Source organism: Raphanus sativus, chromosome 9 (genome assembly GCF_000801105.2).
Source record: "Raphanus sativus cultivar WK10039 chromosome 9, ASM80110v3, whole genome shotgun sequence".
Taxonomy (NCBI): Eukaryota; Viridiplantae; Streptophyta; class Magnoliopsida; order Brassicales; family Brassicaceae; genus Raphanus; species Raphanus sativus.
Window position 1 is genome coordinate 10,673,726 of NC_079519.1, and position 110,260 is coordinate 10,783,985.

General features: G+C 33.0%; 10 protein-coding genes and 3 long non-coding RNA genes across 19 annotated transcripts; 8 read left to right on the forward strand and 5 right to left on the reverse strand.

Moving 5' to 3' along the window:
* Positions 1 to 3,305: 3,305 nt before the first annotated feature.
* On the reverse strand, positions 3,306 to 7,371 carry LOC108835040 (uncharacterized). Its single transcript, XM_018608347.2, has 3 exons — positions 3,699 to 7,371; positions 3,530 to 3,639; positions 3,306 to 3,476 (listed from the first exon to the last, which is right to left on the reverse strand). The coding sequence occupies exons 1-3, from the start codon at positions 7,369 to 7,371 to the stop codon at positions 3,306 to 3,308; spliced, it is 3,954 nt and encodes a 1,317-aa protein (XP_018463849.2).
* A 212-nt stretch (positions 7,372 to 7,583) lies between these two features.
* Positions 7,584 to 8,894, reverse strand: LOC108835039 (uncharacterized). The gene has a single exon (XM_018608346.1). The coding sequence runs from the start codon at positions 8,892 to 8,894 to the stop codon at positions 7,584 to 7,586; it is 1,311 nt and encodes a 436-aa protein (XP_018463848.1).
* A 26,643-nt stretch (positions 8,895 to 35,537) lies between these two features.
* On the reverse strand, positions 35,538 to 36,251 carry LOC130499597 (uncharacterized). 2 transcript variants are annotated; one of them, XR_008938495.1, is made up of 2 exons: positions 35,999 to 36,251; positions 35,538 to 35,904 (listed from the first exon to the last, which is right to left on the reverse strand). It is a non-coding gene; the product is annotated as an uncharacterized LOC130499597 (long non-coding RNA). The 2 variants fall into 2 exon arrangements; XR_008938496.1 differs by having other exon boundaries at positions 35,974 to 36,251.
* Positions 36,252 to 39,482: 3,231 nt separating this feature from the next.
* LOC108828542 (uncharacterized) lies at positions 39,483 to 44,348 on the forward strand. The gene is made up of 10 exons (XM_018602269.2): positions 39,483 to 39,914; positions 41,039 to 41,249; positions 41,351 to 41,386; positions 41,471 to 41,567; positions 41,728 to 41,792; positions 41,997 to 43,270; positions 43,365 to 43,500; positions 43,587 to 43,655; positions 43,756 to 43,887; positions 43,968 to 44,348. The coding sequence occupies exons 1-10, from the start codon at positions 39,694 to 39,696 to the stop codon at positions 44,079 to 44,081; spliced, it is 2,355 nt and encodes a 784-aa protein (XP_018457771.2). The 5' UTR covers positions 39,483 to 39,693; the 3' UTR covers positions 44,082 to 44,348.
* Positions 44,349 to 46,639: 2,291 nt separating this feature from the next.
* On the forward strand, positions 46,640 to 49,057 carry LOC108825793 (F-box protein At5g52880-like). Of its 2 annotated transcripts, none has more exons than XM_018599144.2 (6): positions 46,640 to 46,957; positions 47,597 to 47,769; positions 48,018 to 48,105; positions 48,189 to 48,319; positions 48,413 to 48,561; positions 48,682 to 49,057. In XM_018599144.2, exons 1-6 carry the CDS (start codon positions 46,779 to 46,781, stop codon positions 48,859 to 48,861), a joined length of 900 nt encoding a protein of 299 aa, XP_018454646.1. In that variant the 5' UTR covers positions 46,640 to 46,778; the 3' UTR covers positions 48,862 to 49,057. The 2 variants fall into 2 exon arrangements, with proteins under 2 accessions (XP_018454646.1, XP_018454647.1); XM_018599145.2 differs by having other exon boundaries at positions 46,644 to 46,957; positions 47,615 to 47,769.
* A 383-nt stretch (positions 49,058 to 49,440) lies between these two features.
* On the forward strand, positions 49,441 to 49,954 carry LOC130499723 (uncharacterized). Its single transcript, XR_008938610.1, has 2 exons — positions 49,441 to 49,552; positions 49,627 to 49,954. It is a non-coding gene; the product is annotated as an uncharacterized LOC130499723 (long non-coding RNA).
* Positions 49,955 to 50,203: 249 nt separating this feature from the next.
* LOC108824735 (uncharacterized) lies at positions 50,204 to 51,185 on the reverse strand. The gene is made up of 2 exons (XM_018598129.2): positions 51,071 to 51,185; positions 50,204 to 51,015 (listed from the first exon to the last, which is right to left on the reverse strand). Exons 1-2 carry the CDS (start codon positions 51,183 to 51,185, stop codon positions 50,204 to 50,206), a joined length of 927 nt encoding a protein of 308 aa, XP_018453631.2.
* Positions 51,186 to 58,038: 6,853 nt separating this feature from the next.
* LOC130500039 (uncharacterized) lies at positions 58,039 to 58,556 on the forward strand. The gene is made up of 2 exons (XM_056994736.1): positions 58,039 to 58,430; positions 58,493 to 58,556. Exons 1-2 carry the CDS (start codon positions 58,039 to 58,041, stop codon positions 58,554 to 58,556), a joined length of 456 nt encoding a protein of 151 aa, XP_056850716.1.
* Positions 58,557 to 59,111: 555 nt separating this feature from the next.
* Positions 59,112 to 61,294, forward strand: LOC108825725 (F-box protein At5g52880). The gene is made up of 6 exons (XM_018599071.2): positions 59,112 to 59,444; positions 60,232 to 60,386; positions 60,449 to 60,536; positions 60,622 to 60,752; positions 60,833 to 60,981; positions 61,077 to 61,294. Exons 1-6 carry the CDS (start codon positions 59,251 to 59,253, stop codon positions 61,176 to 61,178), a joined length of 819 nt encoding a protein of 272 aa, XP_018454573.1. The 5' UTR covers positions 59,112 to 59,250; the 3' UTR covers positions 61,179 to 61,294.
* Positions 61,295 to 63,560: 2,266 nt separating this feature from the next.
* LOC108827171 (uncharacterized) lies at positions 63,561 to 64,061 on the reverse strand. Its single transcript, XM_018600522.1, has one exon. The coding sequence runs from the start codon at positions 64,059 to 64,061 to the stop codon at positions 63,561 to 63,563; it is 501 nt and encodes a 166-aa protein (XP_018456024.1).
* A 6,707-nt stretch (positions 64,062 to 70,768) lies between these two features.
* On the forward strand, positions 70,769 to 72,210 carry LOC108824325 (membrane-associated kinase regulator 5-like). 2 transcript variants are annotated; one of them, XM_018597739.2, is made up of 3 exons: positions 70,775 to 71,584; positions 71,680 to 71,751; positions 71,849 to 72,210. In XM_018597739.2, the coding sequence occupies exons 1-3, from the start codon at positions 70,870 to 70,872 to the stop codon at positions 71,950 to 71,952; spliced, it is 891 nt and encodes a 296-aa protein (XP_018453241.1). In that variant the 5' UTR covers positions 70,775 to 70,869; the 3' UTR covers positions 71,953 to 72,210. The 2 variants fall into 2 exon arrangements, with proteins under 2 accessions (XP_056849830.1, XP_018453241.1); XM_056993850.1 differs by lacking the exon at positions 71,849 to 72,210 and having other exon boundaries at positions 70,769 to 71,584; positions 71,680 to 71,762.
* A 29,303-nt stretch (positions 72,211 to 101,513) lies between these two features.
* On the forward strand, positions 101,514 to 104,374 carry LOC108827431 (pentatricopeptide repeat-containing protein At5g52850, chloroplastic). Its single transcript, XM_018600827.2, has one exon. It carries the CDS (start codon positions 101,600 to 101,602, stop codon positions 104,282 to 104,284), a length of 2,685 nt encoding a protein of 894 aa, XP_018456329.1. The 5' UTR covers positions 101,514 to 101,599; the 3' UTR covers positions 104,285 to 104,374.
* Positions 104,375 to 106,239: 1,865 nt separating this feature from the next.
* On the forward strand, positions 106,240 to 109,227 carry LOC108827581 (uncharacterized). Of its 4 annotated transcripts, XR_008938494.1 has the most exons (6): positions 106,240 to 106,731; positions 106,865 to 107,028; positions 107,118 to 107,295; positions 107,386 to 107,697; positions 108,102 to 108,147; positions 108,246 to 109,227. It is a non-coding gene; the product is annotated as an uncharacterized LOC108827581 (long non-coding RNA). The 4 variants fall into 4 exon arrangements; XR_001945697.2 differs by having other exon boundaries at positions 108,099 to 109,227; XR_001945696.2 differs by having other exon boundaries at positions 108,102 to 109,227.
* Positions 109,228 to 110,260: the final 1,033 nt, after the last annotated feature.

Consider the following 110,260-nt stretch of genomic DNA (forward strand, 5'->3'; position numbering starts at 1 on the left):
TAAAAAAGATGTACCGGATAACAAATCTCAATCCAATAATCTTAGAACCATCAAAGTGAGAAATCAAATCAAACTTATAAAATAAAATATTACAAATAGAAAAAAATAACTTTATGAGATAAATGCAAAGTAAACAAAAATTACTTGTGGATAAGTAGGAAAAGAAAACGAGACTGACTTTGTTTCGGCAGCGGTGGCTTCAAATGGCAGAGGTTGGTTGAGTTTATCTTTGTCTTTGATTCTTCTTCTTTGTATTTAGGTTTTACAAATCTTTGTCTATTCTCTTTTTTTTTCTCTTTTGATTTTGTTTCTTCTATTGGATGAGTGATATTTTGTTAAGAGTATAAACTCATGTCTATGAAGCAAAGCTATAACATAGACTGACACACAAACTGACTTATAAGCTGACACAAAAACTGACACAGCTATAAAGGGATTGCAGAGATAGGGTGAGGGTTAAAATGGGAAATGATTTGCTGCGTTTAAGGGGAGGGACACTTGGCTAATTATAGCTTCAATTGGGGTATATGGACCAATTATCTCTTTTTCCTTTGAGTTTTGAAATTAATTTTATGGATTTTCTTTTCATCTTGGTAGAAACTGAGTTTTTTTTTCATCATTTTCATTTTTTTTTAAATTCAGATTTAAACTTTTATTTTTCAATTTATATAAAATATGTTAGCAAGTTAACAAAATATTTTAGCGAGTTAACAAAATTTGTAACAAGATACAAAATTTGTTAATATGTTACAAAATAGATTAGCGAATTAACAAATTTTGTAACGTGATACAAAATTTGTTAACATTAAAATAACATCAACCATGTTACAAAATTTGTTAACATTAAAATAATATCAACTAAAGTATCACTAACATGATACAAAATTCGTTAACATTAAAATAATATCAATTTTATTGAATTTATGATAGAACTACATTATAACTCATCAATAATTTGACCATCGAACGTTTTACAAAATATGTTAACGACTTAAAAAAATTTGTAACAAGATACAAAATTTGTTAACATGTCACGACATATGTTAGTGAGTTAACAAATGTTGTAACATGTTAACAAAGTATGTTAGCATTAAAATAACATCAACTATAGTCTCGCTAACATGATACAAAATTTGTTAACATTAAAATAACATCAATTTTGACTAGGTTATAATGTAACTACATTATAACTCATCAATAGTTTGACCACCAACATTATACAAAATATGTTAGCGAGTTAACAAAAATTGTAACATGATACAAAATTTGGTAACATGTTACAAAATTTGTTAACATGTTAAGAAATATGTTAGTGAGTTAACATATTTTGTAACATAATACAAAATTTGTTAACATTAAAATAACATTAACTATAAAATGCAGAAATTTATTTTAAATTTAGACAATCATAATAAAAAAACTTACCAGAAGCATAGTCATGAACTTGTGTGACTTATACATTCAGTTCCTAATTTGTAAACACGAATCTAAAGGATCAAACCCAAGAAAATAAAATAATAAAGTTTTAATGAAACTAACAAAGAAATAAAAAAATTAAAAAAAACAATATAACTTAATCTGAATATTTTAGAAAGAAAATAGATAGTATATTGTTCATAAGTGATAGGAGAGAAAAAAAAAGCATAAGAAAATGAGAAATAGTTAAGAAAGAAGATGAAAGAGAAATAAGGAAAAGAAAAAAATAAAAAGAAAAAAATGAGTCACAGAAATCAGAAGGGTTTAATCATCAATCAGAGTTGTTTCCAGGCCTGAGAGTAGATAGGTAGGGGCGTTTTGGTCAATGGAAACAGTGAATCATCAAGTGTGGTAAGTCTCAAATTGGAACATTCACTAGAGGCATAGAAGCCAATTTTCTCAAACAGTTTCAACGATAACCTTAGAACAAATAAAAGTCCTGCGAAAACAATAAAGTTAAAATTGAATAGAAATCCCGTGCGTTTAACCTGATATATTTATATATATTTTGGGTTACTAACCCATTCGTAGGGTGAAGAGAGAGAGAGAGGGAGAGTAGAATTATACTAATAGTAAAAATTAGTTCAAAACTCAAAGTAGCATTTGTATCATAAAAACCTTTAATTTGGCTTACTTTTCCATTAAGTAAAAAATGACATGTTGAACAGGTAAATGTGATGATGTGTAGGTTTTTTCGAAAAAATAATTATTCAACTCATAAAATCAATAAAAATTAAATAAAAATCAGAAAATTTAATTAAAAAATCGGTATACCTAATAACAAATTCAGAAAAATTAAATAAAAATTCAAAACTTCAGAAATTAATAAAGTTTCAAAAATAAATATGATTAAATTAAAATAAAAACTCAGAAATTGAAGAAAAATAATAGAAAATCAAAAAATTAAAAAACAAATTGAAACATTCATAATAGTTTTTTTAGTTACAAGGTCTTTTTAAAAAAAACAAACAAACATATAATCGTAGAGAATAAAAATTTCAAACATATCACTAATGACGATGGTGGTTTCTCACATTACTATTAATAATGACGTTTTTAAAGTCTCTCAAACGATATTTTTCGACATCATCGTTAAAAATGACAGTAGATATGTCTATAACAATTTTGACAACCATCATTTAAAACAGTACCTACCATTTTAAAAACCTTGATATATCTACCATTTTAAAAAACCTTGATATATCTACCGTTTTAAATGACGGTTGTCGAAAACATAGTTATTGACATACCACCATCATTTTAAGGATGATATCGAAAACTATCTTTACAAATATGTCAAAACATAACTGTTAATGGTTATGTGAGAAACCACCATCGTCATCAGGGATATTTTTTAAATTTTTATTGTCAACGATGATATATTTCCTTTTTAAAATAATCTTGTAATTTTAAAAAGTATTATGAATTTTTCATTTTTAAAAATATTGTGATTTTTCTTTAATATTTATTTAATTTTCTGAATTTTTAATTTAATCTTACTTATTTTTGAATTTTTATTTAATTTTCTGAATTTTATTTAAATTTTCTGAATTTTCTTTTTTTAAAAAAAAAAAAATTCAAATTTGATTTATTTGGTTACCTGATTTTTTTTTTAATTTTCTGATTTTTATTTAATTTTTATTGATTTTATTAATTAAATAATTATTTTTTTTTTGAAAAAAAACCTACACATCATCACATTTACCTGTTCTTTTTTTTTAACTCTGAAACATACCAAGGTTCGAATAGAAAAGAAAGCCTCCAACGGCATCACAACCACAAGCAAAATTAAAAACAACTGAGCAACCTAAAATCGCAAACAGCCAATATCACCACCAGACGAAGAACCTCCAAAACGAGTACACCAAAGTCGCTCTGTTCAAGAAAACTCGTCCACATACCACCCTTATGATCTTAAACCTTCTTCTGCAAGTAACCTTCTCAGCCAACAAGGATCCCCCTGTGCCACATAAGACTGCCATCTTTGTTCCTTTGTTACACTACGTGCAATCAAGAAGGCCGGCTTATTGGCACATCTACGAACTAAACTCACCTCCCATTCAGCAATCTGACTCATAACTTCTCTTATCTCAACACCATGAGCTCGAAAAGCCGGACATTCTCTTGGTTTATTCACAGCCATAATAAGATCTGAATCTTCCACTTCAAATGTAACATTTGGAATCTTATGAGCACACTACTCTCCGCTGCCCAAATCAGACTCAAGCGCCTCGCTTCTATGAGCGACGAGACCCCGCTGAAAGCTCTCCTGCTATGAAGCAGCGTAACACCTCCACTGCTTCTAACAATCCAGCTAGCACCGGCCACCTGCGTCTTCTTAATCCAAGACAAACCAATGTTGCATTTTACCCGTCCAACACCCGGCGCCTTCCACACCACATTTTTACGAGCCTTAATTGCCTTCTCACTCACCTCTTTCTTTGAGATTTCTTGAGTCTCAAACCATCTTCTCGCTTCCTCTCTGCATTTTAACACTGTCTCTTCTGCCTCATAATCCTTCCCCTCAAACGTGAATGCATTTTTGTTCTTCCATAACATCCACAAAATCCAAGGAAACACCCTACCAACCTCCTTCGGTATTCGCTTGTCTTGACCCACAGCCATAAGATAGCTAAAGTTCTCATATAAGGACCGATTTTTAAAACTCCTTGGAGGGAAAGGCACACCCGAATTCGCCCAGACCACACGAGCAGCTGGACAAGTGAATAGTACATGATTAATAGATTCACCTTCTTCCCCACATTTTTGACACCTCGGATCTACCTTCATTCTTCTAGCCAGACATTCTTCAGCAACACCAAGTGCATTAGACAAAGCCTTCCACATAAAATTTTTTATCTTCGGAGCAGTATCCACCTTCCACACCTTGCTTCTCAGACCATTCAAAGACGGCTTATTTTGAGCCTCTGTCCTCACTGCAGTCTTGTCAAGAGAACAGGCCAGCCTATAACCTGTTTTCACCGAGAAAGCGCCCCACTTATTGTGTACCCATTCGTAAGAATCCTCCTTCCCCCAAGCTGGCTTCAGTTTCAGAACTTTCTCAATATCACAAGGGAAGAAAACCTCCTCCAACTTCCCTCTATCCCAAGTTCGTGTTTGTGGATCAATGAGATCACAGACTCTTAAGTTTACATCAAAACGAGTTTGTTTCCTCATTGGAGCTACAGGTTCTGTATCAAACAACCACTTCTCCGTCCAAACCTTAATTGTCTCTCCTGTTCCGACGTTATGTCTGATCCCCTTGACCAAGAGCTCGCGCCCAAAAAGTATACTCCGCCACGCATAAGACGGTCTTGATCCCAGCTTAGCATCCAAGAACTCTCCCATTGGGTAATATCTACTCCGTAGAACTCTTGCGCACAGAGACTCTGTATCCATCAACAGCCTCCATCCTTGTTTAGCTAATAGGGCTTGGTTAAATTTCTCAATGTCTTTGAAACCTAAACCCCCATCCTCCTTATCAAGACACATCCTCTCCCATGAAACCCAATGCATTTTGTTTATCCCTTCTTGAGCATTCCACCAAAAGTTTGCCGTTGCACGAGTCAGGTTCTTACATGTTGTCTTTGGAAGCTTAAAGACCGACATTGCATAGACTGGCATAGCCATTGCAACTGATTTCAGCAACACCTCCTTGCCACCAGTTGATAAGAAGAAAGCGTACCAACCACGGAACCGAGACGTCATCTTCTCCTGAATGTACTGCAACATCTCCACCTTGGAGCCACTAAAACACTCTGGCAGTCCCAAATACTTACCGGTTCCTCCCTCATTGGTAATATTTGAGATCTCTTTTATCTTGCACTTCATCTCCACAGAAACTTTGCTACCAAAAGTAATAGCAGACTTAGCGAAACTGATCATTTGGCCAGAAACTTCTTCATAAGCTTTCAATATCTTGCACACTGCCGTGGTTTCCTCTTCATTTGCCTTTAGTAACAGGAGTGAATCATCTGCAAAGAAGAGATGATGAATCGCAGGGCCATCATCCGAGAACTTTATACCAGTAATCTCTCCACACCTCTCAGCTTCATTTAGGCGATGAGAAAGTCCCTCGGTACACAAATCAAACAAGAACGGGGACAAAGGATCACCCTGCCGCAACCCTCTACTAGGCACTATTCTCCCTTGTTCTTCTCCATTAATCAGAACAGTATAGGACACAGATTTAACACAGTGCATAATCCAACCTCTAAACGTCTCATGGAACCCAAGAACACCAAGTAGTCCTTCCAAATAATTCCACTCAATCCTATCATAAGCTTTAGACATATCAGTTTTGATAGCCATAAACTCATTGGATATCTTCTCATGAGTCCGCAGTCCATGCACCATTTCATGGGCAATGATGATGTTGTCAGAAATCAGTCTCTCCGGGACAAAAGCTGATTGTGTAGGGGACACAATATGCTCCAGCAGAGGCTTCAGTCGAGTAACTAACACCTTCGCCACAATCTTGTACAAAACTGAACATAAACTTATAGGTCGCAAGTCTACCATCTTCGTTGGGTTGGGGATCTTTGGAATCAAACAAATCTGTGTAAAGTTCCAAGCCAGAGGAAAGGAACCGGTTCTAAAGAATTCACGAATCTCCTTGGCAACTTCAGCTCCCACTATCTCCCAATACTCCTGAAAAAATAGACCATTCATACCGTCACTCCCCGGCGCACTTGAGGCTTTGATCGAGAAAACAGCATCTCTAATCTCCTCTGTACTGATCTCTTTTATCAACTTCTGATTCATGCTCTCTGTTACTCTTGGTGTTAAACCAGTAAAGAAAGCAGCCAGGTTACTCGCTCCCGACGATGCAAACAGTTTATTAAAGTACTCTGATGCAATCTCACCCATTTGATGAACCGATGACGCCTCTCTGCCATTGTCATCTACCAGCTTTAACAGCTGGTTTCTCTGTCTATTTGCTTTAACAGAAGCATGAAAGAAGCTAGTGTTATTGTCTCCCACTACAAGCCACTTGTCTCTACTCTTCTGAAGCCAATAGTCTTCTTCTTCCTTGAAAGCTCTCCCAATCTCCGCTTTCAACTCACCCACTCGTTCCCAGCAAGGTACTAGAGAAGACATTTGTAACTCAAGCTCATTTCTAAGCGACTGTAATCTTTCATTGGAATTTTGATTATCGTCTCTTTTCCATTTACCCAAATCCTTCCTCACCTCTCCTAGACATTCCAATATCGGCAGTTTCTTATCTCCTCTAGCTCTTCTCCATGAGGCGTTTATAGTCTCCTCCACTCTGTTTTTACCCACCATCCTTTTATCAAAACGGAAAGCACACCCTTTCCTAGCTCTCTCCCAGCAAGTGTTGACCATAACAGGTCTGTGGTCAGAGCCTAATCTCTCCATAAACGTTTGTGAAGAGGAGGCAAACTTCGATCTCCATTGTTTATTTCCAAAGCAATGGTCAAGCTTGCACTGAATATACTTCTGATACCTCACACCCGCCCACGTGAAACTATCCCCATAGCCCATGAGTTCTTTCATTTCACATACATCTAGCATCTCCACAAAATCAACAAAAGAGGCCTCACCACGTCTTGGCCCTCCTATCTTTTCTCCATTGTGTAAGATATCGTTGAAGTCTCCTACCATACACCAACACTCTTTTCTCCCTACTCCCAATCGCATCACTCTCTCCCAGACTTCTTTTTTCCCTTGCTGACTAGGTTCACCATAGATAAAAGTCACATAAAGAGCCTGACCCCGATGCCTTATCCAACAATCTATAATGTTTTTATCTGCAAACTTGACCTCCACAGCAACCTCTCGCCTCCACATCAAAGCTAATCCTCCAGACAGACCAATCGGATTTACTACCATCACATTATCATAACCCAAAACCACTTGCAAGTCCACTACCATATCTCTGTTTTGCTTAGTTTCCATTAAGAACATGATCTCAGGGAAATATATTTTACGTATTTCCTTGAGACGTTGAATTGTCGATTCTTGAGACCGTCCCAAGCCTCGACAATTCCAACTAAATATGCGCATTACTGATTGGGCAGTCCCCCATTTGGGACCACCTCTGATTTTGACCTTCTGGCAACTCTAGCAAAACCTCCCGCCACAACCTATGCTCTTCTCTTATTCGAAACCTTGTCACACTGAACCGCGACACTCTTCCCTTTTTCTTCAGTACTGAAACCTCCAGTCAGTTTTGGTTTGAATCTTCTCATCCGCTTTGGTGGTCTAAACCTTCTCCCTGTCGTGAGCTTCGAAGTCCCGGAAGAGTTAGCTTCTGTATAACCAGAAGTAAAACCCGTTGAACATTCAAAAAACTCAAGAGGAGCAGCTTGACAAGGCATCGATCTAGTAGAGACATCGGCCTTGGAGTTGTCTAGGATGTCAGTTTCCAATCTTCTTCTCTCCAAATTGTTCTCTACATTTTTTAAAGAGTAGTCAAAAACAATCCCCTTATCTTTGTCCACTTCAGTTATCACCAATGGAGGGCCCTCTAGTCTTAAGAAGTTTCTTTGACCCTCACTATCATTCTCCAAGTCCTGCACTGACTTCGTAACTCTTTCCTCTCGTACTCGTTTCTCTCCACCATCTGCTGCTAGAAGGTACTCGCGCATATTCTGAAGCACTTCAGGATTAATCTTCCTTCTCCCAGTTACTGCATCAATACCCACTTGAGCCTCGCTCAGAACACCAAACAAAGGGTCATCCTTTTGGATCAAAAGAGCTTTCTTCTGATTCTCTAGCATCACTTTATTCCTTCTCTCCATCGCCTGGTCTTTCCTCGCTTGGATCAAGAGAGGACACTTTTCTTTTTCATGAGTTAAGCGCTGACAATGGTAGCACCGTTTTTGCACTCTCTCAAAGTCATAACGGATTGTCACCGCTTCACAACCCGGGATGTTAAAGACCTTCGTTTTCCTCACAGGCCTAGCCACGTCGAAAAACACCCTGACTCTAACATAGTCATTACTTTGAGCTTTACTTGGGTCATACACAACTACATCCACTTTGCCTAGCACATCGGCAAAAGCCTCGATAGCCTCTTTCGTGTAGTGGTTCACCGGGATATTGCGCAGCTGAACCCACACCAATAGGTACTTCAAATAGTCGTCTGGAGGCTTCTCTACCCATCGGTCGATCACCACACTCCATTCGTTGAAAGTCCATACCCGTTTCCTCATAACTTCCTCCAAGTCATGTTCATGCTTGAATATGAACTGAAACATTGTTGACGATAGAGCCACTCCACGAACTCTATCGTATACCTGCCACTTCCTAGGCATATCCAGAATCAAATCCTTCATCCGTTGACTATCAGGATTCAAAGTTCTGCCAATGATGCTCAGCTTGTTACTCTCCACTGCACTAAACTGCGGTAGATCCGGTAAAGTCACCGGTACATCCTCTTCCTCCAGAGACATTGTTTCAAACACTTTGTTTAAATTCATCGTGCTCTGGTAAACAACCCTTCTCTCGACTCTGTTCTTGTTTAGCAAGAAGAACCCTAGGACAGCTTGTTGGAAGCCCTAGGATATTCGAATAAAAACACAATAATATCAAAGATTTTAACCCAAAAGAGATATATTTTCTGTTTATGAGATCACGAAAAGAGGAAAATATCCCACTAGAAGCCCCACTTTCCTAAAGTCAAGGAAAACCTCATATTAGAAAAGGAAGAGAAAATCGCCCACACAAGGGAGTCAAAAAGTTTTTCCTAAGACATGATGAACAGAAAATTCAGAAAATTTAAATAAAATTCAGAAAATTAAATAAAAATTCAAAATTAAGTAAGATTAAATTAAAAATTCAGAAAATTAATTAAATATTAAAGAAAAATCACAATATTTTTAAAAATGAAAAATTCATAATACTTTTTAAAATTACAAGATTATTTTAAAAAAGAAATATATCATCGTTGACAATAAAAATTTCAAAAATATCTCTGATGACGATGGTGGTTTCTCACATAACCATTAACAGTTATGTTTTGACATATTTGTAAAGATAGTTTTCGATATCATCCTTAAAATGATGGTGGATATGTCAATAACTATGTTTTCGACAACCATCATTTAAAACGGTAGATATATCAAGGTTTTTTAAAATGGTAGGTACTGTTTTAAATGATGGTTTTCAAAATTGTTATAGACATATCTACCGTCATTTTTAACGATGATGTCCAAAAATATCGTTTGAGAGACTTTAAAACGTCATTATTAATAGTAATGTGAGAAACCACCATCGTCATTAGTGATATGTTTGAAATTTTTATTCTCTACGATTATATGTTTGTTTGTTTTTTTAAAAAAGACCTTGTAACTAAAAAAATTATTATGAATGTTTAATTTTTTTTTTTAATTTTGTGATTTTCTATAATTTTTCTTCAATTTCTGAGTTTTTATTTTAATTTAATCATATTTATTTTTGAAATTTTATTAATTTCTGAAGTTTTGAATTTTTATTTAATTTTTCTGAATTTGTTTTTAGGTATACCGATTTTTTAATTAAATTTTCTGATTTTTATTTAATTTTTATTGATTTTATGAGTTGAATAATTATTTTTTCGAAAAAAACCTACACATCATCACATTTACCTGTTCAACATGTCATTTTTTACTTAATGAAAAAGTAAGCCAAATTAAAGGTTTTTATGATACAAATGCTACTTTGAAGGTTTGAACTAATTTTTACTATTAGTATAATTCTACTCTCCCTTTCTCTCTCTCTTCACCCTACGAATGGGTTAGTAATCCAAAATATATATAAATATATCAGGTTAAACGCACGGGATTTCTATTCAATTTTAACTTTATTGTTTTCGCAGGACTTTTATTTGTTCCAAGGTTATCGTTGAAATTGTTTGAGAAAATTGGCTTCTATGCCTCTAGTGAATTTTCCAATTTGAGACTTACCACACTTGATGATTCACTGTTTCCATTGACCAAAACGCCCCTACCTATCTACTCTCAGGCCTGGAAACAACTCTGATTGATGATTAAACCCTTCTGATTTCTGTGACTCATTTTTCTCTTTTTATTTTTTTCTTTTCCTTATTTCTCTTTCATCTTCTTTCTTAACTATTTTTCATTTTTTTATGCTTTTTTTTTCTCTCCTATCACTTATGAACAATATGCTATCTATTTTCTTTTTAAAGTATTCAGATTAAGTTATATTGTTTTTTTTTTAATTTTTTTATTTCTTTGTTAGTTTCATTAAAACTTTATTTTTTTATTTTCTTGGGTTTGATCCTTTAGATTCGTGTTTACAAATTAGGAACTGAATGTTTAAGTCACACAAGTTCATGACTATGCTTCTGGTAAGTTTTTTATTATGATTGTCTAAATTTAAAATAAATTTATGCATTTTATAGTTAATGTTATTTTAATGTTAACAAATTTTGTATCATGTTACAAAATATGTTAACTCACTAACATATTTCTTAACATGTTAACAAATTTTGTAACATGTTACCAAATTTTGTATCATGTTACCATTTTTGTTAACTCGCTAACATATTTTGTAAAATGTTGGTGGTCAAATTATTGATGAGTTATAATGTAGTTACATTATAAACCTAGTCAAAATTGATGTTATTTTAATGTTAACAAATTTTGTATCATGTTAGCGAGACTATAGTTGATGTTATTTTAATGCTAACATACTTTGTTAACATGTTACAACATTTGTTAACTCACTAACATATGTCGTGACATGTTAACAAATTTTGTATCTTGTTACAAATTTTGTTAAGTCGCTAACATATTTTGTAAAATGTTCGATGGTCAAATTATTGATGAGTTATAATGTAGTTCTATCATAAATTCAATAAAAATTGATATTATTTTAATGTTAACGAATTTTGTATCTTGTTAGTGATACTTTAGTTGTATTATTTTAATGTTAACAAATTTTGTAACATGGTTGATGTTATTTTAATGTTAACAAATTTTGTATCAGACTACAGTGTGTTAGACTGTAGTGTGTCAGATTACAAAAATGGATAGCGTGGCAGATATTGGACTGCTGGATAAAGCAGTGAAGATCAAATCAAGATTACGTAACCGATAAGATATTCTATAGCAGCTAATATGTTGTGTTACATATCCAATATATATTAACGGTTAAACTTTGTTGTTGCCAAACATTACCTAGTTATACAGCATGAAACCTAATTTATGATCGAATTAGAATTGTAATGTTTAATCTCTAATACATAGTAGTATATATCATCTAACATGTATGAGATAACATATCAAAAGATGTATATATAAAAATAGTAAACGATGAAACATACACCATGTACTTTGATAGTTTGTATAAAGTGATCTAAATATATTTATATATGTAGGTGGTTCTTAATGATAACATATGAGTTAGTCGGTAATATTTTAGTTACCGCTATTATTTATGTGTTAGCAGACACTCTGTTTTATATCGACATTTAGCCTACATATTTTATTAGTTGTTATAAACTATTGCAGTTAATTTATATATGGTCGATTAGATGTTACACAATAGTTGTTAATAGCGGATACAAAGCTTGTTAGTCAGTTGTTTATAGTAGATAACAAATCATATATCGACTAACAACAATTATATTGTAACATATTTTGTATCAAAAATGATGACTATTCACTATTATTATTATTATCTTTTTTTTTGACATCAAAAGACTATTCTATTACTCATACTTGAGATGGTCTGGGTAACCAGACCGGAATGACTATTCACTATTATATATGCTTTAAACACACTACATTTATTGGTCATATATTCTCAATCATCCTCATAGTGGATTACCCATCTATCATTATCAACTAACAAACAATGTATCAACAAACAAATCATGTACCAGTTAACAAATCATTTATCAACTAAAAATAACTATTTTGTAACATATTTACCAAATATTTATCAATTAATGACACTCTTATTTATAACATCTAACAAAACATGTATTTCATAACAAATATAAAGTGTTTAATGAATCAAAAAAATATATAATAGTAGATATTCACTCTTCTATATCAAACCATGTATAAGATAACAAAGCATGTATCATATAACAAATTAGTATCATCTAACAAATCATTTATCAGTAAACCAAATAAGAGAAGTCTTTTTGGTTCGTCATATTTTCTCAGCCGTCAAATTTTTTTTTCTTGATCGCTCTCGATTCACAACACCAAGAGTTTTTACGACATCATCATAGTTGTGATTGAAAATTGAAGGTGGATTGTGATTCAAAATTAAATCGGTGTGTTGATATGATAAAATGAAGTATTTTGGTGATCAATAAAATATGTGAAGATTTACAGTGAATTAAAATATTAAAAAAAGAGATAAAGTAGAACATAAGAAAAGGGAGAGAGAAATAGAATACACAAACAGAAGAAATAAGCATTGGAAGAAAGAGATAAAAAAGAGATTGAAATTGATTTTACGTTGAGAGAAAAGAAAGAGCTAGAAAAGTAGAACATAGAAAGAAAAAGAGAGTGAGAGAAAAGTAGAAAAATACTTGTCTGACACACAAACAGACACACTTGCAGAATTTGTGAATTCATGGCGAAGAGACAAAAAGGGAATAAAATTTGGGAAGAAAAGAGTGAGTGTAGATTGCAAATTAAAGGTCCATTTAGGTGTAGTGGCACTAATTTCTGTATTATGTAATATGTATGCTACTTTTTTGGTTTGTCCACTTGCTTAACTCGTTGAGCATCTTTTACAATATCTAACTATCTGCATTTTAGTTTTATGGCAAAGAGAAATAATAAGCTTTCCTTTCGTCCGTTTATTTGCATCTTCGCTTTGTAAAGCAGTGTACTAGTTAAACCTACTCAGGATCCCTGTACTAACATAGCTTGTTTCTCTCATTGGACAGTCTTTCACTAACACAAAGTCTGAAAGCTTTCCATTTTAGTCATACTGCCATAAAACATAACTAAAATTCAGTACCATTCTTAGTCCATTAAGACAATACTGAGAGTTCGAAAAGAGGGTATACCGAGTCAAGCAAGATGTAGGCCTTGATGTCTTAGTATATGACATTTACCACATAAGATCCAAAGAGCGGCTTACACTGCACATCATCTGCTTCAACGTACCATTCAAAAATAAGAACAAACAATCTACTAAGAGTTTCAATAAAATCTTGATTTATAACCCACTTGCGAGTATATGATATGAAGACCACCCTTTCTATTTAACTAATTTTGGGTGACTTAAATGTCCCAAGTAGTTGATATATGTCTGAAATCACAAACAAACACACAAGCAGAACAGAGAATTAAATAACGAAAGTTCAAAATTGGAGTGATGTTAGAATAAGAACAATGCTGTGTGTACCAGACATCCCGGTGACCTTGAAAGGCATCAAGGTAAACACACTGACAGCAAATACAATACCAGTGCTGGATTTAGTTGGAGCTATAGCAGTCTCATCGATCCAACCTCTATAGACATAACATAAACCACACCTTATCCTACAACAGAGTCTGATCCGAAGTTCCTTGTTGCAAGTTTGAGTTTGTTGAAGGTAAAGCTCTTAACATTCTTTTTGTTAAGTATCTCTCCTTCTTTCTTATGAGATGCCAATGATGATGATGATTGACAACTCAAGTGGTGAAGGTCGTAGATACCAGTGCTTTTATCTGCAGAAACACACAAAAAGCGTTGACTAAAGCCAAAGGGAAACATGGAAAATTTATTTACTTTGATCACGTGAAGATTCTTGCAAAGTTCATTCCTTTTCTCAAACCCGATCATTAATAAACTGATAAAAGATCAAATTTAAAGATGACACTTGAAAAAAAAAATCAAATCTTCACTCGAAAATGTACAAAAGGGAAACTAAGGAGATGGAGAGAACCTGAAGAGTACCCATATTCTGCTCCAAATCCCTGAAACTCATAAGAAGAAGACGATGCCTTTACATCTGAAAACCTGATCAGTTGCACCTCGACAGTTGAAGAACGAACATATCAGCCAATGCGATGTGTGTGGATCGAGATGTATATGAGTGAGATGAGTAGAATTGAGATGTAGAGATCGCGATTCGCAGAGAAAAGATCGTAACATATTTATACCAGATCTCGCCGACGAACATCGCAAACGAAAGTTTCGAAGTGGGCTCATGAATTAAGAGGATTCAAGACGATTAATCACCACGAAAACTGTTATAGGAACTGGATCGTTCTTCACCACCGATTAGGGTTTCTCTCTATTCGTATGGTCGCTGGGCCTCAAAACCGGAGAGCAACGCGAAGCCCAATTGGAAGAGACGATGAAAGTCAAAGTCCCCAGCACTGTGTTTCATTTAACTGGAGACGTGGCGGCCGCTGGAAGAGTGAATTTGTGTGCTGGCATCCTATGTGGTATAGCTCGGAGGAACCAATCTTTGTTTTATATAAATAGATTTATCGTAGTACTACACTTCATTTTCAGCCCGTTAAGGCCCAAAACAATATATGTAAGTATGTAAATTTCAAAGAGTTAAATTTTTTTAAAAAATAGATTTTGACCCGCCTTTCAAAGGAATGGTATATTTATTGTTTTAATTTATTGAAATATTTTAATTTTTATATTTGAGTTTTTATAATCATATTTGTGTGTAATATTAATTTAATTTGATATAATAGTCTCTTAAATAAACGAAATACATAACTAGACATATAATTATCAATAGATCGTATTCATAGTTTGATAGAAAATATAATTTTTGACTATTTATACACAATAAACAGAAATTTAATGAAATATAAATAACTATAAAATTAAGAATAATAACCGTTATTTCAAAATAAACAACCATCAAATACCATGATATATATCACTTTGTTACAACATCGACCAAATAAAGGCATGGCATCATTTCAACATATTTATATAAAGCAAAAAATAAGTGAATTTGTGTTTGCGCAGAACTAGGCACTTAGTTCTTAGAGTTCTCGAGGCCTTTTTTAACTTAAGAATTCTAGAGTGGATTTTGAATAGTCGCAACTATATCTTTACAAAAAAACTGAAATTTATTTGTGACTATTTATACAAAATAATTTATTTGTGACTATTTATACTATTATTTATGAAGAGATTTTGCTTGCTTGTCATGTTCTCCATGATTTTAGCTAATTTTGCTTATTTGTCATATTTTTATTAAGTTTAAGCTAAATTATCATTGATGTATTATTTGTTTTGAGCTGAGTCACTAAATCATTAATTTAAAATAATAGCCTTGATGAATGTTCTACATAAATAAAAACGAATTTTATTTTATTAATATTAAATTTATATGTTATATTAGTTTTTCTTATTTGTCATATTTTTACTAGGTTTTAGACTTTTAGATATGTTATTAATTTATTATTAGTTTCTAACTATTCACTAATTTATTTTAATGATATAAAGTTTATATGTTATATGCTATATTAAATAATTGATTACAAAATAATATTTTAGAATTATCAAAAAGATAATTCTTCTATACATATTCTTTTTTGTGCCTATCTGAAAACAATATTTTTATTATAATTTTTTTTTAAAAAATAAGATACAAAACAATTTATTATTAAATATTAGTCAAAAAAAATATAAATATATTTTCTAAACTATCTCTAAGATATGAGTGTTTTAAAAAAACTTAACACAATAATAAGTATATTTTTTGATTAAAAGTATTTGACATATATAAATATTTTGATTTTTGATTTAACTATTTAAAAACATAAATAATAATTTATTATGCTGGTTTTAGATTAACAAGACACAAACTAATAAGTATTTATAAAAAAATTATGCCCGCATGTGCGGGCAAAACACCTAGTTAGACGTATATTTATCACTTTGTTACAACAACGACCAAACAAAGACATGGCATCACTTCAACATATTTATATAAAGCAAAAAATAAGTGAAAGACCATGTGCTTGCGCAGAACTACACACTTAGTTCTTAGAGCTCTTGAGGTTTTTTTTTGGAAGTTACAAATTCTAGAGTCGATTTTGAATAATTGAAACGAGTAGTTCTTTTTTTTTGGTTATGGACATCATTAATTCTTAGATCCGAAGAGCCTTCACGACCATATACATTAGAATTCAAAAGCTAAACTTTGATATAAAATAACCTATTTTTTAGTTTCCTTTGTCTTTTACGAATTAATAAATGTGTGTCTTAAATCTATTTTAAACTAACAAAAATAGATATAATTATTATTAAACTGAAAAATCGTTGGGACATTAAACACTTATATATACAAATTATCTTAAATAACTATAGTTATCATAAAAGGTAGATTCTCAATGATGTCTTAATTAATTATATATAATATTAAATGTAAATAACTAAAAATAAAATCAACAAGAGCAGCCTACGTAAAGATATAATCATGTTTTCTTAAAAAGATATATTTATGTAATTTTTTCTAATTATAAATAATATTAAAATTAAAATAAATTTTATAAAATGAGTAATATTAAATACATATTTTATTTTGTGTAATACTAAATATTGTATGAAAATTTTAATCAATTTTTTAGAAATATTATCAATTTTTATAGGATTTTACCAGGTTAACCGGTTTCGGTGAGGTTGATGCAGGTTTTTGAACTTTTACATATTTTATCCTTTTTAATTAATTAATTATTTTTGTTAATGAACTGGATCACTTACGGATCACCGGGTTTTGATTTGACAGTGGGTTTGGATTGAGTACTAAAACATTAAAACATTTAAATTGATAAATAAATTTGGTATTTTCTTCTAAACCAAGTTAGCATCGTTTCATAAATCAGTTTCATAGAAATATTCCAATAATAATTTCACTAGAACGTTATTTTCTATTAAATTAAGTAAACTTTGTTTCATTAATACTAAATTAATTAAAAACAATCCAGATTCTGCAAGGTAAAAGAGCAACGATTGAATTGGTTCAGTTTTCAATCCAATCAATATCAATTTTTTTCCTTAAATAAAGAACAATATACTAACACGATGTAAACACAACCAAAACCATAATTTTGATTAGAATCTTAAAAAACAAAACTAATACCGTACGGTCGTACGTATCAAGGTGTAGTTGGTTTACTTATAGTGTATTTGATTTTGTTAGAGTCAAAAGAAAAGAATTTTTTTTTAACATAATCATGTCATCTCGAATATAATAAATTAACAACACACATAATACGTAAAGTATCTTAACTCAAAATATGCAATATATAGCATTTATAAATTAATGGGAACACCACTAAAGTTGGTCTTATATGTACATTAAAAAAATTCACGTCTAGTAATCAAATTACCATATTTTTCCGTCGAGTTATTTTTATATTCTTACCAAATTGTTTACCATGGCGTTTTATTTTTGAAGTTTGACATACTGATGTATTGACCGTTATGTTACTGTTTAATTATGATATTATATTGATTGTAGCTATAGTTTATTTTTGGTGTGAATATTTACTAAAGAAAATATATGTTTTTGAATAAAGTAATGTTTCATAAGTGAAATTTAGAACATAGATTTAGAATGTATGTATTCGATTAACGTTATTAATATTTAAACTAGTTGTCATATTTGTTAAGTTTTCTTATTTATTTTACTCAGTAATGTTATTAGAAAAAAAAATATTTTTTAAAGTTTTGTTGGCAGGATTGTTTCTTAAACTATGGAATCATACTTTTGTTTTATAAATAAGAAATTATAGTTATTATAGCTGTTTTATTTTGGGGTTTTATTTTGGTTTTGTAGTTGTTTGGTTTTATATATAATATAGTATTTATAAATGTTTGGATGGGATGAATGATTGCATCGTATTGTGAGAACCAAAATATATTATTAAGTATATTAGCTGCATATAGTAAGCCATTATTAATTTTAATATTTAAATAGAATAACAGAATTCAAAAGTTTCAAATAAGTATACAAACATATTCATTTGTTTGTACAAATAGCAATTGACGCATCTCATCTTAATGTTGATTGGGTGCCAATTTTTTTTCCTTTAGGTTGAAAACCTATATACCTTAACTGCTTAGAATATTATGGTGTAACATGAGAGTCTTCGAACTCGAACTATCTATGCAATGTGACTAAATATATGAATGAGTTAAGAGAGAGTTTTATCTCTCTAAAAAGGAGAAATGTTCAATTCTGTTTCATGATAAGAAATATTATTTTATTATATTTTATCAGAAAACAAAATATATATAATAAAATATTTTATTTTCTGAGAAAAATAAACCCTAAACCCTAAACCCTATATTATTACATTTTAAAAGTAGTGTGATACATAGTTTTAGAGAATTATTATACATAGTAGAAATGAAACAATATTTCCAACCGATTGAACTAAACTTCTTTTTTTATTGGGAAATTTACTCAGCTATTACATATTTTAGGATAATTGACCAGAACCATACAAATCTTTTTTTATTACTGGCGTTTTTATACCAAACTTGCCCTTTTTACGATATAATCCCCTTGATTTCCTTCAGGAGCATACTCCGGGCTACATGATTGGGAAGGGTAACCTTCTTCACAATCTTTATGTGCTGGATAATTGTGCTCCTACTCCCCCATCTATCGCTCATCTGCATCATCTTGCTCAAGTCTCATCTGAAACATGGCATCAAAGATTGGGACATCCTTCTCATAATAAAGTACAAATTCTTTCTAAATGTTTAGATTTTTCAAAAGCAAATTTAAATCATGATCATTTGTGTAAAGTGTGTCATCTAGCAAAACAAAAACGATTGTCATTTTCTTCTGCAAATAATATGAGTGATTCACCATTTGATCTTTTGCACTTAGATATTTGGGATCCTTTCCGTGTTCCAACAGTTGATGGTTCGAAATAATTCTTGACTATTGTTGATGATTGCACTAGGGTCACTTGGATTTATCTTTTAAAAGACAAAAGCTCTGTTACAATCGTGTTTCCTGAATTTTTAGCCTTCATTGAAAATCAATTCAAAACTTCAGTAAAATCCATTCGTACTGATAATTCTCATGAGCTTTCTTTCACATCACTTTTAAAAGAAAAGGGAATTCAACATTAGTTTTCTTGTGCATACACTCCAGAACAGAACTCTGTTATGGAAAGAAAACACCAACACATCTTAAATATTGCTAGATCTCTACTTTTTCAATCGAATGTTCCACTTGACTATTGGGGTGATTGTATTCAAACTGCCATTTACTTGATTAATCGTACTCCCACTCCTCTTTTGAATAATAAATCACCATATGAACTTCTTATGGTGAAAGCACCTTCATACTCTCATCTTCGTGTGTTCGGTTGTCTCTGTTTCACTTCCACTTTTCCCAAAGATCGTCATAAGTTTTCCCCTCGTGCCACTCCATGTGTATTTTTAGGTTATCCTCAAGGTTATAAAGGATACAAAGTTTTTGATTTGCATACAAATAAGACTTTCATTTCACGGAATGTTGTGTTTCATGAGAATAGTTTTCCATTTTCTGAAAACCTTTCTACTCATCATGATGATATTTTTGGTCAACATGTATATTGCCATAACCTGTTCCTGAATCGCCTTTTCCTGCATTTTTTTATCTCGGTCATAACTCTGCATATATTCCTGATGATACTGCTGATATATTTCCTGATTCTGTACCTCTTAATTCAGCATCTAGTCGAGTCAATGATGTCATTCCGAACACACGTACTAGAAGGCAAACTAAAGCTCCTGCTTATCTAGACCAATATCATTGTTATCTCCTCAACAAAACCCCTTCTTTTCCTGCTCATCCTACCCATACAACCTCTTACCCTATTTCAGCCTTTCTTTCCTATGACAAATTTGATGATTCTCATCGTAACTTTCTCATCTCCATTACCACTGTCACTGCTCCCAAAACCTTCCGTGAACCTTTCTAATACTGGTTAACACCGGTTATTGTATTATGGTTAAGTCTGGTTTAGTTTCCTTTAGCTTAACCAGATATATATATATATATATATATATATATATATATATATATATATATATATATATTGATGTACAGAAACAGATTACAGTTAGAGATGAATAATACAATTTTCTCAACAAACTTTCTCTCTCGATTCATCATCTTCATCTCTTCTAATACCAAGTGCTCATATCTACAATAATAAACAATAGTTCAAGTTGTGAGTACTCATTTTAGGAGTTCATAACAACTGCCTCTGGGGGCTTCAAATCACTCACTGATTTTTTTTAAAACAGTCCTACTTATTTCAACAGGATTGGATAAAAGCAGCAATGTAAAGTCCTTGCAATGGGTCATACAACCCACTAGGGATTTTTTTTCAAAAATTATACAACAAACCAGCAAAAAAAAACTAACAAAATTTTAAGAATCCAAATGTCATACAATTAGCGCGAATCGCGGACATACCACTAATATGATTATAATATATAATTGTAAATATAAATATACAGCTCATTAAAAATTATATGTTCATTTAAGACCTATCTTGTTGAAATAGAAACAGTTTTAGATCTTTTATGTGTTAATTATGAAATATGTCTTTGGAATTTTTTCAATTCCAGTAGGACAATAATATTATTTCTCTTTTTATTCAATTTATCTTTTACATCTTTAAATACTTTTTTACTTTGAGAAAAAATTGCATATCATTTTCTAGTTATAAAAGAATCCTAGAAAATTTAAATATTTTTCGAAAATTAGTTTTTAAAATTTCACACTTCTGTTTAATAATCAAAAAAATATTTATTTGATTCTTGATTAATAAAATATAAAATAATTATATTATTGGATGCATAAAAAATATTCTTATAAGGTTAATAGACGTTTGATTAATTCTAACTTCTGAATATTACAATAGGTTATAAGAATCTAACAAGTTGAGTTTCTATATTTTTTAAAACTCAACATTTTTCTTAAAAATTAATATATTTATTGAACAAAAATCAAAGATCAACTATGAACTAAAAAGTAAATATTATTTTCATCAAAAATAAAAATTTAATAAAGAATAATTATTTTCTTAAAAACGCGAGTCAAAATCATAGTCTTTATGTGTAAGATAAGTTATTAGTTTAGGTATTTTAAAGTTGTTGAAAAAGATATGTTTAGCCAGCCAAAAAAATATTAGGTCAAAAAAATTAATGTGGTTTAATGTCTTAAATCTCATAGATATTTATTGAGGAGTTATTTTTTGGTTCATCCAGGTTCACCAACCAATATAAATTTGTTATTCTATATTTTGTATCTTTTTTAAAAAAAATTGCCAAGTTATATTATGTTTTTATAAAATAAAAAATAACTAAAACTAATAGTTAACAATAAAACGAATTTTACAAAAACATTTGATGCCGTCAACAAGGCACTAAACCCTAAACCTTAAACCCTAAACCCTTGGATAAACCCTAAATGTTTAGAAAAATCCTAAACCCTTGGATAAATCATAAATCATAAACCCTAAACTCTGAACCCTAAATCTTTAATTCTAAACCCTAAACTCTAAACCCTAAACTCTATACTCCTTTTCATCCGAGCTACTTCAGTCGATTGTTTATAAAATTTAAGAGTGAGATTTAAACTCGTAGAGAAAAGATGAGAGCAGAACCCAAGATAAAGAATACTCAAATTAAAACAAAACGGGATGAAGAAATGTTGCAAAAGAGGGATTACATCCAGACAGGCCAGAAAGGAAAAATCTGCAACGGAAAAAGAAATCTGATAAACCAGAGTTTTATTATCTACAACCGGAAAAAAGGATCTGCTAAACTAAAAATTAACCCAAAACTAGACTTGAGAACATAATCGATTTTATCAAAACAAAAAGAAAAAGCAAAAGAGGAGAGGTGACCGATGGTGATCAAACCACCGGCCACCAAACACTATTTTGGTTTTTGGTGAGAGTTAAGTCTAAGATTCATATCTTAATTATTTCTTTAGTGGAACCCAATAATTTTCGCTTTTTATTTTGTAAAGCATCACATAGAAATAAAATGTTGAAAGAAAAAGACAAAGTGAAACCAATGAAGTGATAGTAGGTCCAAAACCAGGTAATGCTGAGTTCAGATTAGGAGAAAGACAAAGACGTATCCCAAAAAATGAAATGATATCTCAAAGAGTGAATTCTTACTGGTCTGGCCCTTTGACGATATTCAAAGGTTAAATACAATGAAAAGTGTTTTGTTCTTCAAACCGTAGTTTGGTATTCGTCTCATTCTTTCTTTGTCCCATCACAACTCAGTTTTTTTTTAAGTTTCAAAAAAAAACTCAGTTTTTTTGGAAGTATATACTTTTAAGTTTTGAATTAGAAAATCGCTTGATAAAATTGACATCAGAATTGTTGATATAGTTCATAATTATTCACTAACATGCCAAAAATCAAAGAGAATCTCTAGAATCTTAACATTTCCAACCAAAAAAACAAAATCTAGAATCCAAACTCTAGCTGGCTGCCAGGAAAAAACAATCAAATGTCTTAAACAAAAATAGGTTAGTAATCAAACGGTTTAATTAGATCTTAATTTTACGAACCATAGTGAGATTTGATATGAAATAAAATAGTTGTGGACCAACTTGAAGTTAAAACCTGATTTACATATATTGTACATGTGCATTTTAGGTGATTTAGAATCTGTAGTTTTATTTAGAAAGGTATGGTATTCATATTAATAAAAAAAATTATTTTTGAACATTTCAGTTTTTATGGTATCAAATTACGAGCTATAAATAAAGGGTTAGGGATTTTTAAATTAATGATTCATAAAATTAACAAAAAATCTTAAATATGTATTTGTCTGAAAGAAACTTGGTTTCTACGAATCTTTTCTCACGAAGTTACAACAAGTTAGTAGCAAAGTCTTAAGTTAAGAAAAATTGAACAGCTACTAGAAAAGCTTACCTTAGTTTAGATTTTCTTTTTTTTTTTTATGGATAAAAACTTTAATTTGTGATGAATGAAAATTTAAAAAAACTTGTTACTGCAGCAGAAAGATGATGAAAGCGTTGCTGAGGGCAAAACTAAAAATGATCACACATGGAGACTCAAGATCAAGCGATATCAACAGTTTGTGTCTGTCTTTCAAACGAGATTATATCCTACAATGAATATCTAAACTTGAATTGGTGTGAATAAATCAAAAAATGTATATGCAACAATTGTTATCTAGTAAGTTGTATCTGAAAGAATATGTCCTCTGGGTTGAAGATTTGAAAAACCAACACATATTAACAAATTAAATTAAATATTCATCAGCGATTTAGAGCATATGGATATAAAAATTTAAACAAAGAATGAAACGATGATTTTGTTGTGTTATGTGGAACAAAGTCTTAGATTAATACAAATTTTCAAGATTTATCAGAGAATTAATACAATAAATCAAGTGAAGCAATTGTATAGGATCATCCATGTCATCAAACACTTATATTCACTGTTTGAATTAATCTTCTCTCTTCGACATTAAAAACACTGTTACTGACTAGTATATTATCAAGGAAATGATTCTGTTTGGAAGTTTGGAGTTTTCCTCTTATACTGGACTAGGCTCATTGGCCTTGTATATGGTATTTTTTGACAAATTACGTATGAACTTAGAGTCTAAGATAAACATAAATAATTTCATTTAAAGCAATCAGTATCCCAAGATAAGTATGGTTGGTCAAATTACCAGAGTGTAAAAGTAAGTAATAAAAGTACAACGAAAGAAATAATGTGTGTAATGAATTTCGGCATTTGTACCCAATTCGGGTTCGGTTAATTCGTATTTTCAATATTTTACCCGAATCCAAAAATATATAGTTCTTAGATTTCGTAGCAGTATTTTTTTATAACAGTTTGGATTAAATTTCCTTAGAATTCAATTCGGATTTTGGATTTAGTTAAAAATGCTCAAGACTAAAATAAAATCAAAGAGTTGATTTACCGAAGGAGACTGTAGCTTTAGTATAGAAACGTTGGATCATCTAGAGTGTCAACTAGGGAGGGATGTAAAGATGAATATTATGGAAGCATTATCAAAATTGCTTAAAGAATTATGTATATAACTGCAAATAAAAATACTATCAAAAATGTACATAAAATTTTAAAAACCATTTGGGACATCTGCTCTGTGTTTAGACCATGTGGCTCCGCCACTGGTGTCTTCCAAAGTTAAGATACCTTTTTATTGTTTGTCTCAGTCATACTTATATCAAATTTCCCTAAAACAAATTGGTTTCAGAAAGAAATGTGCTGCTGATTTGGGTAATTATGTCACAAATGCTAGAAAAAAAAAATCATAAAGGCATGTCTAAAAGGAGAAAAGAATTAAAGGCAACGTCAGGAATATGCAACTATAATCTATTATTGCGTTTGTAGGATTTGGTGAACAAATAGCCACTCAATTAATAATAACTAGATTATGACCCGTTTTTCAGAGGGCGGGCATATTTTTGTTTTCAGTTTAACTTTTTAGCAATTTAATTTTTATATTTGTATTTTTTAATCATATTTGTGTCTTTTGTAATCATATTTGTGTATACTATTTTTAAAAAAATATTAGTAAGAAGTTTTGATAATTGTATTGAATTTGTGATATTGCATAACTATACACTTATACCCAATTTTTGTTTAAATCGGATCCAGACCTACAGTTAAACTGATAAACCCAACAATCCGGTTTGTAATTTGGTTGTGTTTTAGGAAAAAAAATTATTATTTAATAATCCGGTATAATTCAAAACCGGTTACCAGTTGAACTATTAGTTGAACCAATACGTAATTTTTAATTATTAACGCATATGGTTTTTAGTTGTATTATTAAAATTTGTTTGTATTCTAATTAGGAAGTTGGACTTTTTATTTTTTTATGAAATAAGATTATACAATCTCGTGGATCATGAAACTATTAACAAAGTTAATTGTTGTGATTTGGCATTAGTTTATTTTGTTATCAGTTATCTATTATAATATTTATGTTTTATATTTAGATTATTTTAGATTTTAAATTTAATTTTCTTATTCACATTAGACATTAATAATACTTAAAGATTTTCAGTTTAAGATATAACTCGTAAACTGAAATTTTCTACTGCTAGTTTAGGATATAACTCGTAAACACATAAGATGCTGCTAGATTTTGATCCGCGCTTTCAAAGCACGAAATTATTTTCGAAACAATTCAAAATTTATTTGATATAAATATGTATTCTTATACATTTAGATTTATAAATGAAACGTTATATTGAGTATTTTAAAATCCGACCCGACCTGCAGTTAAATTGACAAATTGTGTGGTTTCGTATGTAGTTCGGTTTAGTTTAAAAAATATTATTTAAAAATCCTATAAAACCCGTAAAAACAACTAAAACCCGGGATCTGGCTACCGGTTGAACTGATAGATGATCCAATATGAAATTCGGTTAGACTTAAATTATTATAGTCAAATTAAATTTTCATCTTGTTGTAAGGGTAATAGATCAATATTCGAGAGGATGCATACTAAAAATGAAATATATTTGAGCATCAATAATTTGTATATGTTTATTATAACTTAATGATTTATGTTTGTAAATATAATTTTCATTTATTTAATTAGTTTACTTTTGATAAATATATTTTGTGTGTTTGAATAACCCGTAAAAATATATTCATAAAAATATCAAGTAACATGTTTCATCGTGTTTTAAATATTAATAGTATCGAACTATTAATATTGTTTATCATATATATATAGATTTATGTATATGTATATTTAATTTAATAAGAATTATATTTTTATGTATTTAGTGAGGGTTTTGAAGAAATTGTTTTTTTGCATTTGGATTAATATATAGTTCTATATATACGAATTAATAGACATGTATAATTATTTATTACATTAATAAATAAAATATAATTTATTTTTATTGAAATTTTGTATTTATACAAAATTAAATTCATTAGTTTAAAAAAATAATAGATTAGTTAGTTAGTTCCTTAATTTTAGGCATGATATATATTTAATTGCAATTAAATTAGATATATGAATATATGAATAGAAATAATAGAAAAGATAACTAAATTATATTATATAAATATATGAAGAGAAATAATAGGACTAACCTAACTTTTTTGATAGTCTAAAAAGTAATCGATAAATATTACTCATGTTTTAATAGTATTTATAGTACATAATTTCGACACTCTTTAGAGGACTGTGAACATGTGAATTCTCAAATCACTCGTATCCAAAACTTTGAAATTTTGCCAGATAGGAGGTTGCGCAATAGCTCCTATTTGCTGACCAAAAAAGAGGTTTAGCAATAACTTGTAGTTTCAGAGAATTCAAGGGAAGTTATACTTTGGCCAGGGAAGTTATACGTTGTTCAATAATTTATAATTACTGTAAGATATCACTCTTAATAAAATCTCTATTGCTCCTAAGAAACCAATAAGAGCATACCAGATTTAATATGAATTAAAAAAGGAGAAAGAAAATAGTGTTGGACCTTTTTCTGTTCTGATTTTCAACAGCGTTTTGGCATGTGATCATATCTAAAGTTAAAAGATCCCTACACACACATATACACGCACACAATCCCAGAAGAAACCCAATTGTTAACATTAAGTAAAGGCAAATTGAAAAGTTAACCCCACTTGTCACAACAGACAAATTAAAATAAAACTAAGAACATTGACCATACAATGTGTATCCCACTTGTACCCATTTCCAAACCCAAAACAGTTTTTTTTTTAAATGGAAATCGCTAGGCCTGGGCACGGATCGGATATCCGGGTTTTTGAAGGTATTTGCGATTTGCTTCGAGTGTTACGGATATCTAATTTTCCGATTTGCTTTGATTCGGAAAAATACGGATATTCGGAAAAACGGATATCCGGAAAATAAATAGATATTTGCGGATATTTGCGGATACTTACGGATATCTCATTTGTTTTGATTAATACAAATAATCTTAAAATTTTGATACAAATTTTTTTGGAAATTTTTTTTTAGCATGATATGAAAGATAAAAATTAAATGATATAGTGAATCTACATATTTTGTAAAATTTTAAAATTAATTAACAATTATAATAACACAAAACTTAAGAAAAAATTATAATTGTCATAAATGTTTTTTTCTCCTTTTATGTAATACTTTTACATAAGTAATAATGTGAATAGAATCTGTCAAATCATATGTTAGAATAATAATTTTATACATTTAAAATTTTAAATATAATCAAAATATACATGTATTTATATATTGACGAATCGGATCGGATATTCGATTCCAAAAATTTTAATATTTGTGATTTGCTTCGATATTAACGGATATTGAATTTTAGTATTTGCTTTGCTTTGAAAGCTTACGGATATTCGGAATTTTCGGATCGAATAGCAACGGATAACGAATCGAATCAAATTTCACGGATAAAATGCCCACCCCTAGAAATCGCTGCAGCCTTACTATGTTCACTTCTTAATCCGCATCATAAAATTGTAATCACTTGTCAAAACAAGTTTACAGTAAAAAGTGTTTGGTAAAACCGTAAAACTGTTATATAGGTTCTTACTACTATTTTGGTCAATGTCGAACCAAAACAAAATAAAATGGGACCCGAATCACCAATAATATTTTGCAATTAAAAAACTTAGGTATCTAAGTAACTGAGTGGTCTTTTGAATCAGACAAAAGCACCAAGAAACATGTACAAAAAACAGGTCAAGGTTAGTTTTCTCTTTGGCCACACGTAGAATATTATATTGCATTACAATATGTGTAAAGCATATTAATACGGCACAACAAAATCAATGGTTCTCAATATTTCCACCGATCTCGAACGAAAACCTGAGTTATATATGCCCTTTGTCAAAAAAAAAAACCTGAGTTATGACCTGTGAGCACTATAAACAAATTTAACTTTTTTTCTTTTGAGAAAAACTGTGTGTTATTTAATTATATAGTTTTTTTTGTTTTCCATGCGCAATATAATAAGATAGTTTGTTATTTAGAAAAATAAAGCATAATATAATTTAGTGGTTATGTAATTACTATTTTTATAGTTATTGACCTAATTTTATAAATTTAACAGTGACTTAGTGTAATCATTAAAAGTTCTCTTTGACAAAGATCATTATTAATTGTACATACCTAATTTTACGTACCGAGGGTTTGATGTTATGTCAATAAAACTGAACTTCCACCACACAGCTATTCAAACACATATTTTCATTTTTCTGATGGAATATGTGAATCATTGTATATGAAACTAAATTAACAAGTTGTCTTGGCCTACTGGTAAACGGGCTCCGCCTGGAGCTTCCGTCCTGGATTCGATTCCGCTTTGCCACCGGAACTAATGTTAAATCGCAAGAATATGTGGGTTGCCGTCGGCCTCAGAAGAATTAGTCTTTGGGCCTAAAAAACTTTTGGGATCAACCCTCTTATTAATCACAAAAAAAAACTAAATTAACTAATCTTGCATATAGGAACGAACGCTTGTTTTTCCTGTTATTCTATCCATTGCAGTTTTCTTATTATGTCCTATGTTATGCATATTGTTTTTTTTTTCTTATGGTGGTTAGTTGTTCGGTACTGGAAAATTTTCTGAATTCTTTGGCTTTTGGCTCCAAGGATATATCGTTTTCCATTGGATTTATCTTCAGAGGTTCCATAAGTTGTGTAATCTTTCTTTTTTTTTGTATCAGTAAATTTTCCATTTTGCACAACGGTGATGAAAGAATTCTGTACATCGTTTTTTATTTTATTGGATATTTCTGAATGAACATTTTTAACCTTACTATCGCTATTAAAATTAAAGTTTCATCTTAAAATCACAAAATTTCAGTAATACCAAATTAATTAATCTATAGATGAGTTGTGGATGTTGTGTCTGGTATACTAAACATTTAAAGTATATTCTTAGAAGTGCAACGTTTTTGGCATCATTTATATGCACATAGTGCTGTAATTTGTCACAAGAATATTTAAAAGCATATGTCATTATATGTATACTTTTTTATTTGACTTTGTAATTGTTTTGTAATTAAAGCCGCCTCTAAAAGATGAAAATGGCGTGTAAAGCGATACATTTTGTTGATAGTTTTTGAAGGAAACAACACAATATAGCAAAAATGCAGTTTCAATATATGCAAAGTGGAATTAGCCTGCAATTAATTAAGCATTTTCCACACAACTCCATCTACATGTGCTGTCTTCTAAAGCAACTACACAAGAATATTCTATATAGATCCTTATCTCTTTACGTGCATGTAAAAAGCATAATAGTATTTTCAACGAAACGAAACGATTGTCATCGCTCTATGGTGAATTGGTGATTGGTGAGTATGATAGATAGATACGTGTAACTGATGCAGTGAACGATAATCGAGCAAAGAAGATGCCACTATATAGAAACAATGAGAATGATAATGTATTATTTGAAAATTTGAGCCGGCTTTGGAGATGAGCATTGTATATGAAAAATATTTTTAATAATAAAATAATAAATATATATTGAATAATTAAGAAATCATTAACTACTACGTAGGTAATTAAATTACATACGACGCAGACACAACAATCAAAATAATATTTTCCTTACAATAATTTTATGGTAAATAACCTAAACAATAGGTTTTATCTCATTTGTATAATATATAACTAAATTTAAATGATATTAACATAGATATAAAGTATTTATAATATGGCTATTTATTAAATGAAACTTTTTCATCATATGGTTTTATGATCATTTGTGTCTTCTTATAACAAAAAATTATAAACCATTGATAACAAAAAATTTAATGTGATATTTTTAATTGTTTTAATAATCTATAATCATTTTTAAATATTAAATACAAATTTTGAAATTAAAATATTAAGTTCTCTATACAAATTTTGAAATTAAAATATTTATGTATTTTATATGGTATATATAGTCTAAAAGTGGTAAAAATCCTGATATATCAGTTGTTTGTAACTAATCATTAATCATTACCAATTAAAAGATAGTTTCTCGATCTTAATATATAAAATATTTTGGTTAGAATTTGGAAAATAAAATTGGATGTTTTACACATAAAACAGATATGCAATATAATTAAAATATTCTAACCAATAACAAGAAAAAAATCATAATAATACAGTACAGTATATTAAGCAAATATAAAGTTTACATAGAAACTTAAATAAATTCAAGAGATTCTTTCAGAAATGACTCAAAACTTGTAGATAAATACAAAACTAAACTCTTTAACAAAAAAAATATTTTCTTTATTCATCCTAGAAGTTCGATTTATTCACGGAAATAAAATTATATTTTTTATTTTTCTTTTACAAAAAGATTGTTTTACTCAATCATCTTGATCTTCATCTTTTATTTACAACAATTTCATTGTTATCAATACACAATTCACCATGAACAACCAATTTCAAATACTAAATGTACTTAAAACTGTCATCTACATCTTCATATTCTCGTTTCTACACATACAATCCATTTATTTTTCACTTTCTCTCTCATTTCATCTTAAAATCCAAATTTTTATTTATAAGGTTATTCGAGTTTTCAAGTTCATGATTTTTGATCAAGAATGAACGGATAACCTTCATTAAGAAATTATGTGTACTTGGAGAAGGTAAACATGAATCTCACCGGATCTAATAATGATATTTGACTTTTTCAGATATATTTCTCTAAAAGATTTCTCTAGAAGTCTTCTGATGTTCTGGTCAATGCATGAATTAGTTTTGCAATTGACTATTTTATGTTTTTTTTCTTAGAACTCCTCTAGGTGTCTTCTATATTTTCTTTGTAACAAAAAAAAAACAAGTAGAATTCTCCAAAAAACTTCTCTGAGAAGCAGGTTATTTTTGAAACCTGGTTGAATTTTTTACAGAAATTTAACTTTTACAAAGCAGAATTTTAGAGAAGTCTTCTACTATAAGACTTCTTGAAAAGTCTTCTTAAACTCACATGAAATCTCCAAAGTTTGGAAATAATTCTACATATGTTAATTATGCAATTGAAGATAAATAATAAAACATCTAATACTAAAATTAAACATTTGAAGACTTCTTGAGAAGTCTTCTTTAATTTTATTCCGAGATTCTGGTCAAATTTTTTATTTCGAGAGCATACTTCTATAGAAATCTTCTCTTTTCAAATAGTTCATTTCAAAACTAACCTACACATAACAATAAGAAGATTTCTCTATAACTCTTACATGAAAAAAATCAAATTTCAGCAAAATTTTAGTCAATTGCAAAAATAACCTTATTATCATAGAAAACTTTTTTAGAAGTCTTCTCTAGAAAAACAAAATTCTAAATACAAAAGTAACTCAATAATTTACAAAGAAAGACATCTTTTGAAGTTTTGCTAATTGAGAAGAATTATTAAGAAGTCTCCTTAATAAAATTTTAATCGTAAAAATAACTCAAACTCGAGAATTCTCTAGAAGTCTGCTGGAAGAAGTCTTCTTCGTTAATTTTTGTAAAACTTGGATTTTCTCCAAACCTAAGAAAATTGTTAATTCATGTATTATGTCAATATGAAAAGACTGAAAGTCTGAAATATATAACAATTGCTTATAATTATGTGGTCAGCAGTTTTTTATTTATTTTTATTTCTAATTAACCAGAGATGACTTCTTAAGAAGCCTAGTAAGAGAAGACTGTTAGTTTTAGTAAAACTAAAATTTTCATGTTTAAAATAAAAGTTTAAGATTTTCATTGTTTCTGATAAAAAAAAAGATTTTTCATTGTTAATTCATTTCTATTTTTCAATATATAGGCTACTGGATAAAATTTATAACTTATTCTTTTATAGTTATGAGATTAACAGTAATAATGTTTATTTATTTTTCTAGTTAATGACAGAATTCTTCTCTGTTCACTTTAAAAAACTTGTTTTTCATATATAAACTGAACTTTTACGATGTTCTTGTTAATTTACGTTTATTCAAGTTTTAATAAAGTTGGGACATCATGTATATTTTTCAGTGTTAAAACTAATGAATGAAATATATAACTCAATTGTTTATAATTATACGGTCAGCTATATTTTTTATTTATATATATTTCTAGTTAACCATAAAAAGATTTCTTAAAAAGTTTGCTGAGAGAAGACTGTTAATTTAGTAAAACTACAATTTCCATATTTAAATACAATTTTCAGATTTTCATTGTTAATTCATGCGTATTTTTCAATATCTAGGCTACTGGATAAAATTTATAACTTATTTTTATAATTATGAGATTAATAGTAATCATGTTTATTTTTATTTCTAGTTAGTACAGAAGTCTTCTCTGTCCGTTTTTTAAAAACTTGTTTTTCATATATAAACTGGATTTTTGTGATGATCTTTTTAATTTACATTTATTTAAATTGTGTAAAGAAAATTTTAAAAGTCACAGTGTACCTTAAAATCCTTAAAATTAAAACAATTTACATCATATTAATTTGAACAATATATGATAAATGTCTAAAATTAACATAACGGTCATCGAGAGCTTTTGGACCGGAACGACCGACGATATGACGAGGAGATTGAATTCACCACCGCATGTCAAGACATATATTTGGATGGAAACTCAGTAAGTATTTAAGGTATTTTTGGTGTCTTGAGTATTTTGAATATTTAAAATTTAGTTATTTCCAATCATCCAATCATATTGGATAATTCTGAGTATTTTAAATATTTTTGGACATTAAATCTATTATATTTAAATATATAAATTGTAATTTGGGTATTTTTGGATATCTGAAAAATGTTTCTGTTTGGGTCGAATTCGGTTCTGCTCTTCAGATATCAAAATTTTAGATCTGTTTGGATATCTTACTAGTTTCGCTCTATATTTGGTACAAATTTTTGGGTCGGGTTTGGCTTGTTTTTTTTAGTTATAGTATTTTTCCTAATTCTAATAAATGTATATAAGACATTGTATAACATAAAAATAGTATGGTAGAACACCTAGGTGAACACCTTAATCGCATTTTCGAACACCGATCAAAAGTAAAGATAAGCGTGAAAAGACCTAGTCGTGCATTAGATACTATAGAATCCTTCATTGAGCTCATGTCCAACTCTTTATTGTCTGATTAGTACAATATTGTCCACTTTGGTCCTAAGAGGCTGGCCCGCATGGATTTACTTTTGGTTTCTTTCCCAAAAGGCCTCAACCAATGATTTAAATTTCTTGAAATTTGAGAATGCTTCACCTTTCTCTTTCATGAGGATAGTCCACATATACCTGGAATGATCTTCGATCAAGACGAAAACATATCTATTTCCTCCAGCCGTAGGTGGTGTGGTGGGACCACACAGATCGCCATGTACTAGTTCCAACACTCTTGTTGCTCGGAATGAACTCTCTTGTGGGAATGATTTTTGAATTTGATTCCCACGCAAGCAAGTTACACAAGTCTTCTTCTCGACTCCGAATTGCGGCATACCGATAACCATCTTCTTATCCACCATAGACATCAAATTATTAAGGCCTAAATGACCTAACCGTGCGTGCCAGAGAGATGATTCCCTAATATGTACCATCTGTAAGCACTTAGTACTCTCTACCTCCAATGTCACCTTGTATAGTCGATTCATGGATTGTTTTTCTTTCACCAGTAACTTGCTATCTCGACCATATAGCAGCAAATAATCCTCCTTCATTCTCACTTCGCATCCAGACTCTGTCGTTTGGCCAAGACTTATTATATTACTCTTAAGATCATGAATAAAATACACATCGGGAGCACTTTTCTTTCACTGTTCTTAGTTATGATGAGGATGGAGCCCTTTCCTTTGATATCTATCTAAGAATCATCTCCAAATCTTACATTCCGGTTACTCTCATATCAAGCTTCGAGAAAGTAATCAAGGTTTCCTGTCATATGATTGCTGGCACCATTATCCAAATACCACAAGTTGTCTCCGGCAGAGGTTACAACAAGCTTGCTCGGTATGACGTTTCTTTCATTAAGATATACAACTTCATACATTATCAACTCGTCTGCTTCATGCGTCGTCCCCTCATCTCCTTCTTGTGTTTCTCGTAGTTTAAGCAATCGATCAGGACAATTCATAGCAAAGTGTCCCAACTTATCAGACCGAAAACACGTTACTCTTGATGCATCTCTCCCCTCACGATAGTAACCTCCATTCTGCTGATATCCAAACTGTCCTCGGCCTCTTCCTCGATACCAGAATCGGCCACCTCTGTCTGTACCTCTTCTGGAGTCGTATCTCTCTTGATATGGTTGTGAATCCGTGTTGGTGTACATCAATTTGTTTTGTCCTTGATATTCTTGCTTCTCTTCTTCCTCGTCGAAGATTATTTCTTCATAGGCTTTTAACCTTTCCACAATATCTTCGAAGCTTGTTTTGTCAAGATCAAGAACCTTTTCCAGCGCGGTTATGATGTGTATATACTTTTTTCTTGGTAGACTACTGAGTAATTTCTTGACGATATTTGGTTCCTCAATATTTTTACCTAGGAATTTCTTGACGATATTTGCTACCTAGGAATTTCTTGTATATACTTTCGATTGAGTCTGTTTCCTTCATCTTTAGTTTGTTAAAATCTGCCATCAAGGTTTGTAGTCTAACCTCTCTCACATGGTCAGCTCCCATATGTATCATCTTTAACGCTTCCCATATTTCTTTCGCGGTTTGTAGATTTCCGACTTGTAAAATCAATGACTCTGGTATGGATTGGAAAAGTAGAGCTCTCGCTAAGTAATTCTTCTCTCCGGTTTCTTCTCCTGGATCAATGACCTCTCGACCTTATGAACCTTTAACGCCGCATTCATACGCATTGTCCGTACTGTATAGTTGGTATCGGTTAGTAATGGACATTGTATAGACGCAGAACCACTTCTCTTTGTGTTGCTAGCCGCTGCAACTATCTCTCCCATATCTCGAATTTGTTTGACTCAATAGAAGCTCTGATACCAATTATTGAATCAAACTCTTAACTCAAATTCTTATTATTAATCTCTCTCTCATCCTCTACTAATATTTAAATGAACCTTTGAAATCCCGTGCCAGTGAGATGATATATTCCACAAAGAGAAGATTCATTTTTCAAATGAATATTCAGTTCCATATATAAAAAAATACATATCAATTGAAAACATATTTTGTATATTTACATATAAATTTTATTTTATAAATTAAATTCGGTTTACAATAAATTTTGGTTTACAACACTAAACCAATAATACATAAATTATTACTCTAACCCTAACTAAACCAACTAATTAATGTTAACCTAATTAAACCAGTTAACTAAACCTAAATCTACGCTTCAGCCACCATCCTCCATCTTCACAAAGCTTTAGCCACCATCGCCACCTTCAGAAAACTTCAGCCACCATCCACGAACCACCAACAAACCACCGGCTTTTGTACCACTGCCACACCACGCTTAACCGGAGATGCCGCTGTGTAACACCACCAATTATTCTTTCTGTTTCATCATCTTCTGGATCTGTAAAAAAACAAAATCGATTAGAGGAGAACATAGTAAGATGAGAAGAGAAGAAAGAGACAGACAGACAGAAACAGAGAGAGAGAGAGGTGACATGGTGCTGGTGAGAGCGTGACGGTGGTGATGGGGGCGAAGACACGATGGAATCAAAAGAGGGCGGTGGTGACAAACGTGAAGGCCGACGGTATGGTGGTGAAGAGGAGATGAAATTGAAAGAGGAGATGTGCAGAGATAAAAATGAACCAAAGAGATGAGAGAAAAGAAAGAAGAAGATGAAGAAGCGTAGAGAATGAATGTCGTAGAAGAAAAGAGTGGAGAGGAAAGAGAAAGATAACGAGAGATTAGATCTGGTCTGTTGGATTAATCTGATCCAATGGTGGAGATTGTGATCTGAGTACTTTGATATTATTGGTCAATGCAAATATTTTTGTTAATTGATTTCTTATGTTTGGTAAAGTTATATTAAATTTTAATTTATAGTTCTATTTAATTTATGTGTTAGATAATATAAAATTTAATCAAGTTTTTTAGTGTATAACATAAAAATTAAAATATTAAAATTAAACTTTAAAAGTTATGTTTATGATTTTAAAAAATTATGTTTATGATAGAGGGTTTGAAATTTGGGGAATGGGACTTCTAGTTTAAAAACAAATTGGGTTAAATCTAAGATATTAGGTTATAGTATGAATTGTTAGGTTAAATTTATTTTTGCTAAGTATTTAGGTTTTAAATTTAAGATATGAAGTTGACGTTTGGATATAGTGTATGAAATTAAGGTTTTTTGAAGAGTTTGAAAAATTATAAGTATAATTAGGGTTTGAAGGTTTTAATATTTTGTTACTTTTGTAAGTGAGAGTAAAAAAATAATTAGGTTTTGAAGCTTAGATATAGGGTTTGAAATTTAAAATAAACTTAGTGTTTTATGATATAAGGTATATAAATAAAGTTTAGTGTTTTATGATATAAAGTTTAAATATTATATCAAGAATATTCAATGTATATATAGTTTATGTTTGAAGTTAGGATTTAGGATATAGGGTTTGATTAAAGATTAAAGATTTGTGTTTAGGAAATTATAGTTTAAGATTAAAAAGATTAATTTTTGAGTTTAGTTTTAAGATTGAAGTTATAATATGAAAATATTAGAGTTTTACGGAGTATTTTAGAGTTTAGGGTTTAAAGCCATGTTTAGGGGTTTTCAAAAAAAAAAAATAATGTTTGTGATTTAGGGGTTCAAATAGCTTTTTTAGCATTAGAAAAATGCTATAATATGTCTTTGATACAATTATTGAAACCGCTTAAATATTTTTTTGGCGCTTAAGTATAATTTTCTGCTAATTATTGGCGGAATCAGTTGTTTTATCTTCCCGCTCACTTAAATTTTCAAAATAGGATTAGTTAAATGCTATTTTAGGTTTCACTCTATAATAACGTTTATCTAATGCTATGATATAGTATCGAAATTTTAAACTTATCTATGACAGCAGTTCAGTAAAACGTGCTATAACAATGTGCTATCAATGTGGATTTTTTTGTAGTGTATGATTTTGCAACCAAATTTAGCATTTGAGCATCATTCAAGTAAGGATATTATAGATTAAGCATAAGACATCAGTAATCAAGGATCGATCACTCTAATCTACTAAACCCAAAAACTCTAAAGAATCTATTCATTAATCTCCATGAAAACACCTAAGCTTGTTATATATTAATGTATGATAAAAGATTAGATAGAAAGATAAACAAGATAAACTAAAGAAATCCTTAAACAAAGGTAAGATTCACAAGAGTTCAAGATTCAAAATCAAACATAAACTAAGGGAAATCTTACTCTTAAGTAACTTAGGTATACTTTCCTTTAAAATACCTATTTATATACCCTAAAACAAATCATTTCAACCAGGAAACTCGAGCCATTCAAGATAAATATGGGTAAAAACTGTTTTTGGCACCTACCATGGTATGTTTACCTGCAGCGATTGCCAGTAGTGGTTCCATGTCATCAAAACGTAGCCAAGCTCAGCTCGTTGTGGTTGGCCGGGTTGTGATCCTCGTCTTCCTTTTTTTCTTGCCTTGAAACCGAGGTCTATGTGATTATACCAATATGCAGTGGTTAACCGCAGCGATACCTTCTTTACAGTATAACTAATATGTATACACTTATTCGTTCATAACTATTTCATTACAGATTTAAACGATTTGAAATCGCCTCCATTAAAAAGATAACTTAAATTTCTTATGTCGTATCAAAAGATGAATTTCAAAAAGTATCGTTAAGCTATTCATCCATGTTGATATTTCAATTTTATGGTTTAATGTGTTTCAAACTGATAAAAATGTTCCATAACCTAAAAGCACACAAATCTAATATACTACTAAATGTAATTTAAATGAGCCTAAATGTTATGAAAATGAGTGAAAAAGTATAATGCAAGACATCATCCACCCAAACTTGTAAGTTGCAGTCTGATCGTTCACATTTGATGAGGCACGTGTATACACATGTGCATGAACAAAATATAGTGTATTTGTTGAGAAGACTGGCATCAACCAATATGTGTGATTAACTTAGAAACTATTGATGCACAGAATTTGTTTTTGTTCATTTCAAAATTTTAGATTCGATTAGTGTCTTGGTTCAAGAAACTCTACTTCACAATTTCACGAACCTGCTTTGCATTTACTATTATCCACATGTATATGCGCGTACTGATATCTTTTCTTTTGTGTGTTTGTTGCTGGTCTGTTTAACTCGGAATTGTAAGAAAAGCTTTGATTGAAATAAAAGTGTTGAAAAAAGAGTCTCTTGGTTCAAAGTCTTCTTGTCTACTTTGAGCAGGTTTGCATAATTTTATTTTTATATTACGAAAACTCATTTGGTACTAGAAACTTTGCACATGCATCACTTTAGTTCACCACAGAATTATGTCCACATTTTTCTCATGCTTGGACAACGTATGATGTACAACGTCCATATACTGTATATTTTCTGTTACAAAATGAGCTAAGAATTTCAGTCAGAAATAAATAACCGGGAGTAGCAGGTTGAATGGTTAAGCCCTACCAAACTAGTATAACTTTATTTACTTTTGAAGAGAATGGAAAACCGACCAAAACGTCCATATTTACTTTATTTATCCCGTTGTGGATTCAAGCTGCCGCTTCTTATGGACTTTTGGTACTGGGTGAGCGGGTTGTTTTGGTCTTTGTTTTATAATGCTCTGTTTTCTCTTTCTCTACTATGTTTTTGGTGGGTTAGTTAGTAGCAGAACTACCACATGTTGTAATGAGGGTATAGGCGTTAGTGCCTTTGAATTATAATGAAACAACTTTGACGGAAAAAAAAAAGGAAAACCGACCAAAAAGGAGAATTTTGAAAGAGAAAAAAAGTTAAGTCCAAGAAAAAGACATGAAAAAAGATTACAGAAATATCCGGTAAATATTATTTTATTGTAATTTGTAGTTCCACTGACAGATAAATTGACTAAATAAAAGGTAATTTGTCTGATTATTACATTACTACATTTTAATATATATTTATCAAAAATGTTTGCATCTGAGTTTGCTTTTTCCCGGGAAAGGCTTAACGTCTATAAATAGAGATCCGTCTTCCCCAACACCCCCGCAAACCCATCTTCTTCCTCTCCGTCGTTCACCTAAACTCTTTTTTTTTATCCCGAACCCAAAAAAAAAACCCTTCATTCTCGAGACAAAAGATCCAACCTTTGAAACCCTCCTAGATTGTGTGATTTAGCAAAGAGAGTTTTGTTCTGATACGTGAGACAAATGGAGCAAAAGAGCGTACTCTTTTCAGCTTTAGGTGTTGGTGTTGGTGTTGGATTAGGGATAGGGCTCGCATCGGGTCAAAGTTTGGGTAGATGGGCAAACGGGTCAAACTCTGTAGAGGATGGACTCACCGGACAACAGATGGAGCAAGAGTTGCTGAGACAGATCGTTGATGGGAAAGAGAGTATTGTCACCTTCGATGAGTTTCCGTATTTCTTAAGGTAACTTGAACCAAAGGTCTTTTTTTCTGTTCTTTGTGTTTAGTATTGATTATGTTTAAAAAGGAAAAAATTAGTAACTATGGCACGAAACAGCTAACCTTGCGCTCAATCAAAGGTCCAATTCTTTGTTATGGGTTTTCAGATCTATGGATTTTTAGATAAGAGTGTGCTTGAAAGATGCCAACTTGGCAAGTTGTTTTTAATTTACATCTTCCAGCTGTCAAAATATTATATCTTGGTTATGTAAAATAAACTTTTTGAATCTTTTTGGTTATTTTTTTCATTAAGAATTTATAATTTAGAATGTCATAAAAATATTATATCTTGGTTATGTAACAGAATGTCAAAATATTATATCTTGTTTGATTTCTTTTTTCATTACGAATTTAGTAATTTTGTTATTTTCACACTGAATAATGTTATATTAAAACTTCAAAATATTTTACATAGAGTAATATTGGTGAATAATTTTTCTAGACTTGTAAACTCTTTCATATATTGATTTTCCTAAAGATTTGATTTAACATCTCTTTATTGGTAGTGAAAGGATCTTAGAATATCTGGGTATCTAGGTTCAAAGAATGATAGAGATTATTTTTCAAAAAAAAAAAGAATGATAGATTAAGTTACAAAAGAAAAAGAATGATAGAGATAGGAAATTCTGTGAATTAAATTTTGCTATTCTTTTTTCTTTAAGAAAATATTTAGAAAGGGAGAGAAAAAATGATGGAAAGTGGGGTAGGTTAGTTGCACAACAAGCATGTGGATGATTTGGCAAATGAAGACAGATAGAGACAGCCAGAGAAATAGAAAGATTCTTACATGTGATTCTACTAATTTAGTTAATAACTTTTTTGTTCTAACACTGATTTTGGATTCACTTCTCCATACTATTGAATCTTGTCTGTGATAATACTTCAAGTTCTTGCATAGTTTCTAGAAATGTGATGAGTTTGAGTACATTCTGAAGTGTAAAAGTGCATCATCCATGAGAAAACAAAAACCATGAAATTTTAGTTCTAACTTCTAAGTAATGCATTTAGTAGAGATGAATATCTATTATAATACCTGATAAGATGAAGGCAGTATAACTAATACAAGACTGTTTTGTTGTGTAATGGCAGCGAGAGAACTCGAGAGTTGTTGACAAGTGCAGCTTACGTTCATCTAAAAGAGTTAGAAATCTCAAAGCACACTCGGAATCTTGCACCTGCAAGTAAAGCCATTCTACTTTCAGGTCCTGCCGAGTTCTATCAGCAAAGGCTTGCAAAAGCTTTGTCTCATTACTGTGAATCAAAGCTATTGCTGTTAGATATAACTGATTTCTCCATTAAGGTATATCAATCAATCAATGCATATAGTTTTTTCAAGTGTTTCTCACAAGTAAAAAAAAAAAGTAACTCATAAGCTTTCTCTATTCTATTCATTGGAAACAGTTACAAAGTAAATACGGATGCACCAAGAGAGAACCTGTAAGCTACTTCAAAGTCCTATCTGAGTAATGACTTATTATTTCAGAGTAATGACTGTTTCTTTTTCTCTGTATTGGTTTATAGCTTCACAAGAGGTCTATCTCTGAGTTAACATTAGACAAAATGTCGAGTTTGATGGGTTCCTTCTCTATGCTCTCTCAAAGCGAAGTTGAACCAAGAGGTAAAAAGAAACCAAACAGTCACTACTCTTTATTGTATTACTGCAAACATGAGCTAAAGAGTTGAGAGTTCTTGATACATTAGGAGCATTATTATATCTTCTTAATACAGTTTATTCAACTCCACTTTCTTATGTCCTCTTTGCTTCGTATGGCTTCTAGCTTCCAGCAAACGCAGCACAAATCTATGCTTCAATGAGAAATTTTTCTTGCAATCACTTTACAAGGTAAAACAAAGACAAACCTTCTCACAAGTATTCCAAGTAGTTTTGTTGCATTTGAGACTGATATAAATACCGGTGTAAGGGTTTGTAAGATTATTCATTCACACAATAATAAAAAATTCTAAAATTACTTTCTTCGAAGTTAGTTCGCGTCGGTTCACAACAAGTTTCAATGGATTTTTCCACAATTGTCTTCTTTCTCTGCAGGTTATGGTCTCTGTATCAAAAACAAATCCGCTAATAATATACCTCAGGGACGTTGAGAAGCTTCTTGAATCAGAAAGATTCTACAAGTTGTTCCAGATTTTCTTGAACAAGATCTCTGGTCCTGTCTTGATTCTTGGCTCAAGGGTATTATTAGAAACTGAAGATGGTTACAAAGAAGTAAGCGAAGGTGTCTCCGCTCTGTTTCCTTACAACATCCAAATCAGACCACCGGAGGATGAATCTCAGCTCTTGAGCTGGAAGAATCGTTTAGAAGATGACATGAAGATGATTCAGTTTCGAGACAACAAGAACCACATCGCGGAGGTTCTTGCTGCTAACGATATCCAATGCGATGACTTATCTTCCATATGCCACGCTGATACAATGTGTTTGAGCAACCACATTGAGGAGATTGTGGTTTCTGCTATCTCTTATCATTTGATACACACCAAAGAACCTGAATACAGAAACGGAAAGCTTGTCATATCTTCCAAAAGCTTGTCTCATGGACTGAGTATATTCCAAGAAGGTGGAAGCAGATCATTTGAGCTAGACACTAACACTGACTCTAAGAGAAAAGGAGGAGAAGTGAGTTCAAAGAGCGAGTCCAAACCTGAATCATCTTCTCCTGAAAACAAAAACGAGCTGGAAAAATCACTTCCTTCAAACAAGAATGACAACAATCCATTGCCTCCAAAAGCGCCTGAGGTTGTTCCTGACAATGAGTTTGAGAAGCGTATAAGACCAGAGGTCATACCAGCAAATGAGATTGGTGTGACGTTTGCAGACATTGGTGCTTTAGATGAAACAAAAGATTCACTTCAAGAGCTTGTAATGCTTCCACTTAGAAGACCTGATCTCTTCAAAGGAGGTCTTCTCAAGCCTTGTAGAGGAATCCTTCTGTTTGGACCCCCTGGTACTGGCAAAACAATGCTAGCAAAGGCTATTGCAAATGAAGCTGGTGCTAGTTTCATCAATGTCTCCATGTCTACGATCACTTCTAAATGGTTTGGAGAAGACGAGAAGAACGTGAGAGCTTTGTTTACATTAGCAGCTAAAGTATCTCCAACGATTATATTTGTGGATGAAGTGGATAGTATGTTGGGGCAAAGAACAAGAGTTGGAGAGCATGAAGCAATGAGGAAGATCAAGAATGAGTTTATGACGCATTGGGATGGGCTTATGACGAAGCCTGGTGAAAGGATTCTAGTTCTTGCAGCTACAAACAGACCCTTTGATCTTGATGAAGCTATCATTAGGAGGTTTGAGCGAAGGTACTATAGCAACTTTGGTCAAATACAAAAAAAAAAAAAACTCTTTACAGTTCTTAGCTGTGACTAATTTTTGTTTTGTGTTGGAAAATAACAGAATAATGGTGGGACTTCCTTCTATTGAGAGCAGAGAGAAGATCTTGAGAACATTGTTGTCCAAAGAGAAGACAGATGATCTTGATTTCCATGAGCTTGGACAGATGACAGAAGGTTACAGTGGAAGTGATCTCAAGGTTTTTGTCATCTCTAACCAGAACTCAAAACTATTTTTTGTGTAAAATCAGTGAAACTGACTGTTTGTTAAATATTTTTGCAACAGAACTTATGCATTACAGCTGCGTATAGACCGGTTAGAGAGCTCATTCAACAGGAAAGATTGAAAGATCAGGTATAAAGAGTGAAAAGAATCTCTCTCTCTTGCACTCTTTATTGCACTCTTTATCAATTGAATTTATCAGTATATTCTGAAAATGATTTGGTGGTTTTAGGAGATTAAGAAGAAAGAAGAAGCAGGAAAAAGCGCGGAAGAATCAAAAGAAAAAGAAGAAGAAGCTTCTGAGGAGAAAGAGATTATTTTGAGACCTTTGAACATGGAAGACATGAGGAAAGCTAAAAACCAGGTCGAGCATCTTATCTCTTTTTGAAAAGAAAAAGACAAGGATAAATAAACCTAACTAAGAGATATGTTGTGCTTTTGCAGGTGGCGGCTAGTTTTGCGTCAGAAGGATCTGGAATGAATGAGCTGAAGCAATGGAATGATTTGTATGGAGAAGGAGGCTCAAGGAAAAAGGAACCGCTCACTTACTTCCTCTGAAAAAATGCAAAGACATAAAATTGTGAATGTATGTTTTCTTGCTGCACACGATTTCAAACCGATCGGTTTGGTCTTTGGCAAATCAAAAACAAATAGTCTTTTTCACTTGCTAGGTTATTCTATTTTTAGATCATCTTTTTTTTTAGAATTTTCCTCTAAACCGTGATTTTTTATTTTCTATCTTCATATTTATGTCATTGTGAATGTGTAGTTAATTTATGTAGTAAGCGTATTTATATAAATATTTGCCTGCTTGGCCTTGGTCTTTGTTTTTCTTTGTCAACAACAAATCTACTTAAACCGGTTAGTTAAGTAGTTCAACCGGGGGAAATCGACATAGATCATAACTGATAGAAAACTGCATGTACCGTGTACCAATTTGTTCATCTAATTTGAATTCATTGTTTCTGAAATACATCTGATTGTCAGATAATGAAATTAGTAAATAAGTTACATCATCGAAATTTGTCGAGATGATGGTACGAGAAAGCATTTCATTTTGTTAGGTGTAGATACCATCTTCGCTAGTTCAACACAATTAATCGTGAACACCTTCTCTTGTCTCTTGATATTAAAAAATGTGCACATTCCATGCCCATATCAATGCTTCGGATTCAGCATATAATAGGGAAACATTCCTAGCTCCCACTATTAGTTCTACTACATTTTCTTTGCTGCAAAACTGTGATTATCCCGAAAATGCGTCGGTGTCTCTATCCAGGCAACACTTTTATTTGTCCTATAATCAGTTATCTAGTACTTTTGGAATGACATGCTTCACCTCTTCAAAGAAATGCCTGCTTGGTCTTTGTTTGTCGTTAATTTATGTAGTCAACTTTCATTGGCTGCTTAGTCTTTTTTTTTCCTTCTCTTTTTGACTTTTCCTTAAGTCTTTATTGATCTTTCTGAAAGCTAAGTCTTTTAATTCGGAATTGTTAAACTAGAAATTGATTTAAGTTTGCGTATATCAAAAGTTATAGTAGTTTACTGTCGTCAGAAAAAAAAGGTTTAGGTTCCTTTTAAGATTATGTTTTGTTATGAAATATCTCCAATCAAAATTCATATAAGACAATGAAAGTTTTAGGGATGCATATGTAATTGGCTAGCTTCCTTAGGAGAAAATGAGCATTTTATTCCTCAAGTATTTGAAATCGACAGTTTTAATATTCAAATATTACTCACACAGAATTATTCTCCAACTAATAATTGACTATGAAAGACTGGAAACGAAATAGTCAACAGTTAAATGATGTAACTGTTTCCGTTACTTTTTTGACGGTTGAATATCTGAATCATAATTTTGCGCATTCAAAAACTAGTTGAAGAATATATGTGTGCATATAATACCTGAGTATTTAATTTGCTGATTAAAAATATCGAGAAATCAAAAAGAGCAATCTGATTCTATTCCTAATTTTCAATCCTAATTTTATTTTGAAGTAAATCTTCAACCCTAATTTTATTCCTGATAAAATAGAGTATTGTTATAACAGATTTTACTTTATCAAACACTAATAAATTTTACTATAAAATAAGATTTAAATTTAAAAATAAGAAATTTTATAGTAAAATCTAATTGGTGTTTCAAAAGAATGTAAAATCTATTGTAACAGTACTCCATTTACAACTCTAAACTAGAGTAAAAAAAATTATTTCAAAACCTGAGTAATTTAATAAATTCTTTTATTCATCACTTCATTTTTAATTTTAAATGGAGTAGAGTCAGAATAAAGCTTAACTCCATTTTGAAGAAAAAATTGAATAAGTAAAATTCATCTATATTTTTTAATTCAAAATAAAATTAGGATTGAAAATTTACTTCAAAATAAAATTAGGAATACAATTAGATTGCTCCTTTTAATTCCTAAAATATTTTCAATCGGCAAATTAAATACTCAAGTATTATATGCTCATATTTATTCTCCAATTAATTTTTGAATGCACAAAATTATGATTCGGATATTCAATGGTTAAAAATTTAAAGGAAACCGTTATTTTTCCGTCCATCAATCAACTGTTGATTATTTCGTTCCCAATTTCCAAATCAAATATTTGGGAAATAAAATGTTCGTTCCCCACTTCATGAGACAAAATTATTAATATTGATGTTGTAAAACATTAGTTAATAGAAATTTTGCAAGCAAGTTTAGATAGAATCATTGAAATCGATCTTAATTTGTTCTTTCTGATTATTTTAGTTTTGTTGGTAAAGTGTTGCAAACGATTTGGTTATAGAAATCTTTACATGCAAAGATATTGATAGCTACACTTAATGTTTTGAAAATACAACTGAACATTGATGACATCATCATTGGTTAACTTGGTTAACTGATCGGACCCGTTCAACCGGAATTCTAATTTTTCTTATATATATAGTACAGGCAAATGTTATAAAAAGAATTAGAAATAATTAAACACAATTAAAGAATAAAGGGTAGAAAAGAATTATGGAAGAAGCACAAATTTTGGATTGATTTAACATTCTTTGCTTTCTTGACTTTGAGGTAAAAAAAGTAGAAAAAGATATATTTCCTAAACTTTTTTTTTTCTTTGGCACTGAAAATATTTCCTAAACAAATGTCCATTTTTCAACATTGAGTTGTTGTAGGAGAAAACAGAAAAAGTAGTAGCGCACAAACAGAAACTCGGATAGATCAAAACCTAGAGGAGACGAGGAGTCAACGGCATATACATAATATGAATATGATGAGATACCAAAACCTAATGGTAGGAGATGGCCTCTCGGATCATCATCTCTATTCTTTTGCTTGCAATGAACTGAGCTCCATGATAGACCTTGGTTACTCTCGATTGCCAAAAGATGTAAGAGTCTTCATCTTCCGAGATTGTCTCTCCGCTTTTCGTCTGCTTCCCGAGTAAGTTTTTCTTCATTAATGATTTAGGTATGTTTTCTCATGGCCTCTGCTTCTGTTTATGAAAAAAGGTTTCATAGTCGAGCAAGTAAATAACCAAAGTTAGGAACTTTCAGTCAACCCTCAAGTAGAGGATTAATGAGTCTAATGGTAATTGATATTAGCTTTTAGATTATTTGGTTCTTTTTGCACATACAATTTGCAAAAAGACATGTTTCTGTTTTAAAAGGGGTAGAATGTTTTCTTTTCTTTTTTTTTTTGTCACAGGGGTAGAATGTTTTCTCTTTCTTGAAATACAACTTTGCTTTGTGTTGCAAGTTGATTCAATCTTTGTCAGACAAATCCTGAAAATCAAAACAAAGTTGTGAACTTTCTCTGATTCTAGCAAGGCAATCATTAAGCAGAGGATTAAGACTATTGTGTGTTGGGAATGGGTTCTTCAAATGGCTTCACTGATTCTTTTTGCATTTTTTTTGTTAAAGATGCTAAACGTTCTTCTTTGTTGAATATATAAATACGAGAGCTATTTTATGTAAACATAAATGCATTTTTTTTACCTTTAATGTGAGTGATACGCATCAAGAGCACTTTATTTATATATTTAAATCATTTCAAGCCTATCAAGGCTAATACATCTAACAGTTTCTGTGTTTCATTTAGCATGAACACATCAGCTGCTATTTCAGCCGCTAACCTTCTCCTGAAGAGCGTGGAATCAGCATTTCCAAAACAGAAGAAGAACGTAGCCCTTGTACAATTTAAGCAGGCAAAAGTAGCACTTAAGAGACGCACTAAGAGCCATGACGAACATATAAGTATGTATTCTAGCTATGTGAATCTCAAGTTTGCTTAGTGGCTAAAACTGTTAGATTACCTAGTATGGATCTTAAGCCGTCATGGGTTCAATTCTAGTTAGGAGGAGTTTGTTCTACTAACTAAATTTAATTTAACATAGTTTGGGTCTCACCCTAAGGGGATATAAGAGCGCCTTCATATCTAGAACCTCTTAGTCATTCATAAAAAAAAGAAACCCCCGAGATAATCTCTTCTTTTTGTTTTTCAGTCACACCTTCACTTCCACAAGATATCCTTATTCACATCTTCAGTCTCCTTGATGTATCATCCTTACTTTCCTCATCTCAAGTCTCTCGGTAATACTACTCTCTCCTGTAGTATATTTGCACATTGCAGAGTCTTTTTCTTGCCTTTTACTTTTTATGTTATGTTTGTATAGTTCATGGAACCTAGCAACGCATGAAGGCTCTCTGTGGCGATCACTTTTTGATCTGCACTTCAGTCACGAAGTCATGAATGATATTCATCCCGGTTTTGACTGGAGAGAAGCCTTTAAAAACGAATGCATTGGTACGGGCTTCTTTTGTCCATGGTTTTATCTTCTTTCTTGCGTATACTGCTCTAAATTTATAAATTATGCATTTGCTTTGCGTAACCTTGCAGTTTATAATTCATCAAAGATGTTAAGATCTGGTCGCGGATACTGCAGTTACTGTGAGACCGTTGTTTGGCATGACAACTTTAGATGTCCGAAGAAACAATGTCAGTTTGAATCAGGCAAGGAGCAACTCGACCCCATGTTAACTCGCCAGGTATAAGCTTTTTCCTCCTTCGAGAAATGTTTCGCGCGGACTTTGTTACTTCTTTTTGTCGTTTTTTGCTACTTGTAGGGCAGTTATGTATATGCCTTTGGTGTTTTTGTTTCGTAACAGGTTGTTAACTATTTACTGGGGATAACTATTTCGTCTGATGAAAGTGATTCGGCCGAAAGTGGTTCAGTGGAAAGTAGCTCGGTTGAAAGTGACTCGGTCGAAAGTGATTCGGACGATGAGGCCGTTCCTGGACTATGGGCTAATCCTAAGAAACACACAGAAAGGATTCCTATGCTATAGTTTCACAGCTTAACGCAATAAGACATGGTTAGGGCTGACTAAAAAAACTTTAATAAATGAGAGGATTCCTTTCTGTGTGTGCACTTTTTAACTCGTATGCACATTTATATTCAGAGTTGTTTTTTTTTTGAATAGTGTATTCAGAGTTGTTAACTCTCTTGCTTCGGCTTGTTGCCCTCATGGGCCTATCTGTCTATATGAATATCTTGGGGTGATTTATGGGGAAAACGGCTTATTCATGCCCGAACTCTGAGTTTTTGGAAAAAACATACATGCACTTTTCTTGTGTGCGAATACATACCTGAACTGTTCAGAATTTGAAATACATACCCGAATTTATAAAAACCACGCTAATTCATACACTGACAATAACGCTGTTAAATCTTAATTAACAGTGCTGATTAGGATAATTACGTGGCTGATTAGTCATCTTAACATATAAACGGGCCGTTTTATTAGACAAAATATAATGGGCCAAATTTTAAATATTATAGGCTAAATATTGAAACTGGTTTGGGCCAAATAATTAAAAAATAGACTCTAATGAAACTACGTCGTTTCATAAACTGATTAATCTTCTTCATCTTCTCTTCTTGCGACGTCATCGACGAAAAAAACCAGAATCTAGGGCTGGACGATTAAGGTAAAAGAATGTTTAGCTTAGCAAATCCAAGCTCGTCGTCGGTTTCTAGTAAGTGAATATTGTATTTCATGATGATTTATTCTTTCTGTTAGCTCTAAAAAATTGTTCTTCATATGATATAGGCAGAGGCAACTGGAGACGTCGTGGTGGAAATCGACAGAGCTGAAGTAGTTGGACTCGAGAAGGAGCTCGATGGAATGAAGAAAGTGATTGCCGAGCAGGAGAGAGATAAGATTGACTGCATCAATGAGTTAAAGTCGATGAAAAATGTAATGGTGTTGGGTTTTGGTATTGCCATTGTTTACTATTACTTTTTCGGTAAAGAATGATTTTTGTGAAAATCATGTGTAAGATCTGACTTTGAAAGACTTCATCAGTGACTATGTTGTAAGATTTGGATTTGAATGTATGTTTTGGTGAACCATGTTATAAGACTTCTATCTAAATGAATGAATTTGGCTATATAAGAGTATATGATAATTAAGAAATATAGAAACTGAAACTCACTAGAATATATGTCTAAAAACAATAAAAGTGAGTCATAAGACAACAAAAGTCTGAAGAAAACAAGTGTCTAAAAATAACAAAAGTGAATCATAAGACAACAAAAGTCTAAAAAAACAAGTTTCTGACAATAACAAAAGTCCGAAAACAACCAGCAATCTTCAATTCTGCATGCAATCTTCAAGTCTGTGTTGGTTAAGTTTGAGAAGGTCCTTCACCAGGATCGACTGCAACTTCATCATGTGATGTAGTTGTTTTCTGCTTCTTAGGTGGACGAGGCTTACAAGGAACTCCATCGTTAGAACAATTAGTACAACTATGCTCAGTAGAACCACACCTTGAACAATGCATCACACGGTTGTGACCAGTTACCTTTTTTCCCTTCTTAGGAGACTTGTTAACTCCTTTCATTCTTTGTTGAGGTTTCTTCTTGTGCCCTTTAGAGATCTCTCTTGGTGGAGCTTGTATTGTTGACTCACCAGATGGAATCCAAAACTTGATCCCTCTTACTGGTTTGATCGAATCTGAGTATTGGTGCTGCCACTTAGAAGTCAAATACCAATCAGACACCAAATTGTCGGTCTTGTATCTCTTCTTTTGATCCAAAACGACACGGAGTGCATGTCTGCAAGGAATCCCAGTCAAATCCCATCTCCTACAGCTACATGTCTTTGCTCTCATATCAACTGCATACCGTATTCCATCTTCAGAGACCTCGAACTCACCAGTAGGTCCAGGAATAGATTTACAATTCTTCCTGTATTTTGTCTCAAATGCTATCATCTTAGTAACCTTCAGGCTGAACTTTCCTTTGTAATCCTTGACTATCTTCTTCCTTAGATCAATACGCTTCATAGCTAATCGTCTCATTGTCTCTAGCATCTCCACCAATGGCATTGCACGTGCCTTCTCTAGTGTCCTATTGTAAGACTCGGAATTGTTGTTGAGAGCATCTTCAACAACATGGTGCAGTAGAAAAGTAAGCCCTGCTACAAGTCTCGGGTCTCCTGGCCATCAAATCTGCATAGACTTCTTTATCATACTCTTCTAACTCTTTCAAACTTGCTTTGTAGTCAGCTTCATTAGGACTTTCAACAATGCTCCAAAACAACTTTTTCAGCTGAGGCTTGTTAGGATGTAACTTCCTTATGTTCCCATAGATATGTCTCGCACACATTCTGGGTATAGTTTAAACATTATTTAATATTCGTTATGTATAAAGAATTTAGTTTAGAGTATATATAATCTTTAATATTAAAAATATATCAATATTTAAAATAATTATAAAATTTATATTTTACGACATATAAAATTTATTACAATTATAAAATTTAAGCAATTGTATTACTAAAATAAATAACGCATCTCATGATTACAAAAAACTCTCTCTAGAGTGCGACGACGACGGCGATTCAAGAGGGATTTAGGGTTTTCAGATGAGAGCGCGATAGTGGGATCCGGGGATTGAGAAAGGAGATCGACACGTTAGAGGTTGGGAAAATACAAGGGTTCATAGGTTTTTAATCGGAGAGATTCCCTGAATCTCTATGGTAGGTTTCAGATTGACTGGAGTTGGGGAAAGGATCACAACAGGAAGCTGGATACGGCGGCATTTATGGTTGATACGATCTTGATTCTTACTATCAACTTGATGAGATCGGGTGGACATCAAGGTATGATACTGGGGATCTTATCTCTTACAAAATTGGGAAGTTGTCTGATTTGGTTCCATCGATACGCTTGGGAGATTCTCAATCAAGGGTTACAAAGCCATTTCTTTTCTGGATTTGATATGGTGGGGATTCGATTTGAAATATTAGGGATTGATAAGGATTCTTTAGGGGGTGATACTTTTGGAAACAGAGGACGCTATATAATAACTCTACTCGTGTGCTTGAGGAGTATCAGTTATCACGAGTTTTATTCTCATCATTTTCTTTGCAACAAAGGCTTAAAGGTTTTCTGGTTAACAATGACACAGGGTCAATTGTTGGGATCCATGGGTGAATCAAGGAATGGTGAAGGAACACGCAAGAGGCTGAAGATTTCAGTGCCTCATTTCGACAACTCCGCCTTGATCAAGTCCTTTTCTAGGATGCTGATTGGCAGATGTATGAATCCAGGAAAACAAGAGATGGAGGCTTTACTTACTAAGCTTCCCAAGATATGGAATCTGGAGGATAAGGTGGTCGGAACGAACTTGGGATTGGGAAAGTTCCAGTTTGAGTTCGAGAAGGAAGAAGATATTGAAGGGGTCCTCAAGCATCAACCATATCATTTTGATTATTGGATGATTGCTTTGGGGAAATGGCAACCTAAGAAGTCACTTCACTATCCATCGGAAATCCCTTTCTGGGTTCGAGTCTTGGGTGTGTCTAAGGAGTACAGAACAGTTCCGACATTTGAAAGCATCGGAGGTGCCATTGGAGAAGTGATTGAGGTCGACTTGGATCAAATGAGGGTTTTGGTAGTGGTGGACGCCTTTAAAGAGCTGTGTTTTGAGACGTCAGTGGATTTCAAAGGAGGTGAGTTTTATGACGGGGTGGAGGTGCCCATACTCTTACGATATGAGCGTCTGTTTGGATATTGTGAGAATTGTGGCAGCTTGTGTCACAATGAGGCGAACTGTCCAACGGGAAAGGGGGCTCAACAGAGCCAAGTGAAGCAAGCAGAGAACCGTGTAGGCAATGGAGTATGGCACGATGCGGGGACACACGATGAGAGAGCACGAAGCTACAAGGGTGTTGTCATTAATGGGAATGGAGGCTATCAAAACCGGGAGAGGGAGCCAAGGGATTATTATGGCAAAGGCAAAGGCAAAATGGTGGAGGAAGCTGGTTCACAGTGGGTAAGAGTTGCAGACAAAGGAGGCAAGAGAGGATCCGGTTATAAAGGGAATCACAGGGGAGAAGGCGAGACGATGCGACACAATACCGAGCGACGGGAGAATCAACGACCCCAAGACCAGACTAGTAATGGTTTAAGTCGTGCTGGAGAGCAACAGAAGCAAGTGCGTTTGCAAGAGGATACGAGGGAAGAGGGTGAAATCACGACTGTGGAGGATGATCACTTGATGCCTCCGTCGAAGAGCTTTCAAGCTCAGTTGGAGGAGACACATGCGTTAGGTACGGAGATGGTGTCGGATCCAATTGATGCAGAGAAAGGGATTCAACAATTACAAGGTTTAATGGCAAATCAGGCGACACTGGGGGACGAGGACGTGATGGATTGGGATGAGATTAGAGCGTCGTGCAAGGTACAAGGACTAGACTTGGATACCGCAGACGACCTCCCGGACCTTTCGGAAGAGGAGATAGCTGAGATGAATCTTCTACTGGAGCCAGAGGCCAAAGGGACTAAAACAGAGGAACTACAGGTGCAGGCTGAAGGCAAAGGGCATTTACTTGAGGAGGAAGCAAAGAAACAAGCTACCAAGAAGATACTTTTTAAGCCTCCAACGAATACTGCAGCGAGCAACAAGTTGCGTATTGCAAAGGCTTTAGCCTCTCCTCGTAAGAGAGCTCCGGCTAAATTAGGTACTCGAGCAGGGGAGAACAAGAATCCAATGGAGAGTCAGGTTGCCTCAAACCTACCTCCCGATACTCATAAGAACTAGTTTTATGGATCAAGTTTTTTTCAAATTTTACTTATTATTTCAGGATGTGGTTTCTGTGGTGGGAGGTGGTTTAATAAGTTCTTTGAACAATAGTTGTTTGATTTGGATATCTCGTGAGTTTGTTTTGTGTTTTAGGATGGTTACATCTTATGGATTTGTAGGCTCCTTTCTTGTTTATGTCTACATAATGAATAAACTGGTTTTTTTGGAGTTCTCGTTGGAATGTGATTTTATTTTGTCTCTGCTCCGGATTTATAAACGGCTGCTAAGCAGAGTCCAGTATACTTTATCGGCCTTTAAGCTCGGTGAAAGTGTTTCTAATATGGAAAACGTCTGGTTCAAAATGGGTTATCATTATACTGGAGTAATATTTATTTGGCCACATTATTTGCTTTGGTCTTTCCGGGATTGTGTTACAAAACTCGTGGAGAGTGTACTATCTAAGATGTTAACTTTGGTCTCATTAAACCAAACTCATCACAGTCAATCGAGGAATTTTCTTAGAGCTTCGGTGTATACAAGCCCGAGACTCAATAAGATCCCCTTGGTTTTAAAAAAGATCCGATGCTTCTTAGTTATGGTCAAAAAGATGTCTAGGAGGGTGACAAAGAGGATAAGGCAAATATACATTCAGACGTGCAAGGTGTTTGGGTGGTGGCCTCATTTTATCGGATGTAATTTAGTATTTGATACTTTTGAATTCTTAATGCTTGTTGAATCATTTGAACCTTTTTAACATGAGAATTTAGTCTTCGGTCGGAGACTTTGGTCTGAGAATGGGATGTGGAACGGGGGACTACTTCACGATATTAAAACGGTAATGCATCTTGGGTGGATACAAGATAGTCTCGGTAGAAAACATATGATCATCAGCCTCTCATTGATCATAAGACAATGTCGACAATTAGATGAACATGTCGGGCCCATCAAGTCCAATTGTTAATGGCTCCAATGAGCGTGCTTAAATTTTTTTTTTATGAAGGTACTCAGCTGGAATTGTAGAGGTATGGGAAGTAAGTGGACAATTAGTTATCTCCGGGAGATATGGCATCAATATAAACCAGATTTTCTTTTTTTATCAGAAACAAAGCAAGATTTTGCCTTTGTTCAAGGATTCCAATCGCATTTTGGATATGATAATATAATAACGGTAGACCCAAATGGAACAAGCGGAGGGCTAGCACTGTATTACAATAATGAGTATCAAGTAAATGTATTATACTCTAGTAATAGGATGATAGATGTCCAGGCGGAGGCTCTGGGAAAGAAAATATTTATGACATTTGTATATGGGGAGCCAGTTCAGAAACTGAGAGATCAAGTATGGGAGAGGCTAACTAGATATGGCATTGCACGAGACGATCCCTGGTTTATTATTGGAAATTTAAATGAAATCACTGGGAACCATGAAAAAGAAGGCGGCCCGTTACGGAACTCAGACACTTTTGTATCATTTAATAATATGATCCAAAATAGTGGATATTGGAATTCCAGGCGAAAGGAAACAAATTATCTTGGCAAGGAAGGAGGAAAGTAAACGGGAAAACGACAATGATTCGATGTCGTTTGGATAGAGCTTTAGCAAACGAAGAATGGCACACAATGTTTCCACAATCGTATACAGAATATTTGAAAATGGTGGGGTCGGACCATCGACCAATAGTGGCTTTCCTAGAGGACAAAGTTACCAGACGGAAGGGACAATTCAGATTTGACAAAAGATGGATAGGAAAGGATGGCTTTTTGGAATCCATTGCCAGAGGCTGGACAAAGGAAAGGAGGAATACAACTGGCAATGTGGGAGATGTCGTGTCAAAGATTACAAATTGTCGACATGAACTTTCAACTTGGCGTAAGAATAACCCACCATATGGAAAAGAGAAAATCGCAGAATTACAACAAGCGTTGGAGGAGGTACAGACCGATGATAATCGATCTCAAGAGGATATTTTGGAAGTGTCTCGGAAACTTCAAGAGGCTTATAAAGACGAAGAGGAATATTGGCAACAGAAAAGTAGGAATACATGGAATACGGCGGGAGATCGCATCACAAAATTCTTTCATGCCTTGACAAAACAGCGAAGAACTCGTAATCGGCTGGTAGGGTTATATGATACAAATGGAAATTGGGTGGTTAAGGATGAAGGGATCGAGAAGGTTCCCGTGGATTATTTTGATGATCTTTTTACTACTACGTCGCCTAGCGAATTTGATGATTTTCTGGCTGAAATTAAACCAACCATATCTCAGCAAACGAATCAAAGGCTAATAAGGATAGCTACAGAGGAAGAGGTGCGGCAAGCTCTGTTCATGATGCATCCAGAAAAAGCGCCGGGCCCGGATGGAATGACGGCACTCTTTTTCCAACATTCATGGCATATTATCAAAAAGGATATAGTGGAAATGGTCAATAATTTCTTGACAACAGGAAAATTGGATGTGCGGCTAAATGTTACAAATATTTGCTTGATTCCTAAGACGGAAAGACCGACAAGGATGACAGAACTTAGGCCAATAAGTCTTTGTAATGTCAGATATAAAATTATATCAAAAGTTCTGTGTCTAAGGCTAAAGGCTTGCCTACCGGCTCTGATTTCAGAAACACAGTCGGCGTTTGTGGCTGGGAGATTGATTTCGGATAACATCCTAATAGCACAAGAGATGTTTCATGGATTGAGGACAAATAAGGCCTGCAAAAATAAGTTTATGGCTATAAAAACGGATATGAGTAAAGCTTATAATAGAGTGGAATGGAATTTTATTCAGGCTTTACTTCGGAAAATGGGGTTTGATTCCCATTGGATTCAGCTGATGATGGAATGTATAACTTCGGTTCAATACAGAGTTTTATTAAATGGACAACCACGAGGACAAATTATCCCAAATAGAGGTTTACGTCAAGGGGATCCTTTATCTCCATATTTGTTCATTATGTGCACTGAGGCCCTAATAGCAAATATCAAAAAGGCTGAGAATGAAAAACGGCTAACCGGAATAAAAGTGGCGAGGGCTTGTCCTCCAATCTCTCATTTTCTTTTCGCAGATGATAGTATCTTTTTCTGTAAAGCACATAAAGAGGAGTGCGAGACTATTTTGGTAATTCTTAAAGAATATGAAAAGGTTTCGGGATAGCAGATTAACTTCCAAAAATCGTCGATTCAATTTGGTCACACAATTGATGACGATACGCGTCAAGCACTTCGGGATATTATGGGAATTCAAAATTTGGGAGGGATGGGGAAATATTTGGGCATCCCAGAAAGCCTGGATGGCTCAAAAGTACAAGTTTTTGGATTTGTTCAGGAAAGCTTGAATAACAGGATCAATGGATGGACTTTTAGGTTTATTTCCAAAGGCGGAAAGGAAGTAATAATAAAATCAGTGGCAACGGCTCTACCCAATCATATTATATCCTGTTACAGAATCCCAAAAACAGTGGCGAAAAAGCTTACAAGTGCAGTAGCACAATTCTGGTGGAGCCCCAGTGGAAATACAAAAGGATTACACTGGAAATCATGGGATAAGGTTTGCGTACATAAGGATGATGGAGGGCTAGGTTTTAGGGATTTTACGGATTTTAACACAGCTATGCTTGGTAAGCAGCTATGTAGATTAATAGAGAAACCCAACACTCTATTTTCTCGTGTCTTTAAAGGTCGATACTTCAGGAACGCTTCACCCCTGGAACTGATCAGATCGTACGCGTCCTCCTATCGGTGGCGTAGTATAATCTCTGCTAGATCTCTGGTTAGCAAAGAACTAATCAAAAGGGTGGGATCAGGGACATCCATATCAGTATGGAATGATCCGTGGCTCCCAACCACTCGCCCGAGACCAGCAAATAAAAAAACAAAATGTTCTCTTACCGGATCTTACGGTTGACTCCCTCATTGATGCAACAACACGAACTTGGAAATCACACACTCTTCAGGTGATAATGGACCCCGACGATGTTAAAATCGTAGAGAGTATACCTTTAAGTAGGATACCAACTATTGATCGGGATGGCTGGCATTTTACAAAAAATGGAAAATATACGGTTAAATCAGGATACCAAGTAGAAAGAACATATCCTGATATAGAAAGAGGGACAGTAGAATTTGGACCCACGGTAACTGCTCTTAAAGCTAATTGTTGGAAAGTGCGCTGTCCATCCAAGATGAAGAATTTTCTATGGCAACTTCTGTCAGGATGTATAGCAGTTAAGAAAAATCTGAAGGCAAGGGGTATTAAAGGAGATATACGGTGTGATAGATGTGGAGCATCAGAAGAGTCCATAAATCATGTTTTCTTTGAATGTCCACCGGCAGTCCAGGTCTAGGCGCTATCAATGATCCCAACGCATCCAGATCACTTCCCAGGACAATCTTTATTTGTGAATATGGATTATTTATTTTGGAGGGTTAAACCCACAATGGAGGAGCATCATTTTGCATGGATACTCTGGTATATATGGAAAGGACGGAATAGCAAAGTTTTTAGTAATTTGGACACGAAACCGAAGGAGACTCTTCGGCGAGCTATGACTGAATCTTTACTTTGGATGGAAGCTCAGCAGGAAATAGTTCAGCCTCAAAATCAGGCTCTACACACGTCTGATGGAGTATTACCGACTAGATCAGGACGATGGTGTTTCACGGATGGATCATGGAAAGCAGAGGATATTTTCTCTGGACAAGGATGGTACAGTACTTTAGAGGGCTTTGAAGGTTTATTGGGAGCTAGGAATACGAGGGCTAGTCAATCCCCGTTACATGCAGAAGTCGAAACTCTTATTTGGGCGATGGAGTGCATGAGGAATTTAAGGCAATATAACATTACATTTGCAACGGATTGTTCTCAATTGGTGAAGATGGTTTCGGAACCAGAGGAATGGCCGGCATTTGCGAGTTACTTGGAGGACATCAAGAGTCTGAAGAGAAGTTTCAATAGCTCAGAGATTATTCATATACCACCGGACGCAAAACAACAAGGCGGATAGCTTAGCACGCAGTGTGTGGCAACAAATATCGTTTACTGTCCATATGGATACAGAGCGCCCAGTTTGGTTTACAGAGTCCACATGAGTCTGTAAAATGGTCGACAAAAAAAATAAAAATAAATAACTCACCTTAAAATTAGAAAAAATTAATAATATATACTGAATATCGGATAAATCTAAGTATAATGTTATCGTTAGAATTTATTAAATCTATTTATATATTTATTAATTATTTTAAATTTCCTGATAATTATAAATATAAATGAATTAATACAGAGTTGTAAACAATAGTATTATTAAAGTTAATACTTCTTAAAATTATGAAGAATATCATAGACAAATATATTTTTCGAATAATAATATAATAAAATAAATATAAATATAAATTAATTAGTAGAGAATTTTAAACAATAGCATTATGAAAATTAATATTCATCTATATGGAACAAGTTTATTTCTCAAATAATATATATATATAAGTTTTTTTACGAGGCAAGATTTAGATATTGATCCAAAACAAAAACTATACTCGACCGGTTCTTGTTTGATAAACCAAATTGTGAGAAAAGAGGGAAAGAGAAGATAAATGCGGAAACAGAAACTCTGCTCAGATAGATTTTGATCAAACCAAACTCCCAGACGACGATGATGATTCAAGAAAAATATACGGGGAGATACCAAAATCTAAAGGTAGCAGAAGCCCTCTCGAATAATCATCTCTACCCATTTGCTTGCAATGAACTGAGCTCCATTATAGATCTGGGTTTCTCTCGTTTTCCAAAAGACCTCAAAGCTTTCATCTTTCGAGATTGTCTCTCCGCTTTTCGTCTTCTTCCAGAGTAAGTTTTGAAATTTGAAATCCATCTCAATTGTTGCGGGTATTTAAGGCTCTACGATGCTCTCCCCTAATATATTGCTTCTAGGGTTGGTACTTCGACATCTGTTTATGAAAAAAAAATTCATAATCGAGCAAGTATATACCAAAGTTTGGAACTTTCAGCCGACCCTCAAGTAGAGGATGTAGTAGTCTAATGGTAATTGGATCGATGAGATTAGCTTAGATTATTTGCTTATTAATTTGCAAAAAGACATGTGTTTTGTTTTTTAAAATGCTGTGTCTTTATAAAACATAATAAACACAAAACACTTGAGCAACTTTGCTTTGTCATGGATGATTCAGTCTTATAGTTCCTCTATGTGTTTTGTTGGAAAATCAACTCAAATTTGGGAACTTTCATAGATTCTTGCAGCCAACCACTAAGCAGAGGATTGAGACTAGTGTGTGTTTGGGAATGGTTTACCCTGATTCTTTGCAATTGCGTTTGAATTTCGCATTTTTATGTCAGTTTGAGAAAGAATTTTTGTTAGAAGTGTTAAAATGTTCTATTTTCTTGAATATAATAAAATACGATAGGTTGCTATTATAAGCGTAAAGGAAAGTTTGTAACACTCTTAGTGGTGAGTGACAATGAGAATACTCATCAAGAGCACCTTATTCTTATAGCAATAGTTTCGTAGATTCTTAGTTTATCTCGCTCTTTTATCAAATCTATCTTTCATCTCCTCAAATCCTATTAAGACTAATACTTCTAACGGTTTCTGTATATTTTTATTATTTCTATTTAGCATGAACACATCAGCTGCGGTTTCAGCCGCCAACCTTCTCGTTAAGAGCGTGGAATCAGCATTTCCCAAACAGAAGAAGAACTTAGCCGTTGTAGAATTTAAGCAGGCAAAAGTAGCACTTAAGAGACGCAGTAAGAGCCATGAGGAACATATAGGTATTTGTTTTTCTAGATTATCTTTCTGGAAATCTCCTCTTTAATACCTCTTTTTCACCCAGATATGCCTTCACTTCCACAAGATATCCTTGTTCACATCTTCAGTTTCCTTGATGTATCTTCCTTACTCTCCTCATCTCAAGTCTCTCGGTACTACTACTACTTCCTCCTGTAGTATATTTCCACATTGTCGAGCCTTTTTCTTGTTTTTTTTACTTATATGTTATGTTTGTAGCTCATGGAACCAAGCAACGTGTGAAGGCTCTATCTGGCGATCACTTTTTGATCTTCACTTCAATCACAAAGTATTTATTCATATTCATTCCGGTATTGACTGGAGAGAAGCCTTTAAGAACGAATATATCTGTAAGGGTTTTATCTTCTCTTTCAGAAAAAAAAAACTCTTTCTCTATGTACAGTTTGTAAAGCATAATGTTTCCTTGCAGTGTCAAATTCATCAAAGATGTTAAGATCTGGTCGAGGATACTGCAGTTACTGTGACTCCATTGTTTGGCACGACAACTTGAGATGTCCGAAGAAACAATGTCGGTTGAAATCAGGCAAGAAGCCACTCGACCTCATGTTAATTCACCAGGTATAAGCTTGCTTTTTCTTCCTTCAAGAAACGTTTCTCGTGGTTCTTGTAGGGCAAGTTATCTATATGCTTTTGGGGGTTTTGTTTCTTCACAGGTTGTTAATTATTTACTGGGAACAACGAGTTCGTCTGATGAAAGTGATTCTGAGGATGAGGCGGCTGTTCGTGGATTATGGGCTTATCCTACGCTTCAGTAGTTTCGTAGCTTTGCCAAATTATCATGTCTCTGTGTAAATGATAGGTCCCAAAGACTTAAAGAACAAAAACACAAAGTTTACTGCAATTTTCTTTTCTATAATCTTCATTCACAATACATCGATGCTTATAAAATACAGAAGAAGACAAAGTAACTACCCATTGTCCCATGTCACTAGTGGAAAGACAAATCCATTAACTTAGGAACAATTATAATATCACTTCTCTTCTTACACTAAACCATTGGTTTACTTTGGTTAACCAGTTGATGCTCATGAGTAAACACTTTTTACTCATTCGTATTCTGAGTTAGTATTCCAGTAAGAGTCAGAACAGCAAACACCTCTTGCTTGCCTGCTTGTTGGGCTTGTAGGCTCATGAAAGTCTTGGGCCGAATCTGTTAATATGAATATTTTAATGGGTAAACTATAGTATAGAAAACCGAATGCTTTTAATTTTCCAACTTATTTACAATGACATGATACTGTCCTTTTAAATTAATTTTAATTATCTATATTTATGATCAATCAGATTGCAGCAAAGGATTATATCTCTCAACCTCTCATAAACCCATCGAAACAATATATTATAATTGTCAAACTTAACAAAAAAAAGAGTGGCATAGACCAATCACATTGCACCCAACAATTATCTCTCTCAACAAATCGCAAGACGCATCGAAATGTTCATATCAAAAGATTTCTTGCCTACATTTCATACCACAAAAAATCGTTTGGAGTATAATTTTTTTTTTGTCAAGTAACCACTATACTATATTTATAATATACTTATAAACATTTAGCTAAACTTTTACTAGCCATTAATATTCTTTTTGTGAAAGACTAGCCATTAGTATGAAAATCTAATTTCCTCAAAAGAGAATATTGCCAGTATATTTTTTTGGTAATAATTTATTTATTTTATACATATAAATTCGAGAATGAATCAAAACTTATAAATAAATAATAATAAATTATTAGCCAATTATTTTAATTGATTTGTTAAGTAGAACTTATATATGTTAGTGAGCTTTTATAAGATTATTGCTATACTCGTATTTTTGTAGCTCTATTTTTTTTCTTATTTATTTCGCAAAACAACATTATACAAAATAATTCTATGTTGCTAAAATAATTTACAAATATGATAATAAACCAAAATAATTTAACTAATAAAATTAATCACAACTCTAATCTATTTTGAACCAACCAAATATTAATATGCAAATTACATATCTTATTCAAATAATAAGATAATACTATTTAAATAATCATATATATATTTGATCTATAAAATAATTTAGAAAGTAAAATATGATATAAGTCAGCACAGGAAAATTACCTAATTAATGGTAATTCGAAATAAAAATTACCAGTTTTAATGTATATAAACGCAGATACAGAGAAAATAAGAAACATAAACATTTCATTCACCCCCTCTGGTCACTCTAATCAAATGTACATTTAAACTTTTAATAATTACAAGTTGAGTTAGTTTAAAAAAATAAGTTGAGTAAGCTAGTGGCTAAAATTAATGCAATTCTACGCAATGCTCATTATGTACATACTATAAATAACGTAATGATAGTCGTGGAAACCATTAACATTGCGTTTCACTTTTACGAAGCGCAGTTTTTTTGTAAGCTAATACCTAATACTGATTATATCTTTTACTTCTCTTTATGCTAATTTAGTTTATTTTCATTACCTGGATTATATGATATTAGATGTGTTAATGCATACACACATTCCATGACAATTACGTGGAATTAGTTATTCACGTATCTTGTCTTGTGTTTTATTTTATAAGTCATTTTTAGGTATAAGCACTTTGTTGGTATAGCTCAATGCTATCCTTCCTTGTGCTTTTTTTTACCTCTAAATTTCCGTTTTATTCCAAAAAAACCAAAGCACAAACTACAAAACGTCAGCCCAACAATTTACAGGGCTAAAGCGCAAGAGAAAAACCACAGACTAAGAATCCCAAAAAACTAAAGAGATAAAAACTGAGACTGCAAAATTTAGCTCACGAAGAAAAAAAGTCATGTAACAAGCACCGATGGGTCTCCTGCTTGAGTTATCTGCCTGCGAGCAATAGGATCCAACCTGAGCCTGATTATCTGTTGCACTTCTGCAATTAAAGTTCCTGGAGGTTTTCTCACTGCCGTATGTATCCTGCTGTTTCTTTCCTTCCACACCAGATACAATACAGCTTGGTAAATAAGCTTAGCAATCAGCCTCGTATTTTTGTCCCTTGAGGGAGACTTTAACCATACCATGATCGCCTCAAAATCAGTTGGAGGAGAAAGATGCAATCTAGATAGGAAAAAGTTCCAGACCTGATTACTAAAAGAGCAGTCGAAAAACAGGTGTTGTCGACACTCATCATGCCCAGAACATAGCGCAACTAGAGGGAACCGTCAAACCCCACCTCAGAAGCTTGTCCCTAGTTACCATCCGATCCCGAGCAGCAACCCAAGCAATGAAAGCATGTTTTGGGATTCGACCCTCAAACCACACAACTTTGTGCCACGACACCTCGGGTGGAGAAGGGTGTAACGCTCTCCAAGTCTCTCTCGATGAGAAAATGCCGGTACCACCAACACCTTCCGGATACCAAACATATTTGTCATCCACTTCAGAGTCAATTATTTCCTGCGCATTTGGTAAACAATCTCTTAGAAGAGAAATAACCGCATTTCTGCTACGACTACGATTGAGCCACCATCCATCATCAGATAAGGCGGCAGCAACCACTGCATCAATACTTAATCCAGTGACATGAGGGCCTCTTTCTCCTACCAGATTGATAAGCGGACCAAGAGATGTCCAGTTATCGAGCCAGAAACTTGCCGTAATACCAGAGCCCACTTCACAATGCACCATTGGTCTAGCTATTGGCCTTAACTTACAAATAGCTTTCCAAATCCAACTCCCTCTTCTAGTTGGGTCCAAAACCCAAAAATTCTCCCTTCCTATCAAGTTTCTTCTCACCCACGAGACCCACAGAGAACCACCTGCTGTAAAGATGAGCCAAATCAGTTTCAAGCCAAGCACCTGATTCCAATCCGCTAATCTCCTCAAGCCCAAACCCCCTGCAGCCTTTGGAGTACAAACATAATCCCATGCGGTTTTTTCTCCCTTAGCAGAATTCGGAGCTCCATTCCATAAGAACGCCCCGCACATACGCTCCAAAATACTGATGCACTCACTAGAAATGATGAACATGGATGCCCAAAAGGAGATCATTGAATAGATTACTGCTTGGATCAATTGAAATCTCCCCGCAAAGGACAGATGTTTGACTGTCCAGGAATTGAATCTAGCTGCAATTTTATCTAGCAAAGGCTGGAAATCAGAGCTGGTCATCTTCTTTGGAGATAAAGGCACGCCCAGATATCTCAAAGGGAGCGCTCCCTGAGCGATACCCACCTCTGCTGCTAGCTCACGACAGCTACTAGAGCTTCCTCCATCAATTAACAACTCTGACTTTTGCTTATTGATCTTTAAACCCGAGATTTGTCTAAACTCTTCAAGAATTTGCAGGATACCCCTAAGGGAGTCAGCAGAACCATCAAAGAAAATCAAGACATCATCTGCGAAGCTTAAATGAGTAATCAGAGGAGCTTCACACTCCGGATGAATACCAAACCGACCATTAATGGCTCCTGCATCCAGCATTTTAGAGAGCACATCCATAGCGATCACAAACAGGAGAGAGGATAAGGGGTCTCCTTGCCTAAGACCTTTCTTCCCGGGAAAGAATCCTTGAAGCTCACCATTTAAGACGACGCTGTACGAAGGGGTCGTCACGCATTCTTTTATCCAACCAACAAACTCCTCCGGCATCTCTATAGTTTTTAAGACTTTGAAGAGAAAATCCCAACTGAGATTATCATAAGCCTTGGATATATCAATCTTCAAGCAGCCTCTCGTAGTCGGACCCTGATCATTAAAATCTTTTACTAACTCCGATGCCAACATCACGTTTTCGCAGAGTAGCCTATCTTGGACGAATCCAACTTGATTCCTTTGCACTATATCAGCGACACACAACTTCAGCTTTTTCTTGAGCATTCTGGCCATTACCTTTTAGATTGTAGAGCATAGCGAAATCGGCCTAAACATAGTAAGCTGATCAGCTCCAACAACCTTCGGGATAAGGGAGATTGCCGTATTGTTAAAATGCCCCATCATACGACCACTCAAGAAAAAATCCATGATTGCATCGATCAAATCTTTTCCTACTACTTCCCAAGACTCCCAAAAGAATTCTGCTGCAAACCCATCAGGCCATGGAGCCTTATTCTTAGGCATGGTAAACAGCGAAGTTTTTATCTCCTCTTCTGATGGAATCACAGTTAACTGGTCAGCAATAGCCTGAGGACATCTATAAGAAATGAGGCCTCTAAGCTCTTCGACTGGAACGCTTCGATACAACACATCTTCTGCTCCCAGCAAATTCTGAAAGAACGCGATCACCATCTCTTTAATTTGCACCTAGTTAAACACCCGATTACCTCCATCATCTCTCAGAAAACTGATGCAGTTGCGGACCTGGTGGGCTAACACTGCTTTGTAGAAGAACTTAGTGTTAGCATCTCCACAGTCCAACCATCTGATACGAGCATTCCTACAGAAGAAGATCTCTTGAGCCGCCTCAAAAAACTGCCACTTCTTACGAGCAACAAACTTCTGGCGAAACAGAGTATCTGACGGTGCAAGAAGGAGTTGCTCTTGAATCTCTTTAAGCGCCTCAAGAGCTTCTTTTGCCCTCTGTTGAATATTACCAAAGCCTTCCTTATTCAACCTTCTACAAGCTGCCTTCGCCTTCTTCAATCTTTGAGCTAGCGAGAACAGCTTCGACCCTACCAGTATCTCCTGCTCCCATGCCTTCAACATCTCAGCTTTGAATCTTGGATGCGAAGCTATGGACGAAAAGTACTTGAAGCTGCATTTCCTAAACTCTGGGACCGAGGAAAAAGCAACCACCGCTGGAGAATGGTCTGAATCACCCGGTGCTTCAAAAATACTGACTGCTTCTGGGAACACCTCTCTCCACTTCTCATTACAGATCACCCTATCCAACTTTCTCAAGATCGGATCCTCTGGTTTTTTATTCGACCACGTGAAAAAGTACCTCTGAACTCCATATCAGCCATATTACTATCCACCAAACACTGCTGAAACTATTACATGCCTCGGAGAGGCAGATCAAACGGTTGCAAAGAAAAGTGCTATGCCGCCGTTAAAATCTGATTAAAATCACCTAGAACCACTAGAGGGAAAGCTGCCACGATAGGAGAGTTTGAGATAGAACTAAATCCCTCCACAAATTGCGTCTCTCCCCTTCTGTGTTGTGCGCATACACAAAAGCCACTGTACAATTCGTACCTGAAGCTGGATCCGAGACTCCACACAGAATCATTTGATCCGTCTTCTTAAAAATTACGACTGACAAAGACTGACTCCACAAGAGCCAGATTCTTCCTCCTGCCGCATCTGAGTAGTTATTATCAAACCGCCAACCAGGAGCTACAGCTCCAAGAACACTTCTAAAATTTTCCTCCTGAACATGGGTCTCCAAAAGAGCACCCACAGATGAACCCAAACTCTGCAACCAACTTCTAACAACTCTCTGACGACTAACACCATTTAAACCTCTGATATTCGAAGAAAAAAATCTTCATATATACATAAAAAGGGGGAAAAACTGATTAACACTCGATTTTCTTATCCAGCGAATTACACCGGAGAAGAAACTGATACGATTTTGGAGGGGAACCCACATAACCAGAGTCTTTCCACCGCTCCACCTGCCTCACTGTGCGCCTATAGCCCTTGGAGTGTTTAGTCAGCCAAATAGACGATTCCTCCGGTATCTGAGCCAAAACCTCCTCCTTCTGTTCTGCTTGATCACCGTCTACTATCTCTGTGACTGCACCAATCTCCCCTTCCTCTAACTGAGACCCAACCACTGCTAGTGACCTATCCGAAACCTCACCCTCCACTGCTTTTACAGCTCCGATCACTTCACGATTCTTATTTGACAGACTGGTATTCTGAGCTTCTGTTACCACCACCTCTGACTGATGAACCTTCACAACTGAACTCAACACCTCTGGAGGTGAACTCAAGGCTCGAACTTTAGCTCTGGAATGGGACCTGCGACGAGATCTTGAACGAGCCCTACTTTTCTTTTTATCCTCTTCAACAATGGGTCCATCCTTCTCCACTTCCTGAGACGGCTCTACCAAACTCACATCCTCCTTACATTTAACCACACTGATCACTGCTTCCTTTTTCTGAGTAAAAGCTTTCTTCATCAACGGCTTGTGGCATCTATTCATCAGATGCCCAAACTTTCCACAGTTTATGCATTTAGGGGGGAGACTGGGATACTCAACCTTAACCCTGACTACATTTCCTTGACTGTCGCTCACCTCCACTACCTCAGGAGGCGAGTGAGAAAGATAATTTTCAACCTTGACTTTTGTATCTCCAAAATGATAAGGATCCAAACGAGATTTCTCAGTGTGGAGCGGTTCGCCAATCCCGCTAGCAACAACACTGATCCCGTCCAAAGAGTACAGCTGAGGAGGTACGTTCTTAAGCACCGCCCACGTCGGAGCAAAAAGGAGTTCTTCAGCTACTAAGTTCCCGTCTGCTGACCATGGATACACCGAGAAAGCACACTGGTCAGCCTGCCAGTAACCCACCTGAAGAACCCACTCTCGCGTTTGTACCGAAGGAATGAGTATTAGAACGCACGTATCCGAGACCGTTCTAACAGTGATTCTCCCGAACTTTCCCCAAACTGGGTTCAGATCCACGATAATCTTTTCTGCTGAAGGTCGACGACCGTGAAAGTGAGCCACCACATGATCTTTCCAAAGCTCCGACGTCTGCAAAAGCACGGACTCCGGTGCTTGAATAACCGGTGTTCCATCTTCCAACAACGTAGGGTCGGATATCTTGCGGAGGTTTCTCAATGACGCTTTGAAACGCGATGCGTAGGAAGGGACCCGCGCGGCCGGAATCGAGGGTGGCACCGAGGAAGACTGCAGCTTTATCTCCAAATCGCGATATAAACACAAGGTTTCGCGATTCGAAGCTTTCGCCTTGTTTGGTCCTCCTGGATCAATAGACGCACCTGAGGACGGGGATGACGAAAGATTCGACATTTCGAGAGGAAAACGAGTAGGATTAGCTTCTCGTAAGCCGGCGTGAGGCCAACCCACGGCGGAAAAGTTCTGGAATCCTAGTCGTCCTTTTTCGCCTTTTTAGGAGAGAGAAAAAAAAAGCCTTTTCGCCTTTATTGTATTTGTGCTTTTTTTTATCACCAACTATCGTATAGTTTAAGTGTTATACAGCCAATATTAAACCAATTTCAAAAAAAAAGTATTGCGTTTATTTGTAGACTTATGTTAACAAAAAGCAATCTAGTGAAACGAACGAAATTAAATTGTTTTGGTTCGTTAGTTCATACGTACGTTGGTGCATTGAAACCAACAAAGCTGGGGAAAGCTGAAGCACTAAACATAGTTAGGCTAACAAATAACTTATTACTAAAAGCCAGTGTTTTTGATTCTCATTTGTGTTAAAGTTAGAAAACAAAGTGTTAACCAAAAAAAAAGTTACAAAGCAAGCTGTTCTTTAAACTTTAAAGTGAAAGAAGGTCGAAAATATTTTTGAAATTCACGAAAGAAACAGCTTTCAAGTCAAAGCTTTTGAGGTTAAAAACCTTTGGAATATACATAGTATAAACACCTACACAATAAACAACTTATTCTTTCAAAGTAGAGACAAAAGGAAAATTGAACAATGTAAATGGGCCAAAATTACTTTTGTCATGGAAAGAACACGAGGCTTATCTTTAAACACAATAGTCAGAACGTCACAGATCTGAACTCTTCTTCATTTTCTGTGGAACAAACATTTCTTTTTGTCATTCTTATTTGAATATCCGTGTTCTTCGTTCTGCCTGCCTTCTTTTTGCTATCTTAGATATGAGTTCGTGGGGGATCTATCATACTCTCAAAACAATGGTGGGCAAAACATGTTATTATGTTTTCATATTTATTGCTATATATATTTGGAGGTTTTGACATTAATCGAAAATTTGATAAAACTGTTGACTATTCCTTCACATGGTCCAACAATATTTATGTTATCTTGTCCTGTATCTCTACAATACGACTCTATCCAAATACGCCACTGTATTTTCTACCGCCTGCTTTTTCATGAGTTGAATATGAATGCCTAGAGTCACAATCTAGGCATTCACCATCCAAGGACCTTGAGACAGAACATGATTGAGGCTTGTTTCACTCTTGAAGATGAAATAAATTCGGTTTGGTTTCTGTAACATCCCGAGTTGTGATATGTGAAAAGGCTTAAGAGAATTAATTTGGCTACCTATGTCACCAAAGTTGACTTACCTTTTCCGTCACACATCCGTTTAGAACTCTAGAGTTAAGCATGCTTGGGCTGGAGTAGTGAAAGGATGAGTGACCTATCGGGAAGTGATTCGCGATACCGTGCAAGGGAGGCCAAAGCACGGAGAAAGGTCGAGTGGTGATTGTAGGGTCAGTAAACAGTGATTTCGAACTTTGGAAAATTAACGACCGGCCGTCGGATGGGATGGAGCCCACGGGCCGAGAGAGCGGGCGTGGGTGGCCTATTAGCCGTGGACGGTCGGGGCGTTACAAGTGGTATCAGAGCTGGTTAGCCGTCTCAGTTCTGACCTGAGAGGCGTCTTGAGACCTGTCGTGGAACGCAACGAGGGCGTTGCGTTCTTTGAGAGGAGGTGAATTGTAAAAGTTGTGATATGTAAAAAGGCTTAAGAGAATTGATTTGGCTACCTATGTCACCAAAGTTGACTTACCCTTTCCGTCACACATCCGTTTAGAACTCTAGAGTTAAGCGTGCTTGGGCCGGAGTAGTGAAAGGATGGGTGACATATCGGGAAGTGATTCGCAATACCGTGCAAGGGAGGCCAAAGCACGGGAAAAGGTCGAGTGGTGATTGTAGGGTCAGTAAACAGTGATTTCGAGCCTTGGAAAATTAACGACCGACCGTCGGATGGAATGGGACCCACGGACCGAGAGACCGGGCGTGGGTGGCCCATTAGCCGTAGACGGTCGGGGCGTTACAGTTTCATTTTGCTATCCTTTGATATAATAGTTAATGTATTTTTGGTCCATGCTATAATATTGTAGGCTCTTTGTATTTGTTTCATTTCCTTTTCTTTCCAAATACGATTCTTTCGTTTGAGATGTTAGTATCGTACTAAAAATCAGTTTATCAATAAATAAATGAAGACAATAGATGGAACAAATGTTTAGCCGTGGCGTGAAAAGAAAAAAGAAAAGCAAAAGTAAAAAAGAGAAAAACAAAAGAAAAAAAAGAGAGGAGCGGTAATAAAAAGTAGCGAGAAAGCCAACTAAAAATAATAATACAAACAATAATCAGTTGTTTTAATTCTTTTTCTTCTCAAATGCTATTTTCATTTATCTTTTTATCTTCCTTTACAAAAAAATATATAAAAAGATTAAAAACCACATTTCGAAAAGCTCAACTTCTCTTTCTTCCTCCTTTAAAAACTCACTTAGCTATAGCCATTCCCGTTGACAAAGCCAACCTCTCCTTTACTCTCTTTCTCTCTCTTTTAGCTCTCTATCTCTCTCTCTCAATGGATGCTCTTAGCTTTGTGAAATTCTGGCTAACCAATAACACCAACGGCAATAAACCCCGCCGTGAAATCAGAATCTCAGAATCCGCCGTCGAACCCTCCACCGCATTGGGAGACTCCGAAGTTGACCTCTGCGAAGAAGATGATTCCTTCTTCGAGCTCGAGATCTCTCTCTCCGACTTCTCCTTAAAGAAAAACAAAACCCATGAAGAAGAAAAACAGAACACGTTCTCTGTCTCCAAAAGCAAAGTCCTCCCTTTCGTCGAAACCACCTCGAAACCTCAATCTCCGATCACTCTCCTGAAACCCAGTCAAAAGCTTCGTGCTTTCTCCTTCAAGAAGAAAGAACCCAGCAGCAGAAGCCTCAACGTAAGGTTCAGATTCGAAGACGAGACAACAACGAGGTGTGAAGACTCTGTTTCTTCCTCTTCAAAGAGATTCTTCGATCTCATTAAGCCACTGTACAATAAAACAACGAAGAGACAGAGCGTCAACAGTGTATCCACTTCTCCGGCGTCTTCACCGGCGGCGAGAGAGAAACAGAGGAGTAATGTTACTCGAACTGTGAGGAGACAGCTTGGGAAGAGCCGGTCGGCGTCTGCGGCTGTCGGAGCCATGTCTCCGGGGAAGAGGCTCGACGAGTCTTTGCAGGTTCAACAAGATGGGATTCAAAGTGCCATTCTCCATTGCAAGAAATCGTTTCACGGGTCGAGAGGTATGCAAGAACAGAACAGTCTTTTCCTCTGTATTTTCATTGATTTTATTTGAGTTTTTTTCGAGAATTTTAATGGGTATCTCTTTTGATTTCAGAATCTTCTATGTTATCCCGATCTACTAGTGAATCTTCCTCACAAGAGAAACTCAGTACTTCATCTTCTGAAGGTATACTATGAGTTTTGTATATGGATGATTTTATTTTGATAAAGGTTAATTTGAAAATTTGCTAATTATAAAGATTTACTAATGTTTTTTTTTGTAGATTCGTATTTGTTTTCAAGAATGTCAAGCGATTCATCAGTGTCGGAGAAATCAATGGATAGTCTGACTTCAATCAAGGAACAGAGGGAGAAGATTTGCGATTAGGTTTACTTTTGTCAAAAGAAAGAAAAAGAAAATTAAATAGCAGGAAGGAGCTTTAGTCTTTTGAAAAATTAGTGCAAAAAATACTTAGTTTGAAGTGGTGATGATGATGGCAAAACAGACAAATCTTGTTGCAGCATCAGCAGAGACTCACAGATTACTGATGGCTCTTTCTTTTGCCTTTGTATTGTGATGGATCATTATGTGAATCCTGACACCTAGAAATTTGAAAAAAATAAGTAAATATATAATTATTACATATCTCTGTCGTCTTCGTTTGTCACACAGCTGATCTCACAATGTGTCATATTTCAATTTCTTAAATTCTCTTATAAATTCCCATATAAAATCTTAGTAATTGTACTAAAATAATTATTGCTTCCAGTTTTTGAATATGTTATTATCTAAGGACTAAGGATTGTTTAGAGAACGAAAACTGAAAAGTGTGTTCAGCATATTTATAAATTTCTAAAATATATGCCATCTTTATTTTCTAAAACAGATCATCTTTTCATTTAGAAAATTCATATTTGATTTTTGGCGTTTTTTCATCTTCCTGAAAAACTTTTTTTCCATTCTTCTTTCACATAATACAAATTTTATTGACATAAGTTATAGTCAAGGTGAGCACACCTCCCTATTCCCCAAGGCAGTAAAGTCCATGTATATGGTGGTAAATCGGAGATCCGCAAACTAGTCATCTAAGATTTTGATTGGTATTTTTTTTTTTCCCTCAAGATTGGTTTTTTTTTTTCCCTCAAGATTGATATTATTAATTATTTGATTGGTATTTATTAGAGTAAAAAAGTGGTAAATAAAGAGGAAAAATGAAAAAAAAAAAAAGGTGAAACTGAGATTTAAGTTTTTCTTTTGTTTAAGGGAGAGACAAATTTACTCTACATTTATTACTTGTTTGAGTAAATAAACTGAAAACATTTTCCATTTGATTGATGGAAAATAGAGTAATTCAACTGAAAAAAATGTTTACTCTACTTTGTTTACTTTAAACATGCTATACAATCACATTCAAAATTTAATATATTGAGCAGATGCTGTTTTAATGGATTTTCTTGTCGATGAGTATTTTTGGTGGATAGAGACTATTGCTTTCTCTTAGACGCTGAAACAGCTCTTAGGCAGTTGAAAATAGAATTATGTGTGGTAATCTACGATATGTGTGACCGTGGAACAAAAATGTTGTCTGACGGTGATAAAGTTTGAGAGCTATGTATTCTGTTAATAAAATCTTAGTAATTGTACTAAAATAATTGTTGCTTTAAGTTTTTGAATATGTTATCATCATCTAAGAATTGTTTAGAGAACGAAAACTGAAAAATGTGCAAACAAAAAGCCTTTAAGCGGCGAGTAAACACACGCGCTTCTCTCTTTGTTTTCAAAATTCTAGATCCAGATCTGGGAGGAGCTCCGACCTTCCGGCGTCTTGTCGGTCTTCCAAGGATGCTCCCCCCCCCTTTACTTTTTCGTCGTCGGAACCTGCATTTAACGAAAGGAAAGTGACGAACTGAAGGAGGCACAACCTTTATCACTTCCGCGGCGTTTAGGTCACTGTAGCGGTGGTCCTCTACGTTGAAGCTGTGGCCTTGGTGGTTCGTCGGAAGCTGGTGGTAGATCTCTGCTAGAGGACGGTGGAGGTTCTCTGGATTTCCGCAAGTTAACCATCGAGGCTAGGGTATTTCTTTCAACGCCGTCGCTGTGGGGGCTCTTGTTGTCGACGAGCTTGTTCTGGAGATGGCGGTTCTCCGGAACCTTCCCTCTTAGATGCAGAAGCTTCTCTTGGCCGGTGGAATTAGGGTTTGTGCGTGGTGCTTGAAGAGCTGTGCGACTGGTGAGGCAGCGACAGAGCTTGGCGGAGAAAGGTTCAAGAGTCGGTTCTCCTATAGATTCCGGCGTTCGGGGCCGCGGGATCCCTCCGAGGTTGGCTCTAGCTCTGAAGACGAACTGTTGATGGATCTTCGGCTGGTTCCGGACACACTGGCTGCCGTGAAGTTACGGTGACATCAGGATTTGCTAACCAATCGTGTTCGTCGGAGTGGGGCTTTATGCTCCTAGTATTTTCTTTCCCTCGCTTGTGATTTTTTCTCTTAGATTTTAGATCTTTGATCTAGGTCTTTTGCTGTGCTTTGTCACTCTGTTCTTGTTTGAGCATCGTTTTCTTTAGGTTTCCGGCTTTTCTCCGGCAGTGACGTGTACTTTTCAATTACCATTGGGTGAATTAATAATATTTAATTTAAAAAAAAAAAAAAAAAAAAAAAAAAAAAGAAAACTGAAAAATGTCTTCAGCATATTTATAAATTTCGAAAATGTATGCCATCTTTTTTTCTAAAACAAATCATTCTTTCATTTAGAAAATTCTTTTTTGATTTTTGGCATTTTTCATCGGTCCAAAAAAATCTTATTTTTCATTCTTCTTTCACATAATGCAAATTTTACTGACAGAAACTGTAGTCAAGGTAAGCACACCTCTCTATTCCCCAAGGCAGTAAGGTCCATGTATGGTTGGAGGCGGTTGATTCACAAGATCTCTGGATATGGCATGCATTTTTTGGACCGCCAGGTACCTGTAATGACATTAGGGGGTGTATTGAATCTGAAATTTGAAGTGATTTGATTTTTAATGAGTTTTGAGATGATTGCAGGAGAATTAGAGAATTTGGTGTGATTTTTGTTAAAACACTCTAAAATCTCATCTAAAACAGTGGAATTTGGATTTTTAGTTTTATAACTAAAGAACTCCCCTCAAACACTTTAGAAACACTTAAAGTACTCTAAAATCTCCAACTTAAATTTTGTTCAATAACAGTGGATTTCAGAGTATTTTATAAAATATCAAGTTTAATAACACTGGATTTTAAAGTATTTTTTAAAATCCACGTTTGAATAACAGTGGATTTGTCATTTTTATACAAATCACTTAAAACTCTTAGTTGAATACACCCCCCTTAATGTTCTTGACCGCTCACCTGTTTTTGATGACATAATAAACGGTCGAGCTCCCAATGTCACTTACTCCGTCAACGGAAGAGAGTATCATATGACTTACTATCTCACCGATGGTATATATCCGAAATGGGCAACTTTTATCCAGTCTATTACATTACCACAACACCCGAAAGCAGTTTTATTTGCCCAACGTCAAGAAGCTGCCCGAAAAGATGTCCAACGTGGTTTCGGAGTCTTGCAGTCTCGCTTTGCCATTGTTAAAAGTCATGCACTTTTTTGGGATAAAGCCAAGATTGGAAAGATTATGAGAGCATGTATCATTCTCCATAATATGATCGTCGAAAACGAACGAGGTAAATACAATCTGCATAATATTACAGAGTTCCAACAAAGAGAAGAAAGCGGAAGTTCACATGTCGATTTCACGTATACTCCAAATAACCCTTCAAATATCCAAAATATGATGAGTGTTGAAACTACAATTCGTGATAGACAAAAGCATGAACGACTGAAAGCTGATTTGGTTGAACATTTCTGGCAAAAATTTGGAGGCGTCGAAGACAACAACTGAGCTCGGATGTATGTTTCAAATTATTCTCGTTTATTTTAATAACTTTGTTTTTATGTTTTATGTTTTTTTAAATCTATGGTACAATGTTTTAAGTATAAGTTTCATAAAAATAATTAAAAATTTTTTGTTAAATTAAAAAAAATTAAGAAACTTTAATTAAGAGACTTGCATTGGACCACAAAAATTAACGGATCTCTTCATCCGGTCTCTTAATGCACTTTTACAATTAAAAACTATTAAACATAAATTAAGAAACCCATTTTGGGTCATTGGGTTGCTGATGCTCTAAGGTCTACGTACGGTGAAGAGGCAAATCGGAGATCCACAAGCTAGTCATCAAAGACTTTGATTGGTATTTATTGGAGTGAAAATATGGTAAAATGAAGATGGAAAATGAAAAAAAAAATGTGAAACTGATAGTTAAGTTTTTATTTTGTTTAAATAAGAGAGAATTTTACTCTACATTTATTACTTGTTGGAGTGAATAAATTGAAAACATTTTTCACTTGATTAGTGAGAAATAGAGTAACTGAACTGAAAAAAAAATTTACTCTACTTTTTTTTGTCTACTCTACTTTGTTTACTGTAAACATGCTATACAATCACATTCGAAATCTATTATTTTTTATGCCGATGCTGCTGTGATGGATTTTCTTGTCGATGAGTATTTTTAGTGGATAGGGACTATTGCTTTCTCTTAGACGCGGAAACTGCTTTTAGACGGTTGAAAATAGAGTTACGCGTAAAAATCTACAATATGTGTGACAGTTGAACACAAATGTTGTTTGGCAGTGATAAAACATGAGAGTTATGTATTTTGTTTGGAATTCGACATTGTAGCCGCAAGACTACTCTAGGGGTTACTTTCTTTTTGAAGATTATTTGTTGAAGGAAGGTTCGGTATCTACACATCGGACAAGGTGAAAGTGCAGATAAATACAATTTGATGAGTGTTTTTGTAAGGGCTGGCTCAACAATTTTTTGGGAACTTTGGCCAAAAAAGAGTTGAAATTTTATTTTTTATGTAATTATTTAAAGTGTTTTACTATTTCTATAATTTCTTTACGATAAACATAACTTTTGAATATATAAAATTAAATTTAGCTAAAATTGTATTTTTATCTAAATTTTGTTTATCAAAAAATGAAATTTTAATATAAAGATGAAAAAGAATTTGTATTGAAAATATTTTACGTCTCTGGGGTAGTCGCACTCGCTGAAACTCAATCCCACATAAACTATAACTAAATTAGATTTAGTATACAAGAAGAAAAATAACCAAAAGAAATTTTATTTAATAGGTAAAGATCATTCTACCTTCATTTATAGATATATAAATATAAATAAATATTAAAATAAATAATAAACATAAAATAAATTTTATTTAATTTCGAAAAGTACATTTTTAATCTACAATTTTTAATTTCTATCAAAAATAAATTTTCTTTAGAAATCTAATTTCAAAATAAAAATTATTTTTTGAGACTATATTTAAAATTTAAATACTTTTTAGAAACCAAATCCTAAACTACATCCCCCAAAAACCCACCTCTTAAATCTAAACCAAAATATAAATTAGTTAACCATAAAAGTATAAGTATTTTTGTTACCTCTTTAATAAAACATTTTGGTCATTTTAATATTTTGTGCTATATTTATGATAAAAACATTTAGTATTATCCTAAGAAAATTCTTGAAAATATAATTAATTATAATAAAATTAAACCAAATTATAACCCATTAAAAATTGGTAGACCACAATGTCATAAATCCAAAATTTAAACCAAAAACCCAAAACAAACAAAAAACCCCCAAATTTAATTCTAAATATTTAAAGTGCAGAATATTTTAAAATATATAATTTTAGGGCAAACGACCTATATTCCATGAGAAATACCATATAGCAATAATTTTATACCATGTTTCATCTCCATCCTATTTTTTAATCAATATAAATAAAAAAAATATCCCCACAATATGAAAGTTTGAAACATATTTAGACATGATTCTTAAATTTGAAATAAATCCCACATAAACCATAACTATATTTGAAGGCTATCGTACAGAGGGTACCTATGAGTGCTGTCGATGATATAGTAGAACATAAAACGCTATAAAAGACCTATTATAGCGTTTATCATGAGCTAAAAATGTTAATATTTCTTGTAGTGTGTATACAAGAAATTTAATTTAATAGCGTTTAAATTAGTTTTAGAGTTTAGGATTTGAAATATAGTTTTAGGGGTTGGTTTTAGAATATAAAATTTATGTTTTGGAGTTTTTATTAGTTAAATGTAGTGTTATGATATAAGGTTTGGAGTATGGGATTTGTGATTTAGAGTGAAACTTGAGAATAAAATTTGAAAAATCAGATTTGTAATTTATGTGTCAAGATTTCGTGTTTAAGTTGGAAAATATTAGTTTTACTATGTAGATTTATAGGGTTGTAAGTATATTTGTTTTGTGGAATAGAGTTTGGAGTTTAGATAAAGGGTTTGGAATTTAAATTTTTAATTTAGGGGTTATAAATGTTAAAATGAAATATTAAATATAAATGTTAAAACTTACTTATAAAGTTAAAGTTATAAAACTAAATAAATTTGAAATTTAAAAATTGTGTTTAGATATAAAAGAGTGTATGATTTGGTATGTAGTTTAGGTTTAGATTTTTAGTGTTTTGAAATATAATGATTAAAATGGTTTTTCTTAGCATTGGAAAAAATATTATTATATGTCTTTGATAGTATTATTGAACCCGCTTAAATAATGTCTTTGACACTAAATTATAATTTTCTGCTAATTGTTGGTGGAATCAATGATTTTATCTTTCCGTTCACTTTATTTTCAAAATAAAACTAATTAAGTGTTATTTTAAGTATTACTCTATCATAGCATTTATCTAATGCTATTATATAGTATAAAAATTTTAAGTTTATCGACGACATCAGTTCAGTAAAATATTCTATACACAATGTGCTATCAATGTGAACTTTTTCTGTAGTGGCATTAATTGATATATGATACTATTTCTCAAGGAAAAATAAATCGTTTACTTTAATTGTTTTCTCCCAAATTATCAAGAAAGTGACATTGGAGACAGAAACACCGATATATTGGGTTAGTAACTAGAATGCGTAGGATCGTTTATACAGTCATCCAATGGTGAAGTTAATTAACTAGTTAAGTGGAATATTGATTTCCCGCGTATTTTAAACAATTAAAAGAATGTCAAATTATTTTACATATTAAAATATTGCAAAAGATGCCCAGTACTTCTTTACGATTATGCTATTGAAATATTTTGCAAATACACTTCTTTTGACACATATATATATATATATACACTTTTGTTCCATTTGGAAGTTACAGATTTTAGGCGTCAACAAAGTAGTTGGTGGGCAGCACGATGAACAATTCAATATATGTTTTTGTCTGTAGGAACTATATATAAACTACTGAAATAGACTTCGAGAGCTGAGTCAACTGAGTATTTTATCCTGATAATTAGAGTTGTCTTAGAGAACTCATTCTTGTAATGACTAGGATTATATAGTTTTGGATTGATTACATGAGATAACAAACGACAAAAACGAGTGACATATATTTTAGAAATTACTTTTGTTTAAGGATATCAGAAAATTATACAAGTTAGAGTTTCGGATCCCACCACCACAACCGACCAGAGTCACCTAACAGAGTGATCCGCAAACTTTAAAAAAGTCCAAGAGATCATAATTTTTTTTTTCCAAACGTAGACAAAGAAGTAGAAAGTTGTGACCAAACTAATGGGTGCATAACAGAGAACATGAGACGACAATAATTTACTAGGTTTGAAAACGTGTCTAGTTGCCAACCATTTTATTAATTGATACTTTAAACAACCCAACTATTAAATAAAACTACTTGAGTTTAAGCAACTATAGATCACAATGCGATCTCCACTAGATAGACAGCCAAATGCTCGACGTACCTCCTGATTTGTTTTTATTTTCGGATAAAGGTTGTCTCAGATTTTCGCATTAACAATAACAAAATATTCTATCAACAAAGCATAAACCTAAATCCTAATAATAGATATTTCTATATTATAAGAAATTTGAAATATAATAATATATCAACAAAGCATAATCCTAAATCCTAACAGGCCTTCTATATTATAACACATTCTTCAATAGTCTGTGAAAACTAATATTAGATTTAATGATTGTAGTTTGTTAGATTTATACATATATATATTAGTGATTGAGAAAAAATGTATAAAAAATAGTATGAAAATTTACATATCGACATGCGCCATGAGCTCGGCACACGAATCCAGCTGCATAGCTTGGCGACTATAGTCACGGTCCGAACACTTGGCTCAACCGCTCGTTCGTTCGCTAACCTCAGTGTAATTCATTGGATTAAACTAACTTAAGACAAAGAAAGGAAAGAGTTCATGAATAAAAAGGAGAAAAGGAAACATGCAAAAGGGTCATACTTAAACACATAGATAGACGACTAGAAATTAGAGTTCCACTTAAATCTTTCTTGCTTACTTGTACTTTTTCGGTATACTCAATCGAATACCGGCTTATTTCTCTCTTGTTCACAAGGGCAGATCTAGAAATAAATTGAGTTAGGAGCACGTACAATTTCGTCACTATATATTTTTTTTTTTGAAAAAAATTTCTTCACTATATTTAAATTTTGTATTACAGACATTTCTATAGATTTTGTAGTATTTGTTAAAGAAAATAAAAAATTAGATGGGGGCACATGACCCGTACGTTCCTCCCTCAGTCCTCCCCTGCTTGTTCATATACATGTAACTTTACTCTCTTTTGATCAATAAAACACATTTGAAATAACTCAAAATCGGATTTTGTTCTTTTTATTTAAGCCAGCTAAACTTAGATTAAACAAAATTGTATGAGGATTTTGTTAAGTTTTGCATCATAAAGTGTTGTTTTGTCTCCGTTCAGTTTGCGCTACTGGGTTTTGATAAATGGTATTTTTGACTATCTTGTATATATGTTTTTCAATTGGTTTTCAAGTATTTATCAAGTCTTTCCAATCCTTTTTGAATCATTTCAAATCTGAAATTGCATTGGATGAGAGATAGACCATTTGGGACAAAAGAAGCAAAAAATATTGTAATTTGGAGATTTTCACACAGAGTAGTTTGATGGCTGTTCCTGATCGAGCGGAGCAACCGTGTGCATGTTCCAGCGGCAGATATTTTTATGGAAAACCACCAAGTTATTTCGGGATTTTCCCTAATCATCCCAATTTTCTCTTTGGCCACTAGCAACCTCCATATATCTTCTTTTTCCTATTTCTTATGTTTATTCTACGCTATTTTTGCTTAAGTAACCAGACCCTAGAGATTGTAACTTGGCGATTTTGCTACTTTGTAAAGGGTGAATGCTATCTCTCTAGTCATAGAGAAGAACCCCATGAATCCTCTTTTTATCTCTTTTATTAACATGCAATATTATTTAGAATTGTTCTCTCTGTTTTCTCTTGTTACGACTGAGTAGTCGATCTTGTTAGCCTAGGGTGTTAGGATATGTTAGATCAATCGCGAGCTGAACATAGATAAGTATCCATCGATTGTCTTTATTCATAGTTGTTCCTATTGCTTTCATTGAATTAATCACTTAATGTTAGATCCTAGGTTTAACTTGTTCATTAACCGTATAATAGATTGTTGACTTGTTATGAATGAGCATTACATCTCTAATCATAAAAAGTAGATATTATGGTGTTTTGTAAACAGATTGGATCAGTCCTTAATTAATGTCTATCATCACATCTCAATCCAATCCAGAGTTTAGGTATTGAGATCGATGGATAAAAGAAGGAGCACCACGACAGTGGATTGATCGATACGGATATTCGTTTTTTCAGATATCCGAGATTTTTTTAGATATTTTTGAATATTCACAGATACTTATGGATACCTTATCCACTTTGTTCAATACACATAAATCTATAAAAAAATGTGCAATTGTTTTCATTTTTTTGTTTACTTAATAGAAAAGATAAACAAAAAAATAATGAAACAATGTGTTTTATGGACTTTTTAATTACTATTTTTTTTATAAAACAATATTTTAGAAAAGATATAGTTTTCTAATAAAGATTTTATATTTTTTCTTAATTTTATATTTTGTAAATAAAATTATATGTTTAAACAACAATTATATAGTATTATACATTTAAAACTCTATATTTAGTTATAAATATACATCTATCTGTATATAAGTAGCCAGAGTGGATCAGATATCTACCTATAAATTTTTTAGTATTTGTGTTTTGCTTCAATTTTAAGAGATATTGATTATTAATCTCTGTTTTGTTTCGGAAACTTACAAATATCCAGATTTTTTGGATCGGATAAAAAAATAACGAATAGAATGAAATTTAACGTATAAAATGCCTAGCCCTATTATTGATAGTTGCAGATCATGATGTATAAACAAACCCAGCCTGAGAGAGGGTCCACATTTAAAAAAAAAATTATAAAAAAATTATATTTTTATATTTTATTTTATAAAATAAAAAATAAATACATTATATTAAAAGATTTTATGTAATAAAAACGACAAATTAAATAATTTAACCTATAAATTCAGTAGGTTGTTTTTTAGAAATAGTTATGAAAGTATCACAATATATAAAATTCTGCATAATTGTTTAATATATGTTTTTTTTTACTTTTGTATAGAGCTTCAGAAATTTCATGACTGGTTCTGTGTAATTAGAATTTTTTGAATTTTAGTTTTATTATATTGTTTCAAAGTTTATCTTCACTTTTTTAGACAACTTGTCTGACTTTTTATTTTGATTAATGAATATCTACACTTCAAAAAAAAAAGGGTGATGCAATGACAGTTTTTCATTTGGAACTAGGCATGGACATTCAGATAACCGTTCGGATCCGGATATGATTTTTCGAATTTTTGATATTTTAGAACTAGAGAAAATGGTACTAATCGGATAATTTTAAATTTTGGTTCGGTTACAGTTTGGTACATGTCTGATCCGGTTACATCCGAAGTAACAAAAAATAACGGATTCGGTTCGGTTCTTAGTGTATCACCAAACAATTTAATCTGATAGAACCGAAAATTATCTAAAACAACTGAACATATTGTAAATATCCCAAAAAGACATAAAGTTACAGTACAAAAACATAACATAAGTTACATATTGCTTCGACGTTCCCATCAATATCCTTGTAAACCATCTCTAACAACCAGGTTGATAATGTGAGCTGCATACCGCATATGCATGAAGTTGCCATCCAACACCGTTGCTTCATCTCCAAGAAAAATGAATTCTCTATGAAACTTCTGAAGGGCAGATGTGTTAGCTATTCAATTCTCAACTGTGATGGTGAACACCTTCTCTATAGCCCATCTAGCCAAACACTCTAGAAGAACAGAAGCAATTGTCTGACCTCTGTGATCACATACATGCTTAAACCCGATTATGAGCTTTCTTAGCTGCCAACTATCATCAACAAAATGAGCCGTAACCACCATGTAGCTCGCTCCTATAGGATGTGCTGTCCAAGTGTATGTAGTTATTGAAACCCTCTTCTTACTGACCTTAAACCAATTATTCAGAGCCTTCTTCTTTCTCACATACATCTGGACAATGTCCTTGATTGCAGTCCGTCTTGAATGAGGTTTGTAGAGACCATGCGTTCGCAAAGTTTCTCCAAGAAACACTTTGAGTGAAATAAAGTGGCAACTCACCCAACACTAGGAGCTCATTACTCGCCTCTTTAAACACAGTTTCAGAAACTTCTGCATTCGTCAGACCTTCATCATTGGTAATCACAGTTGAACCAGGAACTTGGCTCTGTTTCCACGCCATGTGAAACTTACATGAAAGCATATACTTTATAAGGTTGAAAGTTCCTTGTGAAGACGTACAACTGAAGATACACTGAAAATGGTTACATCTGCACTTGTCACGGTCGTCCTTTGTTCTTATGTAGTGTTCCTAGACGACAGATCTTGTGTTTGACTGCTTTTTTGTAGCTGGCTGAGAACTACCTCCTTAACAAACCTTTCTTTTGCCTTTCTTATCACGGCCTGCTATCCCCTCTTGCTTCTCTGTCTCAGAGATAGTGTTATCCGGCAATGGTAAAGAATCCATCTACAAATAAAAAAAGTAAAGAACATCAATAAGAGAAGACCAAATTACAAAAACATATCAATAAGAACATACTTAGGCTAAATATATTTATAACAAGTGATAAAGAGCATCACATTTTTTAGAAAAAATGATTTCAATCCCAACTCTACAAAACAAACCGATTTCAATCCCAACTCTACAAAAAAAACCAAGTGATAAAGAGCATAACATCTAAAAATAAATCGATTTGAGCTGATAAAAACCATAACAAACCGACAAAACAAATTAATTTCAATCACAACTCACAAATGTTACAAAACTTAACTAAACAAAACCTAGAAGACATGTACAAAAATGGACAAACTCATGCATGCAAATCAATTAACTAGCCTAAAACGATCAACATAATGGGAACACAATCAATAATTAAAGACAAAAAAATAGATTCTTACTTGAGATTTGTTTCGGATATTCATCTCCTTCACAAGTCTGCTCTTTTAATATGCAGATGAAGAACATCTGAAATCGCAAAGGTTGGCTATGTAGGGAAGAAGAAGCGGCTAATATGAATATCAAGAAAAGATTGGATTTTGGAAACATAAATTGCCTAAAATGTGAGTAGGCATGGACAATTTGCATAAATTAAGACTAGTAGTATACAAAGGTTACCTTAACTAAGTTTTAATTCGGGTCTAGTTGGATACCCGTATGGATCCTGGTTATAACCCGTATTCGACCCAGTACCTGACCAAATTTAAAACCTCATCCGACCGGATATTTTTTATATCTGAAATACTGATTCGGATGTTTGAATCCGGGAAATATGCCCATGCCTATTTGAAACTGTAGAGAGATGCATATGGTGAAACACAACGCGTAAACAAATATCTTTACGCGTTTTATAAAGGAAAATTAGGCTTAATATACAAGAAGAAAACAAAAATTCACAAACTAACCAAAATCACCCTCTCTCTCCTTATTTTTCTTCCTATCTCTCTCTACTTTCTTACTAAAAATCTAATTTCCTATTATTTTTTGGTTATTTCACAAATAACCCCTTTCATAAATTCTGCAACTTTCAACTCCAGTATGGCGTTAGTTACAAGCTCTGACCATCGTGTCCTCCTACATCTCCACAAATATTTATATATTTTTATTTTCGGCCTCGTTACTTTACTTCCCTTTTTTGGGATTTTATGTTTTAGTTATGAATCGTTGCATAGTATATGATGGACCATGTTAACTTGAGAAACATGTCAAACATTTTCTTATTTAATTAACATGTCAAACCTTTCTTACGTTACTGTCCATACATTTAAAATTGATTTTAAGAAGTATCTGTTTCTTCTCTTCTTTTTCCTAAGAGCATCTCCAAGGGTTCATTCTATTTTTACTCTAAAATAGAGTGACTCTATAATAAAGATGGAGTTTGCTCCAATGGTACTCTATTTTAGAGTAGAAACTCTAGTGATAAACAAAAAAACAACTTACTTTATATTTGGAGTAAACCTATTTTTCACTCTGTTATATAGTAAAAAATAGAGTACTATTGGAATATTTTTTAACTCTAAACTCTATTTTAGAGTGAAAAATAAAGTGGGGGTTGGAGATGCTCTAACGTATGTATATCTTTCCGAAATAAAAGAGGAGAGAGAGATGGTGTAAACTATTGACCTAAGAAGTAGCCCGACTTTAAAGTGTTGAGCTTAAAGTCTAAGCAGAGATGTAAAGCCATCTCCAATGGTACTGCAAAACACTATTTTAGTGTAGTTTTTACATCAAAACCATTTCCAATGAGACTGCAAAAATTACATCATTTTAGTGCAACACTATAATTTCACACCAAATTTGGTGTGACACTATTCACCACGCTAAAACACTATTCACTCCACTAAAACACTATTCACTTATTTTATTAATAAAATTTACAAATAAATAAATGAAAAATGAAAAGATAAATATATATAATATTACTCCCTCTGTTTCATAATACTTGATGTTATGCCTCAATGCACAAAGATTAAGAAAATTATATTTCTCTAAAAAGGTATTTCATATATATAATTTTAAAAGTTGACCAATTATAAAAAAGGATAGATTAATCTAATTAGTTGAACAGTTTCCAATAAAATTAAAGTAACCTTAAACTCTTAAAACTTCATGTAAATTGAAACAAAACAATTCTTAAACATCGTCTATATTGAAACGGAGGGAGTATAAAATAACTTTTAGTGTGAAGTTTGATGTTGTGGTTTAGAGAAGAATCTTTTTTAGTGTTAAAATTACACTACAATAGTGTGGTTTTGACACAAAATAGTGTTATAGGTTGGAGATGTTCTAACCATTCAAATGAATATTTGACCAACTTGGCTACTTCTCTCTTTGTAACTTTTTCGGTTCTATACATCTACAATTCTCTCATATTGGTGGTTATTGGGAAAAGTATCAAGAAAGTGAATAGTGCAGGATTTCTTGATTTTGTTCAGACCCTTTTTTAAGTTGTCTCTGTTTGTTGTTGAAAAAAGAAAATATCTCTTTGATAGACTGACCATAAAAATCAATCGATTTTAGAGTTACGGAAAATACAAAATGAGAAGACTAGGACAAAATGAGAAGACTCTACAAGCTCGCCGTTCCTTTCCTTGAGATAGTTACTGTTTCTGTTGCTCGAAAAAAAAAAAGAGATAGTTACTGTTTCTTTCTCACTTTAGCAAAGCAATCAAATATTGACACATGGCTCCAGTGCATTTTTAGTATGGATTGGAAGAGTTAACCGGAGTAGATCCAATACTATATAGTTTGAGTCTGTTTGTATCCATGATCTGGTATCCTATTTGACTGGTTTAGTTAATCATCTATTACTAAAAAAATAATTCATTTGTGACTTTTAGTAATATAACCGTTGTCTATGTATTTGCACAAAAATGTTTTTGTCTATATATAAATTAGATATAGAAGGTGGACGATCCCACACATTATGAACAAAATATTAATATAATTATTAGATTTTATGGTTATATTTTTATAATCTATATTTTCTCATGTTAAATCATATATTATATACATGTTATAATTATGTATTATCTATTAAGTATAAAGACAAAATATTTAATATTGAAACAAAACCATAATCATTTACCATCATATTATATTAAAGTTAAAATTACTGTTTGATCATAATTAAATACAAAGTAATAGGATGATAACAAATCTAGTTTAGTTTCCACAAGCACCATCGTTTTAGTCTGATAAATATTCGTCCAACTGAACTGCAAAAAATAATTTGAGTTTAACTAAATAATAACATAATGATTATTTAGTTTTGTACAACATAGGATATAGTAATTTTTAGAGAGATGTCCAAATTTGACAAATATGTTTCGACTAAAATGAGTTTAGTTTTGTACAACATAGGATATAGTAATTTTATTTTCCATTTTGAGTAACTTAACATATATACGGTGAGATTTTTTTTGAGAGATGTCCAAATTTTACAAATATGTTTCTGCTAGCATTTTTTGTCGAGGAGAGAATACCTTCCAAAAGTACAGAAAAATTTATATTTGTTTTCAAGAACATATAAGTAGTTGAAAACTCCTTTCATACATCTATTTTTGTAATTACATGTGCAACATTATAAACACATCTAAGTGGTATATAGTTTTAGAACACAAAATTTCAGAACTCTTCTTGTGTTCTGACAAACAAAATAAAAAGAAGAGTTCTGAAATTTTGTGTTCTAAAACTATATACCACTTAGAGAATTGGTAATAAAAACATTTGTGGTCATACCATAAATAGCATGTACCAAACTCTGAAAATCTCCTTCAAAAATTATATGTCAATATTCCTTTATCCAAAAAAAATTGTATGTCAATATTCCAAAGACCAACATATTTGCATACAAAAAAAAAAAAAAAAAAAAACATATTTGCATACCACTGATAAAATATTTTCCTTCAGCGTCAATATTGTCGCATGATCCAGTAAAGCTCCACTCTAATGGCGTGTATATCCTGAAAAATCACGCATAATTCATCCTTCAGTAACTTGGTTAGTTTGGAATTGATTGCAGCGTCGTAATTACACCTGATGGAATTGTGACTGGGCGTGTCCGAGATATATGCTTCCAACTATTTAGTCAATGAGACAATATTCGGTAAGATAATTGATGTAGTTTGCCAATTATTTTTTGTCTTTCATCTTTTTTTTTAATAAAACAATTTTCTTGAGTCCATTTATATACCAGAATTTTTTATTTTGTTATTTGGATTTTAATTTGTTTTAAGAAACTTTCAGTTAATAGTTTGTTCGTGATTAAGAAACCCATCAAAATTATTCAGTTTCATTTCTTGTCTTTCATTGTTAATGTCTTTCTACTCATTTCTACTAACTGTGTCTTAGGTTACTTCATCTTTCATCTCTATGAATAAGAAACCCATAAAAAAAAAGAAACCCATCAAAATAATGATATTTTTATATTAATATGAGGGTATCCGAATATTTGAAATGACCCAAACTAAACTTTAAGAGAAAGTACAGTCTATAGATGAATCATTTTCTGTTATATTGAGGTCCAAAGTATTCATAACAATCTCTGTAAAGCAAGGGGCAAAGCTTCTACGATATCATATTGTAACATCATGAGTTATGATACGTAGAAATGCTTAATAGAATTGATTTGACTACCTATGTCACCAAAGTGCGTTTATCTTTTCGAACACACATCCATTTAGAACTTCAGAGTTAAGCGTACTTGAACATAATCAATGGAAAGATGAGTGACCTATAGAGAAGTGATTTATAATAGCGTATTAGTGAGGCCAAAACACGGGAAAATATCATGTGGTGATTGCAGGGTCAGTAAACAATAATTTCGAGCCTTGAGAAAAATTAACGGACCGACCATGAGATATGGTCCACGGGACGAGAGAGTGGGTGTGGGTTGGCCCATTAGCCATGGACGGTCTGGATGTTATAAGTGATATCAGAGCTGATTAGCCGTCTCGATTCTGACACGAGAAGGATCTTGAGACCTGTCGTAAGGCGCAACGAAAACGTTGCATTCTTTGAGAGGGAGTGAATTGTAACATCTCTAGTTATGATATATGGAAAGGCTTAAAAGAATTGATTTAACTATCTATATCACCAAAGTGCGCTTACATTTTCCGGTACACATACGTTTAGAACTTTAGAGTTAAGCGTGCTTAAACTAGAGTAGTGGAAGGATATGTGACCTATCGGAAAATGATTCGCGATAGCGTATAAATGAGACCAAAGAACGGGAAAATATCATGTGGTGATTGCAGGCCAGTAAATAATGATTTCGGATCTTCAGAAAAATTAACGGACTAACCGTCGGATGGTTGAGGCCTATAAGCCGAAAGAGTGGATAAAGAATGGATATGGATTGGCTCATTAACCGTGGACGGTCGGGAGCTTTATATATATCGTCATAGATATGTTTAGCGTCATAGAGTTGATTCAAACCCTAGTAGTTCAACTTCCCAAAGTCTGCCTTTAAAGATATTCGAGTATATTTGAGCTTGTGTGTTCTTTTCAACTGCATATCTAAGCAACTAAAATGTGACCGATAGTTATTAATAAATATAGTGTTTCAGAAAAACTATTAATAAATACAATGCTAGTCAAACCGTTAATAGCGATGATTATATATTTTTTCCTAAAGAAATTGTTTTTGTTTGAATAATGTGATATCTAACATGGCATATGACTTTGCAAGTGTAAACAATTCAATTAATATGACAGCTGAGTTAGCAATTCAAGTCATGTTGAAAGTTCAAATAATGTCATGTTATACTGAAATTATTGACCAAAATAGTAGTTTGACGATGAAAATATCGTAAAAACAAACTATTTGAAATATGTGTTCACACATGCACCCTTTATTTTCAGAAACTAATCATTCGCATATGTATGTTTTAGAGTATTTTTTTGGTAAAACATAAGTTTAGAGTTAAAATTTTAATTGCCCGTTTTCCCAACAAAGATGCAGAAACACCATGTATACCAAGATTCAGGCATTTAAAATAGAAAACTCTTTGATAATTCTTTTATAATATCTGTTAGAGCATCTGCAATGGTGGATCTCAAGAAGAATTCTTAGGAATAATATTTTTGAATTTTTAATTATTATTCTTTTTCCTTTTTTCAAATTAAAATAAAAAATAGAAAAATATATATCTAACCAATCGCGGAACGACACGTGTTAAATATTCCCTAAAAACTGATCTTTATTTAAAAATTTTAAAAATCGAATCCTTAACTTTTGGTGGAACTTACCGATTATTTAATTATTTTGTTTCTAAAGACTCTCCCTTAAAAACCACGTTGCAGGTGCTCTTAGTGATGTTTAGTCCAGAATTTGGTTATTAATATACAGGCAGAAGAAGAGCTATAACAGTATCTGTCAGGGATGTTTAATCCAGATTGCTTATATATCGACAAATCAATCATATTATGCAACTATTGGTCAACCATATGCGATAAAGAGATAAAGAATCAATCAATAGTTACTTATTCAGATTCCTTTTTCGTAGTCTAATATGGCCCAAGGGCTTGCACATGGTTGTGAAATTATCAGCTTATTTCGTCAACTCAATTATGGAAGTTATTCTGGCAAGATTCCCATGCTATCTTGGTATTTATTAATATTGTACATGAATTCAACCAATAAATTAAGCATTCTCGTTAAATAGTGGTCTTAATCTAGCTAGTATATGTTTGCAACATGTCTTTCAGTGTTCGAATATTGTCTGCTTTGATTGTCCCTTTACATAGAAAGATTAATTTAGATGACCATTTTTAACTAAAAAGTAATTAGCCAAACACGAGTTTATGTGCATTGAGATGCTATTGAAGTAATAATAATAGCATAAAAAGAACTCAACTCATGCAATGGATCAGCTTCATAAATCATAACAATCTGTGCAAGAATCATAATACAAGATTCGCTCGGAACTCAAAAAACAAAAAAATAAGCACTTCCATTTTTGTTTTCTTCATCTAAAACAGTAATCATCACTCTCATGTAAATTTATACAGAAATTAACAAAAGTACCATTATAAATATCATGTCGAGAACATTCCGCCTCACAAGGAGGAAGCAAGGAGCATTCAACGCCGGAGAGCCATACACGTGGCAATGTTCAAGGGTCACACAAGAGGAAGAATACACTGCACCTTAGAAGCGACACTCACCGTTTTCTTAATACATAGAAGAATAACGAATTTCTTTCTTGATTAGTTTAGTTTAGTTTAGTTTCATAAGACTTAAAAAGAAGATTTGGTTGTCCCCTCTTCTTAGATTTTCTTTATGGGTCCCATGTCTCCGACCAAGTTTAGCTTCATAACGTTTTGAAGTCTTTTTGTCCCGCGAAAATTTCAAACTGTCTGTTATGTAGATGCACTGATCATCACATATTGAATTATAAATTATCTGTACTAAGACATACACATATGATATGATCGATAATTGTATTAATTAACGAAGATGGCAGTTTAAGTTGAGGTTCTTTTACATTACTCGAGGTATCCATGCTTATCATGAGATTTTGAATGCATTGCATGTGACTGTTTGTGATTAAGATAATATCTGTTTAATCTAATCATAAACTAACATAATAATAAAACACGAAACCACTTGAGCTTTAAAAAGTTGTGCTAAATAATTAAAGAAGATATAGGTTGGATTGAACAAAAAGTGTAGCTTTGCATTTAAAATTAAATTTCCATATCAATTTATCTCCATGCCGTTTGTTAATGTAAATTTATTTCTATGCAAAATCTGTCACAAGATACTGACGGGGTGCTAAAAAAGAAAGATACTGACGGCTAGTGTTACTTCTGTCATGCTGAAAAGCTCGCCACCAACCCGCAAAAAATGAACAAATTATGAAAATAGAATTAGATTATTACAAAGAAGGTATTTATAAAATCATCGAAATGGAATAATGTTCAAGGAAACCAAAGAGATAGCAGTTACGAATGAGTAACTGAATACTCTGTCCGTTTCAAAAGGAGTAAGTTCTAAAAAAAGTTTTGTTTCAAAAAGATATTCTTTTATATTTTTAATACAATTTTTTTTTTGAAACTTTTTAAATACAATTTTTACCAATTAATAATGAAAAATTGTGGAGTTTAAAAATATTAGTTGCATTTTATAAAATTTTATTGGTTTAAAAATGTAGAAAATATAAAATAACAGAAAACTATGTATTATAACTAAGTCTTAGGTGATGATTGTTTTGTTAGATTCTAGATTTTAGTTTTTGGTTTTTAGTTTTTAGTTTTTGGATTTTGGTTTTTAGTTTTTAGTTTTTGGTTTTTGATTTTGCAGTAGATTTTAGTTTTTTGAAAAATTTGATTGGTGGTTTAGATTTTGGTTTTTAGTTTCTGGTTTTTGTTCTTAAAAAATAATAAAATGAAAAATATTTTTAATAGTAAAATATTTATCACTGAAAAAATAAAATAAAATTAATACTATTATCAAAGTATACAAACTAATTATAAATTATTTTAAAATAATAAATTCAAATATATAATAAAATTATATTGAATCCCACAAAGATGCAGAAATTTGATCCGAAAGGTTTTCTATATAGCGCATATGAGTGTAAGAAAATTATTTTATTGAATTATTGTTTAATTTAACAAAAAATCCACACTGCTTAGGAAAAAGATAGTATAAGAAAATTCTAAATACTTAAAAATGTAGAATATTTGTGAAGTTCATGTTTACTTTGAGTGGGTGATTTTAGAGTTGTAGAATAGTAAACTATTTATTAACATTAGAAATTTTATAAAAAAAAAGAGAAGAAAATCTGTTTTTGTTTTTGTTTTGGTCGTAGGTATAGGAAGAAACTACATGAATATGGATTTTGGTTTCTAAGAATGAATTAGCAAGAGGAAGAAAAAAAAAGCAGATTCCCTAAAAAATAGGAAATCTAATTGACTAGAATCATGACTGGCTAAAATATGGTTTTTGGAAAATCAGAAACTAAAAACTAGTTTAGAATCTAAGTCCAATCAACCTCTTAGTATGTTTTATTAGAAAGTAGGAAAATTCTAAAATATGTATTATTTTAAAATGGAAGGAGTAAAAGAAATTTAAACTAAAGTATTAAAGTTGATTTGGCATTTCTCGCCATGTTATGTAACATCATTTATAGTTTACTATCTATTTTCCTGCACTGTATGCAGTGATTTAATTGAACATAAAATTTAAACAAAATAAAAAATATTTATTTTAAATTATATTTATGAATAGATATATATCTTTAAAATTATAGTTTTAGATATATTTTTCTAAACAGATATATTTTTCTATTTCTTTTTGATAAAATATATAAAATCAATTTGTATAAATTAATTAAAAATTAATTAAAACCTGTATAGTTATGAAAAAGTACAATTTAACAGTATTTTAAAAAAGTTTAGATATACAAAAGAAGCTAACAATATTACGATTCAAATTTATATATTTTTTAAAAAATATAAAACAATTTGAAGATCTCTTTTAGTATTTAAATTTTATAATTGTAAAACATTCGAAATAAATAATATTTTGATTTTTTAATATTATTATATTGCTATTATTATATTATCTAATGTCATATTTGAAAGTATTTATTTTAAAGATGATGTATAATTACTATCATTTTATAAAAAACTTATGAAAAATATAAATAAACAATATATATAATCGTACATGTCATCATTCTAACATTCCATGTCATATTTATTTGGTGAAAGTGATTGTCTATAGGACATGTGTTAAAATTATTTGGCCAATAGTGTTTAAAAAATGTAATTGTACATGTCATTATTCTAACATGTCATATTACATTTATTTGGTGAAAGTGATTATCGAATGACATATATCTCAAAATCACTTAGCAAATAATTAATAGGGAATAATATTTCATTGCAGTAAATGATTCACTTAATATTATATTATTTCATTGCAATGAATAATATAAAGGAATTTCAGACAAACCCACAAGGCTTAAGCCTGTTTAAATTTCCAATCTTGTTTAGTTGGGCCACGTAGCTAGATCCTCCATTTATATCCCATCCCATAAGCTATAAAGTTTCTTTAACTTTGTCATTTATTATTTCCAAAATTATTAGATGTCTATTATAGGCCAGCCTATGTTTTCTATAAGTTTCTGAACCTTAATATTGTATTCATCAAATAATAATAAGAACAACCAAATTTTCTCTCTTGATTCACAACACTGTTATTAGCACAAAATTCTAACCCTAACTGATAAACAAAATTCTCGTAAGATTGTTGATCGATACTATATATTGATTGTCTATCGATATTATATGTTGAGTGTCGATCGATACACCTTTCAAAACGTTGATCAATGCATCTATAGGATTGTTGATCGATATTTCTTCTAGCAAGTTTTATCGAATGAGTTTGATGTGCTCACTAATTAACTAAATCAGCTGTTGTTTCTAACAATCTTAGTTCTGTGAGAATCAATTCAGGTAAAAGACCAAGCTTTTACTTGCGCCTAATTATCTAATATCAGGGTTCTAATTAACTACTCTAGACACAAGAAATAAGAGAAATTCTGTTGATTGGTATCTCTAACAACTTAGGATTTCTATATTTTGGACTAATTCTTCATAACCTATTTAAACCTAAATCTAACAAGTGAATTACTGAGACATAGATAAGCAAAAAATAATCATAAATATCAATTTCATAAATATAATAAGATAGAAAAACTAGAATTCCAACAAAAGCTCTGAAGGAATCTTGGATATTCTCTCCAAACTACTAAAAATCATAAATATTAGGTTATGTTTGCTGTGAAAAGTAGAAAATAAGAAAGCATGTGTTGCCTAGAAAAATTACAGAGCACTTAAATATTAGGTTAGAGTCACCCATGGACATTCTTGTAAATTGTGGAAGACTTGGGCTTTAAGGCGGCTGAGAACCAAGTTGGTTTTTGCGTGATATGCCTTCCATCGACGACACAAGGTGTGTGTCGATCGGTTTTTGACTTTAAATGTCGATCTATGAACTGGTTCGATAGTCAGCTACGAGTTTCTTCTATCTTTATCTCCAAAGCTACAAGTTTGGTGACTATTCTAGCATGTTAGGTTGGCACTCTCATATTCGATTATTGGATATCAGTTTAATGCTTAACCTAGAATTTATTTAATACCCAAATAACTTGAAATTTATATATATGTATATAAATATATATATAATACATGTTTAGTGTTTTAATTATTTTCCACAATTTTGATAAGTTTTGGGGTTTCTTGTATGTTTTCAAAAATGAGTAATTTAAGTTTTTCTGCTTTTTGAATATTTTTAGGTTTCCATTTATTATTTTGAATATTAGGCATTTTTTTTATTTTCGTAGTTTTTATTTATGTTTGAATTGGTAGATACATTTTTTTTTTGATTTTGGATAATTTCTGATCAATTTTAATATATGAGAACTAACTCATCAAGAACTGTGGAAGCACCGTAACCTAATGGTTAAGGTCTAAAGGCTTCTATACACATGTCTGGGGTTCGACTCCAAGACTATGCAATTTATTGCAGATTATCTCAAATCCAGATTTCAAGTCCCGAAAAAAGTGCGATTTATTAGGCAACTAGAAAGAAGGATTACAGGCAACTATACAAATTATAGAAGGAAGGATTACAAGGGATCTTCAACATGGTGCAAGTAAATCTGGTTAGGCGTGGATCTTCGTAGGACGGCTCAGATGATGCAGTTAGACATAGATCTTCATAAGACAGGTAGTATTGTCAATTGTTGAATCGTCTATGTAAGCTTCCTAATAATTGTAACTAGAGATAGATCCGCGCTCTGCGCGGAATTTTTTTTCAATCTACTATATTAAGTTAGTGGTATATACAATATGTATATAATATTTTATGTAATTTACATCTATATAATATATGTCCGTAAATATATTTACTTATGAGGATGCTATATGTACAATATTGTACATGGTGGGTTTTTTTCTACGAAAAAATTTAAAGTTTTGGAAACTATATTTTCTATTTCTTTTAGTTTTAGATGTTTTGTATTATTTTTTAAATTGATAAATTTCAATAATAGTTTATTTAATAGAAATAATTAAATTTTATTTATACCAAATTCTAATATTTATATAAATACATATGTCAAATTCATAATTATTTAAGTTGTTAATAGGAAAGTCGAAAAATAAGGTAGGTGAAAATCTTGTTGAAAAAAATATTTGAAACATAAAAAATATAAGAGAATATCGTAAATAATATATTGTATTAACTGGTTATCGATTATTTGGTGTGCAAGTCAAGTTTATTTAGATTTGATCAAATCTTTTTTTACTAATATCTTTCTAATATTATTATTAGCAACGATTTATATAATCAATAGATAGGAATGTGAGTTTCCATATATTTATAAGTTTGGCCCGTATAAGGTTCAATAAATTATGTGATTTAATCTATAGTATAAGAGTTCAAAGTAAGAGTAATTGTATTGCTTGTGTTATTGTAATATAATACAATCGGTCTAGATTGTTGGTTTCGTTTGGATTACTTATTAGGATTAAAAGGAAATCTATACAACATATAATTGAGTATATTGTTCATAAGAAAAAGTACAAATCAACTTTGAGAAAATTTAATCTATATTATAAAACAGGCTGGACAAAAAATCTGAATCCGTATAACCGAACTGAACCCGATCCGAAAAAGTAATCCGAACTAAAATTATTTAGATATCTGAACGGGTTCAAAATTTTGGTATTTAAAAAACCAAAGCCAAACACGATCCGAACCAAAATATTTTGGGTACCCGAATGTATCCGAAATAGAATTATACACCTATGTATATTAATTAATTTTAGATATAATATATACTTATATATATATATATATGTTAAGTTATCCAAAGGCTTGAAAATATACATACAAATAGTTAAAAGTAAATATCTAAAATAGTTAAAGTATAGTCAAGGAACCAAAATACTTAAATTTCTATTTTATTCTATCCAAGTAGTCAAACCAAATCAATTTATATGTTAATTTTATGTATATTGACATATGTTATTCAAATTTATATGTAATATAATTTTTTTTTTTGATTTTAAGAAATTTAAAGTATATAATGAATTTTAAAATTTAAAAAAATCATTGAAATGGGTTATTCTAATCCTAACTGAATCCGCAAAGATCTGAACTGAACCCGAACCGAATTTTAGAAGTATCCGTATGAGGCTGAAATTTTTGACCCCGAAAACTCGTAATTCGAATAGACCTGAACGAAAACCCGAATGGATACTCGAACGTCCACCCCAATTATAAGAGGTCCAAGTAAGAATAATTGTATAGCTTGTATTATTTATATAACACAATCAGCTAAATTGTTGGTTTTGTTTGGCTTACTTAATAAGATAAACGAAATTCTATAGAACATATTATATATAACACAATCGGGCGTTCATTTTGTTTTGTTGACTTAAGTAGATTAAACGAAATTATATAGAGCCTAAAATTTAGGACATTGTTGGTTAATGTTTAGTTGGCCGGTTAATATTTAATTCTAGCGTATGATTATAACTAATTGAGATAACTTGATATGGTCCATTTATTATGTACCACACTAATAAAAATTAAACAAGCCAAAACTTAAATGAAAATATCTATGGCAGATAAAATTTAGGACTCTATTTTAATAGATTAGATATCATAATAAATCACTGTTAAAAAAATTCATCAAAAACTAGACATGCATCATTAACTTATTACAAAACTAAAGGTTGCAACTTCTTAATTAAAAAAGAGTAAAAAAAAACTCATGAAGAACTAGACATGCATCATTAACTTATTACAAAACTAAAGGTAGCAACTTCTTAATTAAAAAAGAGAAAAGTAAAATGATAAATGACCATATTAAATAAAATATTTTTGTGATTCTGGAATTTGAAATCTAAAATCGGAAGAGAAAGTTTCTATTTTTTTTGGTCAAAGAAGAAAAGATTCTATATGGAGCGATTTCTCTGATATATATATATGATTTCCTTTTAATTACCACATAATATATACTATTTAAAAGTACAAATATTAACTTATCCTCAAAATAACCTTTTAATTACATTGTAATGCCATTGAAAACTTCCTAATCCTAACTTCTAGCATTTATTTATTTTTTCTCAATTAAAACAACAGATATCTAAATTAATTTCAAACTAATTAATGCTAAAACTATATTATTAAATTTTACTGAATTTAAAGCCTAAACTACCTTGCTTAATCGATAACAAGATACCCATCATTACGTGAGTATTTTTAGTTTTTTTTAAATAAAGGCTATTCATTACTATTACGTTTTTATATTAGTAAGATATTGATATATTCATATACATGACTCAAAGTCTATTTATTTCCACAATCAGATACTTTTGATAGGTAACATAACCAAAATAAATAAATAGTTGATTTACATAAGCAGCCAGCATATACCAACGAAAATACATCATCTTGTGCATATAGTTTTACAGATTACGATTCTATTTTTTTATAAATGTATTTAAGCCGAGTGTACGTCTGCCTGGGTGTCATAAATCATCGTCCCCCCATCCTCCCGAGGATATAGGACGGAAGCTGGTCTCCCGTGTGTTACCGCACGCGGTTGGCCAAAATCCGAGCTAAGGATGCCAGGAGCGTCTTGACATGCGGTGGTGAATTCAATCTCCTCGTCATATTGTCGATCGTTCCGGTCCAAAAGCTCTTGATGACCCAAAGTCCTCAACGCGACCCCAGGTCAGGCGGGATCACCCGCTGAATTTAAGCATATCAATAAGCGGAGAAAAAGAAACTAATAAGGATTCCCTTAGTAACGGCGAACCGGGAAGAGCCCAGCTTGAAAATCGGACGTCTTCGGCGTTCGAATTGTAGTCTGGAGAAGCGTCCTCAGCGACGGACCGGGCCCAAGTTCCCTGGAAAGGAGCGCCAGAGAGGGTGAGAGCCCCGTCGTGCCCGGACCCTGTCGCACCACGAGGCGCTGTCTACGAGTCGGGTTGTTTGGGATTGCAGCCCCAATCGGACGGTAAATTCCGTCCAAGGCTAAATATGGGCGAGAGACCGATAGCGAACAAGTACCGATATATGAAATTATGTTTTATTATGAAATTTTTTTTTCCCTTAAATTGATAGTTTTAAACTTGATTACCGGCATATGATAACAAAAACTCTCTTATTAATCGAACAAAAATAGGATGAAAAACCCTAACCTAATCCAGGAGAAACGAGAAAACCCCTAAAGAGAAGAGGTAGAGGCAGAGACGACGACGATTGCGATGCCACTCCGTTTTTTTTCTCTTCTTTTGTTTGTTTGCGGTTACGATTTTTTTTTTTATTTCTCAAAACGATGATGAGATGCTCTGCTGCTTTCCCAAGGTTTTTTTTTGTTTGGTCAATTTGCTTTTGGACTCGGGTCTTTTCGACTCTGACTTTAACCTTTGTGGTGTTTTTTATACTCCCTCTGTATCACATTAAGTGGTGTTTAAAGAATTTTTTTTTTGTTCTAAAATAATTGATGTTCTCCCTATTCTATGTAGAATTTAATAACATTTGAATTTTGTAACCAATTACAAAATGCTATTTTCTTTTTTTATTGGTTGAACTATTCTCATTTAATGCTATTTGTATCTAACCAATGTAAATTGTATAAAAGTTAGTATTTTCTTAATCTATGTGCTAAAACCTTAAACATCACTTATAGTGATACAGAGGGAGTACTATTTTAAATCTCGTTTGATGAATTTGATGACCAGATTAAAATAAGAGAATAATTATTAAAAAAAGTTTTAATCTTATATTTTGGGGTAGTCCTAGGTTTTCGAATCTTTACACAAACATCATAAAAGAAAAAGGATCAACTTTACATTGAGAAATTCTAATCAACTTTTTTTTCTCTCTCCAAAGAGCTTCGCAATTTAGATTTTCACAGTGAACATTACTAATTTATCTATTCTATTAAAATAGAATCACAATTTTTTTTGTGTGAATTTTTTTTTAAAAAATAAACATGCTCTAAAAAATATTATTTCATTTATTTTTAGTTAATATTTTCTGAATTATGGCTATAACTACTTACGCCAATAATAACTGTACGGTTAACAAATATATTTTCGCATCATTAATGAATTTTATATACACGACATTGGTATATATATAAACTAACTTATTCTTAATAAGATTCATTCTTGAACCGGTTTACTTTATACATTTAATAAACAAAGAAGCATTTGATTAAACCAGTTCAAGATCCATTCTGAAAAGGTAAATTTATATATCATTTAGTATTTTGTGTGAGTTTACTAATCGGATATTCTAAATGTACATATCAAAGCTAAAATAAGAATCACATATTTTTTGGATAATTGAATTTAAATTTCAGAAACACAATTGATTTATAGATAGATAGATAGTTTTTTCGTAAATTTGATTGTTCATTTTCAAAAAAAAAAATTAATAAACTTTTAACTATTTACTTGATAATATTAATCTAACAAACTAAAAATTTATTTTTTGTCAAAAAATATATTCAACAGTCCATATTGTGAAATGTTACAATATCTTTAGACATACCAATAATTTTATATTTTTCCAAACTTATAAGAGCTTATTGAGTTTAATAATTAAACACAAATCCAACAAACAAAATATTTTTTGGTATTTTAAAGAAGATAAAAATTAAATGTGATACTGTGAAACAATTAATTTGATTAAGAACAAGTAAACTATAACAATATTGGGTTTGAAAAAAATGATTTACACATTTCAAAATATGTGATTGTTATAGTATATTGTACCATTTTTAAAGTAAAAACAATATGTTTATGTAAATATAAATGAAAATAAACACTCTCACAAGTAGTACATTTTAATAATCACGTAAGCAACATATAACTGATATCTTATTTTCTGTAATGTTTTGACTGATATAAACTAGATTAATGTATGCAGAGCCATGACTAGCAAATTCATGTATAACATTTATGTACATAGTAGTGTCAAATGGTCGGGCCGACCATGGGCCAACCGTGTCCAAATTGTTGTGGGCGGTCATGGTCAGGACCAAACATCATGTGGTCCAATTGGGCCTAGAACCGATATTAATCATGGGCGTCTGGTCTAAGACCAATTGGACATTGGGCAAACCGAAACTCTTAAAATTCTAGATTTTCTAATTTGGGGGAAATTGAAAAATCAGAGATCATCGACTCCGAGTCTCTGATTCTCTCCTCTTTCGTCTCTGAGATCGTATTCTTCTTCCTTCTCCTCCGTAGGGTCATGGGTTGATCTCTGCCTCTAGTCCTATAGGTAAGGTCTGATAACTCTCGGTTCATAAACGACATGACCCATTGATTCATTGATAACGATTCATCTCTAATCCTGGATTTCTCTCAGTTACGAAAGTAGAAAGGTGAAACTCTCTTACACTCTGTCTCTCTCTCCCGGCGATCTCCCTCTCTCTCAATTAAGAATCAACCGGCTTAGTGTATTAGTTCTGGGTATTTCAATTTGGCAAAAAAAATGATAATTACAGATTTTATAAAATGTAAATAAGTACGAATGAATAATTACAGATTTTCTAAAAAACTATATGTAAAAATAAATAAATTACAGATTTTATAAAAATAATTGTGAATAGTATAAATATGAAACATATAAATTAAATAAAATACAAACAAAATCTATTGGTTGCCCATGGGCTTGACCATTTGGCCATGGTTCTTATTGGTCTTGAGTATTTTTTGGACCATTGTCCATATTGGACCATCCAATATGGCCCATATGTCAAATGGTCTATTTGGTCTGGACAGCCCATTTGACAGTATTATATGTACAGTCGGGACGGTTAGACCTCGTTGTTGTTGATGTAGGAATAGTGACGTGACAGTTTCGGCCTTTCTCAACCAGAAAAAATGACGAGCAAAGTAGCAGCTTCAGCATTTCTGTCTCGCAGTAACGAACTGAGTAACCATCTTCAACAATCATGCATTCGGATTCTCTCCTTCTGCGAATCGACTTCATCGGGCATTGTTTCACACATCCACTGTCCCGTAATCAAGCTATGTCTTCTACATAATCTCAACTTATGCAACAATCTTTTGAGTCTTTACTTGAAAACAGATGGAATCTTGAACGCCCGTAAACTGTTCGACGAAATGCCGCAGAGAACCGTTTTCGCCTGGACTGTTATGATCTCTTCTTACACCAAAACCCAAGAGCTCGCGTCCGCGCTTTCCTTGTTTGAACAGATGTTGGCTTCGGGAACAGTTCCCAACGAATTCACGTTTTCATCAGTGTTAAGATCTTCTGCTGGTTTAAGAGAGCTTAACTACGGAGCCCGAGTTCATGGTTCTGTTATAAAGACTGGGTTTTTGGGAAACTCGGTTGTAGGAAGCAGCTTGACTGATATGTATTCAAAGTGTGGGAAACTTAAGGAAGCTCGTGAACTGTTTATCTCTTGTAAGAACGGTGCTGATACCATCTCGTGGACCATGATGATATCTTCTTTAGTTGAAGCTCGTAAATGGAAAGAGGCGTTGCAGTTTTACTCTGAGATGGTCGAAGCTGGCGTTCCTCCTAACGAGTACACCTTCGTAAAGCTTTTAGGTGCCTCTTCTTTTCTCGGTTTGGAGTTTGGTAAAGTCATTCATAGCAACATAATCGTTCGTGGAGTTTTGCTGAATGTGGTGTTGAAGACATCTCTTGTTGATTTCTACTCGAGGTTTGCTGAAATGGAGGATTCTGTAAAGGTTTTGAATTCGAGTGGAGAACAGGATGTGTTTCTTTGGACATCTGTTGTATCAGGGTTTGTGAGAAACTTGAGAGCCAAGGAAGCTGTTGCTACATTTCTTCAGATGCGAGGTTTGGGTTTGCAACCGGATAATTTCACGTTCACTGCAATCTTGAGCTTATGCTCCTCTGTCCAGTCGTTGGATTTAGGGAAGCAGATTCATTCACTGACAGTTAAGGTCGGACTGGAGGACAGCACTGATGTCGGAAATGCACTTTTAGATACGTACATGAAGTGCTCGGCATCAGAAGTAGAAGCTTTGAGAGTCTTCGGAGCAATGATTTCACCAGACGTCGTCTCTTGGACAACGTTACTCTTAGGTCTTGTTGATCACGGGTTTGAACAAGATTGTTTTGGAGTGTTGATGGAGATGGTAAGACAAGGAGTAGATCCCAATGGTGTCACTCTATCAGGTGTTCTCCGAGCCTGCAGCAAGTTAAAATTTGTAAGGCGGGTACTAGAGATTCATGGATATATACTCAGACGACACGTAGATGATGAAATCATCGTAGGGAATTCACTCGTTGATGCATACGCCAGCTCGGATAAGGTAGCTTATTCCTGGAACGTGGCTAAGTCAATGGATAGGAGAGATACTATTACGTACACGAGCTTGGTTACAAGGTTTAACGAGTTGGGCAAGCATGAAATGGCACTAAGTGTCATCACCCATATGTATGGTGATGGAATCAGACCGGATCAGTTCAGCGTACCAGGGTTTATCTCAGCTTCAGCCAACCTGGGAGCTCTTGAAACTGGGAAACATCTTCATTGCTACTCCGTGAAATCAGGGTATTCTAGCTCTGTTTCGGTTTCCAATAGTTTGATTGACATGTACGCTAAATGTGGTAGCTTGGAAGATGCAAAGCAAGTTTTTGAAGAAATAGCTACGCCTGATGTTGTGTCTTGGAATGGGTTGGTCTCAGGATTGGCATCAAACGGCTGTATTTCCTCTGCCCTATCTGCCTTTGAGGAGATGAGGATGAAAGGAACCGAGACTGATTCAGTAACATTCCTGATATTGCTCTCTGCTTGTAGTAACGGAAGATTAACCGAGATGGGTCTTGAGTATTTCAATTCAATGGAAAAGATTCATAACATTAAGCCACAGGTAGAGCACTATGTTCATCTAGTTGATATCTTAGGTCGTGCAGGACGACTAGATGAAGCAACAGGAATTTTAGAGACGATGCCGTTAAGACCAAATGCTATGATCTTCAAAACGTTGTTGAGAGCTTGTAGATACCATGGGAATTTATCTTTAGGAGAAGATATGGCTAACAAAGGCTTAGCACTTGCACCATCTGATCCAGCCTTGTACATTCTTTTGGCAGACTTATACGAAGAATCTGGAAAACCAGAGTTGGCCCAAAAGACTCGAAACTTGATGATCCAGAAAGGTTTGAGTAAGAAGCTAGGGAAGAGCTCTGTGGAGGTTCAAGGAAAACTGCACAGATTTTTCAGTGAGGATGTTACTACAGTTGAGAAAACAAAGGGGATATACGCAGAGATAGAATGGATAAAGAGTGAGATCGAAAGGTCAGGCTTTACATACCGGAGTAATGAAAACGCAAGCTATCACAGCGCAAAACAAGCTGCTGTGTTTGGTCTTGTTTACACATCACCACAGACTCCAGTTCATGTTGTGAAGAACAAAATCCTATGTAAGGACTGCCATGACTTCGTGTCCCTCATCACCCGGTTAGTGGATAAGAATATAACTGTAAGAGATGGGAATCAAGTACATGTGTTCAAGAATGGTAAATGTTCTTGCAAAGGGGAAGAAACATCATTTGTATTATCATAGATTTTTTGAGAAGAATGATAAAACATTTACGAAAAGAGTGTGGCATTGTTTTTTTTTTTTAAAAAAAAAGAGTGTGGCATTGTTAAAGTTTTCTAAACTATTACGCATTTATTCAGAGCATGACCAAACAACAATACCCAAAATTGGGTATTTAGTTGGAAAATATTAATTAGATAGAATTATACAAAATTTGATTTTTTAAAAAGATTGGTCCGGGCATGAGCACAATATCCGGACCCGAAGTACCGACCCGAAACCGACTCGAAAATCAGGGTCCCGAACCCGATCAGACCCGGAATAAATATCCGAATGGGTTTTGAATTGCTATATCCGAAGAACCGGTCTGGAACCCGATCCGAACCGAGAACCGAATGAATACCCGAAGATATCCGAAATATGAATATATGTCTAAAAATATATGTTTTAATTATTTTTATAATTATTTTAATATTATAAGTTAACTATAGTTGTTATTTTCAGTACTTTTGAGAGTTTTTGGATAAAATATGATAGTTTGGATAAAAATTTATCCCAAAAAACTGTGTAAAATAGATATTTTGGTTACTTTTGAATAATTTGGATACAAAAATTTGAACCAAATCAGGTACTTTGGTTAATTTGGGTACAAATAACCGAACCCGTTTTAGATACTTGGGTTATTTGGTTATTTTTCAGGTTCCTATGCATGAGAACCGAACCCATCCGGCCCGGAAGGATCTGACTCGAATCCGACCCAAAATTTTATAATATCCGAATGAGGTTTAATTTCAAAACCCAAAAAATCAGATACCCGAAAGAACAGATCCGTATCCAAATAGTTATCCGAACGTCCATGCCTAGATTGGTCCAATGGCATAGAAAGCAATATTTTAGGTAGGGGTAGGGGAAAAAAATAAAAATGATCCTGTTTTAACAAATGTAAAATTGCGACGAAAGTATTTTGGGGAATTTTCAAAAGTGAAGTTTTTTTTTATGCTTGATACATTGGTGCGTGATTTGTGGTATGGTGTATCTGAAAATGGTGAAACTCTCGTAAAATCACAACGATATAAACGAAGAAGAACAAAAAATAAAAACTAGTGGAAAATGTGAAAGAAGAATTTTGAGGTTATAAATGTGTAGTAAAGTCAGAATTGTGGTTGATGTTCGTATTTCTGGTATTGAAAATTTATGGATGGAAAAATCAAAACTCGGATTGAAGTAGAAGATGAATAGTGATATCTATGTTGTATAGTCTATTATATATTTTTTGAATTTTAACAATTGTATAATAATAAATAGAATAGAAATTAAATTTCATGGTATAATAATAATATAAACATTTGTATGCTATTAATATGTTGATAAAAAAAAGTATGCTATTAATATAAGTTTTTAGCCTTGTTCTAAAACCCGTCCGATTCGAACGATTACGCAGCGGATAAACGTGAATCGGGTGGGAACCGTGGCGATTTCACCTTGTTCGGTGAAGAAATCGGATTCAACAAAAAAAAAATTCTTTTTTGAAGTTTTGAGTATTTAAAATCAATAGAGAAGAACATATTTATGAATCTGATGCAGAAACAAGAAGAAAATACATAGATTTCGAGGTTTTTGACATGTATAATGGCTGGCGACGACCAAAAAAAAGGTGCAGAATCCTTAAGAATCGTAAGGAAGATGATGACATAATTACAATTATGCCACTCGTCTAAAAAAACAATTAAAAAGACCAAAAACGTATTGTTTTAACTTGAACTTGGGCTGTTATAATCTAAAACAAGCCCACTAACCACCAAGCTGCATCAATCTATAACACTACTAAAAGGAAGATATGAGCTCCTTTGAGCCTATCCACGTCAGATTAAAAATTCGTCCACTAAAAATCGTCTAAACTGACATGTCATATTGATTTATGTCGAGAATAAAAATTACTCTCTTTATTGGGCTCATTATACATTTTAAAGGCCCAAGATCATCCTTCTGCTTCCTCTTCTCCTTTCCTCTTCGTCAAACCTCCGTTTCTTCAGACGAGATAGTCTTCTCATCTTCCATTCCTTCCTCAATCTCACATAATTATATATTCACCCATAAAGTCACTTACAATAGATCGATTTGATTATTTGATTCAATTTCATAACCTCCACTTCAGTTCCAAATGCAATTTCCCAGTTTAAAAATTTACATCGACTCGGGAGTACTCCGGTTAATCATGGGGTTTGGGATTTCCGTCTAACCATGTATCAGATCCATGTTTGTTTCATCATCCTTCAAAACAGAGAAAAATGAGTGGTACTATGGTGAAGAAGGCCTCAAACCCTAACCAAATCACAACCGGAGCTGAACGCAAGAGATCTTTAGAACCAGGATGGAAAATCTGCTAAATTAACCAAGGTGACGTTCATTAAACGCAAGAGCTTCATCATAAAATTGCTATAACCATGAAGTCTGCTAAATCCACCGAAAAGGTGGGAGTATACAATATTATTTTTGATTTGTATCGATTATATGATTTGATTTTTGATTGCATTTGTATATAGAATATTGTTCTGTCTATTATTATTGTTTGTTTCTGATGGCTGTGGGTATTGGGTTATGCAGGGTGTTCAGGAAAGAGAAGATAAATTGAGTTATATTTAGTTATGTAGAGCATCATGTTTCACAGTGCCTTGAACAAGACATGAACCAAGATCGCTTGGTCTCATGGAGCCAACATAGCGAAACTGATAAATAGGAAAGAAGGCTGATCATCAGCAGGACACAAGGTTTAACAATCACTCAATATAAGCAAGCATGATCTCTTCCATGTTCATTATACGAGATATGTGGCTAAACTGAGCGTTTTTTATGGAAGGACAACAAGAAGAGAGGACACTAGAGACCAAATGGGTTACTAAAACAATTCTGAAGCAACATAAATGTACCAGTTGGAACTACAAAGAGGCAAGAGAGACAAGAGGAATTATTATATATGAAATAAGAATCGCTGAAGGTGTAAACGGCAAAAGAGAGAAAGGGATCATACGTGACAGGTGGGGATAAAGTTTTATCTTTTGGGATTCCATAATGGAGTTAATCATAGATTTGTCTTTCTGGTTAATGGTTTGGGTTCTGATGAACAGGTGGGGATACCAGAATTTCATGAGGCGTTCATTGAAGCTATTAATCAGCTCGGCAGTAGTAGTCTTTGTATAACTATGTTTTTTCTTTCACCGGAGAACCTCAAAAGATGTTGATCACATCTATCGAAAACATAAAATCTGACTGCATAACAAGCCTGAAATATTTTCTTCGTATTTGTTTAGAAATTTGATTGTTATATGGTCACTTACTTATGTGTTTTAAGTTTTTCACTCTTCAAGAGGAGCATTGGGATCACACAAGTTCTAAGGCTACAAATGGAAGTTCACAAACTTCACCTCGAGCAGTTCGAGGTAATGGTACAACTGGTTACATCTAAGTTTTCTCAATTTAAATGATGTTCAGTTTTGTGAGACTATGTGCTTGCAGTGAGTTCTCTGTTTATGTGTGTCTCTTAGACTCTTACCATATGGTGTTTCCTCGGTTCATAACTTGAAACATGAATTAGGGAAGACCTAGATCCAGATTTCCCTGTGAAATTGAATGGTTATATTCGGTTCTCCTCAAATAGCAATGCTGATTTGAATGATCTTCTTTTGATTACTTATGAGTTCAGTTTGACAAATATTCAGCAAAATGGAGGCAGCTCCCACCGCTTATCTGAATTTTCAGAGCTGAATTTCTCACTGAGTTTTAATGCTTTTTGTTTGCAATTTGCGTCAGTGTTAAAAAGTTTTCTCTTCTTTCATTTAAGCAGGTTTGACAGTGAAGTATTAACACCGGTTACAGTACAAGCACATGAGGTAATCAGATTTCATTTTTACATTTTGAGTAGTTTGTGTTCTCATATTGAAATAACTGTTTATTTTGATTCCAACGTTCCTGAAAAACCGAGCTCAAGCTTTCACTAGATAAATAAAACACCAAGCGAAAAGCTAAGGAGAGAGACCTCTACAAGAGGAACCTTCTGTCTTTGTTGATAGGCAGTGATCATCAACACAAACGAACAAAAATACTCTCTTGATCATGGGGAGAGATTTCAGAGCTTCTTACCCAGTCTTCGCTGCTTAAAATGGAATCCATGTGTTGTTCTCCATGTACCTCAGATTTATGGGCAAATCTACAGCCTATGAGTTTTATGGCTTTGAAGAAAAGAAACACAGATTAATATCTGAGGAAGCAAAAGCCACGAATGTGTTCCACATTGTCACATACGTTTAGGATCGATGACAATATGGCGACGCTGAAGACTTTCACCCTACAAGTAAAAGCGTTGTGAAGTGCTTTCCAGACAAACAATTTAACTTTTGGTGCTGCTTTGATGTTTCCTTATACCAGTTGGTTTGATGATTCTGAGAAGTTATGGACTCTTGATCTTTTCATTCCAGCGCAGAAAGATACCCAGATTTAGTGCTATAATCTCCTGATGGAAGCAACACCAGTCTGTCCGGAGCCCCGACCAAGCTTGGTTTGATGAGTCTTATACTCTGTTACTCTGTTGGCAATACTCTTCAATCGAAGCAAACTCAACATAGGCAAATTCACAGAAACGGCCATCGCGTCCTATAGCCATTGTAACATTAACAACTTGGCCAGCTTATTTGAAGAAGTTCCTCGCTGAAGGAAAACAATAGTAAAGTCAATGGAAAACTTTCAAAAAATTAACCAAAGGTGTGTGTGTGTGTGTGTTTTTTTATAACCAAAGGTGTGTTATAGTTGCATATCTAATCTTTGACAATTGATATATGAGATTCCAACGTACAAGTGTGGTTCCAACGTACAAGTGTGGTTCCAATGTTTTCTGGAAATGGTGACATGTATTGTTTGTTGTTCTAAAAGTATTGTCTTTATTAAGTTTATTGAAAATAATTTTTTTTTTGGCATATATTGAAAATAATTTGTAGCTTCAAAATCTAAAGATTATTGAAACATATTTATTGGTCATAAAATTTGCAGATTACAATATTCAAAATACTTACACATGAATGAATATATATATTATTGATCTATTATTTAAATAATAACTTAAAATTAAATCAGGTGATGTATAAAAAATATATTATATACATAAAACAATTGAAAAATAAAAACATAATAAATATATAGTATGTGAACTCTTAAAAAATTTTAAACATGATTATTAAAAGATTAATAGAAACTAACTATGTTTACATATAAATTATTGATATTCCAAACAAAAACAATTATCTTTTAAAATATTTCACTCTAAATTTTCCAAATATTATATCAAAACAAATAAATGTTATAATATAAAAAAAATATAATGATATAATGATGACAAAAAGATATAATATAAGCAAAAAGTTAATTTATTTTAAAACTAGAGGTTTAATTTATACTCCTTCCATTTCCAAAACAGTAAAATTTCTATAACTTAATAGTGCTAGGGTTTTCATATTTTATTTAATTTACAAATATGTCCTTTTTAGATTTATATATTTTGATGTATGTTTTATGTAAAAATATGAAGAACATATGATTTCACTGTATGTGTATTAATTAAATTTTATAGATACAAGTTCTATATCGTTCCTATTCGATTATATGGGGTATACAATAAATGCAAATGCATTTTGAGTGTAAAATGAAAAATAACATTGAATATTTAAAAGTATTAAGAAAAACTAAATATATACTTTACTGTGAATTTAAAACAAAATATAAAATATATTTATTATATTTATATAATATTTTTATACATCAATTTTTAATTTATATTTTATACATTGAGTTTTTTCAAAAATTTAATCTTATCGAAATTTATTATATTTTATGTTATCTCAACTCGGAACTGTATAGTGAAGTTTTTTCTAATTTATAGTGATTATAAATTTCTCAAGTATTAATTATATTTGGATTTTTTCACACATATTAAAAGTATTTTAAATTTTGATT

What these genes read in the sequence shown, in the direction of transcription:
- LOC108825725 (XM_018599071.2), top strand. Translation starts at nt 59,251, where the DNA reads ATGATGATTCAAGAAAAATATACGGGGAGATACCAAAATCTAAAGGTA. An exon ending in GAGCCATGAGGAACATATAG is followed by an intron (nt 60,387 to 60,448) that starts GTATTTGTTTTT and finishes TTTTTCACCCAG; the next exon opens with ATATGCCTTCACTTCCACAA. An exon ending in ACCTCATGTTAATTCACCAG is followed by an intron (nt 60,982 to 61,076) that starts GTATAAGCTTGC and finishes GTTTCTTCACAG; the next exon opens with GTTGTTAATTATTTACTGGG.
- LOC130500039 (XM_056994736.1), top strand. Translation starts at nt 58,039, where the DNA reads ATGGAGGAGCATCATTTTGCATGGATACTCTGGTATATATGGAAAGGA. An exon ending in GAGTGCATGAGGAATTTAAG is followed by an intron (nt 58,431 to 58,492) that starts GCAATATAACAT and finishes TTTCGGAACCAG; the next exon opens with AGGAATGGCCGGCATTTGCG.
- LOC108825793 (XM_018599144.2), top strand. Translation starts at nt 46,779, where the DNA reads ATGAATATGATGAGATACCAAAACCTAATGGTAGGAGATGGCCTCTCG. An exon ending in GCTTTTCGTCTGCTTCCCGA is followed by an intron (nt 46,958 to 47,596) that starts GTAAGTTTTTCT and finishes TACATCTAACAG; the next exon opens with TTTCTGTGTTTCATTTAGCA. An exon ending in CTTTAAAAACGAATGCATTG is followed by an intron (nt 48,320 to 48,412) that starts GTACGGGCTTCT and finishes GTAACCTTGCAG; the next exon opens with TTTATAATTCATCAAAGATG.
- LOC108835039 (XM_018608346.1), bottom strand. Translation starts at nt 8,894, where the DNA reads ATGTCTCTGGAGGAAGAGGATGTACCGGTGACTTTACCGGATCTACCG.
- LOC108827171 (XM_018600522.1), bottom strand. Translation starts at nt 64,061, where the DNA reads ATGGTGCATTGTGAAGTGGGCTCTGGTATTACGGCAAGTTTCTGGCTC.
- LOC108828542 (XM_018602269.2), top strand. Translation starts at nt 39,694, where the DNA reads ATGGAGCAAAAGAGCGTACTCTTTTCAGCTTTAGGTGTTGGTGTTGGT. An exon ending in GATGCACCAAGAGAGAACCT is followed by an intron (nt 41,387 to 41,470) that starts GTAAGCTACTTC and finishes ATTGGTTTATAG; the next exon opens with CTTCACAAGAGGTCTATCTC. An exon ending in ACAGTGGAAGTGATCTCAAG is followed by an intron (nt 43,501 to 43,586) that starts GTTTTTGTCATC and finishes TTTTTGCAACAG; the next exon opens with AACTTATGCATTACAGCTGC.
- LOC108824325 (XM_018597739.2), top strand. Translation starts at nt 70,870, where the DNA reads ATGGATGCTCTTAGCTTTGTGAAATTCTGGCTAACCAATAACACCAAC. An exon ending in ATCGTTTCACGGGTCGAGAG is followed by an intron (nt 71,585 to 71,679) that starts GTATGCAAGAAC and finishes TTTTGATTTCAG; the next exon opens with AATCTTCTATGTTATCCCGA. An exon ending in CAGTACTTCATCTTCTGAAG is followed by an intron (nt 71,752 to 71,848) that starts GTATACTATGAG and finishes TTTTTTTTGTAG; the next exon opens with ATTCGTATTTGTTTTCAAGA.
- LOC108827431 (XM_018600827.2), top strand. Translation starts at nt 101,600, where the DNA reads ATGACGAGCAAAGTAGCAGCTTCAGCATTTCTGTCTCGCAGTAACGAA.
- LOC108824735 (XM_018598129.2), bottom strand. Translation starts at nt 51,185, where the DNA reads ATGTGTGCGAGACATATCTATGGGAACATAAGGAAGTTACATCCTAAC. An exon ending in TGAAGCTGACTACAAAGCAA is followed by an intron (nt 51,016 to 51,070) that starts GTTTGAAAGAGT and finishes TTTGATGGCCAG; the next exon opens with GAGACCCGAGACTTGTAGCA.
- LOC108835040 (XM_018608347.2), bottom strand. Translation starts at nt 7,371, where the DNA reads ATGGTAGTGGACTTGCAAGTGGTTTTGGGTTATGATAATGTGATGGTA. An exon ending in CATAGAAGCGAGGCGCTTGA is followed by an intron (nt 3,640 to 3,698) that starts GTCTGATTTGGG and finishes TTACATTTGAAG; the next exon opens with TGGAAGATTCAGATCTTATT. An exon ending in GTCAGATTGCTGAATGGGAG is followed by an intron (nt 3,477 to 3,529) that starts GTGAGTTTAGTT and finishes GATTGCACGTAG; the next exon opens with TGTAACAAAGGAACAAAGAT.